The 121,896-nt window shown below is 40.6% G+C and overlaps 2 protein-coding genes across 4 annotated transcripts; one reads left to right on the forward strand and one right to left on the reverse strand.

The window, feature by feature from the left end:
* Positions 1–31,185: 31,185 nt before the first annotated feature.
* On the reverse strand, positions 31,186–35,410 carry LOC131194757 (uncharacterized). Its single transcript, XM_058176133.1, has 2 exons — positions 34,758–35,410; positions 31,186–31,857 (listed from the first exon to the last, which is right to left on the reverse strand). The coding sequence occupies exons 1-2, from the start codon at positions 35,099–35,101 to the stop codon at positions 31,569–31,571; spliced, it is 633 nt and encodes a 210-aa protein (XP_058032116.1). The 5' UTR covers positions 35,102–35,410; the 3' UTR covers positions 31,186–31,568.
* A 300-nt stretch (positions 35,411–35,710) lies between these two features.
* SOGA1 (suppressor of glucose, autophagy associated 1) lies at positions 35,711–118,263 on the forward strand. 3 transcript variants are annotated; one of them, XM_058176131.1, is made up of 15 exons: positions 35,711–36,749; positions 65,705–65,929; positions 74,460–74,618; positions 88,512–88,571; positions 93,607–94,836; positions 95,991–96,158; positions 96,939–97,064; positions 97,679–97,930; positions 99,108–99,215; positions 101,782–101,949; positions 106,628–106,879; positions 107,802–107,873; positions 109,159–109,229; positions 109,746–111,168; positions 112,633–118,263. In XM_058176131.1, the coding sequence occupies exons 1-15, from the start codon at positions 35,988–35,990 to the stop codon at positions 112,780–112,782; spliced, it is 5,226 nt and encodes a 1,741-aa protein (XP_058032114.1). In that variant the 5' UTR covers positions 35,711–35,987; the 3' UTR covers positions 112,783–118,263. The 3 variants fall into 3 exon arrangements, with proteins under 3 accessions (XP_058032114.1, XP_058032112.1, XP_058032115.1); XM_058176129.1 differs by having other exon boundaries at positions 35,712–36,749; positions 95,988–96,158; XM_058176132.1 differs by having other exon boundaries at positions 35,713–36,749; positions 95,988–96,158; positions 97,700–97,930.
* Positions 118,264–121,896: the final 3,633 nt, after the last annotated feature.

Here is a 121,896-nt window from a genome sequence, read left to right on the forward strand (position 1 = left end):
CTTTCTTAAAACAATTGTGGTCTTTGCCTTTCATGTCGCTCAACCTTTCACCTGCCAGGTTCCTAGCCCTTCACCCTTGACCCACTGCTGTGTTTGCTTAGCATTGTGCCAATCGACTTTAGAAGTCTGTGTGTGTGTGTGTGTGTGAGAGAGAGAGAGAGAGAGGGAGGGAGGGAGTGCAAAAGGGGGAAGGAGGATTCCCAGCTCTAAACAAAGGGAAATCCCGGAATGCCAGCGCGAAAGGCGGTGCTCGCGTTCCTCCTCCCTTGCTCAAAAGCCCCAATAACCTTCACCAGCAAGGCAGACCCCACGGGAAGGAAGGGGACGGCTGACTCACGAGCATCTGGCTGAAGAGCAGCTGCTCCAGGTCGCCCAGCACGGTGAAGCACGGAGGAGAAGAAAGAATGAAAGAAGGGAGGCGGCCCTCCTTTCTCTCTCTCTCTCTTCCAGCGCCACGGAACAGAAGGGGACTAGGCGCGCACACACGCCCAGCTTCTGAAGCACGGAGGGAGAAGAAAGAATGAAAGAAGGGGAGGAACGGCCCCTCCTTTCTCTCTCTCTCTCTTCCAACGGGAAAACGCTCTTTCACTTGCGGGGGAGAGGAGGGAGGGAGGGAGGGAGGTTGGCTTGCTTATTCAACCCTTCCCGGCTAGCCATCCAGCCCTTCCCAGGAGAAGGCGAGGAGTTTTGGGCGGCGACCTTTTTGCTAAGCGGCAGCTGCTGCCCCAACACCACCAGTTGGGGCGGGGCAGGTGAGCTGCAGTAACTCCCGCCAGGCTATGCATTGGCGCGGGGAAGCCCTGGCGGTGCAGTCCTTCTCGGCTGAGGGAGGGAGGGTTTTCCCCCCCTCTTCTCTCTCCCGTTGCGCCTGAACATCTGCCTAGCAACAATGACGACACGGGGAGAACCTTTTTTTCTACTGGTTGAGCCTTCGCTCCATTACTCCGATGGAATGACCTTTTCTTCTGGCCTTTGGGGTGGCTCTCGCGGCGGCGCAGAGCGCAGCGCCATCCCGCCCGCGACCCTCAAACTCGCGTTCCGCTTTCTGGTAAATTGGAGACGCCCCGGGTGAACAAACAATGCAGCAACTCAGAGCAAGCCGGCGATTGGCCAAGCTCAACCAGTAGAAAAAAAGGTTCTCCCCGTGTCGTCATTGTTGCTAGGCAGATGTTCAGGCGCAACGGGAGAGAGAAGAGGGGGGGAAAACCCTCCCTCCCTCAGCCGAGAAGGACTGCACCGCCAGGGCTTCCCCGCCACCGCCACAGAGCGAGCCCGACTCCTCCTGCCCGAATCGCGCCGTGCGAGTGCTGATGGGGAGCTGCCGAGTCCGGCCTGAGCTTGGCGGCTGCTAGAGCGCGAGCCCCGGGAGGCTGAGGAAGGAGCGGCGGCGGCGGGGTTGCAGCCCAGCCGGGCTCGCACAGCATGGGTAAGGCGGGAGAGGAAGGAGCCTTCGCTCCATTACTCCGATGGAATGACCTTTTCTTCTGGCCTTTGGGGTGGCTCTCGCGGCGGCGCAGAGCGCAGCGCCATCCCGCCCGCGACCCTCAAACTCGCGTTCCGCTTTCTGGTAAATTGGAGACGCCCCGGGTGAACAAACAATGCAGCAACTCAGAGCAAGCCGGCGATTGGCCAAGCTCAACCAGTAGAAAAAAAGGTTCTCCCCGTGTCGTCATTGTTGCTAGGCAGATGTTCAGGCGCAACGGGAGAGAGAAGAGGGGGGGAAAACCCTCCCTCCCTCAGCCGAGAAGGACTGCACCGCCAGGGCTTCCCCGCCACCGCCACAGAGCGAGCCCGACTCCTCCTGCCCGAATCGCGCCGTGCGAGTGCTGATGGGGAGCTGCTGAGTCCGGCCTGAGCTTGGCGGCTGCTAGAGCGCGAGCCCCGGGAGGCTGAGGAAGGAGCGGCGGCGGCGGGGTTGCAGCCCAGCCGGGCTCGCACAGCATGGGTAAGGCGGGAGAGGAAGGAGCCTTCGCTCCATTACTCCGATGGAATGACCTTTTCTTCTGGCCTTTGGGGTGGCTCTCGCGGCGGCTCGCGGTCGGGAAACCTCCTCCTCAGCCGAGAAGGACTGCACCGCCAGGGCTTCCCCGCCACCGCCACAGAGCGAGCCCGACTCCTCCTGCCCGAATCGCGCCGTGCGAGTGCTGATGGGGAGCTGCCGAGTCCGGCCTGAGCTTGGCGGCTGCTAGAGCGCGAGCCCCGGGAGGCTGAGGAAGGAGCGGCGGCGGCGGGGTTGCAGCCCAGCCGGGCTCGCACAGCATGGGTAAGGCGGGAGAGGAAGGAGCCTTCGCTCCATTACTCCGATGGAATGACCTTTTCTTCTGGCCTTTGGGGTGGCTCTCGCGGCGGCGAGCTCGCGCGGTCGGGGAAACCCTCCCTCAGCCGAGAAGGCTGGCGGCTCCCCTGCCCAGCCCTCTCACTGCACCACCAGGGCTTCCCCGCGCCAATGCACAGTCCGCCAAGTTTGCGCCGTCCGCCCACCAGACACGGGAATGGGGGCCGGCCTGGGGGCGACAAATCCCGCGAGACCTCGGCGGGCCCGCTCCCCGTCCCTCCCATGGGAGTCCGTTCGGTACCCCCTCCTGTGCGGGGTTCCCGAAGACGTAGACTCGAGTATAAGCCGAGGGGACGTTTTTCAGCACAAAAAACGTGCTGAAAAACTCGGCTTATACTCGAGTATATACGGTAGTTGTTCAAATCACAAGATACCATCTTGGAAACTAACCACACTCAGTACATTTATTTTTGTTGTGACATACTATAATAACAATTGGTAATAAAAGATGCCAAGTCCTAAAAATAAATTAAAGCTAATGTATAGTAATAAAAATACATATTTACTAAAAAGATGCCAGTCTTTTGTAAAGTTGCTGATAAATTATGCAAGGTACCATAGTACCAATAGGGATAAGTACATCAATCAAGAATAGATCAATAGATCAAGTGATGGACACGGAGTGGCAGATATTTAAGAAGCTATATCATTTTAGGCAGAATCATACCATGTTAAGCAACAATTTGATTAATCATGGCTTGCTTAAACCATAGATGGGTAAGTTCACACAACACAGGAAAAGCCATGTGGCAGAGTCCCCTTCTTAGCTGAGAAGCAGGAAGCAGTCAAGCAGGTTCAAGAGTTAAGCTCTGAGGGCTACAGCTTTTTAAAAAAATTGGCCTCCCTTTGAAGCTTCTGTCTGTCAAACTATAAATCAAATTATACCATCAAGAAAAAAGATAAGCCAGCTGTGGAGTCCAGGCCTTTTGGTCTTACCTCTTCAAAGAGGCAAGTCTCAAATGTCAACCTCAGCTGAGGAAGCCCCTGTAGATAGGTTTATTTGTTTGTTTTTAACTTTCCAGCTGGCATGCCTATGAGCCATGGTTGGCCCTTTTTAAAGGATGAGGAACTTTTGAGTGGAAATCTCCATGGCTGAATGACATTCTATGACCATAAGCTGCCTAGAGTCACTTTGGCAAGATGGGCATCATAGACAGTATGTAAGTATGTATGTAAGTAAGTAAGTAAGTAAGTGAGTAAGTAAGTAAGTAAAATCCCAATCCCCCAAAGAGTTCAAAGGCTGAAACAGATGCTGCAATAACTGACTCCACAACTGACTCTTCATTCCTGGTCTCTGATTTATGGAAGAATCTGGCTAGATGGGAAAAATTTGGTACAAAGGACAACCGCCCTATTCAGACAAAGCACTCCTTGGGGGGACATCTTGGTGCCTTGCAGTTGATTTCCTGATGGAACCAATTCCTTGCTATTACTGGACTTCAAGTGGGAAATCTAGTATATACTTCCCCTTCCTCCTGTGAGAAAAGCCAGGAAGTTTTTTATTCTTTCCATGAACTTCTTTGAAGACTCTTAAGCAGTAGATAATAGCCCTCTTTTTTTAGTACACTCTGCCCCCCCTCCTCTTACCAGTATTTCTCAGTGGAGCCTTTTCAGGTTGGATGATCCTCCTCAAGTCCCATGTCTTTTACATTCATCTAGAAACAACTGGCAAATGCAACAGGGTTGCAAGCAAACGTCAGTGACTACATACAGCCATGGATTCACAGTATGAAGAGCAATCTTCCTAGCCCATTCGAAATACCCTTTTGAGATTGTTATTGCCTTCATTGGATTGATTTCAAGGTTATAATTGGTTGGTTATTCATTGTTAGGCTTTGTTCTATATTTTGCTTTTTGATGTTCCTGTTCACTGCCTTGCTGAATCGTGGAAACAAATAAATAGAAAAGGTTCACGGTCTACTCTAGACTCTGTTATTTATTTATTTTCCACAGTGTATCAGTTGCTACAATTGAAACTAACCTTCAGCAGCATATAGGTCCCATCTGTCTAAACTTACATTGAAATGAAATAGTTAACAAAGGAAGAAAGTAATAATAATCCAAAAAATAATCAACAATCTGTAAAAACTAGAAATAAACAGCTTTTTCAAGGGGCAACTGGACTTTCTGATTTTTCTTTGAAGACGTTTCGCTTCTCATCCAAGAACTTCGATGTTCTTGGATGAGAAGCGAAACATCTTCAAAGAAAAAACAGAAAGTCCAGTTGCCCCTTGAAAAAGCACCTTTGGGACAACCATGATCTGGATGACTGAGAATCTCCATAGACATTTGTTTCATATTGTACTGGCCAATGAGTGAAATAAATACAAAAAAAAAAAGAGTTTGCTTTGTCCAGATATAAAATAATACTTTAGACATTTTATGGAAATACTCTATTTCTTTAGTGGGGGGAGGGCAAAAATGGAGGGTGAGTTGAGGATAAAGGGCTGAGATTAGCTATCTGTGAACAGAAAAATAAGGAAGTGGAATATATGGTGTATCAGCTTAATGTATTAATGGTCTCTCAGTCTAAACTCAATACATGAGGCCTTTCTTGAATGAGGATAATTAATTACTGTTGTCAAGAAAGAGGAATGGATCAAAGACCAATGAAAGAAACAAATGCAACGAGTGACTGCATTTGATGATTCTTCTAGAGAAAATAGTTCTTCAAAAGGCTCTTTAATCCCTCTGGGCTATTGAGCAAGACCTCTGCGATGTCTGGAATTCATTTAGCCCAATTTGAATTACATAGATTACTTGTTTATTTAGCAGTTTATGATTGGCTATATCACTATAAACTTTTTCAGTAAATCAGCTTTGTTGTTCAGATGAACAAACTGTGTCCACAGTTTATAATGATCCGTTTTCTTTATTCATTAGTGCTAATAAAAGCTTTCAATCTGATTTTTTCCCCCTAGCACTATTCCCTTGGTGTTCTAATTCCGCAATTGCAGACGTACTTTACCTCCTCACTGGAGCTTCAGTACAGCAAAAGTTTTGTCAGTTTGTAATTGTCACACAGTGAGTGACTCGCAAGTGATACCCCTTCCTGTTAAAGAGGTACAAATTGATTGTTAAACAAACTGCTTGTTTCCTGTTCTGGGAAGAAATACATAACCTCTGACAATTCCCATTTGGAGAAGGTGAATCCAAGAGACTCTGTTGATGGCTGGTAATAACATATACATTTGTAGAGAAAGGATAGACAGAACAAAAGCTTCTGTTGAATAAAAAGCTAATTTTCATTGCAGAATATATTAACTGCATGTTTCTGTGCACATCTGTTGTGTGACATATTTGTTAGGCAAATGGAAAAGCATTAGTAAGCACTGAACAATCCTCTACCAAATATGAAGTTTCATGCTGCTTCTAGCTTTAATAAATAAACTGCCTTATTTTGATTCTGTATTGTATTAAATCATGATTCCATACCCATAAAGCACAGACTCTTAGATTTTATTAGATTTATATATCTACATGGGTTATACAATATGGGAACTGACTATGGATATCCACCAGGTTTTCTGCCCATTCTTAATGTTTTTTAAAAAATCAATTGTTTTTAAATTAAAAGAAATAAGAAGGCAGCCATCTAAATCATCAGACTTTAGTGTCATTTCTATTCAGCTGGATGGAAAATGGACCATCAGACCTTAAAAATGGTGGATTGTTACTAATGATGCTTGTTTTAGGAGTGTGCCAATCTTCCCAGGAAAAAAAAAGAAAAGAAAACCGTGAATATAAAGTGGAAGAATAACAAGCATTCTATGGGAATATGTCAAGTTGAAGATAGGAAATTCTACAAGTTGGGGTTTTTTTTGTAAATTATTTGTGATGGGTCATATTCCCCCAAGACAAGCATTTTATAATAGGGCTTATTTATTTTTTATTTATTTTATTTGATTTTTATACCGCCCTTCTCCCGAAGGACTCAGGGCGGTGTACAGGCATAATAAAAAACCGACAATACAATATACAGATTTAAAATACGATTTAAAAAACTTATTTAAATTAGCCCAGTGATTAAAATTTACCATACTAAAACCCCGTTTAAAATTAATAAATTTAACATTAAAATCCCGATTTAAGCCAGCCCCGCGCGGATAAAAAGATGAGTCTTGAGTTCGCGACGAAATGTCCGAAGGTCAGGTATTTGGCGTAAACCCGGGGGAAGCTCGTTCCAGAGTGTGGAGCCCCACAGAAGGCCCTTCCTGGGGCCGCCAGCCGACATTGTTTGGCGGACGGCACCCTGAGAAGTCCCTCTCTGTGGGAGCGCACGGGTCGGTGGGAGGCGTGTGGTAACAGCAGGCGGTCCCGTAAGTACCCAGGTCCTAAGCCATGGGCGCTTTAAAGGTCATAACCAACACCTTAAAGTGCACCCGGAAGGCCACAGGCAGCCAGTGCAGTCTGCGCAGGAGCGGTGTTACATGGGAGCTACGTGTAGCTCCTCTATCACCAGCGCAGCTGCATTCTGGACTAACTGAAGCCTCGAGTGCACTTCAGGGGAGCCCCATGTAGAGAGCATTACAGTAATCCAAGCGAGAGGTAACGAGCGCATGAGTGACTGTGCATAAGGCATCCCGATCAAGGAAGGCGCAACTGCGAACCAGGCGAACCTGGTGGAAGGCCCTCCTGGAGACGGCCGTCAAATGGTCTTCAAGCGACAGCCGATCATCCAGAAGGACACCCAAGTTGCGCACCCTATCCTTTGGGGCCAGTAACTGCCTCCAACAGCCAGCGCGGCTGCAGCTGACTGAATCGGGTGCCGGCATCCACAGCCACTCCGTCTTGGAGGATTAAGCTTGAGCCTGTTTCTCCCCATCCAGACCCGTACAGCCTCCAAACACCGGGACAGCACTTCAACAACTTCATTGGGGTGGTCCGGGGTGGAAAAATACAGCTGGGTGTCGTCAGCGTACTGCTGGTATCTCACCCGAAACCACTGATGATCTCACCCAGCGGCTTCATGTAGATGTTGAACAGCAGGGCGAGAGAATCGACCCTGTGGGACCCCACAAGTGAGGCCCCTCGCGGTGACCTCTGCCCCCTGTCAACACCGTCTGCGACTGGTCGGAGAGATAGGAGGAGAACCACCGGTATACGGTGCCTCCCACTCCCAATCCCCCCAACCGGCGCAGCAGGATACCATGATCGATGGTATCGAACGCCGCTGAGAGGTCTAATAGGACCAGGGCAGAGGAATATCCCCTGTCCCTGGCCCTCCAGAGATCATCCACCAATGCGACCAAAGCTGTCTCCGTGCTGTATCCGGGTCGGAAGCCGGACTGGAACGGGTCTAGATAGACATCTTCATCCAGGTGTTGGGGCAGCTGTCGCGCCACGGCACTCTCTACAACCTTCGCAACAAAGCGAAGGTTGGAGACTGGACGGTAATTACCCAAAATAGCTGGGTCCAAAGAGGGCTTCTTAAGGAGGGGTCTCACCACCGCCTCTTTCAAGGCGGCAGGGAAAACCCCATCCAACAAAGAAGCGTTGATAATCCTCTGGAGCCAGCCTTGTGTCACCGCCTGAGTGGCCAGTACCAGCCAGGAAGGGCACGGGTCCAGTAAACATGTCTTGTAATGTGCTTCCATAATTCTTGTGCCTGTGTGTGTGCCTTCCAACACACACACACACACACACACACACACACACACACACACACACACACACACACACACACCACCACCACCCCGGTCTCAAATGACCAATTATATAATCCAGCAAATCTTCTTCACTTTAGCCTTGGGAGCTTATTGAGTGACTTTCAGCCAGTCATAATATTTCAGCCAAACTTCCTGCAGAGATGTGTTATGATGGAGAAAATTCCTGAAAAAAGAAATACGATATGAATCCAGCTCCAAATAATCCAGTCTTCAAGATGACATCAAATGAGTAGCTATCAGTGTACTCTCATTCTGTGCAGAATTGTGCAGTTCCACACAAGGACTTTGCATCAGTTTGAAAGTGGCTTTGGACCTCTATATTATCATGACAATAATAATGGAATTCAGCCAACATATTTCTGGTTCAACTGCAGTGTAGCTGAAACCACAAGAAAGCTGGGTTTGTGGGGAAGGGAAAGTTTGTTTTATTGAGTTTATTGTTTTGTCTTATCTTGAGCAACCATGGCTTCACTTCTGCATTGGAGGGAACTCTTGCCTTACCCTTTGTTAGATTAGGCTTTTGCAATTTAGGCAAAACAAGGATGGATGCAATTGATAATGCTTTGTCTTCTGTCTCCTTCTCTTGGATATGGGGGAGCCAGCAACCAAGCCACCAGGCTGCTATTTTTGAAAACTTCTTTTCCTTCATTCATTTTTCTGTAAGATAAGAATATTTGTGTTGTTGCAAAGGCTATTTGGGCTAGGGCAGTGCTTTTAGCTCTTTCTTCATGACCATTTCAGGCTGGCAAAAGTGCAGATAATCGTGGAGCATGCAGGGTACCTGCCTGGGAAGGAGGGATCCAAAAAGTCAAGATGGTGGCTGTGATTGCATCATTTGCAATCAAGAAGATGGCAATGCCATCCTGTGTTTCAATGATTTCTTGACACACATCCACATGGACTCCCCTATTTTGATGATTTAGGAAGTGGAAATGGTGGCAGCCTGGAAGTATTAGAAAAGATGGGTTTCTTTTGTGTTGGAAATAAGATGGAATTCTGGTCTGAAGAAGTTGAACATAATTGTTCTGCTACATTATATTCCAAGTTCTACACGTGGGAAAGAAGAATGTGCTTGGTATGCATAACTCTACTGAGAAATGAATTAAGTCTGCTAGGTAAAATGGGAACCTAGTAAAATGAGAATTTCCTCAGACACTTGTTAGAGTTAGAGTTGAGAGTTAGGGATGAGAGACCTGATGTTTTCATATGAAGTTGAGGATGGTGTCTTATCACTAGTAATGAAATAAGACTCAGCTGCCCATCCATTTTTTAAGTTATCCCTAGTTTACTTATCAACTGACAGACAAAGTTAACAGGAGTTGAAAATGGATTCTTCTCTACACCAAAGCTGCATTATTTGAGATTCAGTGGGTTCAAGTTGCAGTGAGGCATGGCCAACTCCCATCAGGATCATCATACTGAAGCATCTTAGAAAGGGGCTGTATGATGCCTAATCGCTGTACTAATGGCTATGATATGCAATGACCTTAATCATGGGTATCATAATCTCACTGCATGTTGTCTCCATGCAAACCATATTAGATTTTGCTCAATGATAACCAGGCCTGCTGATATGGGTAATCTGTGTATCTGAGATGAGATCCAAATGTTAATTCAAAATGGCAGCTAATCTCACATGTAGGTATTGCATATCATAATTAAGTCATATCAAACTCTGGATGAGCAGCCCAAAGTCACTTGGCTGAGTTGGGCAGCTATAGAAATTGAATAACCAACCAACCAACCAACCAACCAACCAAACAAACAAACAATATAAATATTTAAAGAAGAAACTGCTTCTTAGAAGAGACTGTATAAGGCAAGTCTTTCCAATAATTCTCCTACAAAGAATGAGACTTTCCTTACTATTGTCCCAGCATCATATACTGTAGTGAGATAGTTAAATTATGTATTGCCTGAATCAGTCAGCCCAGAGCCTCCAACAGTTTCCATGGCAATAGCTCTTACATGGAAAAGCAGGCTAGGCTGGTAATAAGCATTCTGATAGAAGGAAAGGAATTTAGTATACCCACGGTGGAGTCATTGTGTCACTATAGGGTAATAATAAGATTGGAAGATGGAAATATTCTGCCTTCGTAAGACAGACAACAACAATGGAACTTGGTAGGAAGAAACAAGAGAAAACAGATCTATATTTCTAGCACTTTAGACATTGCTAACTAACCCAGAAATTTTGTGCAATGGATTATAAATGCAATAAATAAGATTAGATGTATAAGGTAGACAGAACTAAAACTACACCACAGTAATAAGACAAAAGTTACTATCCTCAGCAGTAATAACAGGCTCAAATCAAGTAACCATGCTATCTTTATGAATAAGAAAAGCTTTTGCAGACCACTTTGTTAGAATAAAAAAGAAAATGGATAAGCTTTTCACCCCAAATGGGTGTTCCATTATAAAGGCAACATCACTAATTAGTCCCTTCTTGTTAGTGATAAAACTACTTGGATATTTTAGACAAAGGATCATAAGGAACATTCCCTCAATAATCTTAGCGGTTAAAGAGGAAAGGAAATAGAGTGAAGCACTTTTTAAGACTCACCAATGGTTTAGGTCAGGGTAGCTCATTATTCAATTTGGGGGCCTGAATTTCACTGTGCTATTGTTTCTAGATCTTCCATTATAGCTCAGAGAGAAATTTATCATTTATTGTGTCTACTGGATGAATGGTCAATGGATGGAGAGGGAAAGTAGTCCTTATTCTGTTCTTTTTCACATTGAAAATCTTCCAATACTTTACTCCCAGAGGTAGTAATGTTGCCTAATGTTGAAGATGCTCGCCTCCCACTCGGACGGTAGAGAGTTCAATCCTACATAGTGACAGAAGTTTCTTTCTCAAAGAGGGTACAAAGAGAAAATATTTTCTACAAACTCATGCAGGCATCAGGAAGGGCATAGAAAAAGATAAGAAAACTGAATAATAGGGTAGAATGTAGATGAAATAAAGGAAAATAGAACATAAAAGTAAAATAAGATAGGATTAAAATATTATATATTGTAAGAAAGGACCGTTCTGAATAGCTGATAAGAAATAGTGATAAATATATAAATGTTGTATGTTGTCTTATGTTTTAATGCGTTCAAATAAAAATTTTAAAAAAAAGGAAGGGCATCCGGCCAGTAAACGCTCAGCTCCTTTTAGTTGCCCTGACTCTACCCTGAATTAAGAGATTACAGGGTTATAAAAAGAAAAAAAAAACTTGTACTCACAGAGGTTGGAGGTTTTTAAAGAGATGCTGCTTCCTTCACAGCTTAAAATAAACTGCTATCTTGAAAATCTCTGTTAGGCCTGGAACATCTGTGTGCTCCAAGTTGCGAAGGGCTGTAATAAATCCCAATTCTTACTTTCCCTAATTACCCCAGTTATCTTTATTTATTAGGTTTATGCCCTGCCTTTTCTCCAGGAGCTCAATGCAGGTTACATAGATGTTTCCTTTCATTGCCTAACCCAAATATCCAATAAGGTAGATCATGCTGACACTGAATGGTCCCAAATGACCCATTACGTTTCTGTGGTTGAGGATGAGCTTGAACTTCAGTCTCTTGAGTGCTACCCCAACACATTACCAACACTGGCTTATTAAACTTTACCCTCTTCACTTCCTTCCCCCCCCCCGACAAAATATTTAAATTGCAAGCTGTTTTGGTCTAATAAGGATAATTGCTTTAATATAGATATGGAATTTATGGGGGGATGTGGTCAATACGATTCCATTGCTTTTTATCTGAGTCCTGATTATTGTTCAAAGAGTTTGGTGGTTTAGTAGGATTTGAAAAAGGTGATAAATAATTAAATAAAATCTGCACTTCCAGGCTTCATTGTCTTCTCTCCAAGTGATTTCATATAAATTGAATAGCATAGAAATCAAGGAGGAGTTTTATATTACATTAATAGATATCTTTTCCTAACAAAATGTTTAGACAAAAATGACAGACAAAAATACTCAAATTCTGGTTTTGAGACGGATGAGTTCAAACCAAACTGAACCAAACCCACAACAATAAAATCAGAGCTTCTTCATCTTAGTTCACTCTCTAAAAAGTTTTGATTTGATTCTGAAGGATCGTTCCAAGAAATGTAGGAGTAAGAAAAGACTTTTAAACACAGACAATGTTTACATACATGACCCTACTATCCCTGACAAATGTCAAATACAAATTATTTTTGTGGGAAAGAACCTGCTTATTCAGTTGGAATTTTTCTTAGGGAATGTGCACAGAGCTTCTGCCCAAAAAGAAACCCCACCCAATGAACAAAATTTCTTAATGATACTACATTTTATCTGACTGTATTGCACATATTTGCATAAGACAAAGAACAAGCAGTTTTGCAGGTGTTTATGAAAACTTGCCTATTTTCTGAGATTAAACCACATACCTGTAGTGGCTCCAACACACACAAATACATATAATAACTGGATGCATTTGTGCATATAGGCAACTGCACACAATTCCAGGACTTGTTTACTTGACCAAAGTTTAGAATCCTTTTTTGCCGCAAACATTTGCAAGGATGCTAATTCAGCCTCTTATAAATGCCAAGTGAGACCAGAGATGCATGATGGTTGCATAACACAACACTTGACCCTTAAGCAAAAGCTCTTCAAAGGCTGTGATGAGGGAATTTTAGAATCACATCACTTACTGTGTCTTCTGTTATGTTGTTTCCTGGCATATTGCCACCATTAATCATTTGACTTCTTTAATTGAGTTAGGAATCTAGGGAACTGAAGAATTCTATTCCACTTACATGGGACTAAACTATATTGAATTTAGTAGACCTTAGTTCTGAGCATATGCTGTATATATTAGACTGAATATTCTTAAAATTAGGTACAGTGTGAATACAAACTCTGTGCTGGCCAAAATATGACCTAATTTCCTATTTTTATCTTTTAATGATGGAAAGCATATAGAAGGCACCAAAAGCATGGAAAATTATTAAACCACTTATGTTTTTCATATAAACTAAAACGCAGCCTTTTAAAACTTAGCTTGTTAAAGATCTGAAAGATTTGGCAGATTCAGATTTGGTTAGTGTTTGGGTACAGTACATCCCAAGGCTGTGGTAGAGTTAAAAGATAGTAATGTTCAATCACTTCTGTTATTCTTGCCAAGAAAACATCATGGATCTCTCTAGGTAGTCACTAGGAGCCAATTTTGACTTGAGAGTGTTTTTATTTTAAGAAACATACCTGGGTGGTCAGCAGAGCTGCTTGAAGGCCTAAGGGAAAGGCGATATTCTTCCCTCCCACTGCATATACCACGAGGCACTTTGAATCTTTGTTACTGTCCAACTTCTGCTATCTGCCTACTGGTAGGAGAGACTGGGTAGATCAGGGGTCAGCAACTCACGGCTCTGGAGCCGCATGTGGCTCTTTCATCCCTCTGCTGTGGCTCCTTGTCACCGGTCGGCTCCCCAATTGATAGGGCTTTCGGCTGGAACAGGTAGACGAAAATGGACGCCATGCTAGGAGGATACTCTATGGTGGGGGAACTGGACTTCTGGTCGGCTCCAGAATTGAATGAGGGGCTTCCGGTTAGGACCTTTGCCGCTCTTTGAGTGTTTAAGGTTGCTGACCCCTGGGATAGATAGATAGATAGATAGATAGATAGATAGATAGATAGATAGATAGATAGATAGAGATAGAGATAGAGATAGAGATAGAGATAGAGATAGAGATAGAGATAGAGATAGAGATAGAGATAGAGATCATAGAAAATTAAATAATGAGTTGCATTCATAAAAGTTTGGCTGTTTCCATCTCAGTTCTAGACCCACCTTAGATTCTGCTTCTAGTCTGCCTGGTGTTTGCTAATACCCTGCATTTTCCCTTTGTTTCTGGAAAAGGCATTCTCATTCCTATTCCAGTGTATGTTTCATGCAGGACTGATTTCTAGTCAGTATCTGGTAAGGCTTTCTGAAATATATAGATGTTATATCTCTTAAAAATCAGTGCGGGACATTCTTCTCCCCACACCTTTTTCCCACCAAGATATGATTTTCTCTCCTAGTCTCTGAAGAATCTTGAAATCTTTCAATAAGCCCTGACTCATCATTGAGCTATCTTTAGATAGGTCCCAATCAGGGTTTAAATGAGATTCAAACAATTACTCCATGTTAGGAGAAGGTTAGGGGAGCATGGAAAATATATTAACAACATGGGATTTAAAATACATTTCTCTTTCATAGTGTTCTAGTTTACCTTCCCTTGCCAATGCTGTTTCATTTGGATGTTTAAGGAGAGAAGAATATAAATCTGTTTTCTTTCTCCTTGAATGAAAGCAGAAACATAAATTTTAGATCTGGAGTACAGATTGTCGAGCCACAATATTGTTACATTTTGCTTCAAATATATTTCAAATTTTTTTCAATGGATTCATCTGGTATTCAGAAAACAGTTTTTAATACCATGTGTATGTGTGTGTGTGTGTGTGTGTGTGTGTGTGTGTACGGTGTGTGTGTGTGTGTGTATCTATCTATCTATCTATCTATCTATCTATCTATCTATCTATCTATCTATCTATCTATCTATCTACACACACACACACACACACACACCTACGGTATATACACACACACGGTATGGAGAATCAATTATGAATGTATATATAGTGCAGGTAAACGTCATATTTTCCTTTCAAAATCATGCAGGAATGCATTCCACTCTTTTTTTCCTTGTAACTCATTATAGTAATGCATTTTGAAGAGGAAATTATAACAAATACGTTAGCATGCGTAAAAATGTGTGCATTTTACAGTCAATAAATAAATAAAAAGTCGTTAAATCTCTTTCCCCTTATTATTTTTCCATTTGGAAACATAAAAAACCCTGCAATATCTTCTAGATTTATCAACAGTTGCAGTGTATTAACTAAACTGAAAAGTTCCCTGATTTGGATACAACATTGTAGATTTATATTAACTGAGACGAAAACCTCCTACTAAAGTATCTAATGATAATCTGACACAAAGCTGAGAATAAGAGGACCAGAGGATTGTAAAAACAAGATTTTAGAAGCTATTGATGGGACCAAATAATTGCTTCTAATGCTTGGAGATTTATTGTGGATTGTAGTTCAGACAGACTGGAGTGCTTCTTTTTAAAAAGGGTGCTTTATATGAATCTTCTTTGTCTTTGACGGAGATGGTTCCCAGTTAGGTGGAAATAAATAAGACTGAAATACGAGTGTTCCGCCTTTGTGAAAACTATAGCAACCTTAATTAAATGCAGAATAAGTTATTTTTGGTTACTTTTTCCAATTATCCTGTTTGCATTCATTTTATTTTAGAATAAGTGGCATCTTGTTATGAGAATTTGGATTCTGACCTATGTTTATACACAGTGCTAAGACATCTGGTGTAATGCCTAAGTAGATGTTATTCTTAATTCTTTGCAGAATGCGAAACCAAAAATATTCCAATTTGCTTTCTAGCCTTCTCTGTTGGCTGCCTTGTTAAAGCTAAGGAGGAAACAAAAAGACAAGAACTTATTCTCCTCAGTAGCCAACACCCAAGTAAGCAGCAGTTACCACCAGACAAACAATCAAATAGAAAACAGTCCCCTAATCAAGAAAATACCAAGGAGACAAACAATCAAGCAGAAAACAATATCCCAATCAAGGAACAACTAAGGAGAAACCACATCCCCCCAACATTGGCAGGGTAAACTATAATATATAAACAATCTGGAATCTGTACTCACTAGTGCCAATGATGTTACCTACTGAGTAGATGAAACATTTGCAAGTAAACAGCCAAGCTTAGAAAGCACCAAGGACTTCATGGTTCAGCCCTGAGTTACATTTTATTTTTTATTTATTTTATTTTGTCACACAGTATATATAAGCATAAGCATGAAATAATTATACAGTATATAAGCATATATATAAGTATGAGTATGTAATAACTATATTAATTGGATATAACAAAAGGAAACAATAGGAGAGGAATGGTAGGCACACTTGTGCTCTTATGCATGCCCCTTACAGACCTCTTAGGAATGGGGTGAGGTCAATAGTAGTCAGTTTTTGGTTGAAGCTTTTGGGATTTTGGGAAGAGACCACAGAATCAGGTAGCTTATTCCAAGCATTAACAACTCTGTTACTGAAGTCATATTTTCTGCAATCAAGATTGGAGCAGTTAACATTAAGCTTAAATCTATTGTGTGCTCGTGTATTGTTGCAATTGAAGCTGAAATAGTCTTCGACAGGAAGGACATTGTAATAGATGATTCTATGAGTTAAACTCAGGTCATGTCGAAGGCGGTGTAGTTCTAAATTTTCTAAACCCAGGATTTCAAGTCTGGTGGCATAAGGTATTTTGTTGAATTCAGAGGAGTGGAGAACTCTTCTTGTAAAATATTTCTGGACACGTTCAATTGTATTGATGTCAGAAATGTGGTATGGGTTCCAGACAGTCGAGCTGTATTCAAGAATTGGTCTAGCAAATGTTTTATATGCTCTGGTTAGTAGTGTAGTGCTTTTGGAGAAGAAGCTGTTAGAGCCTTTTTTGCTATGTAGTTGCAGTGGGCTTTGCCACTTAGATCATTTGATATGAAAACTCCAAGGTCTTTAACAGGGTGGGGTCATCTGTAAGGTAGTGTCCATCAAGCTTGTACTTAGTGTTTAGGTTCTTTTTTCCAATATGTAAGACTGAGCATTTGCTGGTTGAGATTTGGAGTTGCCAAGTTTTAGACCATTCAGATACATATATATTCTATATGTATATATATATATATGTATCTGAATGGTCTAAAACTAAATGTATATATATGTATATATATATTCTATATGTATATATATTCTATAACATATAAGAGAATATATACATATATTCTCTTATGTGTTTCTGACACTATGCAGGCCTAGCTGAGAGGAAGCTCTGTCATTTAAGTCACGCTTTGAATGGGAGAGCTCTGAATGAGAGAAATGTGGTTAGTTAAAGAGGATGATTCCCTCTAAAAGAGCATGTCTGTAATGTATTGTTTTCTATAGCCAATGCCCCTAATTAATTGCTACAGATGTAAGGCTCTGTTGGCAAAGGTGCTTTCTTCAGAGAGTGCATGTCCATATACTTTGATCCCTGTTGTTCACATCTGCATGGCAGATGTAGGTAAATGGTAGTCAAATGACTTCACACATAACACATGTTCCATTTCTGATGACACGTTAAAACAACAATGAAAAGAGGCAGATCCCTCCGTGCAGTTAGGCCTGAAGAGAATTGCAAAAAAGAATTCTGAGCGGATTTGAAAATGACTTATTCCAGGTACCTCCTTTTGGTCTCCAAAGATTGGATATGACAGCATTTTGCTTAAACTCTCCCTGCCACACATTCCCAAACAAACACTGAAATGTCAGATAACTAATATTATTATGGAGAATAAGGAAGTCAAACATATGACGTTCTCCATTAATAGCAGTTTTAAATTGTTCCCTTTTTTACGCTCAACTCCAGAATGAAATCTTGGACTTCCTCCTCATTCCTTTTTGAGTGAACAGATGTATAGTTCAGACGTGGGTTTCAGCAGGTTCTGACCAGTTCTGGAGAACCGGTAGTGGAAATTTTGAGTAATTCCGAGAACCGGTAGTAAAAATTCTGACTGGCCCCACCCCCATCTAGTCTCTGTCTCCCGAGTCCCAGCTGATTGGGAGGAAATGGGGATTTTGTAATAACCTTCCCCTGCATTGGGGAGGAAATAGAGATTTTACAGTATCCTTCCCATGCCACGCCCACCAAACCAGTAGTAAAAAAATGTGAAACCCACCACTGGTGTAGTTGCTCCTTTACAGGCCTTGAAGGTTAATGCTAACTGCCCCTTATTTACAAAATGGTGTTCTCCATTATTAAAATTGATTATTCCAACTCTACTAGCTTCAACTTTTATAATGGTAGAATTCAATATCTAGCTAAATTCTGGATTTTCCTATTTCTCTGACCATCTTTTGTCTTTTAATTTATCAAGCCAAGATAGCAGTTTCAGGGCCTCATTTTAATATATGAATAGAAGGATAGTTGCTATTATTAGGAAAAGGGACATACTATGACTCCGAAAAGAGATAGGAGAAGTACTTAAGATGATATGGTAGAAGAGTTCATGGGTTAATAGTATTTGAGTGGCTGGTGAACTCTGCACAAATATGATTAGGTCAAAGATGATTAAGATACTATTCAGCAGGTTAGCTCTCAGCCATTCACATGGGGTGGTACTGTGTAGGCATAACATATCTAGTACTGAGAAGTACTTTGGAACACCTGCTAGTTTGTGAAATGCTGACTTGACATTTTATTGCAGCCTTTTTTACAGTACAAGGGTGCTTAAGAGTGGACACTCTCAGTTCTATAGCCTGATGTTGCAATTTAGTTTTTACAGATTGCCATTCCAGCAAATTGAATACTGGATCAGTTATCAGTCATACACATTGCACATAATTTTTAATAAAACTGGTATAAGCATTTGTTTAAGTATATACTGTACCTAGTCTTCATTTTGTCCACTTTCCTGAGCTAATCAAACAGGGATCATGATTTAATGACCTTACAGCTGTTAGCTACCACACCTCTACAAAAGTTGAACTTCACTCATTTGAACTTGAACATGTTTCTGTGTGGTAAAATTAATTTTTATGAATTTATTCTAGCAAATAAAATATATTTGTTTTACGTATGGCGAAGACTAGATGTTTACATGTGAGCCACATTACTGTTGCTCTAAAAATATGTTGCCTGCTTTTCCCACTGATGCACTCCTGTTCTGTGGCAAGAATAGTGATAATTGAGCAAGTATTCTGTGAAAGTGCATTTTGTCAGGGTGGTCCTAAAATAAAGAAAATCTTTCTTAGGATAAGCAGTTGGCTGATGTATAAGAAAATGAAAGTGTTTGATTGTACTTTCCTATTCTACCCCTCTATTCTATACATGTATAAAAACGGAATGACTGGAGAGTTGAGTATTATTTAAATAATAATCAGAATAATATTCTCCATATCTCTCACAGGCTATAGCAGAATATTAATTCCACAATCCTGTTACCTATCACCTTGTACTTTTCTTCATTTTCTCCATCTTCTATCTGAGGTAGTCATTTCAGTTTGTTCACAGGCAGCTGTAATTTTAGAGGCTGCCCAACATTTTCTGATCTCTTCAATTATTTTTGTATGGAGAAAGTAATTGGTTGCATAATTTATTGAAATAACCTACAGATGTAGTGTCTATGGAGATTCTTAGTCATCCAGGTCACGGTTGTCCCAAAGGTGCTTTTTCAAGAGGCAACTTTCTCATCCAAAAAAAGAAGTCCACATTTTGGACAGAGAGGACCGCTGGTATGAAAGAGGAGTCAAAGAGACCATCTATGTCAAAACTGAACATAGGGGGAGGGATATGACATCATCTCTCTCCAGAATACAACATAGTTCTTTCAACAGTTCCAAGAAGGCTGTAGATTCTAGACCCATTTGCACCAGTCAGGTGACCCTGATAACACAGATAAACTTTCAAATGGCCTTAAGGACTTGCTAAAAGAATGCAAATGACCACCATTCCCTACCACCCAGTCAGAGCTGAAGAACTTTCTTGGATGAGAAGCGAAATGTCTTCAAAGAAAAATGAGAAAGTCCAATTGCCACTTGAAAAAGCACCTTTGAGACTATAGATGTAGTGCTTGATATTACTCTTTTACTCATTTCTTTCCTAACAGCATTATTATCTGTCTGAGCAGTGTTTTGTTTAACCCTGGTGACTTTAGGATATGTAGACCTCAACTCCCAGAATTTCCCAGCCACCATACTCGATATCTGCAATATTCTTCATGCTGGCTGAGGAATTCTGGGAGTTGAAGTCCATATATGTTAAATTTGCTAAGGTGGAGAAACTGGGTTAGAGGGTCAAGCAGGTGAACATGCTTTCTTTCAATTGCAACTCCTCTCACTTTTAGATTCTTGTTTTTATTACTTGCTCTGGCCTGCCTATCAAGAATTTGAATCAGTTGATCCTGACTTTATTACAATTGCAGGATGAAAATTTGATTACAAAATAAACATCTCCACCCCAAAAATGAAAGGCTGAACTGACGTATCCTGAAGCAAAACCATATGTTATGTTTGCATTTTTGGGGGGAGGGTGCGAGAGATAAAATTATTGGAAATATTAATTGGTTGTTGAAATTCACTGAACAGACACTTGCTGAAGGACTGATACAAGTTGGGAGGCCACTGCTTTTTTTTTTTGTAATGCACACTTGGAATATTTTTAAAAAGTCACTGAAATTCTATACAGTAAAGTGCAGTGTTTTAAATCCACCTGGTGGCTCAAAGTCAGTGAAATATCTAGGAAGGTGTAGGTTGTACTTTCATAAAACAAGTAGCCATGTTAACTCAATTCTTTGAGCTTACCATCAACTAATCTACATAAGAAGGGTTTGTGCTACACATTAGACTAAAATAGAATAGAATAGAATTTTATTGGCCAAGTGTGATTGGACACACAAGGAATTTGTCTTGGTGCATATGCTCTCAGTGTACATAAAAGAAAAGATACGTTCATCAAGGTAAAACATTTACAACACAATTGATGATCAATATATCAATATAAATCATAAGGATTGCAATGTAGCAATGATTAATCTTTAGTTCAGTGTAACATACAAACATAGGTTTTCCTGAGATATATCCATCTCATTACCTTCAAAGTTAAACCTTGTCTGCTCTGCAATCATTATCTACCTTTGATGTGATTTTCATATGAAAATAGTAGATTCCCTAGGTTCATTTATTATTTTGAGGATAGGATTCACATTTTTTCACATAACATAAACCAATCAGAGCCAAGATATACACAAGATAACTTGTAGTTTTAAAAATTGGGATTTTGCGGGGGAGGCAGGGAAAGGAAAGAAAAAGATAATGGGAACTGATCCTGCATAGAAACGAATTTAACCATTTCGTCTTCAAATGTAATCCGGAAGAAAATCCTCTTTGTAACTTGGAACGTTATTTTTTTTTATTTATGGATGAGATAGTGGAAAATCCTTCACTGATGCCAAAAATTGCTTTTGGGAAAATTAAAATACATTCTTCTTCATGGTTGGGTTCACACAAAGCATTAGATTGGGAATGTTTGCTGGGCATAGCAAAATTGGTGAGCAGAGCAACTGTGGTTGTTAACTTGGGTTTATGAAGTATGAACACATCCCTGGTGTACTTTAACTGAACTTTGTTTTGTGATAATCCATGGTACTAGTGGAACTAATGGTTCTAGGGTCTCATCTTAGCTTTTATATTATCATGGATAATTCTGAACACAGGATAGGTAGAGACAACTTCAAGTCCCTGACTCCTGGTGGCTCAAAGCAGTAAAAACAAAAATACATACAGAACAAGAAATAAAATACACAGTAGCCAGAGAGTCATATGATGGCCTCAACATAGCCAAAAAATGCTCCTGTAATAGTCTGTGAGAATGTCCTTGAGAAGGCAGGAGTGAGGAGCTGCAGGCTAGGCAATGATCAGATAAGAGGCAACTTTGCCCACAGAAGGAATTCGGCCTGGCAAGCATGTTAGAAGGACTGATATAAGGCTTCCACAACATCATGCAGACAGTCTGAGGTGGGGATATAAAACTGGGTATCACCAACATATTAATGATATCTCATCCAATGGCTTCATGTACTGTAGATGTACATTGGGAAATTTGTTCTTTCAGACTTGCAAAACTGATATCAGCCCTCCCAAGTAAACCAGACAGGAAATATGACTAGAGAAACTAATTTTACTTTATTGTAAGGTTACATTCAGTGGTGGGATTCTACCAGTTTGGACTGGTTTGGCCAAACCGTTAGTTCCGACTTTCAGCCGTGAGCGAACCGGTTCTCTCTTTTTGTGAAGTGGGCCCCTGCGTTATACTCACCTATATTTCTGCTTCCAAAGCCCAGCTGATTTATTTATTTATTTTATTTTATTTATTCAAATTTGTATACCGCCCTATCTCCCGAAGGACTCAGGGCGGTTCACAGGCACATAAAACATTTATATACAATTAAAATAACTATTAAAAAACTTATTCTAATGCCAAATATTAAAAAATAGAAATATAAATCTTAAAACCAAATTTAAACCCTTGTAAATTTAAAAATCTATAAATTTAAAATCTAAATTTAAAATCTAAAATCTAAGCCAGTCCTGCACAGGTGAATAAATGCGTCTTAAGCTCGCGACGGAAGGTTCGGAGGTCCGGAAGTTGACGGAGTCCTGGGGGGAGTTCGTTCCAGAGGGTGGGAGCCCCCACAGAGAAGGCCCTTCCCCTGGGCGTCGCCAGACGACACTGTCTAGCTGACGGCACCCTGAGGAGTCCCTCTCTGTGAGAGCGCACAGGTCGGTGAGAGGTATTCGGTAGCAGTAGGCGGTCCCGTAGATAACCCGGCCCTATGCCATGGAGCGCTTTAAAGGTGGTTACCAACACCTTGAAGCGCACCCGGAAGGCCACAGGTAGCCAGTGCAGTCTGCGCAGGATAGGTGTCATACGGAGCCACGAGGGCTCCTCTATAACCCGCGCAGCCGCATTCTGAACTAACTGCAGCCTCCGGATGCCCTTCAAGGGAGCCCCATGTAGAGAGCATTGCAGTAATCCAGGCGAGACGTCACGAGGCGTGAGTGACCGTGCATAGGGCATCCCGGTTCAGAAAGGCGCAACTGGCGCACCAGGCGAACCTGGTAAAAGCTCTCCTGGAGACGGCCGTCAAATGATCTTCCAAAGACAGCCGCTCATCCAGGAGGACGCCCAAGTTGCGCACCCTCTCCATCGGGCCAATGACTCGCCCCAACAGTCAGCCGAGGACTCAGCTGACTGTACCGGGATGCCGCATCCACAGCCACTCTGTCTTGGAGGGATTGAGCTTGAGCCTGTTTCTCCCCATCCAGACCAGACGGCCTCCAAGCACCGGGACAACACTTGATAGCCGTTGGGGTGGCCCGGTGTGAAAAGTACAGCTGGGTGTCATCAGCGTACAGCTGGTACCTCACACGAAGCCACTGATGATCTCACCCAGCGGCTTCATATAGATGTTGAACAAAGGCGAGAGGATCGACCCCGCGGCACCCCACAAGTGAGGCGCCGCGAGCCGACCTCTGCCCCCGTCAACACCGTCTGCGACCGATCGGAGAGATAGGAGGAGAACCACCGATAAACGGTGCCTCCCACTCCCAATCCCCCCAATCGGCGCAGCAGGATACCATGGTCGATGGTATCAAAAGCCGCTGAGAGGTCTAACAGGACCAGGGCAGAGGAACATCCCCTATCCCTGGCCCTCCAGAGATCATCCACCAACGCGACCAAAGCCGTCTCAGTGCTGTAACCGGGCCGGAAGCCGGACTGGAACGGGTCTAGATAGACAGTTTCATCCAGGTGTAGGAGGAACTGATATGCCACCATATTTCTACAACCTTCGCCAAGCGAAGGTTGGAGACCGGACGATAATTACCTAAAACAGCCGGGTCCAGGGACGGCTTCTTGAGGAGGGGTCTCACCACCGCCTCTTTCAAGGCGGCCGGGAAGACTCCCTCCACCAAAGAAGCACTTGTAATTGCCTGGAGCCAGCCTCGTGTCACCTCCTGAGTGGCCAGCACCAACCAGGAGGGGCACGGGTCCAGTAAACACGTGGTGGCATTCAACCTACCCAACAACCTGTCCATGTCCTCGGGAGCCACAGGGTCAAACTCATCCCATAAAATGTCACCAAGACCGCCCTCAGCCGTCTCACCCGCGTCACTGCAATTCTGGTCCAGACCATCCCGGTTGAACGATTTTATCGTATAGATAACCGTTAAACTCCTCAGCACGTCCTGCAACGGGTCATCCCGCTCCCCTGATGTAAAGGGAGCGAGTCACCAAACAGGGCGGCTGGGCGGTTATCTGCCGATGCAATGAGGGAGGAGGCGAGCTACGCCTCGCTTCCTCAATGCCACTAGGTAAGTCCTAGTATAGGACTTCACTAGTGTCCGATCAGCCTCGAACGGCTAGACCTCCAGGAACTCTCTAGGCGCCTTCTCTGGCGCTCATCCTCGCAGCTCCTCGGAGAACCAAGGAGCCGGTTGGGACCTGCGCCGGGTCAGAGGCCGCAAAGGCACGACTCGGTCTAAGGCCCCCGCCGCGGCCTGTTCCCAGGCCGCAACAAGTTCCTCAGCCGAGCCGTGGGCCAGACCCTCAGGGAATGGCCCAAGCTCCGTCCGGGACCCCTCCGGGTCCATCAGGCGCCTGGGGCGGGACCCACGCATCGGCTCCGCCTCCCGCGGTGGGGAGTAGCGGTCAGAAAGTCCAGGCGAAGAAGAGAGTGATCTGACCATGACAAAGGTTCAATGACTATTTCCTTCAAGTCCAGATCTCTCAACCACTGACCAGAGACAAAAATCAAGTCCAGAGTGCCACCCCCAATGTGAGTAGGGCCATCAACTACTTGGGTCAGGTCCAAGGCCGTCATGGAAGCCATGAACTCCCGAGCTGCTGTCAATGACAAGCCGGAAGATGGCAGTTAAAGTCCCCCATGACTAAAAGTCTGGGGGTCTCAACTGCCACCCCGGCCAGCACCTCCAGGAGCTCGGGCAGGGCGACTGTCACGTAGCAAGGAGCCAGGTACGCGATCAGTAATCCCACCTGACACCTATGACCCCATCTCACAAAGAGGGATTCGCACCCAGCAATCTGAGGTACAGTGGTCTCCCTCGGCTCTAGGCTCTCTAATCACAACCGCCACCCTCCACCCCTGCCCTGGGCCTCGGCTGATGGAATGCACGGAAACCTGGCGGGCACATCTCAACAAGGGGACACCCCTTCCGTGCCCAGCCAGGTTTCCGTAACGCCTATAAGATCCGCAGCGCCCCTGAATAAGATCGTATTAGGGGGCCTTGTTGACTAGGGCCCGTGCGTTGCATAACAACAGCCGAAGGCCCAGGCTCTGAGGGTCTCGACCATCCGGGAAACGGGAAAAGGACGGGGGATCGGGGCGTGCGATCGCCTGCAAACATCGACCGCGCGACCCCCCAAAACGATATGGTCCCCCCCTTCCGCCATATCTGCCCCTCCCACTTACCGTGCTAATCAGACCACCCTCACCAGCAGGAACGCAATCTCCCCCCCTAACCTCCGAACCCATTAAAAAACCGTCGCGAGCACGCGCAAGGACTGGCTCCCCACCCGACGGGCTACCCCCAACACCCGCCCTGCCCCCCCCCCCCCTTAAAAAAGCCCTATCCTAAAACCCCCCAAGGCTCCCTTTTTCGATGCCACCTCTGTGGGTCCCAAGACCCGTCATTGAGGCCGCCCTTGATAATGCGGCGGGCCATTCCTGCAGGCGGGGCACTGCAGGCGCAAGAGTTCCAAAGCAGAATATCGCATAAATGTTCAAAAGCATAAGCAGGAGAAAGAAGACAGCGAGAGGTAGTAGTATAATGTCTGGGGTGGCAGGATGTAATGCCAAATCCTAATGGATACCCATCTGCCAGAATATCTTCGGATGGTGGCTGGCTTAACGCTGACACAAGATAGTACAATAAGCAGATGTAGTCTGATGGTAGAAAGTTATTACTACTCTGCACCAAGCTCAGTCCTAAAATCCATAATCTAATAGAGGTGGTATTCCTCTCTCCGACCATGGCGTCTCAGCTATTTCCGAGGTAGATGGTTCCACAATAGATGTTTCAAGATAAAGTCCCACTGCAACAGTCGGTCTCCACTCATCCCCCGGGAAGTTCCAAAGATGGCCGAACCCAGAAAACTCCGGCCGGCCATACAAAGTGCAAGATAACAAATGCGTGACAATGTCACAGATGGTAATGTAACTTCCTAATCCGGGAAGAAGCAGGCCTAGCTGGGCCCAACCAGGCCAAACTAGGCCGGGACACCTCCAGCAGGGTGACAGAATGGATTGCTGCTCCTGAGCTGTTTTCCTTGCTTTCAGCAATGTGGAAATTCAATTTTCTGCAAACTGTGCATGTGTGTGCAGTGTGTGTCTGGTGCTCGTGCACTCAGAGAACCGGTTGTTAACTCGGTAGGATCCCATCACTGGTTACATTAACAGAATCATGCAAGTCTGAAGCTACAAACTTCTCATCATCACATTTAACTGCTTGATCCATTAGAACTTCCTAAGTTTCTTTCTCTGTTAAGCCATTGAGGACTCCTGTCTCTCACATCTGATTGTTTCTTAGGCAGAATCTCTTCCCTTCATTGTCCAAGGTGACATTTCACTACAACATTAAACAGGAGGGGAGAAAGTCCGGAACTCTGCAGTTCCCTAAAAGTAGACACTACAACATTAAACAGGAGGGGAGAAAGTCCGGAACTCTGCAGCTCCCTAAAAGTAGAGCCTTGGTGCTGGGCCATTCTCCAGCATTGACAGGGATTTGAACTGACCCCGGACAAAAGAGAAGAACCAGAACAATAGAGGTAGTGCCTACCTCCAATTCCCAAAACCAACCCAGAAGGATCTCATGATCACTGATATCAAAGGCCACCAAGAGCTCAAGACGAGCAAGAAAAAGCATACCATTCCCATCCTGCTCTTGCCAGAGGTCGTCCAGGAATGTGATCAATGATCTCAGTCTCATACCCAGGCCTGAATCCTTACTGAAAGAAGTCTAGATAATTTCCCCAAAAAGAAATGGATGTAAATTGTCAAGAATGGTCAGATTCAGTGATGGCTTTGAAGAAGGGATGCATTACTACTGTTCCTTGCTTGTAGCCTTAACCAACTAGATGGATATAACTCTAATGCAGAGGTAATCAAGCTGATAGTTATAAGGATGTTGTTCACTTCCTCAGGCCCAACATAATCAAAGATAACCAAGCCAGCCCTACCAACTGTACCCTCCACAGGACCTGCTCCAAGGCCAGAGTTCAACTTATCTGGTCAGCTTTATTTTTCATATGCCTAATCTATTCCTCACCATGACTATCTTCACAATGAATCACAGAGTCAGGCCTTGCAGAAGGGCTCTGTTCACCTAAAGCAAGGCTGATGAAGGCTATTAGTAGATGTAATAAGAGTGGAGAAATACTGATGTTTTGTTGCTCTTACCATCACAGGCTCTAATAGTGGTTATAACCTGTATCAATTGCATTTTCTCCTTGTCATTTGCTAGCAGCACTCTAGGTTCTTCTCCTGTTACCTGTCCTTTACTTTGGGCGCAATTGTTAGAATGCAGTATTGCAGGCTGACTCTGCCCACTGTCAGGAATTTGATCTTGACTGGTTCAAGATTGACTCAACCTTCCATAGTTTCATTCTTCAGTAAAATGGGGAGCAAGGTTGTTGGAGGTAATATGCTGACTCTGTAAACTGCTTACAAAGTGCTGTAAAACACTATGAAGTGGTATATATCGTAAGTTTAAGTGCTATTTCTATTTTCCATAAACCAGAGGGATATTTAAATCCATTTGGGTCTATTAGTTGCCTAGGATGGACCAATCTAATAAATCTAACCTTTCCGTAATGAGAAGAGGGGTGATGCCAGAGAACTTAAGGGTTACTAGGAAGTGATCTGACCATGATAGGATAGAAACCACTAACTCCCCAAATTCAGGTTACCTTGCTATTTTCTCTGACAGAAAAAAACAGAGGTACTGAATGATCTTGAAGTTGAGGCTCTAGAATGAGTGCAGATAAGAGCAAAAAAGATGATTAGGGGACTGGAGATTAAAACATAAGAAGAACGGTTACAGGAACTGGGCATGGCTAGTCTAGCGAAGGGAAGGACCAAGAGACACATGATAGTAGTGTTCCAATATTTGAAGGGCTGTCACAGAGAGGAGGGGGCCAACCTATTTTCCAAAACACCTGAAGGCCAGACAAAGAATAATGGGTGGAAACTGATCAAGGAGAGATTAAACCTAGAAATAAGGAGAAATTTTCTGACAGTGAGAACAATTAACCAATGAAACAGCTTGCCTTCAGAAGTTGTGGGAGTTTCACCACTGGAAGCTTTCAAGAAGAGACTGGACTGCCATCTGTCAGAAATGGTATAGGGTCTCCTGCTTGGGTGGGGAGTTGAACTAGATGACCTACAAGGTCCCTTTCAACTCTGTTATTCTGTTAAAAATCTGAGATAGGCCCATGGCTATCATAGTGACCATAAACTTTCAAGCTACCTCTGACCCAAAGAAGGCATCTTAAGGCTTCCCAAGACTATAAACTTGGGAAACTCCACAGCCAGCCTGGCCACAGAATCAGGCAGAAGTTGCTATGCGATAGGGAGGCTGGTACAATAGCAACAATCCCAAAACATGATTAAAAAATCATCAGAACATGGTGTGCTTTTATAGAGCTGTAGACCATAAACACTATCAGGAGGGGTGTGGATGGGAAGCTATGTTACTAACTCCTGAAACAATATACTAAGAATTTACATAGGTTTTACACTATGGGGTGCATTGCTGTTTATTTCATCTCTCTTAACAAATCTTTTTTGTTAAGCCTTAACAAATCTTTTCCTATAGACTTTGATTTTTGTAGTTGACCCATTTTTGATTTACTTCCTTGATATATGATCTAGTGATCAGCGTGGACCTATTTCAGCTGGAGATGTATAACCAAAAGGAAAGGAGTAAACTTATCCTATGTTTCATAATGATCCTGTAAACATCTGGAGGGCAAATTTCTACTATTTATGGCAGTACTTTGCTGCTTCTATTAAATGCTTCTTGTTTAATTTCTAATTGTAATTTTGCTTAATTCAATTTCATGTATGACACTTCAAAGGGAACCAAGTTCTACTACTCAGTCTACAGTATCTGTTTTGCTCCTTTCTACAGAGAGTAAGCAGACAATGTTGTTGTCCAATCCTTCAGTTATCTCATCTCTGACTCTTTGTGACTGATGGGCATCATTTCATCAGGAGTATCTATCAGTAACTACTACTTTGAATTCTTTTAAGTTTATGTGTCATCATTCCTACCTGCCTTATTTTTGTCAGCTTTTTTCCCCAATCACCTTTCCAACCATCTCAGTTTTTTATTATGTATACAAAATATCTAACATTAGTCTTAATTATTAGTGCTTTCAATGAGTCATCAGGCTTTACTTCATCTAGTATTGAATGATTTGTTCTTCTTATGGTTTAAAATAGTCTCTCAAATTTTTCTCTAATGATACAATTCAAGACCATCATTTTTGTTGTTGTTGTTAATCGGGTGGCCTTTTTGATGGCCAAGTTTTCACACTCACGTTACAACTAAAAACTACCTTGAAAAAAAGTAACTTTGTTGTCATTGTGTTGTCTTTATGCTTTAATATTTGGTCTACATTTGTCTTAGTCTTTTTCCCAAAGACTATCTGCTGTTGACCTCACCCCATTCCTAAGAGGTCTGTAAGAGGCGTGCATAAGAGCACCAGCGTGCCTACCATTCCTGTCCTAATGTTCTCTTTGATTGTATCCAATTCGTATGGTTATTTCATGCTTATACTTGTATATACTGTTGTGTTTGACAAATAAATAATAAAAAAATAGCAGATATTTATTTCATGATTCCAAGCTCCATCCATGTGAATCTTTTTGAACCTTCACACAAGTTTCATTCCTTCTTTTAAGATCTTTCTGAAGACATGTTGTATAAATATTTGGGAATTGCTGCGGACCCAGATTTGACTTTCTCTCTCTCTTGGATGTGTACTTCTTGCTGTTACGAGTAAACACAAGAATGTGCCCATATAAAAATTATGAATACTTAGTGGTGATATCTATCATCAGGAGAAAAGGCAGGTTCCAACATTCTATGTAATCCCACCATTTTTAGAGTAAGAAACAGAAGCTAGATTATAAGAATAGAGACAGAGGCTGATATACTTCTGTGTGATTGGGGCAAGTATAAACTTGCTGGCTGTGAGAATCAAATAGTTCCTATCTTACATTTGCCCATATGAGACAAAGGAGCATTATCAGACATCCTGGGACTAGTAGTTTGGGTACAATCCTGAAGTCCCTTTTAAATAGTAATATTTAAAGTCATAGCAGGGGAAACTTATTAGCAACATATCTGGAAAGTTAACATATTGAGTGTAATTAAATTACAAGGAAATTACTTTCAAATTTAGTTTTGCTGGTATATATAGTTCTTCCCCATAAAAATATGTTAGCTATTACAATGGTTCAACATTAAGTGGGAGTAAAAGTAGTGGTGGGTTGCTACCGGGTCACCCAGGATTGGGTGAACTGGTAGCCGCGGTGGCAGCAGCAGGCTCCGCCCGTCCACCTGGCTGCTTCTGTGCATGTGTGCGCGCCCACAAGCAAACTGGTAGCGGTGGGTTTTGAAACCCACCCCTGAGTAAAAGGAATGAATTTCATATTTGCATGAAATGGAACAGAAGAGAACAGAATAAGAACTGGAAGGGACCTTGGGGGCCTTCTAGTCCAGCCCTCTGCTCAAGCAGGAGAACCTATTGTCAGTTTTGGAAGGCCTATACCACCTCAGACAAGTAACAGTCCAATTTCTTCTTATTTTTTCTGCTTTTCTCATGCAAATATGTATTTTTGTATGATGATGGAAGCTTCTCCCTCATAACTTACAGATATTCCTATACAGACCAGCCCATTGGGGGTATAAGTTTTCTTTTTAAAGCTCCACTGATGTAATGAAGTTGAATTAAATATTTTTAAATTTTAATCTGTGTCTGAGCATAGTTAGATCTCACTGATATGTAATCTGTGCAATGACATTTTAGGTGTGTGTGTGTGTGTGTGTGTGTGTGTGTGTGTGTGTGTGTGTACAGCATCAGGATCCCTTTTGTAAAGAAGCTACTGCATGCACACATTCAGGGGTGGGGCTTGGAGTGTGGCATTAGGAGTACTATTTTGCCTGTTTAATCCCTCCTGCAAATGCCACTGAACCTGTAGTAGGCAAAAACATTTTCTAGAATGTGCTGTTTTATGAATAGTTAAAACCATAACAAATAAATGTTTACAGATTGCTTCAGCAGAGCATGCTTCATTCGTATAAAAAGCCAGCACTGCTGTTTTTTTTCCAGCATTAAATTAAAAAACAAAAAAAAACCACTCAAGAAAAGATTGGTATGTTCACTATTTTGCTGGAAGCTCATCTCCCTCTGGTGCTGAAGTTAACGTGCCCTCCTTGTATTTTAAGGCAGCTATCTCTCTACATCAAAATAGAATAGAATAGAATAGAATTTTTTTATTGGCCAAGTGTGATTGGACACACAAGGAATTTGTCTTGGTGCATATGCTCTCAGCGCACATAAAAGAAAAGATACATTCATCAAGAATCATAAGGTACAACACTTAATGATAGTCATAGGGTACAAATAAGCAATCAGGAAACAATATCAATATAAATCATAAGAATACAAGCAACAAAGTTATGTTCATACAGTCATAAGTGAAAGGAAATGGGTAATGGGAACGATGAGAAGATTAATTGTAGTACAGACTTAGTAAATAGTTTGACAGTGTTGAGTGACTTATTTGTTTAGCAGAGTTATGGCATTCGGGGAAAAAACTGTTCTTGTGTCTAGTTGTTCTGTTGTGCAGTGCTCTATAGTGTCATTTTGAGGGTAGGAGCTGAAACAGTTTATGTCCAGGATGTGAGGGATCTGTAAATATTTTCACAGCTGTCTTTTTGACTCGTGCAGTATACAGGTCCTCAATGGAAAGCAGGTTGGTAGAAATTGTTTTTTCTGCAGTTCTAATTATCCTCTGAAGTCTGTGTTTGTCTTGTTGGGTTGCAGAACCAAACCAGACAGTTATAGAGGTGCAGATGACAGACTCAATAATTCCTCTGTAGAACTGGATCAGCAGCTCCTTGGGCAGTTTGAGTTTTCTGAGTTGGCTCCTGTATTGATTATGCAAAAAAGGGTATCATGTTATCGGGACTGGAGAAAAGATGAGAAATGGTACCAAAGATAAAATCGACCGGAACATACTTTATTTCAGATTATTACTACTTTCATAATCATTAATAAGTAACTGTTAATAAAAATATCAACTCCAGATTCATGAGATGGTCTTTCTGTATTTTTATAGTCTTAATTTGTTAATTTATAAGACAATGTGGAAAATATGTGTCCCTAAATGTTTTGCTGTATGAACAACATGGAGAAATGAAGTCTATAGCTATAAAATACTTAAAAAAGACAAGAATGGTACCTAAGCAACATCTGGAGGATTATACCATCAATAGCTATACTATAGCTATTGATGGTATATATTGATATATAGCTATTGAGCTATACAATAGCTATACTATACAATCAATAAACTATACAATCAATCAAGAGCAAACAATAGATTTAAACTTAATGTTAACCGCTTCAATCTTGATTGCAGAAAATATGACTTCTGTAACAGAGTTATTAACGCTTGGAACACACTATCTGACTCTGTGGTCTTTTCTCAAAATCCCAAAAGCTTTAACCAAAAACTGTCTACTATTGACCTCACCCCATTCCTAAGAGGACTAATAAGGGGTGTGCATAAGAGCACAAAAGTGCCTACCATTCCTTTCATTATATCAAATTAATATAGTTATTGCATACTTTTGCTCATATATATGCTTATAGGATATGTAGTTATTTTATGTTGATGCTTTTGTATAGTTGTGACAAAATAAAAAAAAATAAAAAAAATAAATCCAGATATAAAATTTTGTGTGATGCTCTCCCTATAAGCATTTATTTATTCTGTTAACCCATGGTTGTCCCCCACTGTGTAGCTCAGGGTTGTTATACAAACAAACAAACAGAAAATAATAAAAAAACATTAGAACATGCCACATCTAACTGAATTCATATATTCAATCAATTAAGAACAGAGTCATATAATCTTCTGACCCAGCGCTTGTTAGTTTATGACTTCAATTTTCTCCACAAAACTTTGTTAATAAACACATACATGGAAATGATGAAAGCACAGTTAACATATAAGGATCATCACATTAAGAAAGCTTGGCTTATAGCAATAACTTTTGGCAATGTTCCAATTATGCATTAGATTCACTCAAGTAGAATAAAAATTGAGATAGAGAAAGTAGTTTTTCCTTTTCTTTAAATTTGATTCTTGCTGTGGGAGGTCGCCCATGCTAGTCATTCTGTTCTTTTCTTATCTTCATGAATCAGTGATGCATCCAAATGGTCTCATCTCAACAGTTCATGTTTTATCAGAGAGGGGACAGGTACTAAGGAAGTAGCTATTGATCAGCATTAGAAATCAAGATGTGTCGATTTCCAGCTGTAAATGCAGGTAGTCCTCGACTTATGGAATTGAGCTGCAGCATCCTTGCAATTGATCGTAAGGGTGGGCAGATTACCAAGTACCCAAATTTTGTGCATGTGACCACAGGATGCTGCAATGACTGTAACTTTGGGAAGAGATCATAATTTCAAAAAGTCATTGATCATATGGTCATAAGTCAAGGAGTACCTGTAGTGGCAAAATGATAGCACCTAGTTTCAAAGCCAACATTAGCTAATAATGCTTAGTGGACCAATATTTAAGTCTGAGGCAATACGGCAGATGAAAAGTGTGATTTTAAAACTAATTTGCAGCTGTATTCCAAGACAACTATGTTACTGCCAGGTCTTCTGACGCAATGCAATGATACAGTAGACAGATCCATTGATTGCTTTAGTGTGCTTTGCCAACAGCTGCTGTGTATAAATCATATGACTTCCTGAGAAACACTGAATGCCAGCTTTGATTTACACTTTGAGAATATAACATTTTTGAGATACCCAGCTACAAATGTTAGATAGCAGAAGAGAGCCAGAGAACACATACAAGCAACTATTTCTTTCTAAGATAATTATTTCCAATAGAAAAATGGGCTTCATATTACCAGTATATAGATAGTGGTATATAGATTATTACCGGTATACTGGTATATTACCAGTATATAGATATAAACAATTTTGCTCATCCAGAAGTTGCATCTTATATATGTTGATATGTTATTCCAGTTTTGTTCTATTGACCCTTGTCTATCTTGGTCTTCTGAACGTTCAATGTAATCATGTATTGCAATTTTAACTGAACTCTTGGATAACATTCTACTTAGAACCGAAAGTGGACAGAAAAATGTATGGCAAAGCAACTGTGAAACTACACTGTGATTTCTTCATGCACCAATGTTTTTGTTTTGTACCACTAGTGGGGAACACAAAGAGTAACTGCCTTACTAAGTGCACAATAAATCATCCAGGACTCAAGTCTATTCAAGAGACCATGAATATTGGCTTTCTCACGTTTTCTTTGGGAATTATTCATATAGTACATGGAGGACATTAGTTCCCTCACATTAGTTCCACCACAACATTATGGGTGTTGAAGAAGAATATATCTAAAGCATTGGGGAACTGTTTTAGCGTATCTCTTTGCAAAACGGTCTGTTGTGAGGCAAAAAAGATGTAGGAGCTCATCTGAAAGCATTTTGTTGCTACATTTTGGGTCTTTGAACTAATTATTTGTATAATCATTTCTGCAGTCAATATCATGCCTTCCCTCATCTCCACTTCCCACTGATGCTCACTTTGAGGCATTTGGTTTGGGGAAGGTTTGAAGGAGATTTTGCATAATAGAAATAGCATGAATCCTTAGAACAAAATAGGGAACATATATGGAAGGCATATGTTTTTCTGCTGAGCAAACTTTCAGGAGAAACAGGGGAAAACAACCATCTAGACCCTCCTTTTTCCCTGCAGAAATAGTTGAACATTATTGCAGCCTACATGCACTAACCCCGTGATGGCGAACCTATGGCACGTATGCCAGAGGTGGCATGCAGCACCGTCTCTGGAGGCACGTGAGCCATTGCCCCAGTTCAGCTCTGCCGTGGATGCGCACGTGTCTCCTGGCGGCCAGCTGATCTTTGGGTCTCTACAGTGCATGTGCGGGGGCCAGGGCATGGGCGGGGAGCCACATTTGCATGCAGGGTGGCGAGGTGTGTGCGAGGGGGGCCGCATGCGTGGGGCACGGGGAGCATGCAGGAGCATGCATGTGACATGCGCAAGGGCTGCACACACATTGCGTTTTGGGTGTTCAGTCACACACTTTGGCCACTTGGTCCAGAAAAGGCTGGCCATCACTGCACTAGCCCTTCCCTCCCTGGTCTTCTGTGCTACACTGCTCACAAGTAAGGCACTGTCTTGCCTCGGTTTCCAGCTGCTGCATGTTTTGATTTCTGTGGGGAAAATGCAATCCTTGTCTTCTTTCAAAGACAGGGAACAGCATTCTTTCCTCCTGGGATTAAAAAAAAAAAGAGAATATCGTGGCTTTGGGGTTTGCTTGAGCTACATTTCTTATAATACCGATGTGCCTGACCACAACCATGCTCAAAAGCCACGATCTTTTTCTTTTTCTTTTTTTAAATCCCAGAGGTAAAGTGGTTCCGACCTCCGCCCGACAGAAGCTCCTCATTAAGGAGACTTTTCGGGCTTTCACGGGGCTACGTGGTGGTGGGTCCAGTCTTTGCTTCCAGGAAAAAAACGGAGCCGGGGCGCCGCGTCCTTTACAGCATCTCTATTATATCCATCTCGACCCAAGAGCGAGATCTGCCCCCTCGGCCGTCCGGAGAAGGAGGTCGCTGTTGCCTCGAGGATCCGAGCGCCCCCTCGGGCGCCTCACTCCGCCTTTTGTTCCCAGACCATGCGCGTCACCGTCTTCGCAGCTGGGCGGGGATACCGAGGACGACGACGACGACGAGGAGGAGGAGGAGGAGGGAGCCAACCGTGGAACTGTTGCTGCTTGTGGGGCGGCGGAGACGAGCATCATCGCGGCGTGGCGGCGGATTAACGGCCAGACCAACCTGTTTTCGTCCCCCGAGCCGAGCGAATCTCTCTTGTCGGCGAGCCCGCTCGGAAGAGCTTGAGCCATCAGGGGACCCAGCGCGGAAACGAGGCTTTCCGGCCGGATCATGAGCGATCTCAGCCCCAGTAGGCTCCGGAGGGGCCAGTGAGGAGCCGTCCGGGGATGGCAGCAGCGCCGTGCGAGGCGGAACCCAGCCAGCGTCTCGCCTCGGCCCCAGCGCCGCTGCCTCCCGCGCAGCCTGAGAGGAAGAAGCTGCATCGGGCGCCGTCCCCGGCCAGACCCAGGGATGTGCCCGGGTGGTCGCTGGCCAAGAGCCGGCGCGGCAGCCACCCCGGCTCGCCTGTTTTCTTCCCCGGCAAATCGGGAGCGGGCGGGGGACACTCGCGCCGGGCTGGGAGCGCCAAGGATGGCCGCGGCGAGAAGAAGGGCAAGGCCACGCCGCCGATGGGGTCGCGGGGCTCCGGGAAGGGCTCGGGAGGCCGACCCGGGGCCAGAGTAAAGGGGCGGAGCCGTCTCTCCGGGGCTGGCGAGGGGGCAGCTGCCTCCGGCGGGGCCGGAAAGGTGCCGTCGGCGCGCTCCCAGCCGCCGCTCGCCTCCAGCCTGACAGACAGCAGCTCGGAGGTGTCGGACTGCAGCGCCTCGGAGGAAGCGAAGGTCCTGTCGCTGCTGGAGTTGGGCGGGTTGAGCGGCGGCGGCAGCGACACCGAGTCCCCACCCAGCAGCAGCGCCCCTGCCCAGCCGGCCAGTGCCTCCGCCGATGGCGTCTCCCCGCTGCCCGAGGACCTGTCGACGGGCGCCTCGCTGGCCAGTAGCCGCCTCCCTCTCAGCACCTCGCTGGCTTTCTCCGACCTCACCGAGGAGCTGCTGGACGCGGGAGTCGCCCGGGAGCTGGAGGAGCTGCGCTCCGAGAACGACTATCTCAAGGTGAGCGGGGTCCGCTTTGAGGGCAGGCTGGGCGGAGGAAAGAGTAGGCGCGAGGCTGTTTTTTCTCAGGGGAAAAGCAAAACCTTCGCTTTTGCACAGAGCAGATTCTGCAGCGAAGTGTCTCTCCGCCCCCCCCCTCCCCGCCCAAGGCCTCTTCATCGCCCAGGCCTTCTACAGCCACCCAGCAACAGCAGCAGCCGCTCGGACCTAGGAAGTCTTTGTAAAAGAGGCACGCCCCTTCCCTCATAAGATGCCCCGTGGGTCGAATCTAATATCTGGCCTCCCTTAATACATACCGTTACGTGGAACAACAACTTGTACAATGACTTCCCCACGATGTAGTGCTCTCAGGAGGTGCTGGTGCTGATGCCTTGGAAAAAGCACCACTGTCATCTGGCCCCAGCCAAGTCACCTTGGCTAACTTACCCTGGCCATCTGGCCACTGGACAAATTCCACATGGGATAACTGGAACTAAGTGAATCTAGAAATGCAAGCCTTGCATTAAGAAATGGTGGAATAGAATCATTAAGGAAAGGATGCTGAAGGTGGGACAAAATGAAATGTGAATGGAAAAAAAATGAAAATAGTCAAAGAAACAGTGGCGGATAATTGTGTAGTTATCTCATGTTCGGTTATCCTGTGTTGAATTGAATTGTCTTGTGGTGAGTTGACTGCTTTGAGTTACCCCATGGGCAAGATGTCCCAGGTGAGTCAGCTGTGGCGAATTGTCCCAATCTGAGACAATGTGGTGCATTCTGGAGAGCACCACATTGCAGAAAGCTGGTCTAGAAGGAAAACCTAGAATGTCTACCTGTGGTGAGGCTACTCAGAGATAATGGCCCCTTAGGGTTATTTAAGATATTTACTGCTAAATGTAAATATCTTAAATAACACTTATTACCAACATAGTTTGCATAGAGATAATGCCCCCATAGTATTATTTAATATATTTACTGATAAATGTGTGCAAGCCTCCTGGAGCAAAAATTTATTTATTTTATTTATCTTTATTTTTATTTTATTTGCATTTATATCCCGCCCTTCTCCAAAGACTCAGGGCGGCTTACACTATGTCAGGCAATAGTCTTCATCCATTTTGTGTGCTATATACAAAGTCAACTTATTGCCCCCCAACAATCTGGGTCCTCATTTTACCTACCTTATAAAGGATGGAAGGCTGAGTCAACCTTGGGCCTGGTGGGGCTTGAACCTGCAATATTGCAAGCAGTTGCTGTTAATAACAGGCTGCATTAGCCTGTTGAGCCACCAGAGGCCCATGTGTCATTGTTGGAATGGTCCTCTTTGTTTTGAAGCAGGTATTCATCAAAACCTGTGGACCAGGAATGTCATGTCCTTTAGCAAGGTCTGTTGCCATGTTGGATTCTGTAGTCCTTTTCATTGATGTGGAGTCTAGCTTTACTGGAACAGATACTCATAATAAAACAAATGCTCACCTTTGTAGAATGTTGATTATGCGCAGGACATATATCTTACAATCCTAAAGACACCCACCAGCATCCTAAAGCTCCTAATTTACATTCTTTTGCCTCAGGAGAATTCAGACTCCATGTTTAAAAGATATGCATGGTTTCAACATATTTTTTTCTCCTAATTCTCCTTTGGCTTACTCAAACAGACGTTCTGCAATACAGTTTCTATCAGTCTTTGGATGTGTCAAAAGCTACAATGTCTGGAATTTGAATCTTTTTTGCAACTTATTTCCAAAAAACATCCAGAAGACATTGAGTTTGTTATATTACTTATTAGAAATAAATTATTATATTGATAAATTGCCTTGTAACCATAGTACTCTGGGTAATATGTAGATTTATTCTGATACAGATGTCTACTCTTTCTTAGAAACAAAAAGCAAAATGTCCCTAGTCATATTTAATGGAAGGAATCATATCTCTAACGTTGCAGACACTTTATGCAATGAACAGCTGCCTCTTACTGACACAAGAGTTTCCCCTATGTGGCATCTTAGAGTTACATTACATATTCCTTATCCCATCAGTTGGACACACCACATCCTTAAGGAAGGTATCCTTTCTCATGGAACTGGAATTACCCTCTCACATTTCATTTCAGTGTTTCAAGAATAGGAGACTGTTCATGTCTATTAAGCAAAAATCTCTTGGGATTTATTAGAGCTTGTTAAAGGTTATTTTATCTCCATGGGAAGCTGCTTCCCTATGGCAATCCAGTATTAAAATTCTAACATCATGTCATCAGGTTCTGATTGGGCAGAGATTTTCTACAGGACGATTAGGTGCTCTCAGAGTAGTATGGCATTAATGTAGAGCAGAAGGGTAATTTATATAAAAATCAGCTCTAGCTGTACTGAAGGGCAAGAAGTTGTATAGAATTATAGTTCAGTATGTGTGTATCTTAATGCAAATTGGAGTCCAATTTGAATTCCAGTAACTATGTATGTATGTATGTATGTATGTATGTATGTATGTATGTATGTATGTGTATATGTGTGTATGTCCTGCCTTTATTAATTTTTATAAGTAACTCAAAGCAGCAAATATATTTAATACTTCTCCTATTTTCTCTGCAACAAAAACAAGCCTGCAAGGTGGGTTGGGCTGAGAGAAACCGACTGCATCGCAGTCACCCAAATGGCTTTCATGCCTAAGCCAAGACTAGAACTCACAGTCTCATGTTTTCTAGCCTGACTAGACCAAAGTAGTCCATCCAGTTTTCTAAGCAACATCTTCAGAAGTTGTTTGCCCTTGCCTTATTGCTAAGGCTGATAGAAAGTGACTGGCCAAGGTTACCCAGTTTGTTTCTGTCCTTAAGTTACAACTAAAACTCAGGTTCTCCAATCCATTGGGCCAGACTGGCTTCCTGATACATAAGCTAAGATACTTTAGATGGAAATATATCTATACCTATATATCTATGTCTGTCTGTCTGTCTGTCTGTCTATCATCTATCTATCTATCATCTATCTATCTATTATCTCTATTGATTCTCTCTCCCTCCCATTGAGAAAATTTTTGCTATCTCTAAAATATGTTTCCTTCATTTAATGGGGGAAAATAGTGCTCTTGCCTGGGTACTCTCATAGAGTATATGAGTAATAAGTAATTGTGTCCAAGATTTCAGAACTGATTTCCAAAGGCTGTTTGGAGTGGACAGGAACCTGATTGTAGGACCTCTTGGCAGCTTTTTAAAGCAGCTGCATCTTTTCCTGGGATTTCATAGCTGCAATTTCTATACTATTTCTGGAGGCAACACAGGATGGTGCATTGTCTTACCTTACATTGCACACAACAAGTTGTGTGTTCATATTCACAGTAGAGAAAGACACCTACGTTCCTGCAAAGGTTGTTCACTGTGTGTTCCATTCTAGTGACTGAGTTAAATTAATTATATGGAAAGCTACTTTGCTGATGTGCCCCTAGAGTGATTTACAGACATTGCTGGAGTACTATTTGAATAATGTAAGAATATTGCTTGTTAGGAAACCCGGCAGTTTGTGGGAAAGGGGGAGTAATTGGGTTGTTGCCAAATTCAGTTGCTTCTCTGAGCTATTACTACTGAGCAGTGATGATTTTATTTTTCAGGATAGGGTTGGCATGGTAACAGTAGTATATATTTCCTGAATGGCTGCATGCAACTCTCAGCTTAGAGCGTCTATTAAATCCCTAGAAAAGGCAGAGATTCTTACTGCCTCTGACAGATTTCTGATAAAAAGAAAGAATTATATAAGTGTAGAATAATATAATGAAAATAATTACATGTGTATATACATGTAGCAGTTTTTTTTGCTTTTTTGCACTATGCACTCAATGCATTTTTGTGTGAAAAAATGTAAACACTTCTTGGATGCTGAATAAAATTCTTTCTCAAAGATACCTTATCCATTTTAAGGGGGGATATCCTTGCCACTGTTCACTGCCCTCTTCTCTGAAACAGTGTTCCCCTAATATCACACAGTTTCTGACCTTGTTAGCTTTTTGTGAGGCAATTAAATCATTTTAGTCTCTCCTGATAAGAAAGGTGTCATGAATGTTCCTTAGTGTCAGACTTCTTTTTATTCCAAAGTTATTTTATTACATTGTTATATCATGTTATTGATTTTTAGTCCTATTGCTATTTTTAGTCCTATTGCTATTCTGTAAGATTTTCAGAAGTAGATACGATCAGAATGTGATATAAGATTAGTACAATAAAAATAAATAAAATATTTTGATCTCACTTACTGTAGTAGTTCGTAGAATTCTAAAATTAAAATATAAATTAATTGGTGGATACCTGAAGTCTCCTATCCATGCTCCACATTAATGTTGTACTTAAGTCAAACATACAAGCTGGAGAAGACAGCAAAACTCAGTTTCCAACGTCGTTTAATACAGGTGCTCCTCCAGGTATCCGTGAATATCATTTCTGCAGGGAAGATGAGGTTTTTGTCAGATGCAGCCTTCAGCAAGCAAGGTTGTGATGCCAGATGTCCTGGAGGCCTTCATGGCTGCGCACACAAAGACCCCATTCTGCTAATGCCAAGATGTGCCCATCTGTGTCAGATGAATGATGTCATGGATGCTCTCAGTTTGTCTCTCCACTGTCTCTCACTTCCTCCAAATGCCCCTTGTAATAATCTTGTGGATACCTAAACAGAGTTTTGTTTTTATCAAAGAAGCTGCAGACAATTTTCCTTAGTTCTAGGTTGCTTGTCCCCTTGTCTAGTTTCCATCCATTGCTTCTTGTCCTGCTTTCAGGAAGCAGTGGATGGAAACTAATCAAGGAGAGAAGCCTATTGGTATATTTACCTATTGGTATTTCTCGTCTGAGGCATCCCCATATTGAAGCTTTGCTGTATCCTTGGGTGTTCCTTTTCTATGTTCCTGCATATCCACATCTGTACTAGTTTTGCATTGTACAGCATTTCCAGATATTATGTTCAGATAAATGTTGGTTCCTGCTTTGCCTGCAGGTAATTGGTACTGTGAGACAAAGATTGACTGTGTTAAAATCCAAGTTAGCTGCTCTGTAGAAAATACTGTTGGACAGTCTAAATATTATACAACTGGTTTAGCATCTAACACCATTTAATATCTGCTTTGTTTTCCTGCAAGCATCTCTGTGGCAAGGAAAAAATAGGGATATCTTAACCAGAGAACTACAATGCTACAGGAAACGATTGTGATGGGTATCAAGAAGCACTAGACCAGTGATGGCTAATCTTTTTGCCGCCATGTGCCAAAAGTGGGGGGAATGCAGGGGGGTCGCATGTGTGTGCTCACATCCGCAATTCAATGCACCCCACCCCCCTTGCATGCATGTGGGACCTCTCTTGCATGCATATGGGACCCCGCTGCAGTCTTCCAGCTTTTGGCATGCGATGGCCCAGTGGGCCTTGTAGGCCTGTTTTTCGCTGTCCCCAGGCTCCAGAGGCCTTCCCCCCCACGGAGGCCCTCTGGAGGCCGGAAATGTCCTATTTCCTGACTTCCAGTGGGCTTGGAAGGCCCAAAAATCAGCTGGCCAGTGCATACATGTGCGCTGTAGCTAAGCTAGGGCAATGCTCGCGTGCTCACAGATATGGCTCCATGTGTCACCTGTGGCACATGTGCCATAGGTTCGCTATCACAGCACTAAACTATAGCACAAATCTCTTTTTACGTACCCCTCATAGGCATAGTTTTTCTATCATGGATGCCCGCCATTTATTTTGAAACCTGAAGTTTAGGATTTTGAATGCTCAGTATTCAGGATGAGATTGCAAAGATGTGGTACAAAACCCATTGCATATATTGGATCAGCACAGTTTGTCCTGGTTTTGCAGGATGGTGCAGTTTTTAGCTCAAGGCTGAAGACCAAGGCTGGTTATGGGAATCCAAATAAGGCCAAATAAAGTAGTGAATTATACCTCCCCTTCCCTTCTAACTAAAGGAAAATTGGCAGGAAGTCAAGATTTCATTTAGGCTGGCCTTTCTCAATATTCTGATAGAAAACGGCTGCAGAGATTCAAAGTTGTCATGGCAGTGTAACAACATTTCATACTAATTAGAAATATACAAGGGCACTTATGTTACATTTTTTTGGTCATGATCCAGCCAGTGTTAAGAGCAATTAAAAAGTAAAACTGTTTAACAGCATAGTCATTTGCAGGTTTATGTAGAAGTAAATTGCAAGAGCTATTTCCAGTGGTTATGTTTGTTGTTTATATATGTATGCATATATGAGTTTATATTGTACACATCACTTCACATATAAGTAAAAGTAAATCCTGGTGAGTTCAAGGTAATTTATTCCTGTGTAAGTAGTAACAGTTTGCATGGATTTGAGAAAGATTAAAATGCAAACCTTGATTAATTCCATATTAAGCATTTTGAATTCTCTTGCTATTCCTTAGTGATTCACCTTTGAATGAGAATTGCTTTTCTGAGATTTGCCAATTCTGCATTTGTACTATTTGTTTATTATAGTAGAAGCTGATTTATCCTCGTACTGATCGAATCCTCCTGTTTATCATCTTGCTTTTAATAATTTTTTGCTCCATAGAGATTTTTTGGTGCTGTCATTAACAAACCGAAAATGACACAAAAGCTGTGCAAGAGGTGCTTTACTACCTCAGAACAGCATTTATTTGTCACAGCTCAGTATTAAAAAATGTTATTAAAATAAACTGTGCAAATGTACTAGAATATAAAAATGAAGAAAGAAAAATCACTTCAGTTACTTTCACAATATAGTTTACATGAAACATTAGAATGTTATTGCTTTCTGTAGTAGTGTATTCAAGAAATCAGAATGGAGACTATTCAGGTTACTTCCGGCAAAAAGCAGGAAAGGAAGGACTTTTAAGTATACTTGAGCTACCAATGTTGGTACTGAAAGCTGATTCCATTGTGGATTCTGTTTTGAATTCTGTCAAAATAGAATTGACTTATCTATCCAGCATATTATACTCATCAGATTATAGATGTTGCATTGGGATGCAGTATAGGAAGCGTATTCCTTCTCCAGCTTTGAGAACTTTTTTCCACTGATATTGCTGTTGATGTTGTGATTACAAAACGTCATCTCTTTGCCTTTTCTGAGGTTAGAATATCAATCTAGTGGCTCCAATGACAATCATTTTTCCTGGGCTAATGGATGGAAATAGAAAGTTTTTAATTGGGACTGCAATAAGGAGAAAACAGTTAAAAATAAATGTTTTCTTTCTGTTTTTCCCCCCTCCCCAGTTTGCAGAATATGGACAAAGAGGTATAAGCTGTTGCATTAGGCTTAATTTGCAGCTTTTATGTATCTTGAGGTTGCTGTGGGTTAAATAATTACCATATATTTCCTCTGGAAAAATGCACCAATGTCAAGATGCCTCTGTGGATTTGTTTCGTTCTATATTATTGATCCGAGGAGCACCACATGCTTTGTGGATGTTATGATTGGCCTTTGTGTTTGAAATTCCTTTCCTCATCTTACTTTACCAGTGGGAAGGGGGGGGCAGGAGGGAGCAAGTACGCATACTGTGCTTTGCTTTCCCTTTTTGGCCTCTCTTCAGAGACTTACTAGACAAAGCTGACAGGAGAATAGTAGTATTGGGGAGCTGTTATACCTTTAAGGGAATAGCAGCCGATGGCTGCCTTGTCATCACAGGGTGTGGGGAACTCGAGGCCCTGCTCAGCAGAATGGAAAATGTGAGATGTGATACGGCAACAGCTGCAGAGGGATGGGAAGACAAAGAATGGGCACTCAAATTCTATTTGAAAATAGGGGCGGAGATAGCTGTAAGCCAATCATTTTTCAGAATGGCAGATATATGCATAGATGGGATTCAGTCTGGCAGTAGCCCAAGGGTAGCCTGCTCATCTTTAGTTAGGCTGTTCCTTCTTACTGTGATCCACCCGCCCGCCCCTTCCACATGAACAATGACTACAGTGGGCCTTTTACCTAGTCCTCCCCTTCCTAGAAAAACAAAACTAGAGCTTGGGTAAAAGTCTGCTTTGTTTTTCTCTTTTCCACAAGTGTGAAACAGATAATACAGCAAAATAAATCTGCATATGTAAATTGTTTTCTACACATAGGTACATAAAATCTATGACACTGAATATATATCATGAATTGTATCCTGAGTTTTAAACTTTCATTTGTTGCTTTCTCTCCCATTTTATTTAACAATATCATAATGGCAATTGAACATAGCCTTTACAGAAATTGTTTCTGTAACTAGTTTAGTCTGGAAAGCTGGGCATAAAAGCTTGCATTATGTATAAACTAAGAGTTGTATGTTAAGATGTAACAGTGCATCTCACTCATTGATACAGCATAATTGTAAATAATGTATCGTTTGATTTATGCAGAAAATAATATGTGATTTGTATATTATCTTGTATTGTGCAATACACAAGGATAATATAGCTGGTAATATCTTTCCATTTTGAATCAATATATTTGCTTTTGTATGGCTTCAAAACTCCTCAGTGTTTGACTGTTAATTAATTGAGGAAGTTGTAAATTGCTGGATGCTATTTCTCCTCTCCTGTTCATCATTATTTATGAGATGTTGGTGGGTGAGTGTGCAAAAGGAACATCAAAGAAAAGTGTTGTGCACTAAAGTATTTAGTTTTTATGTTGCACTGCATTTTAGAAAATTGGTAACAGATTTCTTGAATTGTATTGTTAAACACAGATGATGCACCAGTGGTGTGCATTAATTATAGTTGATATCAAACAATAATGTAATGGAAGCTTCTTCAAGTCTGATTGGATGGAGGGGAATGGAAGGATTTATATTCCTTGCAGACATGTCCCCCCCCAAGCCATGCCCACAAAACCCAGTAGGGAAAATTTTTGAATTTCTATTCTACTTATTTTCTGCCCAGTCCTGGCCTAATCTGTCAAAGGCCTCCTGCTCTCCCTTCGCCACACGACACATCCTTACCTTCCTCCCACTGCTGACTGCCAGGGAAGGCAAGCCAGGGCTGAGCCATCACCCCAGATGGTAGCAGGCAACGGTGTACGTGTGTGCAGCTGGTGCATGGAACAGGGTGGCAGTGGCGCGTGTTCAAGAAGTGGAGCGGCTCCGGTAATTTTTGCTTCAAGAAGCCTGCAGCCGCCATCTCTTTCGGTGCAAGAAGCATCCAGCTGCACCAAGGCAGCAGCAGCAGGCATCTTGTGACAAGGGGCAAGATGTGGGCTGATGTGGTGGGGAGCCCAACAGTGACGGCTCAGCCCTGGCTTGCCTTCCCTGGCAGCCAGCAATGGGAAGAAGGTAAGGATGCATCACATGGCAAAAGGAGAGCGGGCAACAGTCAGCGAGCGGGCGGAGGCTCCGGGGCAAGGTTGGAGCCAGGGAATGGTGCATTCCCTGACCTAGTTGAGGTGGGCAGCAGCTCTGGGGCCTTGGGGAATGGTGTGTTCCTGGGCCCTGGGCCTGGCCCCGACCCAAGGGGAAGGGCGAGCGGGCAGCATGCATTGCTTACCTTTGGTGAGCTGAGTGGGTGAGGCGACTGGTGAGGTGATTATCTGGGCCACGTGGCGAAGGCAACGTATATAGGGCAGGTGTGGGTGGGCGGGTCAAGTGGCTGGAAGGGGCAAGTGAGCAGCCGGAAGGGGTAAGCAGCAACCAGGTGAGCAGGCAGGCATGGCCGGGGCCAAGTAGGGGTGGTTTTTGCTGGTTCGGCAAACCGATTCAAATCATCCCTACCGGTTCGCCTGGACTGGTCAGAACCGGTCGAATTTCACTCCTGCCCTGCGGGCTGAATCTGGTCCGTGGGCCTTGAGTTTGACTTACATGAACTTTAGTCTCATAATTAGCTGATCTTAAAAGCCTAAGCATGGTCTACAGATGATTTCCTAAATCTGATGTTTTACTAATATATACTATATCATTTTTTCCTGGAGAGCAATTTTACCGAAGCAGTCACACTGCCTTTGAGTGGCTGTGGTTTATCCCATGGTTGGTTCAGGCTGGTTGAAAAGCTTTTTGGTTCTTTACTTACCTTACCTATTTTTATATTGGATATTATGTTTTCTCAAACTATCTCAATATTTATCTGAACATATTATATAAACCTCTTCCTTTTTCTGGACAGTCAAGACAAGCTGCATTCTAGAGAATTCACGTTGGCCTATCTTTTAACACTTAAAATAGTTATAGGAAAAAATGCTAATATGTCATCCTATTGTACCCACATTATTGGGATTGAGATACATTATTAAGAGAATAAAATCTGTGCACAGTTCAAAAACAGTAAAGAAAGTAAAGTAATAAGTGAAAAAAGGGGAAAAGAAACAAAAGAAAGTTATCAAGAAATGGCTTCCAATTGAACAGCATTTACAAGTACATTTATATTTTACCCTCTTTCCCAAAGGTTACAACATAATTTCCTTCTTTTCATAATCTACTCTTTCTAGTCATCAAACCTCAAGTTCATTTTTTAAACAAAAACATTATAAGAGGATTTAAGTCACCAATAAATATAGTTACTTACTTATTGTTACTTATTATTATTGTCTTTTCCCTCATCAGACAAATCAATTGTCGTTTATTATAAACCACCCAGAAACTTTGGCTCTTGGATTATTTAAAAAAATGAATAAATAAAGTGGTCTGTTTGGGGAGTAGTAATAATCTACTTGACCTAGACTTTCTAGAGCTCTGCACTTATCAAGCTATCTCTGCTGTAGTTTCTTTATAAATCTTTTCTTATTTTATCCTGGTAAATTATAGCAATGTTCCTTCTGCTAGCCTGTGGTTTGGAGTTAATTGAAAGCTGCTGCTTATGTTCTCTTTAATCTCTAAGGAAATGTTCCCTTGTCATTTCTTGAAGTCATTTTTCTTTTTACAGTGAGAGATCATAAATATACAAGTTGAGCTATTGCTGATAAGGTCAGATTCATTTAATATTATATTTTACCTTTTTTTCAGTTTGAAGCCTCATAATACAGCATTTTTCTCCTTTTCTCTAGTTTTGTTGGAGTATATTTCCAGTGACAGAAATGTAACATAGGCAATTTGGTATCAGGAAAGTATTTTTAGATTGAAGAGAACAGTATCTATCATCCATCCATCCATCCATCCATCCATCCATCCATCCATCCATCCATCCATCCATCCATCCATCCATCTATCTATCCATCTATCTATCTATCTATCTATCTATCTATCTATCTATCTATCTATCTATCTATCTATCTATCTATCTATCTATCTATCTATCTATCTATCTATCTATCTATCTATCTATCATCCAGAGATGGTATTCAGCAGGTTCTGACCAGTTCTGGAGAACCAGTAGCAGAATTTTTGAGTAGTTTGGAAAACTGTTAAATATCACCTCTGAATGCCCCCGCCCTCCATCTATTCTCTGCCTCCCAAGTCCCAGCTGATTGGGAGGAAATGGGGATTTTGCAGTAATCTTCCCCTGGATTGGGGAGGGAATGGAGATTTTATTTTTCTTCCAGATTTATTTCATTTTATACCACTTTTTGTCCGTATTCATTTTCTATCCAATGATAAAATTTCCCCCATATGTTATAATACTCCGATTCTTCCTTCCCTTTAATTGCCGATGTTAATCTATTCATTTCTGCACAGTCTAATATTTTCTTAATTACCTCTCCCTCTGTAGGGATTTTTTCCGCTTTCCAATTTTGTGCAAGTACAATTCTCGCTGCAGTTATTACATGGATATACATTTTCTTTACTAAATTTCTCAGATAAAATACCCAACAAAAACAGCTCCAGTTTTAAATCAATACATTGCTGGGTCATTTTTCTCTAACCATATCCAAATTCTTGCCCAATAGTTTCTCGCTTCTGCACATGTCCACCACATATGATAACATGATACCGGTGTCTTGTGACATTTTCAACTTTTAGTTGATTTGACTTTGAACATTTTTGCCAATCTTTCCGGTGACATATGCCATCTATAAACCATTTTATATAAATTCTCTTAATATGCTGTTGCCATTGTTAATTTAATTCCCACAGTTATTGACATTTATCTAACTCTATTGTATATCCAAAAAATTTTTTGTCCATGCTGTCATTGTTTCTTTTACTTGTTCTTCTTCTAATTTAATAGAAAGTAACTATACAATTTTTTCATTGTTCTCTCATCTGTTCCTGTATCTCATCCAATTCTTTTTTTTGAATGGATATTGAAAGTTGCCAATTTGGCTGAGATGGCGAAAATATCAGCCTTTTTGAAAGACAATATGCAAGAAAGATACTTAAAGGAATGGAAAAAATGGATTGACTATATTCAAAGTAGATATCAGACTTAAGACTTATCAGACTGCCTTTGAATGATTATGATGTATTATTTTTGATTGTTTTCGGGGGAAGTTAGGAATTGATGAGAATTGTAGGGGTATAATTAAGTTGGGACGAAATTTTTTTAGCATATGTTTGTTTTATTTTTAACTATACCTTGTGCTCGTTCCGGGAAGTTGGGGGGGGAGGGGGGTTGTGAAGGGAGGGGGGAGGAGAGGTGGGGGGAAAGGGGAAAAATTTTCTGTAAAACTTTTTGAATAAAAAAAAAAAGGAATGGAGATTTTACAGTATCCTTCCCCTGCCATGTCCATCAAGCCACGCCCACAGAACCGATAGTAAAAGATTTTGAATCTCATCACTGCTATCATCTATCTTATCTGCTGCAGTGGTACAGTGATTAGAGTGCAGTACTGCAGGCTATTTCTGCTGACTGCCGGCTGCCTGCAATTTTGGCAGTTCAAATCTCACCAGGCTCAAGGCTGACTCAGCTTTCCATCCTTCTGAAATGGGTAAAATGAGGACCCAGATGGTTGGGGGCAATATGCTGACTCTGTAAAACCATTTAGAGAGGGCTGTAAAAGCACTGTGAAACAGTATATAAGTTTAAGTGCTATATCTATCTATCTATCTATCTATCTATCTATCTATCTATCTATCTATCTATCTATCTATCTATCTATCTATCTATCTATCTATCTATCTATCTATCTATCTATCTATCTTCTCCTTACTAGAGAAAGGATAGTTCCCGCCCCCGCCCGCATTAGTACTGTACCTTGTGAAGACTGTGACATGAAATCCATGTAGCATGTACAAATATCTATGGGGGACACATTTATTTGATGATAAAGTTGGCTCAAGTGGCTGTGAAGTATCAATTTTTTTGGATATTATTTGGAGTTCATTGAATCCCTGCATTTGGGATTAGCTACACAATGCCTAAGGAAGCCATTGTGAATGCCATATTATACTTAGATACCTGTGATCAAGTCCTACCTATGGAAGTGATTGACTTTATGCATTTCAAGTTTTAAATAAAATGGGAGGATAGATATGAGAGAGGAATCAGTTTTAGATGTATTTTAAAGATAAATGGATAACCAGTGACAGTAGTCATTTGTTGATAGTGCTATATTTATGGAGAGCCCATTTGGGATAGTGGTTAAAGCATCAAAGTGGAAACCAATAGATCATGAGTTCTAGCCCCACCTTAGGCACAAAGCCAGTTGGGTGATCTTGGGTCAATCACTTTCTCTCAGTCCTAGGAAGGAGGTAACAGCAAATTACTTCTGAAACACTTTGCCAAGAAAACTACGTAAGAATTGGACACAATTGAATGGAAAAAATAATCCCATGTTAAAATGCTTTGCTTCATTCTATATGAATAAATCAAATGTAAGTGGTGTTCTTTAATTGTGACCTTTAGTTCCTTCTGGTTCCTTTAGTGTCTAACCTTCAAAGTTTCATTTTATCATGTTATATTTTTTGAAGAGAATTAAAAACAAAAACATTTTCCCATGAGAAGGGTTCTTAAGATTAAGTCCAAAATCTTATTTTGAATCAAATGGGTTGCTTAGTCCATTTGTAAGTTTCCAAAATTAAAATTCTATTCACCCTTTTGCTGCTGAATCAAAAATGTTTTTTTAAAGTTCTTAAAGCTATTTAAAATTTCTTATCCGTTGCTTAAAATTGCCCATCCAAAGCTTCCTAAAAGCTAAAGAGCAGTTAATAAGCAATATCACAAAATGATTAGAAAAAGAAGTATGGAGACCAGTGGTGGATCTCTACCGGTTCGCCCTGGTTTGGGCGAACTGGTAGTGGCGGTGGCAGGCTCATCCCAGCCACCTGGACATCATCACAGATGCTCTGCGCATGCTCAGAAGGGCTGTGCAGGAGCGAAATAAGCACGCATGTGCGCTACTCCCGGTTCTGAACCGGTAGCGAAGGTAAGAGGAACCCACTACTGATGGGGACCCAATGTTCTTATTGAAAGTGCCAACCGCAGTTGCAGCATGTTGGTTATTCCCTCATGTCCCCAGAGCTCTGTAAACGTGCCAGAGACTGCTACATTGCAGTCTCCTTGCAAGGAACAACTACCGTATATACTCGAGTATAAGCCGATCCGAATATAAGCCGAGGCACCTAATTTTACCACAAAAACTGGGAAAAACTATTGACTCGAGTATAAGCCGAGGGTGGGAAATGAGGCAGCTACTGGTCAATGTAAAAAATAAAGATAGAGCCAAGTAAAATAACATGAATATTTATTTGAACGAAAAACAATAAAAGTGCAAAAGGGGGAAGGAGGATTCCCAGCTTTAGAAAATTTAGAACTACGCCGCCTTTGGTATGACCTGAGCATAGCTCATAAAATTATCTGCTACAATGTACTTCCTATCAATGACTACTTCAGCTTCAACCACAACAATACACGAGAACACAATAGATTCAAACTTAAAAGTGAACCTCTCCAATCTAGATTGCAGAAAATGTGACTTCAGTAACAGAGTTGTTAATGCCTGAATGTGCTACCTGACTCTGTGGTCTCTTCCCAAAATCCCCAAAGCCTTAACCAAAGACTATCTAGTATTGACCTCACCCCATTCCTAAGAGGTCTGTAAGGCGTGCATAAGAGCACCAGCGTGCCTACCGTCCCTGTCCTAATGTTCCCTTTAGTTGTATTCCTTTTATGTATTCAATTCATGCTTATATTTATATAATTATTTAATATGTATTTGACAAAATAAATGAATGAATGAATGAATGAATAGAATAGAATAGAATAGAATTTTTATTGGCTAAGTGTGATTGGACACACAAGGAATGAATGAATGAATGAATGAGTGAGTGAGTTACTTCAACAACATTGTCTCACAGAAATTGACAATACAACTGCAAGCATGAAAATGAGTCCTCCTTTAGCTTCCAAGGGACCAGGGTGCCTCTGAAGGTCAGTGCTCTAAGCACTAAGAACCCAGCACAAATCTAAGCCTGTATGCACACCAATAGTGAAAATACCCTGCACAGTGTCTCTTGGCAGAGAAGGTTAATTTTCATAGACGTTGGGGTGGCTTTTTTTTTTTTGGCAGGGCAATAAGGGTCTCTAATATCATTAAACCCAAGTGTGAGGAAAAAGACAGCAGCTAAAATGTTAAGGCCAGTTGTGTGACCTTCTCCAATACAGTTGGCCTGGCTGTTTGCCAAAACTTAAAACACCCTCCCATCCCCCCTCCCTGCTAAAGCTTCTTTCTTAAAACAATTGTGGTCTTTGCCTTTCATTGTGCCAATCGACTTTAGAAGTCTGTGTGTGTGTGTGTGTGTGTGTGAGAGAGAGAGAGAGAGAGAGAGAGGGAGGGAGGGAGGGAGTGCAAAAGGGGGAAGGAGGATTCCCAGCTCTAAACAAAGGGAAATCCCGGAATGCCAGCGCGAAAGGCGGTGCTCACGTTCCTCCTCCCTTGCTCAAAAGCCCCAACATGATATTGGAATTGGATGCCATTATATACCTGCTGAGGGGATAATTTGAATAACTTGAAAGATATAAAAGCTCTAAACATATTTGTTTAAAAATCTAAAATCTATACTTAAAATAAATGAATATAAAGTAATAAAGTTCTTTAAAGTTGTAATTCACTTTGCTGCTGAAAAAGAAAAGAAGCTTAACACCTTAAATGGTATTTATTAACTGAAATATCATCAAATCAAATATATAATGAGGTATATTATAATGACCTTTGTTTTCAGAAAGAAGCATGATGGAAGTTTTTCAATAAAGGGGGAAATATAGAAAAAACTTAGTGTCATGCTCATATATCATCTTTACAGATGTTGTTAACACTATACTATGGCAGCATATGATGGTACAATGTTTCAATCAATTTCAGGATGAAAACTCATCAATGAGGAGGAGGTATAATTTATTAACCTTGTATGATATCAGTTTCTCAAGGACTCTAGAAGGACCCGAGGAAGAAATCTCTGCCCCTCCCACTTTCCCTTTCCAACCCAGCCTTCCAAGGGACCTTTGAGGAGAAATCTCTGCCCCTCCCACTTTCCCTTTCCAAGGCAGCCTTCCAAGAGGACCTCTCGAAAAGAGCGAAAGCTTTCTCCTGGCCGTTTACCACCACCACACCCTCCACGCCGGCCATGGCACGAGCTCAGATTGCCGGCTGGGGATGATGGGCGCTGCAGTGCGATCTCGGAGAGACTAGGGGAAGAAAGAATGACTGTTTCCCACACCCTAGGATTGGGGAAAACATTGACCCCCTTAGTTGCGGAGAAGGGTTGCGCTTCAAAGCGGTCGCCTCCATCCATCAATCCATCCTTCCTTCCTTACTTCCATCCATCCATCCATCCTTTTTTTCCCAGCGAGTGCGTGTGTGTGACATGCAAGCAAGGCGTCTCACAGGCGTGTGTGTGTGTGTTTGTGGTGGGCGTCTCGTCCCAGCCACCCACCCACTCGCTCCCTTTCCCTCTTCGGAGCGTGGGCTGTTCCCGTTCGCCCTGGCCTCCGTCCTCCGATCTCCTGCGCTGGGAGCGAGCCAGCGAACGGCTTCGGGCACCGCGGACTTTGGCAAGGAGGAAGGTGGGAGGGAAGCGGAGCTGCCGGCTGTGGGGGGGTTGAGGCGTGCAAGAGGTGGCGTGGAAAGGCCTTTTGTGTGTGTGTGCGTGTGTGCGCCTGTGTGCCTAGGGAGGAAGCGGAGCTGCCGGCTGTGTGGGGGTTGAGGCGTGCAAGAGGCGCGCCTCCTCCTCTTCCTCCACGCTCGCTCCTCTTGCCGCCCCTCAACCCCACCATCCCCACCCTCTCCAGCGTGAAGGTCACCTCCTCCCTCTTCCAGGCGGCGGCGGCGGCTCGGCGGCTCAGCGGAGCGCCACAGCGGCAGCTCCGCTTCCTCCCACTGGTCCCAGTCAGCGAGCGGTGGCGACATGCGGCGCGCTCCGCTTTCACCGTTCGGCTGGATTGGGACCGCTTAACAGGTCGCGGCGGGCGGGGAGCCGCCAGCCTTCTCGGCTGAGGAGGAGGTTTCCCGAGCGGTGGCGTCGGCCGAGAAGGCTGGCGGCTCCCCGCCCGCGCGGACCCATGCCAAGCGGTCCCAATCAGCGAGCGGTGGCGGGCGGCGCTCGGCATGTCGCTTTCACCGTTCGGCTGGACTGGGACCAGTGGGAGGAAGCGGAGCTGCGGCTGTGGCGCCCGCCGAGCCGCCGCCGCCGCCGCCTGGAAGAGGAGGAGGTGACCTTCACGCGGAGAGGGTGGGGATGGTGGGGTTGAGGCGTGCAAGAGGAGCGGCGTGGAGGAAGAGGAGGAGGCGCGCTCCTCTTGCACGCCCCTCAACCCCCCCACACAGCCGGCAGCTCCGCTTCCCTCCCTAGGGCACACAGGCGCGCACACACACGCACACACACACAAAAAGGCCTTTCCACGCTCACTCCTCTTGCACGCCCCTCAACCCCCCCACAGCCGGCAGCTCCGCTTCCCTCCCTAGGGCACACAGGCGCGCACACACACGCACACACACACACACAAAAAGGCCTTTCCACGCTCGCTCCTCTTGCACGCCCCTCAACCCCCCCACACAGCCGGCAGCTCCGCTTCCCTCCCTAGGGCACACAGGCGCGCACACACACGCACACACACACAAAAAGGCCTTTCCACGCTCACTCCTTTTGCACGCCCCCCACAGCCGGCAGCTCCGCTTCCCTCCCACCTTCCTCCTTGCCAAAGTCCGCGGTGCCCGAAGCCGTTCGCTGGCTCGCTCGCTCGCTCCCAGCGCAGGAGATCGGAGGACGGAGGCCAGGGCGAACGGGAACACTGCACCACCAGGGCTTCCCCGCGCCAATGCACAGCCCGCCAAGTTTGCGCCGTCCGCCCACCAGACACGGGAATGGGGGCCGGCCTGGGGGCGACAAATCCCGCGAGACCTCGGCGGGCCCGCTCCCCGTCCCTCCCATGGGAGTCCGTTCGGTACCCCCTCCTGTGCGGGGTTCCCGAAGACGTAGACTCGAGTATAAGCCGAGGGGACGTTTTTCAGCACAAAAAACGTGCTGAAAAACTCGGCTTATACTCGAGTATATACGGTATATGGAGCACTTGTTAGTGATCTCAAGGCTGTTCTTTGTCTAGAGAGGAATTTCAAAGAAATGGTCTACTCTCTGGCCCTTTGTTCCACCACAGTCGTCATCTCTGCTTTAACAAAGCTGTCTTCAGGTTGCCATTTCTTCCTCTGAAGTCCACTTTGAAATGATTTTATGTTCTGTCTGTTTCTTGAATCTGTCCTTTCTCCATTCTTTCAATAGTTTGAAGAGATTCAATTCTCTACTGTGATGAAGTCGTTGGACTGGGAAGTCAGGTTGAAATTCACGTCTCAGTGAGGTGCTCAGTGGATGACTTGAGCCAAGCACATTTGCAGCCCAATTTATGTCACTTAAATATAAGAATTTAATGAGAAATGTGGGAGATATGAATACGGTAAATAAGTGCTATTAGTGTTGATTTATTAGTATATTGAATGTTGGGAAGCTAATGATTAGCCATTGATAGGTTCCTCTTTTGGAAACAGGTAGATTCCTGAATGATTATACTGTTATTTGCTTTTAACTGCTCAACTGAGGTTTGGGTAGATGTGCTTATTCTAATCTTGTACAATTTGTCCTGATCATATCACCCTTTTGTTTCCCCTAAGATATCTAAATGCAAATGCCATTTTATTTATCAAAAAAATCGAACCATTCATGTATAATACAGAAAGCCATGGATTGGACTTATAGGTGTATGAACATGTGGTAGACAGGCTGATGGATTTATTGCTAACATTTACAATTCAAGCTGATCCCATAGTCAATTTTGAATTTGGCCTCCTATTGACCTCTTAGCAACAGGCCAGCACAAAGCAGCTTTGCATAGAAAGGAGCACAGAGATTTCTGGGTGGGTCTGTTATAAACAGCTGTTTGGAATTACAGGAACCAAATGGATACTGCCTTGTTAGTTGCAGAATGCATTACATAACTTATAAGTATGCACTCATAAATGAGTTTTGGCAAAGCCAATCTATATATTTATTAAAGAAAAATGGCTAACTAGAAGCTGCTAGTAACTACTCAGCAATAGTTGGACTACAGCTATTTTTTTTTACCTTAAAAAGGTAAAGGTTCCCTCGCACATACATGCTAGTCGTTGCCGACTCTAGGGGGCTGTGCTCATCTCTGTTTCAAAGCCGAAGAGCCAGTGCTGTCCGAATACATGAATAAAAAATATTGTATGTTAAACGTTAGATAAATTGAATTAATCTGACAGAGGATAAAAATGTGATGTTGATATAACTTAACACAAACTTTGAATCTGTTTAAGTACTAATAGAGCAGAATATTTGCCGTTTAAATCTTTTATTAGTTTATAAAAATATAAAATACAAAAATACAAAGAAAAATGAAGATAACGGGAAAATAGAGGAGGAAAAGAGGAAGAGCAAGAAGTGTAGGATAAAGCTGAAAAAAATAATGTAAATTTTAAACCTTTCATCCACATATTTTCCCATTGTTCAAACATTATATTACATCTAAAGTTCTTTGCCCACTGAATCATACAATGTTTTGCAGACTCATTCTCCAAATTCAATTTTAATAGCAATTTATAAACCTTAGCAATAACATGTTCACCACTACCGTATATAGGATTTCCTATTCATTTTTTACAAAATTAAATCCATAGCTTTTTAAATCTAATTTACCAGTAAATCTTTTTCTCAATTGTAAATATGCAAACCAATGGCTAACACGTCCTTCTGATTCCAACTCCTCTTTAGATAGAGTCACCAAAATTGAAAGATATTATTTGACCATAAGTCCACCAGTCTGGCTTTGCTGCCATTTCTTTTTTTAAAAAAAGCTTCCTGGGGCGACACCCAAAGGGGCATCTTCTAATAGAAGAGAATGTCGATAGCTCAAGGTTAACTCTGAGGTCCTTGGTGCTTCCTGAGCTTGGTTGTTTTCTTGCAGATGTTTCATTACTAAACTAGGAAACATCATCAGTGCTAGAAGGGAGTGAGGTTTGCTGTCATTTTATATACAGACCAACAATCAAGAATAAACAATATCCCAGTCAAGGAACTACAACTCAAACAAAGAAGGTAGCAGTAAACAACAGCCAAATCAAGGAACCACCAAGACCACTCCCACCAACACAGAGCAAGCAACTAGTATATAAAATGAGAGCAAACCCCACTTTGCTCTCATTTTAACTCAGTCTTCTAGCACTGATTATGTTACCTAGTTTGGTAATGAAATGTCTGCAAGAAAACTATCAAGCTCAGAAAGCATCAAGGACCTCCCAATCTACTAATGCCCTACTCCCAATTATGGCATCTTCAACTAAAAGAATCTGAAGGGATTTGAAATATTTCAGATAATCACAGGATAATATCAGGCTAGTCAGATGTTTTCATGGTTTATCCCTACCTCTGTTTTTCCAATATTTGATTTTGCATGGGTAGGCTTGGAACCTACACGTGTAGGTTGTTCTCTACACATGTATTGATTCCCTCATCAGGCAGAGAAGCAGTCAGTTTCTTCGGAATCTTATTCATAGTGAGCGGTTGGGAAAGAAAGTACCACCATCTGTCACCTTTTCTGAAATAGAACAACAGAACGATCCTGTATCCAACTTTAAAAATAAAGCATCATATGAGTTGTTACCCCCAGTGTGTTTTGAGAAGAAGCAAAACAGAGTTGAAATTTTTTTAATGCTAGGTGACTAGGCATAAGGAGGTAGCTTTGAAGAGTAAGCTCAGTTTCCCAGTAGCTGGTTGACTTAAAAATGAGGATTACATTTTTAAAAGCAATTACATCTCTGATAGTTTATTTATATGCCGGTAGTTGTCTATCTATCCAAGGAACCCTGAGTCATAAACAAATGTAAAAACAAAAGCAATTCACAAACAGTTAACATCCTGGTCCCAGTGTTTGTGGAATTAGCCAAATACTGACACCTGTTTGGAAGGCCAACAGAGTAGGGAATGTCTGTACAGCATCTCAGGGGGAGATTATATTCCATAAGACAAATGCCATGACAGAGAGGGCATGTTTCCCAGGACTCACCAAATGACATTGTTTCATTGATGGAGTTGTAGTATGCCTACTCTGCCTGATCTGGTGAGACTAGCAGAGACCATTGGAGAAAGACACTTCTGCAAGTAGCCTGGCCCCATGTCATGTGAGGATTTAAAGGTGACAATTACCTCTTGAATCGTACCTGGATACCTACCAGGGGATAATATAATCCATGAAGCAGTGGTATTATATCTACCATTGCATTCTAGATCAATTGAAACTTCCAAATGCTCTTCAAAGGCAATTGATGTAAAGGAATAAGCCTTACTGCAGTTTTACTTAGCTTCTAGCCATGAACTGGGACCATTTTAAAGCCTTCGTCTAGAAATATCCGTAAGAGCTATTGGAATGTTTTGGACGTTTTGATTTACATCATATTTTGTCCATTTTCAAGTGATGAAGAGGGATCAAGTAGTCAGGCAAACATAATGATGATGGCTGCTGCACGCTTTAATGTGTTAAGTGTTAGATCCACACAGGTACCACAAAGATTCCAAAAAGGTGATGCTAAGATAAACAGGTATTGGACAGAAATTTGGGCATTTTCTGGTAGTAAGGTCTTTATTTAATTACATACTTTATACGCTTAGGTACATTTTGTGGTTACAACATTGATTTCTACTTAAATTATTTAGTGCTTAACAAAGACTCATCCTTTTAGCCCCGTTGCTCTGGTTCTGAGGGACTGTTTGCCAGTCATTAGTAGCGCCTCCATTTTAGGGCCAACTTGTTTCTGAGGCAGGCTGAAGTCAGATCAAGATGATCCAACAGGAAACTAATGTTTTCCAGTATAAAATGATACAAGTGGAGAGAACTGGGCTTCTGCCTCTTAATTTCCTGAAAGCAGCAGCAGCAGAAACTGCTGTTCTTGCCCTGATAAGAGAGCAGCAACTTGCCAGTCTCATTTTTGAATTATGGCACAGGACTACTGCAGGAAGGAAAATAAGAGGAAAACACATGATTGGGGATGGGAGGAAAAGAATTCTGTAGTGCTGACAGATTGCTGCCACTTCATGCAATAAAGCTACAGACCATTAGAAACAAATTATTTTTCTCACTCTTACATTGGAATAGCTCCCAAGTTATTGCTGCCTTTATAAGTGAGTGTGCAAAACCCAGCTTTGCTCCATTCTTAGACACTGATTACTTTTTCATATAACTTAAACCCAGATTTTAAATTTTAGATTGTTGAACAAACCAATACAGCTTGGTTTCCACATAATACTACAGAATATTAGAATATCCAGATTCACTCATCACATCAAACCAAAAACCAACTACATTATGACTGAATGCATGAACATTGAGAATTTTTTTTCTTGAATTGCACAGGGAATATTTCTGAAAGAGAAATCAGAGCTGTGCCTTTAAGAGATAATGATCTCAGATTTTATCATTTGAAGGCACACCTAAAAACCAATGTCTTTTTTTAATGTCAATCTTAATAGGAAGGAACTAAAACAATGCTTTCCCATTTTGAAGCACTTTAGTGATGCACAATATTAATATGTGTAATGCATATTTTGTTTTCGATTAAGAAGTGAGATTGTTTAAAGAAAAAGCCTATCATATGAAAGACCACAGTGTACATTACATGAACAGTTGGAGTTGCTACAAAATCATAACAGCTGTTTAAAAAGAAGAATCTGACATTTGCTCACTGTCATAGATGTTTGTTCCTAACCGTAATGATGAATGATAGGCAATGCCAAAATATCACAATGTTTAAGTTTTGCCCTTTCTGTTTTTGCATTCCCACATCATATGTAAGAATATGAGGAGCAGTGTTTATCTTGTGGTGTTGTAACACATGTTTAACTTCAACAGACCTCCATATCAAATCTTATCAAACCAACATTTCTGGCCATATCTCTGATTAGCCTAAATGCCCTAGTATTATCTAATAAGTTGTACATACTGTATATATTTCCTAACTAATTCAAAAAATATTTAAAATTAGGCATTTTTCATGCTGTATTGGTGTTTCCACATGCATTAAACCTTGGAAATCTGAACATTTAGTGCCACAGAGTTACAATTGTTTCAAAAATTGTGTTAATGACTCATAAAGAAACTGAACAATTGTTCCCATGTCATTTTTTTAAAAGCCAGAAATAAGTGTTGTTCATGCATTTGCATGAATTTATCCCATAAATTGTGTACACTCCTTCTGTTTGAGAAACATTTAAGATCTTATGTTGTTTACATAAGTTTGCAAGTTAGTACGAAATGATATTAAACAAGCAATTCTTTCTGAGACTTCCGTTGGCCCCATTGGCGTTGAAGACAATCCTTCAGATCGCCAGCCCCGCAATCACGTTAAAAACTGCTTGGACAGTGCAAATCAGCTGTCTGACGGTTTGGAAACCTTTCCCTCAGGAGAAGAGGGAAAGGAGAGCAGTCGGGCGAGGGTAGAGCTCCCCGAAAGCCCCTGGAATAAAGCCAGGGACTTGGAGGGTGTAAGCTCCCTAGAAGCCTGATGGAGCTCCGGATCCAGGGCGCTTCTGCTTAAGCAGAACAAGATGCCGTGACCACTTCTGTGTTTAATATTAGTTTTAACCTGATCCCAATGCAGACGGAGCAAAAACAGGAGCGCTGGCAATTGTAACTGCAAGTACCAAGCCTTAACTTTGTTTCTACATTGTTTCCTTCTGAATCAACTTAAGAAGAACAAAGGAAATGGCGCCTGTAATGTAATAGGGCGTGAAAGTGAAAGTTAAGGAACTGCTTGTTAATGCTGTTAGCGCTCTCAGAGCTGTTTAAGGCTGCTGGATTTTACATTGAATTGGAGAAGCTTAAAAGTGGAAACTGAAAGACTTATAAGAGACAATAAACATATTACGAGGGCAGTTTAATATGTTGATAGCAGATCAGGTAGCAATTAATTTACAATATGTTAAGCATAATACATTTTGTAATGCCAAAAACCAGGTAGGTGGCTAGCATATGCAATAAGGAAAAAACAGAAATCACGTATTATTGGAAAGATAGAATATAAAGGTAAAGAAGTATTTTTTTTAATTTGCATTTATATCCCGCCCTTCTCCGAAGACTCAGGGCGGCTTACACTATATCAACAGAATATGATTAAAAAGCTTTTTTAGAATTTTATACAAAATTATATGCTAGCGACCCAATTCAAGATATAGATATAGATAAATATTTACAGGAAGAGAATATCTCTGAACTTACGCCAGAACGAAGGGAAGGATTGAATCAATCTATAACCTCTGAAGAAATTATTTTAGCTATTAAGCAGTTAACAACAGGTAAAGCTCCAGGAACAGATGGACTAACTGCTGTTTATTATAAAAATCTACAGCTTGAAATGGTGGATCCGCTTAAGGTGTTATTTAATAAAATTCAACTTGGAGGAGATGTACCTCCATCCTGGAGATCTGCTTTCATTTCACTGATACCAAAGGAAGATCAAGATTGCACTAAACCAGAAAATTATAGGCCAATATTACTTTTGAATACTGATTACAAGATTTTTGCTAAAATACTAGCAAATAGATTAATGTTAATTATACAACAAAAGATTCACAATGATCAATCAGGTTTTATAAAAGGGAGACAAATGAGAAATAATGTTAGACAAATTGTGAATTTATTGGAATATCTGGAGAGAAACAACCAGGTCCCTGCAGTGCTCTTCTTCTTGGATGCAGAGAAGGCATTTGATAGATTGAATTGGAAATTTTTATTTAAATTAATAGAAAAGATGAAGTTTGGGGAATGTTTTGCGCAAACAATTAGGGCAATATATCAGGGACAAACAGCACAATTAATAGTTAATGGTAGTTTTTAGAATTGAAAAAGGGACAAGGCACGGATGCCCTTTGTCGCCACTATTGTTTATTCTAACGTTAGAACCTTTACTGAATAAAATACGTGGATCAAATAAAACAAAGGGAATTAAAATTAGACATCAAGATTATAGATTAAGGGCATTTGCAGATGACCTGGTTATTACTTTATCCCAACCAATACAATTGGTTGTGTACTTGATGGATATAATTAGTCAATACGGAAAGGTATTTGGATTTAAAGTAAATCAACAAAAGACAAAAATAATAACTAAAAATATGACTATAGAGCAAAAAATAGAATGAGAGAGAATAACGGGATTTGAAGTAGTAAAAAAGGTTAAATATTTAGGAGTGTATATTGCAGCTTCAAATGTGAAATTATATAAAAATAATTATGAAGTTTTATGGCAAAAAGTGCAGAAGGAAATGGAGAATTGGAAGAAGTTGCAGTTACCTTTATTGGGAAGAATAGCAGTAATTAAAATGAATGTTTTGCCCAGGTTTTTATTTTTATTTCAAATGATACCAATACTCAAAAAAGATGCAAACCTAAAGTTTACTCCACAATTGTTTTTATTGGATATAATCTCGGATTGTACAATAATAGAGAGTAAATTGATTTTAAATTTAATATCAGCAGCCAGACTATTGGTAGTGCAATATTGGAAGAAGGAACATTTGCCTACAATCGAAGAATGGATATTAAAAGTTGCAAACTTAGCAGAGATGGCAAAAATTTCAGCATATTTGAAAGACTGTTCACAAGAAAGGTACATAGTGGAATGGAGAAGATGGATTGACTACATTCAAAATAAATACCAGACCAAGAAATATCAAATAGCTTTTGAATGAACAGACTGCAAGAATTATATTTATATTTCTCTGTATGTAAAAGGAGAGTTAAGGTCCTAGGGGAGGATGAAAGTTTATGGATAGTTAGCATATGTTTAGCTTATGATTGTTAGACGTTTTTTATACCCTATATTTTGCTCTGGGAAGTCGGGGGGGGTGTTGGGGAAAGGGAGGAGGGGGAGGGGGGAGGGAGAGGGGGAAGGAAGGGAGATATTTGTTAAAATTATGTAAAACTTTTTCAATAAGAAACAAGCAATTCTTTTCTGTGATTGCATTTTGATGGGATCTCCCAGAGAACTCATCTTATTCTTTGAGATGATGCCTCGTGTCATGATTGAATGTGATGGGCTTACTTGAAGACTGGTTTGGAAAGCCCTTGATCCTTTGTTCACTTGCTCAATACACCGGCTATCTAATGGATATTGCTCTGATTGGCTTCCTTCTGCAGATCATAAGCAGATAAACCATTAATCCAAAGAAATGAGGTGGGGAGGGTAATTTAACTGCTCCCATCTTCCAAGGGCAAATGTACACAAAAATTTGCACATTTCTCAGAAGGAACAAGGCGTGTAGCCAATCAATAGAGGAAATAGCTAGAAAAATGTTGTCTTCTAGTATGAGAACTGCTGCCAAGAATAATAGACATTGAGATGCTAGCAATAATGCTTGTAGTACTAGCAACAGGCACCTGGACTAGAGAGAGCACAAACAAAGAAGACTTTCATATTCTCCTGTGGATTGTGGAATCACCTGTCTTGTGAATGCATGGTTTTCTGACACCAGTACATGGAAGACATTTTGGAGTCTAATTTCAGTTTACAGTAATAAGAGTGGTATGTCCCTTGTTAGGCGGCAGCATCTGTCTGATCTTAGTGATCCCAAAAGCTAAGCAGAGCTCTTGAGCCCTCCGATTGGTGGTGTCATTTTTTTCCTTGGTGTGCCATCTGCCTAACCCTTTGCAAGTTTTACATACCATAGTTTTATTTCCTTCTAATCTCCTAAGACTAATTAGTTCGATGGGCATAGGTAGGATGTTCTCTTCTGCATGCTAGCATCAGAGGCTTCCATTTGGGATTTTTCCTCTCCCGTCCTGTCTTTTTTCTTTGATTAATTTTGCCTTTTGCCCAAATGTTACAGTTGGAGATCTGGAGTGTGAGCAGTTTTTCTTAGTGCTTGTTTATCTACACTTTGCCTTTCTACAAGTGACTGATGTTATATTGTTGGAGTTGTGGCACTCCATGCCAGAATTACATCAATAATAACACTGTGTGCATGTGGCCATTCCCTTCCAGAGAAGAGGAACAGTTCTCTGAATTTCCTCATCTTTGACATAATTATTCACAGGCAGAAACATATCAGATGGAGGTGACAAAACCTGTTTTGATTTGATCTTTGCAAACTTCATTACAAAGGACTCACATGAGCAAAAAATAGTACAAACTAGAATAGAATAGAATAGAATAGAATTTTTATTGGCCAAGTGTGATTGGACACACAAGGAATTTGTCTTGGTGCATATGCTCTCAGTGTACATAAAAGAAAAGATACGTTCATCAAGGTACAACATTTACAACACAATTGATGGTCAATATATCAATATAAATCATAAGGATTGCCAGCAACAAGTTATAGTCATACAGTCATAAATGGAAAGAGATTGGTGATGGGAACTATGAGACGATTAATAATAGTGCAGATTCAGTAAATAGTTTGACAGTGTTGATGGAATTATTTGTTTAGCAGAATGATGGCCTTCGGGAAAAAACTGTTCTTGTGTCTAGTTGTTCTAGTGTGCAGTGCTCTATAGCGTCGTTTTGAGGGTAGGAGTTGAAACAGTTTATGTCCAGGATGTGAGGGATCTGTAAATATTTTCACGGCCCTCTTCTTGATTCATGCACTATACAGGTCCTCAATGGAAGGCAGGTTGGTAGCAATTATGGTAGCAAACTACTAATAAAGGATAAATATTACTATTTATTTTTTTAAAATAAATGCAACATAAGATTTTATTTTGGCATTTGGAATATAATGGCATTTATATTCTTAACTCTATGTGTATGTAGACTTACATTTTATCTGCAACTCTGGAATATTTGAGAGGAAAAGGCTGTACAGTTAATTTACAGTAAATAGAAGGATTGTGCAGTGCTTAAGAGTTCATTTCCAGTGGTGTTTAGTAGTATGCAGGAGTGCAAATTTAACACCTTAAGTTGTGTCTTTCCTTGTTACAAAAGACCGAAATGCTACATTCCCTGTTAATATTTCATGTATTATCTCAGAATAGATTTGTGGAGGTTGTTCTATGAATTCCTCTTCCATCAAAACAGAGATTGTTTCTACTCAACTGAAAAAGATGTTTAAAGCAGAACATCATTATATTTGTTAATGCACCAACCTAAACTTGTTCTAGTCCCCTAATCCATTTCAACATACAAAAATCTGTATCAATAAATAATCAACAAATACAGGTAATCCTCCGCATATGAGCACAATTGAGTCCAAAATTTATGTTGCTAAGGAAGAAATTTGTTAAGTGAGCTTTGCCCCATTTTACGATTTTTTTCACCACATTTGTTAAGTGAATCACTGCAGTAGTTAAATTAGTAACATGGTTATTAAGCGAATCTGGTTTCCCCCTTGACTTTGGTTGTCAGAAGGTCACAAAAGGGGATCACATGACCCTGGGACACTGCAACTGTCATAAATGTGAATTCAGTTGTGGGGATGCTGCAATGGTCATAAGTGTGAAAAATGGTCATAAGTCATTTTTTCAGTGCCGTTGCAACTTTGAACAGTCACTAAATGAACTATTGTAAGTCAAGGACTATCTGTAAATATAAATGCACTGTAGCTGTTTCATGCGGAGGTCCCTCCCACTCCCCAATATTCCCAGGATGCAGCTCTGGTTACTTGTCTTGCCCTTCCTTTTATCACGGTGTTTGTCTTTCCCAGGATGAGATTGAGGAACTACGTGCAGAGATGCTGGAGATGAGAGATGTCTACATGGAAGAAGATGTCTATCAGCTACAGGAGCTAAGGCAACAATTGGATCAAGCCAGTAAGACTTGTCGTATCTTACAGTATCGTTTGCGAAAAGCAGAGCGACGCAGCCTTCGTGTTGCGCAGACTGGCCAGGTAGATGGGGAATTCATCCATAGCCTTGAACAAGATGTCAAGGTAAGCCTGCAATTTGCAATTTTTTTCTTCATTAGAATGGAGAAGTCAGTTGAATGAACCTGGGATATGAGAAGTTACTTTCTCTTGTGTTAAAACTATTGGTTTTGCAATTTAAGGAATGGATTTGTACTATTTAGACCACTGCTGTCTAGTCTAGGTTTTTTGGTTGGCATTTATCCAAGATCTTAGACCAAAGGCTTTCTCCCTTCAAATGCCTGAAATCCTTTGGTCTGATATAAGAGGAATTGTTTCTGAGCTATAATAACTTCAATAAGTGCTTATAGTAGATTTAATTTCACATTTTACAAAAAAGAGCTTCATGTGGAAATCCTGTTGCAAAATTAATCTGATGGTATATTGTCCTTCAAACCCATTGGAGATGATTACTTGGAAAAATTGTTGTACTGCTGTAGTATTTAAGTCATTTCTCACAATAAACCATGGGATTGGCTTCCTTTGAATAAACATAGTTCACCTCATTTTCATAGAGGAAAGATAAGAGCATGTATAGATATACAGAGTGAGACTGGAATCATAGTAAAATAAAACCAAGTTATTGGAAATTTGAAATGCATTTGTGGAGTGGAATACTTTAACTTTTAGCTTTTTTGTTTTGTGATATTCAATTGGACAATCCATGAATTATGATGATGCTAATTTTGCATTGCACATGTTGCTGTTTGATACTGAAGGCAATGACTGTTTTTCTTTTTGGAAAACAAATCCGTAATAGTTTTCATACAGTCCTGAATGGGCTATTCTGAATATGGTTTGCAAGCGATTAAATTACATAGCTGTCCATTATTTTGATAGTAGGTTTCCCCCGCCCAAATGTATCAATTGTAACTGGACTGCTTCTTGTCTCTCTGAATTCCTTTCCTTTTGCTTATAATCTCTTCATTGCAGTTTCTGTAGTCCTGGAGATAGATACACTAGGACAGTGATGGCTAACCTTTTCCAGACCGAGTGCCCAAAGAGCACCCGAACCCTCAAAATGCAATGCGCATGCAGCCCCACTCATGCGTGCATGCCCCCGCACATGCGTGCATGCCCCCCACACGTGCCCCATCCACCAGCACACATGCGGCAGAGACCTGAAGACCAGCTGGCTGGCAGGAGGCACATGCATGTGCGGCAGAGCTGAACTGGGGCGACGGCTCATGTGCCCACAGAGAGGGCGCTGCGTGCCATCTCTGGCACACATGCCATAGGTTCGCCATCACGTTACTAGGGGAAAGGTTATTAAACATGATTCCTTGTCAACTTCAATTAGAATCATGAAAACTAAGCAGCTGACCAAAGAGACTGAGTCCCTCCTTTGAGCTGCTGGAAGATCTTCATTCAGGATGATCATGCAAGCCAGCTGGGTGGAACATATGTTGTTTGGCGTGGCACTTTTTGTTGAAGGACATGGGAAGGCAACATATTTCAATGGAAGAATGCTTTCTCTGTATTTGGTTAGTAGTCCTCTTTTTCTGGCATCCTGGCTACAACTAATTTAACCCAATGATATAGATATTCAACTGGTGATGGGAATATGAACTGCTGTGGTAGAAGAAATTAGTTTAGCATTCCCATGGTGGGTGGCATGACAAAGCTTGCATCTTTGGAAGCTCCTTGTTCAAGGATTATGAACACAAGAGTGTTGAGCTTCAGTCCTTTACAGGGTGAAATCTCTAAGTCATACATTCTTCCCAAACAACACATTTCCTTTTGCACAAAAGAGTAAGTCTGCTGCCAAGTACTCCAGGCACCAAAAATGAGTGATCCTAGAAATGAAACTTGCATCAGTTTGTGCTGGTTTGTATGGTGTATGGAAGCCTAGATTGAATGTGCAAACCAGTAATCAGACTATTGCTTCTCAAACCTTGAATAATCTGGAACATAAACTAAGTCTCTGAAGAGAGAAAAATATTACAGGTGTTCAAATGTTTGTGTTGCCATGAATTTACATATGAATACTAGTCATGTTTAAGATCTAGGAATCAGAATAACAGAGTTGTAAGGCACTTTGGATGTCTTCTACTCCAACCCCCAAGCAAGAAACCCTGTACCATTTCAGACAAACAGTTATCCAATCTGTTCTTAAAAGCCTCCTGTGATGGAGCACTCACGACTTCGGTAGGCAAGCCATTTCACTGGTTAAATGTTCTCACCATTAGGAAATTTCTCATTTTTTCTACGATGCTTCTCTCTTTTCATTAGTTTCCATCCATTGTTTCTTGTTTTGATTTCTGGTGCTTTGGCAGCCCTTCAAATATTGCAAAACACTGCTATATGTCACCCCTAGTCCTTCTTTTCACTATACTAGGCAGTCCCAATTACTGTAACCATTCTTCATATGTTTTAGACTCCAGCCTCCTAATCTTGCTTGTTGATATCTTGGCAGATAGTTTTAGACAAGTCATCATCTCCCAACTTTACTTCCTATTTATAATGTAAGATGATATTTCTGACTTACAGTGTCTTGTACTGGAAGGATATTTGTGAAAGTCTCTCCAAAATTTGTCATTTCTGTCATAAAGTAGTTTACTTGCTTCTGGCTTAATGTGTTGGGTCAATTCAGACACTTTGTTTGTAAACTGTAGTTTACGTTCTAGCAGCATTGTTCTTTATTCATTCATAGACCAGTGCAGTGTGCTATTTCATCCTGTGTGTATGTGCTTTTCTGCAGTTCTAGTTCTTTGTAAACCGTGTGTGTATGTTCATTGGATCACCACATCAGAATTAAAGTTTAATGTAGTTGAGAATTTAGTTGTATATTTGCTATATCCAGATAGCCTGCCGTACATTTTAAACTACTAGATTTGATGTGATTTTTAAATGCCTAGTAGTAATATTTTAAAAACTGGCATTTAATTTATAATAACTTTAAATAATGCATTATTTTAATGTGTTTGCATATTTAATGCTATTTAATGGATATTAATAGATATTTAATGTTTAATGTAATTTTAATGTGAGAGATTTAGGGGTGTCAGAGTTAAAAGGTAGAAACGTTAGAAAAATCTAGTTGATGTTTGAAATATGAATGTGTTAGTTTATTCTTTGCCTATTAAAAGTGATGTAAAAGCAAATTATAATCTCGTTCGAATTATATCTAATTGAATTTTTTTTTGGAAAATGCTAGAAAACTTTAGGTGTCAAATTTTATATTGGCCACAACTAGTGATTACAGGTTTTAGTATTTATATAAGACAGTCGGAATATCTTCCATTTGGAAACAACATCTGGAATTTAAAACATGCTGTTTTCTCCATGAAACCTTTTGTTTTGCCGATGTTGGCCAATCCATGGAATGGTAGGACATGGGTGGATACTGTCCTATGTTTGTCAGGCTGCATTTCCCCCCACTTCTCTTTCCCTACAGCTTGTAGCAGCTGCCTTCTGGTTGTCTCAGCTTTCACAGTGATCAAATGTTCTGCTTGAAGAAACAGGAAATAAGTAGAACAACCCCCGTCCTTTTGGTATTGCTAGAGTTTCATACAAAGCTGATTCTATGGAAATAGTTATGGTTTGATTTACCCCTCTACGAGCTCAATTTTCGGTTCTCATGGTCAGGATGTGACTATGGAATTTGTAAAATAACTGCAAAGGGTAAAGTACAGGCCAACCTCTTCCCCATCAGCTGCAGAGCCATGGTGGGCTCTTTTTTTTCATGGTAGGATCCTTTCTTCTTCCCACCTGTTATGGTGCAATAATCCTTCTCTAATGTCTTTACTGGAAGATATTTGCTTTTAATCTGTGGGCTTTATTCAAGACATTGCACTTTAATTACAGGGGCCTTCTCCAACCTCTGTGCTTATCCTATATGCATATTCCAAATACCATACTATTTTCCTATTCTTGGAAAGGTTATACAGAAAATAATAGCCCAACAACCGTACAGGGCTCTACAAGGAAGCAGATCATTTGGAGTACTGCAAATCAGGGTACTGCAAATCAGGGATTAGGCTAGGATACAGCGTAGAAACTGCATTATGGCATTTGTGGATGATTTTTGGAGAGACTGAGATTGGGAAATGCAATCCTCTTGCTCCTGGCTTTCTAGATTAGTGATCCGCAACCTTTGTGCCTTGGCAGCCTGACTGCGGTGGGGGAGATGGAACCAATCTGTGTGAGCAACAATCTGGGGCACTTGGACACACAGCTAGATTGCAAATTAACCTGCGCATGTCTGTGTGCGCCGGCCCACCACTTGCGTGAATTGAGCTGCGTGCACATGTGTCTCCACTGCCTGTGTGAGTCGAGCTGTGTGGGTGCCTGCCTGCCTGCTGCTTGCACAGCCCAATTGAGAATAGGCCATGGGCCGGTAGTGGGCCGTGGCCTGCGTGTAGGGAACCTCTGGATTAGATAGACCTCCACTACATACAGTTCATATAATTCTGCTGTTTTGCTAGCTTCATTAGTGAATAGTAGGCTTCTGGTTGCAGTTCAGGGTGCTGGTTATCATGTTTAAAGACCTTCATGGTAAATTACCCGGCTAACTGAGGAATTCTTATCTCTGCTTTGTCTGGTGTAGGGTTTCCTGCTTAAGCAGGAGGTTGGATTAGAAGACCTCCAAGGTCCCTTCCAACTCTGTTATTCTATTCTATTCTATTCTATTCTATTCTATTCTATTCTATTCTATTCTATTCTATTCTATTCTATTCTATTCTATTCATCTAGTTTCTAGTTTGGTCCAGCAAAGTGGATGTATCCTGGATCCCACCAATTAAAGAATGCCATCTTATGGGACCAATTAATTATCTCTAAAGGTAAAGGTTCCCCTCGCACATATGTGCTAGTCATTCCTGACTGTAGGGGGAGGTGCTCATCTCCATTTCAAAGCGGAAGAGCCAGTTGTGTTCAAAGACATCTCTGTGGTCATGTGGCCAGCATGACTAAATGCCAAAGGTGCACGGAACACTGTTACCTTCCCACCAAAGGTGGTCCCTATTTTTCTACCTGCACTTTTTACGTGCTTTCGAACTGCTAGGTTGGCAGAAGCTGGGACAAGTAACGGGAGCTCACACCATTACGTGGCACTAGGGATTCGAATTGCTGAACTGCCGACCATTCAATCAATAAGCTCAGCATCTTAGTCACTTATCTCTACAGTATTGCAATTCTTTTCCTCTGCAATGCCCAACCCCCAAGTTTCATATAGCGTCCATCTGTATATTGTTCAAGATACACAGTGAAGGCTTGGTGAAGGCTTAACTTGTTCTTCCAGGCCAGGTTGATCATGGAACCCTCCCCTTTTTTTGTTTTGAGTTTTGTACTTTGCTCTTTGATTTGTTGCATTTTTCCCTTTTAATAAGCTAGTTATAAGCTGCCCAGAATTGGGAATCCCATAAATAAAATAACAATAAAATCTACAACTAATTATGGAATAAAACTGACAGTCAATATACATTATCCATGCAGTGGATGCAATATCCCTCATTAGTGTTAATCAGGTAAATTGGCAAGATTGCTATATTTGTCAGTTGTAATCCTAGCAGTAAGAATGTATTACTGTCACTCTTAACAAAAAGTGTTATTGAACCTTATTATTCCAATATTGAAGAAAACTACTCAAAATTTCTGTAAATTAGCATTAAAATGAAGTAAATGCTTAATCTGATACAATCTGGTACTCGAAAAAGAAGAAAAATATGGACACTCCACATAAAGGATGCATAGAAAGGGATAAAAATAAAGCAGAGACAATCCAAACTCAGAAATAATTTTGGAAGTTGTACAGATAGATGGAGTGGGAACCAAGAGGAGAAGAAGGCAGCAGTCATTGCTATAGGGAGAAAAAAACCATCCTAGCTTCGTTTGGCACCTTGGCTGATGAACCAATGTGACTTATAGTATAGAATAGAATTCTTTATTGGCTAAGTGTGATTTGGACACACAAGAAATTCGTCTTAGTGCATATGCTCTCAGAGTATATAAAAGAAAAGATACATTCGTCAAAAATCATAAGGTAGAACACTTAAAGATAGTCATAGGAAAACAGTCAATATAAATCTCAAGGATACCAGCAACAAGGTTACAGTCATAAAGTCATAAGTGGGAGGAGATGGGTGACTTATGGGCTCAGTGGTGTTTCCTAGGCTCCCTGTAATGGTTTCCTGATTTATTGGCAGTGTTCTTCATTGAGACCAGGATCTAAGGACCTTCAGAGTAAACTCTGAAATTTTACTATCTGTTCCTTCTACCTCTTGCTTTCAGTAGAGGATAAAGTTAATTTCTTCTTTCTCAGTGAGGAGTGTCTTTTCTTTCCCTGCGAAGTGAAAAAAATAACATCTATGCCCTTAATTATCAGAGAGTCTGCATTGTGATTATGTTATCGCTGAAGAATTCAAACACCAGCTATCCGCAGTGGCCAAAACATAATATGTGAGATGTGCCAAAAATCTTTGTGAACGTATGACACACTCTGTGCTGCTTCTTGGTGGATGTAGGAATCTATTATTTACCTTTATTTATTATATTTATATCCCACCTTTTCTCCAAGAGCTCAGGACAGGAGAATATCCTTTCATTTCACTCCTACAATGAGAGAAACTTAAGCTGCGTTGAAAATAAGAGACTGGCTTAAAGTTATCCAGTGAATTTGGCTAAGGGTGGATTTCACCTAGGAGCTCTCCAGTTCTAATTCAGTTTCTTGACTACAACAGATATATCTAGAGCAGGGGTGTCAAACTCGCAATGACACATTGTCGTCATGTGACATATCACAACTCCCCCACTTTCACTAAACCAGGAGTGGGCATGGCCAGTGTGTGATGGCCAGTGTGAGCCGTGAGTTGACACCCCTGATATAGAGAATTAAGGGAATGACCTCTACTGAGGCAACCTATAATTCCTTAGATCAAGGAATTAACTCTACCATACCATGTTTCTAACATTTTAGGGTCCAGAAGGTTGGATAGTAAGAGATTCTATTCAGGTTGATCAGCAGATTAAAATTAATGTATTTCCCCCCTTTTAGGATTATTAGCATTAGGGTAACTTTTTCCACTTAATGTAATGTAACAAAAGAGGAAAGAGGTAGATGTGGGGAAGCTATCATTAACATACACATTAGCCTTCGTCCAGTTCCCTTGGTTCCTCAATCTACCCTTGGTCAGATCCCTCTTCCTTACTCCTAGGGCATTTAAGTAGCTGTTTTTGCAGGCAAGTAGTTAGAGTGCCCCAGCATGATAGAGATTTGAGAGAATAGTTTAGCTGCCACAAATTATAGAAAGCTGAAATCTGCATTCTAAAGCAGGTACTTAGTCACCAGTAAGTGGTCTAAGTAAATACACATATAGAGGACAGGTACAGACACAAAGGTCCACAATTCAAGATCCAGCATGCAGCACTGCACAGAAATACAAATTCATACTTGACTAAATGTTTCTTGCCAGATTTCCCTTATTGGTTTCTTTCTTATAGGGCTTTCTAAATTTTAGGTCCAACCCTAACATGAAATCTCTTCTTAAATTCTCTGCTTCCTTGTATGGGCCCCTAGTCAGAACATGCAAGAACAAAGAAAGTCCTAACTTTCTTTTCTCCTGAATCTCGGTCTCTCATTAGAGAAGACAGTGACTGAGTTGAGAAAAATTCCCCCAACCGGCCAATAAGCCAACAGGCCATTCACAATTAAGACTCTAGTTATTCTACTACATGTGATCATTGGATTCTATGTTCATAATAAAACTGTACTTGTACTTGTAGTTGGACTATTCAAAACTGCTAAAATCTGTATCCTAGCCATCTGTTCACATCAACAATTGTGAATCAATCAGTAGCTTCTCTATGACATATGAACCTTTAATTCATGTTTTTCATGCCTTATTCTTTTTTTTAAAAAAAAAGACTTCTGATGTATGAGTCAATCAGCACTATCAATTTGATTCCCATTCTATCTGTGGACTGTAAGACATAGGAAGAGATAAACTTGGGAAAGCCTAAATGTACTGGCAATAGGGATTTACGGCTAGATTCCCTATCATTCATATTCAGAGCTGCTCATAAAACCTGCTGACATGTGTATCTGAAACTTTCTGATGCAGCTTATAAAGATGTATTAAATATGATAGTTATTCCCTTTCCTGCAACGAGAAGAGGCACTGTTTATGCACCACTGTGGGTGCAGGTTTATCTACAAAAGCTGTACTTTTCTTGAGCAGTGCAGTGCAGAAGGGCATAACAATTGTCATGCATTGAATATAAAGGCACATTGCTTATTGCGAAGAAGGAGGCACCAAGAGGATGTGGAAAGAACTCCATTTCCCCCTCCATATTTCTTCTAATTGCAGACATGATTTGTAAAATTAGTGTAAGCTCATATATTCCTCCTGGTAAGACACACAAAGCATTGGCACATTATTCACAGACATGACTCACTTGTGTGCTTCCTGTTTTAGTGCTTGCTTTTTGTTAATATATGTAAAATATCTAAAACTTCCAAGTTTGTATTGGTACATACATTATTGATTAACTTGTGCTTGCATGTTGTGTATCAGAATCAAGGACTGAGGTTTGCACTGTTCTTGACTGTTGTCTGTAGGTAGCCAAAGATGTCTCTGCACGTCTCCATAATGAACTTGAAGCAGTGGAGAAAAAACGGATTAAACTGGAGGAGGAAAATGAAGACTTGCGCCAACGGCTCATTGAAAGTGATTTGGCTAAGCAAGTGTTACAGAATGAGATGGACAAGCTTAGAGAGGTAAGTTCATTCTTTGGGGGACCATTACTTAAGCATTTTTATTTACAATTTTTCACCCAAGGACTTAAAATCCAGCATCATAGAAAAGACCATGCAGTGGTTAGGCTGAGAAGGAGCGAGTTGTTCAAGGCTGTCCAGTGAGTTTGACGTTTGAAAGATAATGCCAGCCTGGACTTTGTATTTTCAAGCCCAACATGAAGATGTCATATAGATGTCATTAACTTGGGTAAGGTTTGACTAGATACAGGAGCACCAAATATCCAACTGCTGTTTATTCTGACAAAACTTCAGTGTTGTGATGTCCTTCAGATTCAAGCCGCAATCCATGCAGGAAATAACTGCAGACAGGAATAAATTGGGAAACCTCAAAGGATTTCTAAATGGCTCCCTATATGAGTAAAAATATCAGATCATTGTTTTCATAGATGACAGTTTAGTAGACCCCTCTCGCAAAATATGTATGCACTTAACTACGTTTCTAGGAGAGGAATCACCTATTTCTGCAAATTTCTTTGGTACTATGGCTTCTTTTTAACTTTTCCCTTAATGTGTATTTCAAGAAAGCAACTGGGAAACATAATGCAGGATAATCTCTTTGGTCAGGATGTCAATTCTCCCAGACTCTATTTCCAGAGCTATACATGGCTTTAGCCTAAATCTGTTTCTCTCTAGAGCATGGGTGTCAAACTCAAGCATGTCACATGACATATCGTGATGTATCATGAAGTTTTTTGTCTTTGTGAAACGGGGCTGGGCGTGGCCTGCGTGTGATGCATCCAGCCCACGGGCCACCATTTTGACATCCTTGCCTAGAGAGAATTACTGTGATAAATGGGTGCTCCATGGGCTTTAATATTCTCTCTTTGATTAGTCTTGTGCTCTGCCTTCTTTTCCCCCCTTTTTTAAAGTTTCTGCAGATGGCAAGTGACATTTTGGACTCGTTTTAGGATTAACCAGTTGAAACATTAACTGGGAAGATGAAAGGATGCAAACAGAGAGTCATTGTCAGAGACTGGCATCGTTTTGGGAAATTCCCTTCATTCTAATTAACAGAGGGAGCAACCCTTTCTCCCAGTTTAATCAGAACAGAAGCACATATACAAAAATAATTATAATGTGCTAGCATTGCCTTTCTAGGACGAAATGGAAACTTTGAGCCAAGGGTTTGGTTAAGGTCTAAGTAAAATATTAATATTAAAAATATAAAATATGCTAAAATAAAACAGTACAGCTTGCTAGGACATCTGAATCCGTGTATAAGGGGGGAAGAGAGCAGATGGATGTCAAACTAATAATAACCTAGCACCATGCTGTGTTTCTGAGCTGTCAGCGAAACATTCTTCTGTTATCATGATGCTATCCAGATCTATTGACACTGTAGTTAGACACTAGAAAGTCCCAAAGCAACAGAAAAATCAGAATTAATTTAGGCTTGCTGAAGTAATGACGACAAGAGTTCTTAAACTGGTATATTTAGTGAATCCCTAGGCTTGGAATACTATTTTAAGGAAGAAAAATGCCTCTGAGCATGCAAGCATTGCCAGAAAATGAAGTTGTAGAATGGAACTATGTGTAAGATTGAGACAGAAAGCAAAAGGTTTGTATAGCTGCAGTCACAGCAGACATTTAGTATCTGCAACATGGGATTACTATCCTAGTTGGGCCAGGTTTGGTTTGATTTGAGGTATGTGTGAGTGTGTTTGTGTGTGTTAAGAATTTTTTACCAGGTACCTTAGTGAGAACCCCTCCTCCTTCCTCCAAATCTACAATCATTTTCTCCTTTGCCAACTATTACTGTTTTTATTTTTAATTCTTTGAGCAAATAAATATCCTGCAAATGTTGCACGCTTTTCTGGAGATACTACACTGGTCCTTACTATGATGAGGATTATCAGTTTATTTAATATTAACAATGCTGGACGATATCATTTGCCAAAAAGGGGTAATTGAGAACAACACTTAAAGGTTTTCTCAGGAAAAAACATCAAGAGGAGGAGGTGATGGAGAAGGCCAACAATTAGATGTAGAAATCAGTAGGTGTTTCCTTGGCTCTGACTGATACTGTAATGGCTCTAATTCCAGTCTTCTGGATGGGCTTTCTAGAAAGATAGGTGGATGTATTTGCTGAGTTACAACAATTATATTTCAATGTCATCCATTCTCTATTTCTGAGCAATTCTGAGCATGTTAGTATTGTATCTTGCAAATGAATAATTTATTTATTTTTCAATTCATCCTCATTTCCATTATTCCTTAACTAATTCTTGCTTATGTTTTCTGCAGTTAGTTTGGTTAGCCATCCTTCCATTCTTCTCTTCTGTCATTCTCCCCTTTTCCCTTTTCTTTATAAAATACAGTATACCAATGTTATATAATTTTACTAATTTTTACTTTATCTTCCTCCTTAATTTATGTATTCTTCCTACAAATAATATTTACCGTATATACTCGAATATAAGCCGATCCGAGTATAAGCCGAGGTCCCCAATTTTACCCCAAAAACTGGGGTAAACTGGGGACTCGAGTATAAGCCGAGGGTGGGAAATGAGGCACCTACCGGTTGGGGAAACCCTCCCTCCCTCAGCTGAGAAGGCTGGCGGCCCCCCCGCCCCGCCCTCCCACTGCACCGGCAGGGCTTCCGTCCGGTAAAATGTGAAAAAAAGAAAGAAAAAAAACTCGAGTATAAGCCGTATATACTCGAGTATAAGCCGAGGGGCTTTAAAAAAAAAAAAAACTCGAGTATAAGCCGTATAGACCCGAGTATAAGCCGAGGGGAAGTTTTTCAGCACAAAAAACGTGCTGAAAAACTCGGCTTATACTCGAGTATATACGGTAATTGTTTACTGCAGAAAATAATAAAAATGTAGCTGAATGTCAATCTAAATTATATTCCTCCATGTCATTTTGACCATATTTACAGATAGTACATAGCACAGCTGGACTTCAGCAAAGTCTAGATGGTTGCTACCATTAGAGGGGTTCACAGTGGTCTGAATCTCTGCAGCCAAAAAGGACTTGTTAATGGCTTCCCTTCAGCCTTGGAAGGAAGTCTTGTGATCACGTGACCATGAAGTGGTATAATGCTGGTAACTCTGAGGACCATTTGTAAATTATATTTATGAGGCCATCATAACTTTGAACTTTCATTAAACAAATGGTTGTAACTAGAGGACTACCTTATTTTGTCCTGTTGGGCACCACAGTTCAAAAAGGGCATAACAGATTAAGGAAGTTCAGAACAGGGCTTCCCAGATGGTAAAGAGTCTAGAAACCAAGCCTTATTTGGAACAAATAATGGATTTCAATATGATTAGCCTACAGAAAAAAACTACTGGGAGGAGATATGATAACAGTCTCTAATATCTGAAGAATTGTCACACAGAAGAGAGAGTGGACTTACTCTCTGCTGCTCCAAAGGACACAACCAGAACCAATAGGTTAAAACTACAAGAAAGAAGTTTCAGGCTAGACATCACAGAGGATTTCGTGAGTGTATGAGCTGTCAGCCAGGGGAACATGTTGTCACATGAAAGAGTAAATTCTTTGTTGCTGAGATCTTCAAAGTGAGGCTTAACAGTTATCTCTCTGAGATACTCTGTTGGATCCAGTACCAAGCAGTACCAAGCAGGGGGTAGACTTGATGATCTTTAGTATAAATGTCTACTCTATTATTCATTGTGTTAATATTATAGTATCACCATGTGAAGAGTAATAGCAAAGCTCAATTATGCAATTAGTGGCAGAAGTACAGTGGTTACTATGGTCAGAAGACTGTGTAGCCTGAAATCTGGTGCACTAATTTCAGCAAAATTTTGTATTATACATCTATGGATTAATTTTCCTGTTGGAATAAAAACAATTGTAGGCTCTTAATGTACTTATATATTTTTTTAGTACTAAATAATGGGGTTGGAACTGGAGATCCATTTTTACCTGATTGCTGCTCCAGATTCAGAATTGGGAATGAGACCAGAATAGTCTATGGAGATTCTCAGTCATCCGGGTCATGACAAGCATGACCTGGATGACTGACAATCCCCATAGATTTTTAGCTATGCACTTTGGGATGAACACCCTTTGAATGGCGTGAGAATTTGAACAGATTTCCAGGGGAAGAAAAATCCAGACTACAGGAACCATTTGTACTACTCAGGTGACCCTGAAAACACAGATAAACCTCCAAATGCCTCAATGACTCTCTAAAAGGATGCAAATGACCAGCTGTCTGCAAGGAGTATAAATCCTTCCAGTCAGAGCTGAAGAAGCTTCTTAGATGAGAAGCAAAATGTCTTCAAAGAAAAAACAAGAAAGTCTAGTTGCCTCCTGAAAAAGCAACTTTGGGAGACCAGAATAGGCTGCACTCTCAACCTACACAAAGTGGATTGTCCTCTTTCTGGAGCCAAGAACTTGACCATGTAATTAGATGGTGATCTTTTGGCAGCTGCAGTAAAAATCCATTCTTCTCTCTTGTTCAGCTACATCAGTTTTTCTCTCTATAGTTGCATATCTCCTTGCACGGTTGTATTAGGAGAATGTTAGTAGTGTTATAGAAAGCAGAGCAAATGACTGTGGCCAGCTCTCTTCATCCATGTTGGATAGGACTGGCAATGTTTCTTTTTGCTTCTCTTTCTAGGCAGCCTGTCCATACAACAAGCAATATGAGTGGACATATGATTGGCTTCTGCACAGCCTGAGGGCATGAGCTGAATAGTAAATGGAAAGAGGAGCAGAGACGGCCAGTGAGAGATAGGGATCATAGGAAGGGGTTGGCTGCTTGCTGTATGACCAGACTGGAGTCACATGGTGTGTGCTTTCATAATGTGGGCTTCAATGTAGCATACAGTTATGTATTTAGGCTTTTAAAATATTACTATATTTCTTTCCCTCTCTTCCACCTATCCTACCTGTAGAATGCATTTTTTAAAAGTTAGATTAGTATTCTTTTTGAAGAAAAACAGACGATGCACTTAAAGCTGTACTGTATATGTTTTTGCACATGAAACCCTATTTATTTCTTGATGGGTTGTGATGCTGTTAGCATGGTGGTAGGGAAGAAAATACTTGAAATTATTCTTCCACACGATTGATGCTACCTTAGAATTAGTGAAGTTTGCTGGACTTAAATCGTAATGTTGTATTCAGGTTCAACACTTTTTAGCCAAGTTTATTAAGCCTAATAAAGACGACTTTAATAACAGGCTTTTCTAGAACACAAGCAGATGCTTTGTAACATTTGAAACAGAGACCAGAATGTCATCCTTCCCCCCATATTTATTTTTACCAGTTAGATGTTTTAAGCTTGCAGATACAATGCCTTTCTATTTTATTACTTTCTTCCAGATTTCAGAGCTTGTCAAAGTCCCAATTCAAATGTTACCATGTTCCCCTTATTATTACAAAAACCAATGACATCCATTGCTTCTACCTGGACCTTTCCTCTTAAAATTATTTTGAATTTTGATTGATTTGGATTTCACAGTATCATTTATCTCTTCCCATAGCCCATTGATTTTCTTTTCAACATTGGATTCAGTGTTGGTTATGCTGGTCATACATTCTGACTGTCTTCAGTTCAAATCTTACTGGTAGACCTCATCTTTTTAATTGTATAAATTTAGATCTTAAATTTGATCCCAATAATTCAGCATTGTCTGGTCCATACTTTGCCTCTGGAAATTTAAAATCTTCTGTCTAAATTTCAAGCTTTATTATGTAGTTAATTTAATTTCAGTGTTTATCTGGTGATGTCCAGGTATAGTACATGTATTTATTGTTTAAAGCAGGTTCAGCAATGGTTTTTTGTGATTTATGAGTCTTATACTATCCTAAATGTATATATTTTTATAAAGTGAGGAGCTGCATTTTTGGTGTTGGCTCCACCAGTTACCAGACTTAGTGTATCTTTGAGCTGACCATGTCATTACCACTAGACCTACTCAAAGCTTTATACTCTTTCCATAATTAGAATAGTACTTTCCAATCTAGTGGGGGAGGGTCTTATCACCTAGCACACAGACTTGTCTACTCATTACAATTGTGTCCAGGCAATTTTCTGGACAACGAGAGGTTGCCTAGATAGGTTGGTTCCTGCATAATTTGCAGAGCTTCACCTGCCCACATCCCCCATTATTCTTAGCTTTAGCCCTTCGATTTTGACCTAACCATACAATACAGAAGCTCCTACTAGGTTGGTTGCCAAATCTTATGAGTTTTCCGCTATGTCAAGGAAATAATCCCTCAGGAGAGTACCTACATACTGTACAAAATACACACACTCACACAGATGCTATTTGATGATTGTGAGGGAAGCAGTTGGGGAAGGGCTAAGGGATTATGTGTTGATTATTCTCCAGGTGGAGTAAGCATCTCTTATAATTGGTCAAATGGTAAAAAGGCCAATTAATTTTCACACCATGGCCTTATGCACCTGTGGCTTCATTTGTTTTGCAGCAAAATAATCAGAAGGACTTGTCTAGGCTTAATGCAGAAGAGATCTTGTATGAATGTCTGATAGTAACAATATGACAGCAGCCAAAATCACATTTGTTAGCTTTTCCTATCAGATAAGAATAAATTGCAGCATAAATATTTTGAAAAGATCTAGATAGACAAAGCAATGCAGATAGTTCTCAACTTACAATCATTCCCTTAGTAACTGTTCAAAGTTACAATAGCGCTGAAAAAAGTGACTTACAACAAACCATTCCTCGCACTTACAACTGTCACAGCATTCCCACAATCATGTGATCAAAATTTGGGTGCTTGGTAACTGGCACATCGTTAATGATGGTTGCATGGTCATATGATTGCCATTTGAGACATTCCCACTGCAAGCAGAGACAATGGGGGAAGCCATATTTGCTTAACAACTGCATCGTTCACTCTAACAACTACAGTGATTTGTTTAATAACCATGGCAAGGAGGTTATAAAATGAAGCATGACTCATTTAACAACTGCCTTGTTTAGGAGTGGAAAGTTTGGTTCACCGTTGCAGTTGTAAATTGAGGACTACCTATACAATAAAAAATCCAACCAAATCTGTGGGAACGGGATGGATTTTGACCATGCAGTGTAATCCTGGACACGTAAGTGGACATGTCCCTTTTGTCAGCCTGTAAACATGAGGAAGATCCAATTTTTGTTTTGCACAGCCTTAACTTGCTCTTATCAAATTACAGATGTTATAATTTCTTGAATTACTGCCTCCGGTATTTATAAAATTCTGGGATGAAAATTAATGGGGGATCTATGTAGCTCTGATCGTGTATCGCGCTAAGACAAAGTTTATTTTGCAGTGTATTTTGCATTCAGCAGATTAATTTTAATTTGCATAATTTTCTACATTAAATAAATAAAGCTTCTGGCAGCCCCAGAGAGAAACAAATATGAACTTTCAAGGGCATAAACAACAACTGCTCCGGAAATAGTTTTTTTTCTTCCCTTTTTAATCTTTCACTTTCTAATCGTCACCATACACACCATAAACCGCAAGCACAGGAAAACTGGAATTGTGTTGGAAACTTTGTCCAACAATCATGATGACATCAAGATTGTGGTAAGTGCTAGTATGAACTAAATTATTGTGAAGGCTAGAAATGCTAAACTACCCAAAGGATGTCTTCACTATGTCAGAAAGTGGGCAGCATCCTCCGGCTGCTAGCTTGGGTGTTCTAAGCCATTCTTAAGAATGTGCGGACTTTTGAACAACAGGTCTGTCCTTAATAGGAGTGGCTTGGATCTCTATGCCTTGGCACAGGCATCAGCTCGCATTTCACAGCTGCATTCTTGGCTGCGAAGCTTTAACTTCAGTTTGTGAATATCTTTGGCACAGTACATATAGGCAGAACAAGTCCAAGGGACATCATTCTGACTTGTGCTAAGAGTTATTGATATATAGAGTATATATCTATATCTATATCTACTCAGTTTACTAAACTTTTTCTGGATGTGTTGGAGCGTGGAAGAGGCAAACCAGCTTTCCCTCTGTTTCCTTATAGAGGCTCTTTGATAATATTGGCTATATTTCAAATCACAGGGGGCAGAGCATAGGAAGAATATAAACAGGTACATTAGAAAAGAAGAAATTACTAGTCAACATTCACAAGCTTTTGAACTCCAAAAGATGCCTCAATAATAATCTTCTTACATAGTGACTGAATAAATAGAGAGTACAGGTAAACCTCAACCATTTGTTCAGTGACTATTCAAAGTTATAATGGCACTGCAAAAAGTAACTTATGACCATTTTTCAAACTTACAGCCCCTGCAGCATCCCCATAGTTACATGATCAAAATTCAGACGCTTGACGACTGGCTCATATTTATGACAGTTGCGGTGTCCCAGGGTCTTGTGATCACTTTTTGTGATCTTCTGACAAAGTCAACGATGAAGCCAGATTCACTTAACAACAATCTTACTGACTTAACAACTGCAGTGATTCACTTAACAAATGGCAAGATAGGTTGCAAAACAGAGCAAAATTACTCAACAACTGTCTTACTTAGCAAAGGAAATTTGGGGTTCAATTATAGTCATAAATTGAGGCCTACATGTACCAGCTGCATTGTAGCATCTGGTGTGAATTTCTTATTTTAGGAGGAATGAAGAAATGTGGTATATTTATTTCAGTCTACTTAATCCAGGGGTGTCAAACCTGATCGTATCGCAGGCTGTATCGTGGCATATCGAGATGTTTCTTGCCTTTGTGGAGCTGGGTTGGGCGTGGCTTGTGTGGGCCAGATCCGACCTGCAGGTCGCCAGTTTGACAGGCCAGTTTGATTAATCCCTGATTGAGTTGGGATTTAAACCTGGTCTATATATGCCAAGACAAATGTAATCTCCCCTGGACTGAATTGTTCATCAGTTTAGTGGGGCATTTGTTGGCAGCAAGATAATGCATGAAGCTGTTGAGAAGAAAGTTGTGTACCAAGAAAAGGAGATTTGTAAATTAATTTTAAATTATGGTATGTATTCTAATTGACTTGTTGAAATCTTGGTGATGAATAGGTATAAATTCAACAGGATTATATATTTACTTGGTTATCATTTTGCTCTGGAGGTGACATTCTTAACTGTCATGGATTAAAGTCATTAATATACCCCCTTAGCTATCGTTTATCTTGTTAGTAGCCATTATATGAACATATGATCATACTGCATATCGATCTCATTAGATGAAAACCACTATATTAAACATCACATTCACCACTGGAAGTTAGTGGTAATTGGCAATTATAGCTGTATGTGTTGGCAATTTATTTTTTAAAAGGAAGTTTATATTGGTTTTTTAGTTAGTATTACTTATAAATTAATGAACTATATCTGGATATTGGATTTGGGGAGACTCGTATTCAAGAGCCATTTGACCATGGAGTTCATTGATGATTTTGGGCTAGTGACTGTGTATGTCTGTGTATGTGTCTGTTTGCAAAGAGTCCTTTGTTACATAGTTGGTTTTGGATAATACTAGTTTTCATGACTGTGTATTATTATATAAATGTAACTGTTTTAATCTGATGGCTTCAATGCTTAATTCTTCTAGGATTAGTTTTACACTCTGCTGGAATTTTTAGAGGTACTTTGCAACTATATCTGGCAGAAGCGGAATGGCAATAATTACTCCTATTTATTCATAATTAACTAGTTAATCATAGTTAACTATTATGGATGTTGTGAACTAGACTGAATTATCTTGACAACCACTCCTATACCTTAAGCATTATTTTACTTTAGAAGTCTTAACTTTTTTGCATATATGAAAAGAGAAAAAATAGAAGCTGTCTTATCCAATTGTCAGTCAGCCATTCTGAGGCTGACCGGACACTAGTTAGGTCCTATAGTAGGACCTACCTAGTGGCACTGAGGGAAGCGAAGCGTTCTTAGGTTTCCTCCCTCATTGTGTCGGCAGATAACCGCCCGGCCGCCCTGTTTCGGGTTACCCGCTCTCTCCTTCAACAGGAGGGGTGGGAGGACCCACTTCAAGGGCGTGCCGAGGAGTTTAACGGTTATCTATACGATAAAATTGTTCAGCTTCGGGATGGATTGGATCAAAATTGGGTAGATCCAGGCGAGAGTTTCGAGACTCGTCTTGTTGAGACCGTTTGGGATAGTTTTGATCCTGTGACTCCCGAGGACATGGACAGGTTGCTGGGAAGGTTGAATGCCACCACATGTACTGGACCCGTGCCCCTCCTGGTTGGTGCTGGCCACGCAGGAGGTGACACGAGGCTGGCTCCGGGGGATTACAAACGCTTTTTTGCGGGAGGGGGTCTTTCCCACTGCCTTGAAAGAGGCGGTGGTGAGACCTCTCCTCAAGAAGCCTTCCCTGGACCCAGCTGTTTTAGGAAATTACCGTCCAGTCTCCAACCTTCGTTTTACGGCGAAGGTTGTAGAGAGTGCGGTGGCACGTCAATTACCCCAGTACCTGGATGAAACCGTCTATCTAGACCCGTTCCAGTCCGGCTTCCGGCCCAGATACAGTACGGAGACAGCTTTGGTCGCGTTGGTGGATGATCTCTGGAGGGCCAGGGATAAGGGTTACTCCTCTCCCCTGGTCCTATTAGATCTCTCAGCAGCTTTCGATACCATTGACCATGGTATCCTGCTGCGCCAGTTGGAGGGTTTGGGAGTGGGAGGCACCGTTTATCGGTGGTTCTCCTCCTACCTCTCTGACCGGACGCAGACGGTGTTGACAGGGGGGCAGAGATCGACCCCGAGGCGCCTCATGTGTGGGGTGCCGCAGGGATCGATTCTCTCGCCTCTCCTGTTCAACATCTATATGAAGCCGCTGGGCGAGATCATCAGTGGTTTTGGAAAGGGTGCGCAATTTGGGCGTTCTCCTGGATGGACGGTTGTCTTTCGAAGATCATTTGACGACTGTCTCCAGGAGAGCTTTTTATCAGGTTCACCTGATTCGCCAGTTGCGCCCCTTCCTGGACCGGGATGCCCTATGCACGGTCACTCATGCTCTCGTGACCTCTCGCCTGGACTATTGCAATGCTCTCTACATGGTGCTCCCCTTGAAGAGCACCCGGAGACTCCAGTTAGTCCAGAATGCAGCTGCGCCGGTAATAGAGGGAGCGATCCGGAACTCCCATGTAATACCCATCCTGCGCAGACTGCACTGGCTGCCTGTTGTCTTCCAGGTGCGCTTCAAGGTATTGGTGACTACCTTCAAAGCGCTCCATGGCTTAGGACCAAGATATTTACAGGTCCGTCTACTGCCATTTTCTATCTCCCTGCGATCGGTGCGTTCTCACAGAGAGGGACTCCTTAGAGTGCCGTCAGCCAAACAATGTCGACTGGCGGCCCCCAGGGGGAGGGCCTTCTCTGTGGGGGCTCCTACCCTGTGGAACGAACTTCCCCCTGGACTTCGTCAACTATCCGACCTTCGGACCTTTCGCCGCGAACTTAAAACCTATTTATTCCATTTAGCTGGACTGGCTTGATTTTAAAATTTTTAATTTGCTTTTATGGGTTTTAAACTTTTGTAAATTTTTATAGGGTGTTACTGTATTTTAAATTTTTGGCCAATTGAATAAGTTTTTTAAGGGGTGTTCTTAATATTATATGTACTGTTCTTTTTGTATTTTATTTTGGCTGTGCACCACCCTGAGTCCTTCGGGAGAAGGGCGGTATACAAATTAAAATATTATTATTATTAGGACAAGTTCTTTTTAAATGTATTTCTATGTGAAAGAAAAGTTTTTAATAAGGAGCTGAAAGAGAAAGGGCCCTCTTAGGTTGATGTAACATTAAGAAGCTTGTTTCCCTTTAACTTCTTGAATTAAAACTGAAAATGTCACTTCAATGCACAAGTGAAAAATAGAAATGTGACAATTTGCTTGTATGAAATCTCTGTATTAAGCTTAGCAGAAATATGTCTTCAGTAAGTTTGCAGCCAAAACTATTAAAATAATAGTATATTTTAGATATTGTTCAGGGTTTTGTTTTGTTTTTTGCTTATAATCTGAATGCACATCCCTCAATGAAGAAACTACAAAGAATTCCAATTGCCTATTACAAAATGCTAATATAAGTGATTTCATACTATTCCCACAAAGCTTATGTTTACTATTAATATAAATGTAGGTTGCATTTCCGTTACTTCCATTAAGTGTCAGTTATGCTCCTTAACTATAAAGGTTTGTAAATTCTTATAGTAGGTGGTTGCTATTTTTCTCCTTTGTTAAGGAAGTGAAAAACATTGCTATGTTTTGCTACTTTGCAGGAACTGAGCCAATTTAGAACAGAGAGATTTCCTTGAGAATTTTAATTACTATTGGTGAATTTCTTCTCCCTGCATTAACATGCAGTGCTTGTGTCCATAATTTTATCTTTCCTGCATTACGTCACTCGCACAAAGCTTTTTTCCTACTTCGTATTCTGAACTACATTTCCTGTATTAAATCCTATCTGATATCACTGATAATAGTGAGAGGTATAGAACCAGTATGACTTAAAGGGTTGGAGAGACAGTAAGGAGATTCAGGTTCTAGTCCAGTATCGGCAAACCTTTGGTGTTCCTGCGTGCCGGCACGCATGCCAGAAGCGGCACATAAAACCATCCCGTGACGAATGCACCACCTCACCGGCTCCTCTTCTGCATTCCTGTGCTCAAACGCGCACCGGTCAGCTGGCCTTCACACGTGCGGGAGCGGCGATGCCCGGAAGAGCAGCTGTCCATTGCGCATGTGCAAACCGGCACCCAAACAGCCGACGAACAGCTGACCATTGCGCATGCGCGCGATGTCAGCCCGGAAGGTCGGGTGCTAGCCTGCGCATGTGTGCCAGAATGCTGCTCTTCCAGGGTCCGCTGCCCCCGCGCACACGATAGCCAACTGACCGGTGCGCATTTGAGCACAGGAATGTGGAAGAGGAGCTGTTGAGGCTGCGCATTCGTTGCAGGATGGTGCTGGAAGCGGCACACGTGCCATAGGTTCGCTAACACTGTTCTAGTCCATCTCAACTGTATAAATTCCCTGGATAGATTTGGGCCAGTTATTTTGTCTCAGCCACAACTCAACTACTTATGAAGTTGTAGTTGTGGGGATAATATGTAGGGATAATTAGGAGCCCTGGTGGCGCAATGGTTAAATCCAATATTGCAGACAAGCTCTGCCCCCGGCCAGGAGTTTGATCCTGATCGGGCTCAAGGTTGACTTAGCCTTCCATTCTTCCAAGATCAGTAAAATCAGGGCCCAGTAAAATGGGGGCAATATGCAAATAATGCTGACATTGTAAACTGCCCAGAGAATGCTATAAAGCACAATGGGGCAGTATATAAGTCTAAATGCTATTGCTGTGATCTTGATATAAGCTGCCTTGTGCTCTTGAGGAAGGGTGAGATACAAGCCTGGCTGATAAACAGGCAAATCAGTGTTTCTCTACCTTGGCAACTTTAAGATATGTGAACTTCAACTCCCAGAATTCCCCAACCAGCAAGCTACAAAGAAAAACTTCAGTTTCACCTCTGCCTTTTTTACTTAGGTTCCTTCCAAATCTGAGAAATTTAGTCAGTCTCACTGATATGTATTGTTAATGCATTGATTCTCGTGGGAAAATATATTTTTTGAAAACTTGGAGGAAATTAAACAACTCTGTCAAGCTCACTAGAAGTGTGGACTTTAGTGATCAGAGCTAATATACATTGTCACAGGAAAAAACTGGTTAGGACAGGGGTCTCCAACCTTGGCAACTTTAAGACTTTAAGACTTGTGGACTTCAACTCCCAGAAGTCCTCAGCCTGCAAAGCCGGCTGAGGAACTCTGGGAGTTGAAGTCCACAAGTCTTAAAGTTGCCAAGGTTGGAGACCCCTGGGTTAGATGATTGGTGGGTGTTAGCAGTATACAGCTGCCATTTTTATAAAAACAATTCTCTCTTCTATTTCAGAATTCTTTAAAGAAAAGGGGACGTTCTCTAGGGAAGACAGACAAGAAATCATCTGTCCAGGTACAATAATTTCAATAACTGATATGCTACTGCAATAGAATATCCAATGAATACCTAACTTCAAAGCTGTATTCTTTATCTTTGCAAAAACAAAAACAAAATGGCTTTTTGTTTTGTTTATATTTTAGGATGGCGTCCTGATATACTTTTTTTTCATCTTCATCTTGCATTTCAATGACAGAGTAATGTATTTTGTATGCTGAAAGGTCCCATTTTTAATCACTGGTATTTCAAGTAAATCTGGCCTCTGATAATTTGTATATTGATGTTTTTACATGCCTGTAAACCGCCCTGAGTCCTTTGGGAGATAGGGCGGTATATAAGTTTGAATAATAAATAAATAAATAAATAAATAAATAAATAAGCAGAGTCAAGGAATTTTGTTGACTTACTGCAACAGATATTTGGAATGGAAATTCATTAAATGCCAACTTAGCTGTTGTTGCCAAACCAATAAGTGTATGCTGTAGAGCCCTTGTTTAATATAGGCACAGATGTATACTTACTAATGCTCTAACATGATCATCTGCTTCAACATGCACTATTTATCAACTGCAGCATGTACTGTAAATAATTTTCACTTGCTAACAAATGAAAAGACTATTACCTATATCTGTGATGGCAAACCTATGGCACGCGAGCCATATCTGTGGTACGCGAGCGTTGCCCTAGTTTAGCTCCATTGCACATGGGCATGCTGCCCAGCTGATTTTCAGGCCTTCTAGGCCCACCGGAAGTCAGGAAACAGGCCATTTCGGACCTCTGGAGAGCCTCAGGGGAGTGGGGGAAGCTGTTTCCACGCTCCTCAGGCTCCAAGAAAGCCTGTGGAACTTGGGGAGGGCGAAAAACGAGCCTACCAAGCCCACCGATAACCTTTTTGCCATTGTGTGCCAAAAGTGGAGAGAGCGCAGGAGGGTCACACGGGGGAGAGGTGGTGTGGCGGGGCATTGAATTATGGGTGTGGGCACACGCGTGGGTGACCCCTCCCGCACTCTCCCCGCTTTTGGCACGCGACAGCAAAATTGTTAGCTATCACTGACCTATATGTTGATATAGCTGATACTAGATTGCAAAGGAACAAAGCTTATGTTGAAATTATGGGGCAATAATACTTTTTGATTTTGTTTCATTGCTATTTAAAAGCAGCCCAACCACATCTTTTAATAGAATGTAGGTTTGATGGTCTTAGTGTTAATGTTTACATGCTCTGCATGGCATTGACTGACCATGAATAGCTCTGTAATATCAGGAATCTATTGTTCAAATCCTCCGTGAACAATTGCATCACCAGAAAGATGCAGTGATACAAAGGAAGTAGGATTCCAGTTCATTGCATTGAGCTGGACTAATTTTTAAATTGAGTTTATACTCTCTCCCTAAGGCCAAAATTGATGTCCTATTCTGGTTGCAATCCTTTGTTTGATCAATAGCTGGAAAAACATAGATGCTTCTGTTGAAACTGAGATATTTTCATGATTTAGGGCAGTTATGTAATTTTGCATTATACCCATGTGTTGATCAGAGAACCAGAAAAAACAGATGTGTCCTTTGCAGGCTAGAATAACCTATATTGCACTTCAGTTACCAGGATTATATTAACGAGACTGGAATCATTCTGTTTTGCATTCCCAGTGTTCTCGTTCTGTCAGTTTACATTGTTGGTCTCTTGAATGTTAAATGAAATTAAAATGACCCTTTTAGGAAAATACAAGAATCTTTGATGAGAGAGTCCTTTATTCTCATCTGCATGATGGTTTAGAACAGGGGTGTCCAAACTTGGCAACTTTAAGACTTGTGGACTTCAATTCTCAGAATTCCTCAGCCAGCTTTGCTTGTGGACAATTCTGGGAGTTGTCCACAAGTCTTAAAGTTGCTAAGTTTGGACACCCCTGGTTTAGAAGGTAAATTTGAACAGTCCTCTCTTATAGCCAGAAGGATAGATTCTGATCTTTGAATATAGAATGGAAATTTGGATAACCTGTAGAACTGAACTGAACTCAGTTAAAATGCTCTGTAATTTTCTTAATTTCTAAAATGATGTTTACTCTATTTTTAAAGTCATAATCAGGGCTCAAGTGGTTGAACATTTGAATATATATTGAATGGTTAAGTAGATATATGAATATAAGAAAAGGGAGATTAGGACCTATTGAAATAAATGTAAAGTTATGCTTATAGAAGTATTGTCCTTAACTGATTTATTATACTCTTTTTTTTCCTATGGTATAGTTTTACTATTGTTTGGGATTTTTTAAAATGTAAGTTTCCATGGGTTGTATGCTTATCTAGAATAATATAAGCTTTGAATAAACAATGCTGTCAAAAGAAAAAAAAGTAATATATTCCCCAAACACATTTTACTTCAAGCTTAAATAAGGTTGAAACCTGATTCTGCATACTGCTGGGTCTTTGATTTTTAATAACCTTGGTAAGAGTTTCCAAATGTCCTATTACAGCATATTTCAAATTGAGATCCATATTCAGAAGAATATGTGTTACTTTTATAGAGGAACTGAGTCTTCTGATTGAGCACAGTTGATGTCAGCTAGTGATTTATTCCCCAAGCTAAATCCGTTATCATCTAAATTTGTTGTACGTAGATTGAAGTGCTGGTTGCATGATTTTCAGCATGATTTGGTGCACACAGCCATCCTTGGCTGATCTATAAAGTCAAATAGGGTAGCTCTGAGATCGTGCAAAGTTATGGTGTGGCAGTAGGAAAAAATGTCCTAGAAGAAGGAAGTATTCAACCATTTCCATATTGCTATCAAACAAACTACATGAATGTGGCCACAAATTATCATGACAGATTATCTGGACTCTTCAGTTAGAATTCAGACTGGGATATCGGACAGAAATAGCATTGATTGTTCCTTTAGATCGGGGTAGGCAACCTTAAATACTCAAAGAGCCACAACGGTCCTAACAAGGAGCCCCCTGTTCAGTTCTGGAGCCAACCATATTCCCCCACCATAGAGTCTCCTCCTAGCCCAATGTCTCTTTTTTCTCTACCTGTCCTAACTGAAAGCCCTATCAATTGTGGAGCTGACTGGCGACAGGGAGCTGCAGCAGAGGGATGAAACAGCCGTATGCAGCTCCAGAGCCACAGATTGCTGACCCCTGCTTTAGATGAATTCTGCATGGGTGCGATGGGGTAGTGCATCCAACCTTGCCCTACTTGACCCCTCAGTGGTTTTTGATGCCATTGACCATGGTACCTTTCTGGATTGGCTCAGAGAGGGTTGGGGGTAGGTGGCATAGTATTGTATTGGTTTATTTCTTTCCTTTAGGCTCAATTCTAGTCAGTAATAATTGGGAAGGAGAGCAGAAGTCTTACCTGTAGCTGATATGTGCCGCCACAGTGATCAGTGCTTTCTCTTCTCCTTTTCAACATCTGCATGAGGTCACCACATGGGACAAAGGTATCATCAGTATGCTGATGATGCCCAATTATATATTTCTAACCCTGGTGAATTAAACAATGCCATGAATATCTTATCTTAATGCCTGGAGGCTGTAAATGTCTGGATGGGAGAGGAAAAAAAGCTTCAGCTGAACTCTGGCAAGATTGACTAGCTTTGTGTTTGGGGACTTCCAGGAATATAGTCTTTGGTGCTGGGTGGAATTGCATGACCCCAGGCAGACACAGTACACAATCTTGGGGTCCTCCTAGGCTTATGACTCTTGTCCCATGAGCAGAGGGGGCAGCTGTGGCTAGGAAGGCCTTTGCATAGCTTTGTCTTGTGTGCCAGTTATGCCTGTTCCTGGATTAATAGGCCCTGCTTATAGTCACCCATGTTCTAATCACCTCACGGGGCTTCCCTTGAACAGTATTTGGAAGTTTTATATGATGCAGCCCCCAAAGATTGCACCATTTAAATTTGACACATTCATGTAGTTTTCTTAGCAAGGAGTGTTATCATCTATTTTATTTTTTAACAATCCCAAACTCCAACAATGATGTGATGGAGTGAAAAACCTTCAGACCCCTTCCCAGTTGATGTTATGTCATCACAGTATCAACTATGTTCCCCAGAGGTCAAACATTAAGCATCTCAGAATCTATTTCCCTAGTGAAGAAAAAAAGCTAATTCCCCTGATTAACTCCATTACTTTAGCCTGATTCCTAAAGGTAGCTCAGTGTTTCATTTCAGTATTAAAAAGACTCCATTGGAATTGGGAACTAATAAATTCAAATAAATAAAGGAAGAACAAAAAAACTGAGGAGAGTAGCTTTGTGTCTTTTTGCTGAAATCTCTTGATATTTGAACTCTTTAAAGAGATATCCAGCATTTGAACAATCAGATCCAGAAGCAAAGATCTGCTCTGACATGGAGGCATTTATTGAACACAGTTTGTAGAATATGCTCATAATTCCAAGGAAACATAACTACTGGCTTGCCTCAAAGGATAAAAGGAAGAGTTTTTTGATCTTTAGTGAATTTCTATTCCTCCTTCCTCCAATTTATGCTATGTTTGAATCTGGTGCATAGAATTTTTGTAAGGATAATGCAACAATGCAGTACATGTTAAGAATTGAAGAATAGTTGCCTTTTTCCAATTCTGGCTGATGCAACATTAAGCCGTCAGTTGTAACTGAATGCTCATAGTGTATTGGACATCTGGAAAGAAGGTTTCAATGCTTACTGGAGACATTCTTTTCTTCTGAGGGTTTTCTTAGAGCTTTCATTCCATGAGTTATGTAGGCAGGAAATGAACTAATTTTATAACGGTCTAACGGTCACTTTTAATGAGATAATGTTCCTCGAGGGAAAATAAAAATGTTATTCAAGAGGAACTGATTTGTTTAGGTTTCATGAAAACTTCCAGTTCTCAAACAGCAACCCCAACTTTGGCTTTTCAGTATCAATATAATTTATAATATTGATAATTTATCAATATAATAAATTATTGAAGTATGTCCGTGTTAATCATACTGCCACGAAAGAGCAATAGTCTTTCTAATATACAGTGATTTGTTAAAAGTATCATTTTCTTTTGGTAATGCTTGCACCATTTCTTTTTTTGATCCTAGGAAGACAATGCAGATCTCAAATGTCAGTTGCATTTTGCTAAGGAGGAATCTGCTCTAATGTGTAAAAAGCTATCCAAGTTAGCCAAAGAGAATGACAGTATGAAGGATGAGCTGACAAAATACCAGTCCTTGTATGGGGACCTGGAAAGCTCTCTCTCCATAGAAGAGTTGGCTGATTCACCTCACTCCAGAGAAGCCGAATTAAAGGTCCACTTGAGACTTGTTGAAGAAGAAGCCAATATTCTGAGCCGTAGAATAGTGGAGCTTGAGGTTGAAAATCGAGGACTGAGGGCAGAGATGGATGACATGAAGGGGCAGGGAGATAAAGACCTTTTGGGACAAGATATCCAGTTGGCTTTCTCCATGACAAACAATGGAGACTCTGGGGAGAGTGTGGCAGAACTCAGGCGGCACTTGCAGTTTGTGGAAGAAGAGGCAGACCTGTTGAGACGTTCATTGATGGAGCTGGAAGAACAGAATAAGCTCCTCATGAATGAGCTCAATAAGTACAAGTCAGATCATGATCTGGATATCACTTTATCTGAGGACAGCTGTTCAGTGATCAGCGAGACTTCTCAAGAAGAACTGGCCACTGCCAAGGTCCAAATCAGTGAGCTTAGTGGCAAAGTTAAGAAGCTACAGTATGAGAACCGTGTGCTACTCTCCAACTTGCAACGTTGTGACCTTGCCTCTTGCCATACCACCCGGCCCATGCTGGAGACAGATGCTGAAGCTGGTGATTCTGCCTTGTGCATCCCAACCTCGCTTTGGAAAGAAATTCCTAATGGGGGAGAAAATGATGCAAAGGAGAAAATACCTAGCAATGGCTTCAGCAAAACTCACGAAAGCAGCCCCAACCAGCTTTTCAAATATAAAGACTTTGAGTCCCTCCTTGACATCCGAGATCAGGCTGCTCTTGTCAGCAAAGCTATCGATGTCCTGATTTCTGATGCCAATGGCTTTACCTCTAACCTCAAACTTTGCATGGACAATGACTGTCCACAGTTAGTTCTGAGTGAGGCAATGGACAATGAGAATACTACAGACTCTAAGCTGATCAATGCTATTTTGATGCGGCTTGGAGTCCTGCAACAGGAGCTAAACACCTTTATGAAAAAAGTGGACCATATTGGTGGCTACTTGAAAGATCAGCAGGATTCCCTACCGGGTTCCAGCTCCCAGGACTCCACCAAAGAAGCTCTTCGAAAAAGTCACGGTGCTGAATTCCAGGTGAGGGTTTCTCTGAGTTGTTGACAGTGACTCCCTTGCAGTTATGATTGCTTTATTTGCTGTACAGTACTGTTTTTTCTTGCCTTAACCAACCAGAACCTGACCCTGTTAATGTAACTTCCTTTTTCTACTTTCTCAGAGTGAAATGACAAACTAACAACTAGTTCACTGCATGGAACTGAGGCCACTAACAAGATAGGACTCTGGTTTAGCAGAGTGTGCATGGGACAGGAGACTGCCTAGACAAATCCATAATATATTGTAACCCCAACCCAAATCTAGTCCATATGTAGGGCAGAAAAAATGAAATCATAACCCTGCCAGAAGAGGATTACATTACAAGATAATCAAGATCATGTGCCATGACCTTTCCAAATCATTTCCGCATATTGATAGATTTGCCATGGAATGGAATGTACCCATTTAAAGTAATTCTCCAAAGTCAATGCAATAAGAGAAAACATCAGCTTCCAAGGATTTTGTCTGACACAGTAATTTTGCAGAGGTTTACTGAGATACCTTTGCCATATAGTGAATATAATTTGAGTATTTGTCAGATGCATGCATTTTCCCCATTTAAAATGGAGGGATGGAAGTATGCTTGAAACTTCACCTCTGCAGACAAACTCTGTGTTTGTCTGGACTAAGATAATTACCTACTTAGGACTATTCAGACTTGTAGATTGGACCCTGTTGTATCAAGAGAAAATGTAGTGACCCAAGCTGGATATGAAATGCCTTGGCTCTTGTGGGAAATGGTTTGGGAGAATGGCTGGATTGCAACCTCCTGAAGCACACTCCAAATTTTCAGAGTTCTATTTTTGTGCATGCACTGGCCCCCTCCGTTATTCCAGCTAGCCGCACCCTCACCCCTAGCACTGCATGGCACCATAACTGGTGTTTGCACATTTTTTCCCTCTCTCTCTTTTTCCCCTCCCCAAACAATCCAGCCCACGTGTCTGCTCATTTTGTGTCTCCTTTTATTTTCCACTTTATCTTCTGCCACAGTAGTGAAGCTCCTTTTCCTCTTCATCCTTTTTGTTGTCTTGTAGCTCTCTTTATTGTTCCTGAGACCCATTTGTTTTGTTTTTGTTCTTTCTTTTCTTTTCTATTCTTTTGGTTTGTTCTCATTAACTTGCCCATGCATGCAGCAGTCTGACTTTAGGGAGGCCCCAGACTGGGATGTCGGGGAGAGCAGGCCCTCTGATCTGTATCGCAGTAGCAGCAGCAACACTGCCACCATCAATTCAGAAGCCAACATGGGACTTGACCGGAGCTACAAGACATACCAACGAGAAGAGAAGGATTCTTACGTGTCTGAGGTACGTGGCGATGTTCCTAAAGGAAGAGAGGATGGTTGGCTGGGGACTCTGGAAAGAGTTACTTAGCTGGGAAAACATCAGTTAATTATATAAAAGAGGGAAAAAAATAAAAGTAATGTTCTCATTCATCCACCTTTGCATTTTCATTTCTGCTAAACCTTTGGGAAAAGCCAAATTGGAATATGTAGATACTAACCTTCCAGAGATCTCAGTAATCAGCGGTACATTAAGTTTGCTAATAGCAAAATAATTCAGTCTGATGTCCATTCTATTTGATGGGTTGCGTCACTTTGTTGGCTTCAGATCATGGTGTTCGAGCCAGCATAACTACATTGGGAGAACACCATATTGAGGAAAAATGAAGTATAAAATAGAAAGGATTTGAAGGAAGATATGCTGGTTTCTTGTGCAAAATTGCAATTTGGAAGGTTTCAGTTGCAGGATTACAATATGCAATAAATTGAGCCCATGAGGCCATTGCTGACAGTTTTTCCAGGGTTCTTCCTTTTATGTTACTTTCTGGAGTTCTCATGTGTAGCAATTATTACATTAATGCATGGGCACAGACACCTCATTGCAAAGATTTGTCACAAAGATACAAAAAATGCAAATGTTGTTTCTACTATATCATATACAGAGTTGTTTTTTTTTTGTATCTTCTCCCAAGTAGCATAGAGTTATTGGGGTTAAGTTGAATACAAAGATAATAACAAAATGGTTCGATTTTGGGGTTTGTCATGATACCTCCTCTGACTATTGGCTGTTATACCCTTCTTGCAGATCAAGGAACTGCAGCTTGTTCTTTCTGAAGCTAATGAGAGTTTGAGGGGCCTACAGGAACAACTTTGCCAAGAAAGGCAGCTGAGGAAAGAGGAAGCAGAGAACTTCACACAGAAAGTCTGCCAGGTTAGTGGGATTTGTTTGGAGTCATCTTCTGGGATGCAAGAAGAGCTTGCAGCAAACATAGAAGAGAGCACTGGTGCAAACTTATCCCTTGTGCTGCTTCAACCATTTTGCAGTTGGATGCAAGCACAGAATAATTCTGTTCTGCCCCCTCCGGTTGCCAACGAATAAGCAAATGCTTTTAGTTGGTGTCTCTGGATGTTGGAAATGAATCAGTATATAGCAAACGTACAGTAATACTTACCTATTGTCAGGGGTAACCAGAATTTGTGGAATGACACTCTGGATGCTTCCAAACAGGTGGACTGATGTCTGAAACCTTTGGTTATTTCTTTCTCCCAAACCAGCATTATTCTGAACAACACTACCCAGAATATTTTTCATAGTTGAAATTCCTCTCACTATATTTTGTTCCCATATGCTTTTATCATTTTTTTTTTCTGTACCAAACAGTTCAAATATTTTAAAAAAGAAAACATTAGTGAAAGAGAAGAAAATATTCATGCCTCCCATACATTAGATTTTTCTTGTCCGCACTCTTGCTTCCTTTGATTAAATGTGAACTGGTTTTGTTGGTACCCCCCACCCCACCTCACCCTGTTGTATAATGTTCTCAGTTTCTTCCCGTGTTTCATCAGCTAAAGGATGATCACCAGAAGGCCCTCCTGAGGAGAGAATTTGAGCTGCAGAGCCTGAACCTTCAGAGGAGGTTGGAGCAGAAGTTTTGGAGCCAGGAGAAGAACCTTCTGGTACAAGAATCCCAACAGTTCAAGCAGAATTTCCTGCTTCTTTTTATGAAGCTCAAGTGGTTTCTGAAGCATTGGAGGCAAGGGAAATCCTTGCAAAATCAATGCAGTGATTTCTTGGAGGTATAGTAATGTTTGACCATGAACTTCCACATCTATGTAATTAAAATCTTCAATTGACGTTAACAAAGATAACTGGGACATTTGCCTTCAGTGTACTTTTTGTTAGTATCTTCTATCTTTTTAAGACAAGGTTGGCTGCTATCATAATTTAGGCTCTGTCAAACATGCAAGAAATGGCCTTATATCCATTCCTTTTTATCTTTTTTCAAGTCCTTCACTCTTTGAAGGCAAGAGTTATTATCTAGCTTTTGGCATTAGATAATTTTCTCAATACCATATCTTGGTGAAGGTCGGCAATTGAGATGCAAGGCTTAAATCAGCATTGTTTAAATTCTTCATGTATATGTCAAGTCAACTTTGGCTAGAACATACATTCTATTTATCCTCCTCTAAAAATGGGGCATTTATGGTCTTTGATACACTGTAAAACTACAGCTCATCAACAAAGCCAGTAGTACTGACATAAAAAGCATGTGGAGACTTAAGTATGCATTTTTAGTTTATTAAATTATGGTATGGGAATTAATCTGCAACGAGGCTTTTTCATGAATGGAGAAAGCATGCTGCTGTAAAAATAACTCTGTAGTAGCATCTCTAACCTTCTTTACATCCTGTTAGCCTCATTTTTGCCCACCTCCATCTTATCTTCAACACTGGATGGAGAAGGAATTATTTTACCTGACTGATAAGGTTTTATTGAGGAGTCTTGGCTCTGGATGTAAGGAGAAGCAAGGCCACATTAGATGAACAAAACATTCTCTCATCATTATCAAAGCAACATATTCATGTTAATTGAAATAGAATGCATAGTTTGTGAGCAGCTGAAAAATTTCAGGCTTGACAACAACAGTTTCTTTATATGCCAGTTTACTGTGAAGTCCCAAAGGATGATTCTTTCCAGGCACAAAGGTCTAGAAAGGTGCCTGGTACAGAAACATGAGTGAAAGAGCGATACCGAACATAGTTGTTATGACATGGCATGGAAACATCTCTGTGTGGCTGCTGCTTATTGTAGCATCCCACTTTGAGTGATTGGTTTGGCCTGTTGACAGTTCTCAACCTGTCACCTCTGCTTGAAGGGCCCAGTAGGCGCTGTACTAGCAGGTTGTTTTCAGACAACAAAGCTGGCAATTTAGTTTCGATAGGCTCACTGTTTGCTTTTTTTTTTTTTTTTTAGGTGAATAGCATGAAAGAACTATATTTGCTGATTGAAGAAGAAGAATTAAGCCCACAGCAGCAAGCAGATAATAAGACATACACTGGAGATCTTTGGTCTCAGAACATGGTAAGATGGAATAGGAGTCCAATGGAATAAGGAATCCATTCTGTATAGAACTTGTGTCCCTCTTAAATACTAATTGTTTGGTACTTCTCTGAATTTGAATGCATGAGCTGAGCTGACTGAAAAATATGCTGTCTGAAGTGATGTAATAGTTTTGTTCCTGGCACCCACACAAAACTTTCATATCATCACAAACTCTATGCTTTTGCTGAGGGGTTGACCCATTCAGATGTAAACTATGTTCAAAGCAGCCTAGCCCATAATAATGTTCTCTTCCCATCTGGGATATGATGAAAAAATCTGCAGAAGCATTTGTGGAAAGAAAAGTTGCAGCTGAGGAGTGACACAGTGAAGGTGTAGAGGGCTTGCCTCACCCCTCTGCTGCTACTTGTTCTTTTTTGTCTAGAGATTCAGGAATATATAAATCTGCCTTGTTTTCATCTTTCATTGTTTTCTTTCTGAACCAACAGCTTCATTCACATATGCATTCAGTACCCATGTATATCTACAAACTCAAAGTTTAGCTTGGCAGCTTAGTTTTGAATTGTTCTCAGATCTCAGAAACAGTGAAATACAGTGTCTTCTGTGCATATTACCGTATGTAATGTGCCATTCCCATTTATCTCTATAAGTCACAGCAAGGCTTGGCAAGTTCCCGATAATTAGCTTCTCATACCTTTTTTGCACTTTGTAGTTGAGTGCCATCATTTGATCCAGTTCAAATGTTTTTGGAACCCCTCTGTGTTTTGAAAAAATATCTCTTGTGTTGCCTTAGAAGTCTTCATTCCATAAATTGCAAATTATCAAAATAAACATCTGTTTCTATGGAATGCTTTGAGTGGGTCTTATGTATTTCATCCTTCCTATATCTCCATTCATACCCAAATGCATAGGAGGCAGTGCGCATTCTGCATATGATTCAGACAACTGAAAATTGTATAATAATTACATGGGATGTTGGTAACAATGTGATGGTAGAGATAGAGTACATTTGTGACATTCTGATGGTCCAATTTTCAGTCTTGACATCTCCAGTCAAAAAGATAGACAGCCCATATAAAGTTGCATTCAAACGTTTAGGCACTTTTGGTTACATTGGATATTTTAGTGAACCTCTAAATGAATATAAGCTGGCTCAGCCTCTACATAGTACAAACACAACATCTTTTTTGCAAATTTGAATGTATATTATTTAAGCATGAGTGTTCAGATTTATAAGAAAACAACAGTTTGATGGTGGGTGTTGAAATTTTTATGGCAAGGGGGGAAAAACCATGAGTTAAATGTAAGCTGCTACAAGATGCAAAGGAAAGAGGAGGATTGGATCTACCTGATTTTAAATTATATTTTGTATCTTGTTGTTTAGTTTGGATGAAAGAGAGGGCATTGCTGAGAAATAGAAGGCCTTTGGAATTAGAAAGGCATGATCTCAGATTTGAGTGACAGGGATATTTGTAGCATAACAAAGCTAAGGTTAATGTAGATATTAAAAATCATTTTTTCAGACATGCCATATTGATATAAATACAAATCTAAGTGCTGCCTAAAACTCCTTTATGGCTTTCTGTACAAGAAGCATTTTATAGAGGAGAAATGATAAGTAAACACAAACAGTTAACATTATGAGATATTAGAATTCTTTAAGGAGGCTGTAAAAAAATTAAGGGGAGATTTGGTAGCAGATGGATATACTAGTCAATGGATTTCTTGCATACAATTATTATAAATATTTAAAGTAGACAAAATAATGTATGATTTTGAACACTTTGAGTCTGATACAAATACATGCACTAATTTAGAGGAACTGAAAAATTAATATACAATTGAAATCAGAGGCTTTTCTTTTGGGATTGATGAACAAATAGCTGGAACAAAACCATGGAACTTTGTTTTTATATGGCTGCATCAATATTATTATATGTAAAAAAGTGGAAAAATTCAACACTAGCCACAATGAAGGAATGGTTGGTAAAGATGATGAAACATGCAGAGATGGCTAAATCGATGTCCTTAATTAAAGAGAAGGAACATTTTTGTTTATTAATGATGGGAAAACCCTTATAGATTTTTTTTTGCGCAAAACAGAAGAAAATGAACTTAAAATTATGGTTTTGATGATTGGAAAAACTAGATAATAGGAAAAAAAATTCTTATAGAGTAAGAGGTAATTTTTATTGGTACTTATAATTGCTGTAAAGAAAATCAGAATCAAAAAAATGAATAAATTGCATAAAATATGCCATGCAGGTTTTCCCTACTATGTTTAAAAACTGGTTTTATATTTATAGCCCACTCTGTCTTTAAAGAATTTATAATGGTAAAGAGTGTCTCTTTCCTTGAATAGTTAAATAGGTTAGTTGAGAGAGAATGATTTAGTCAAAGCAAATTTGAATTTGGGGCACTTTGGTCTTAGTCCAACATCATACCTCACTGCACTTCAACATTTCTTTTGGCATGCTGTGCCTTCAGAATCCTTTCTGAAACTGATATAGTTTGGTAACTCGTTCTTTATATTGCACAATATAACATGAACATCGTATTTTTTTCCTTTTTGTATTTTTTTTTTTAGCCTCATGAATATACCAAGACCTTGTCAGATATGAAGGTGATCTTGAAGGAGCTATGCACAGAACTACGGGAAGAGAGGAGAGGCATGAATGAACTGCAGCAACAGTTTGCCAAAGCCAAAGCTACCTGGGAAATGGAGAGAACTGAACTCAAGAGTCTTATCACTCAGGTTAGAACCCATGAAACACATTTAGAGCCGGATGCCAAGTTGATCAAATAAAAAAAAAACTATGTCCATTGTAATGTAACAACAGATAGATGGTGATTGCTACGTTTGTAATAGCTGCAAAGAAGATTGAAAGACGCTGCTTTAGATATTTTTCTTTTCTTTCTTCGTTCATTTTTTATTTGTTCTTTTATAATCTTTTCCTATTCTTCTATGTTTCTGTAGTTTTTTAAATCTTTATAAAATCTTCTTTTAATAAAAGTTTAAAAAAATGGAACATTTGAATTGAGTCTTAAAGACAGCATGAATAATTTTGAGCAGCCGGGATGTAAGAGTTCTAGTAAGCCATGGTTCTCTGCTGTCAAATCCCTGCCTTACTGTGTTGTTCTTATTCAGGAGGAACAAATCTGCTATAAAAAGGAATGCAACCAGGATTCTTTGGTGGCCACAGAAGAGGCTTAAATGCTCCTTGTTTTAAAATAATCTTTTCTGTTGAGAAAACTGGTGAGCAAAGTTTTGGGCAAATTAAGCAAGTAAAGCCAGAGACTGAAAAGAGTAACTTGAAGAGAAAGCATTTAGTATATTTACACAGGGGGGGCTGTTTAGATTAACGTAATAGGAGATGGAAGAGAAATCCTCTTTTCCACAGTAGTCTTGAATAGTGGATGCGACATTAACTGTTTTCCCCAGCCAAGCCTACTGCCTTGAGGTATACTGTCAAGCCAGGAGTTGTAATCTATTGGACAGGAAGCACAGCAAACTGAGAAAGGCTGTTATATGGTTATCTCAGCATGTGGCTTACTTTTCTAGGCATTGGGACAAGAAACTGCATGTCATCGTTGCCAATGTACATCTTGTATATTGAAATATATGCTACATATGAATTATACAATATATTTCAAGGCCTGCAAATATATAAAGCTGTGTAGTTTGGTTATTTTGAAGATATTTTTTAAAAAAAATGTTGGTTGCTACTAGAAAAACAGTCATCATGTACAAAACCTCTGTAAACGCTTAGCATAGTCAAGTGTTTTAGCCATTGAATCTAGAAGCCTTGATAATTACTTGAGAGGTAGCTAACCAACCTGCCTGCCTGTCTGTTTGCCTGATTTGTGAACTTTAAAAAGCTATTCCATTGCAGGAACTGGAATATTTTCAAAAATTAAAAATATACCATCAGAGATAAAACAAACAGCATAATTGCATAAGAAAATTGTAAGGAACCATATAAATACTATAACACATGGTTCAAAGTATCAATAAAGCAGCAGATAAAATTTAGAAGAAGAATTGTTTATGTGATAACAAAAGCAGACATCTCTTGTCTATTTCCTTCCATTCTTCCACTCCAGCATGAGGTTTCCCTGATGGATGAAATTGCTTTGTAGTTCATAGAGGAGTTGATCAAAGTTGCTAATGGGCTGTAACAAAGTAGAGGCAGATTGAAAGAGTGGATTTTTTCTCATATGTTTTAAGCACAAAACCAGAGAAGAAACAACTTCCATAAGCAGAGATTTCCTCAAAATTCAGTTAAGACGAGTAAATACATTTTTCACTAATGAACTTTAGGTTAGGTTACTCACCTCAGTTGAGAAATTACCTATAGGGTGTCTCTGCAGTGGGTAGACTAAAAGAATGAATATCAGCCTGCTGTTACAGAAGACAGATGCAAGAATATAAGAAGAGCCTGAGAAAAACTGTTAGGAAACTTCACCTTGAGTTTTGGGAAGGTTCCTCCTTTTCAGTGATGGCATGCATGGGCCATACTGTATATTGCATAGTGTAGGGGGAGGTTTTGGAGGTTGCAAAGTCAGGTGAGGACCTTTTTTCTAAACCAAAACTATTTCACTTGTGCTACCCAACCTGTATTACAATTCAGACGGGAGTTGAATAAGGTTACTAATGGGTTATACTGTAAAATTGTAGACAAAGCTGCAAAAGAAACAAGTAATTTCTACATGTAGTGAGACAATAGTGAGAGCAGTCAAGACCAGGGGTCTCCAACCTTGGCAACTTTAAGACTTGTGGACTTAAACTCCCAGAATTCTGGGAGTTGAAGTCCACAAGTCCACAAGTCTTAAAGTTGCCAAGGTTGGAGACCCCTGGTCTAGAACACACTAAAATGGCAGTAGGTATTTCAAAATGTTATGGTCGCTTGTAGAGTATTTGTAATTCTTCTGAAGGTTAGCTCTTATTTATTTGTCCAATTTTGTATAGCCTTTTCCTCTATGCTGGTATTTGATAAGTGTAGGCACTGTTGCAGACTTAGTAACTGCTTGCAACGTATTGTATTTCTGATTACATACAAAGAAAAAGGTGATAGCGAGACTCTTGTAAACTGGTATTTCTGTCCCTTTCAACGGCTGCCTGAAGGTTATAATGATGAAGCCCCAAGAAATGACCCACTTGTTAGTAATTTACTCTGGAGATGCCTTTATTATATTTTTCATGGATTCCCCCAGATGCCTGCTACCAGTTACTTACCCAGAATGGCATCTGCATTAAACTGCTATTATTCATAAATGTAACTATCTTGTCCAATTATTATCTGAGTAGAATAATAATTTCCTCTTCAGCTGTCTGAGCTGTCAGTTTGCAAGAGAGCCTCGGGAAAAGTCTTTTAGAATTAATTCACTCTTCTATGGAGCTGCCGCAGAAGTTCAGAGCTGTGGCTTTTGCAGCTAGTGTTTCAACCTTTGTGTCCTTAAGATCTTAGTCTCTGGTTGCACAACTGTACTATGGAAAAGAATCTTTGGATTATTCGTGATTTGGAAATTCCTTATTACTACTTCGCTTAGCTTGATTAATCTCTCACAATGAGAACAGCGGTCACTGTTAACTTCCCCTCCCCCCCAAGAATTCTCCCTATGCTAATCTTCCTAAGCAACAATTTATTGTGCTTTTTTTGAGAATTAATTAGCTTCACTTCTATCCATTTCATTAAAGGGTGCAATCTCATTTTCATCAATGGATTTCTCTTGACTTCTGGGTGACCATATCTCCATTCCATTAGGCGTACGGTTTGCAGTGAATATCATGAGTTTGGGGATTTGCCTGCACCAAGTGAACTGATTGCTTTAATGAGCTCATCATTCCCAAGACTTTATCACATGCTCTGTTTAGGATTAGTATTTGTCTTCCTTTTTAATACCCTTTCTTAATAGCTGCAGAGATCTACAGCTTGATAGAAATATGGATTTAGGACTTGAATGGATCTATTCTAATTCTTTGTTAATCATCACTTTTCTCCCAATTAGGCAGTGGTCCTGTGATTTGTGGATTTTGCTCACAGTTTATTAAGTTTATAAAAGTTTTATTTCCATCTGTTATAGGAATAATGTTTTTGTGTGATATCAGAATCTTGTCTGTTATCTGACTATTCTGAGATAAAAGCATGTATTTTTTTCTCCTTACTTTCCAAGATAATCAAGCTTTTCACATGATTCCTATCAGAGCAGGGCAAGGAAGGAATTTCTGGTGTGTGTGTGTGTGTACCATTCACTTTAAAACATAAGAAATTTTTTTTGCAGTCCAGTGGATTATGGGACCTCTGAAAGGCTTGAGTCTTACCTCATTTTGACTCACTAATATACCTTTCTTTTCTGCTTTGGAGGAAGAACATGAAATGCTCTAACTCCCTAGTTCCTAATCAGTCACTTTTGCCATGAAATCATGGAATCAATCTGTTTTTCTTCCTGTCTGACTTTACGACTTCATGAAGGACAGCACCAGCTTAGTCTTCCTTCGAAATCTACAGAAAATATATGAACTTAAAAATGTGTTATTGCTGTTGAAGATTGAGGCTACAGACAGATTTTTTATTTCATTCATAAATTCCCAGGAGCTCAGAAAATTTAGAAATGATATGAAATCATATTGGCAAGAGTGGAAAGGTGGTAGAGCAAATTAGCAGCATAAACTTGAATTTGGAAGGAAGAAACTCAAGAGAACCAGATGGATATTTCTTCCAACAGCAATCCTAATCATGGTGCTAAAAAAATGAATTACTCTAGGAAGTGAATTTGGCAGTTTTAGTGCCACCCAGCCACCCAAACTATTCTCTGTACTGTAGGTAGTTAATGCTATCCCAGTATGGTGGGATTGCAATGCTCAGAATTCACAACTTGCATAAATTTAATAATTTACTAATATCATTGGGGAATAGTGGTTCTACTTCTTGATTGCTGCTTAGTTTTGCTCTTCCCATTCTAATCCCAGGATTTCATAGGCCTTCCCCAGCCTGCTGCCACATCACATATGTCAGACCATATCACTGCAATCTAGAATGACTGCTTGAATGGGACTAGGTCAATAATGAATGCTTTAAAGAGGGAAATAAGTGAGAAGACTGAAATGGTCTTGCTCTTCCAAAACTTATTTATTTATTTTATTTTATTTTAGGAAATTTATATCGCTTTCTATTCGCACATGGCGACTCAAGGTGGCTTACAAGAATATAAAAATCTCATATAAAAAACAATAAAACTAATAAAAGAGAGAATCATATAATAAATTAATAATATGGTATAATAAAACAACTGCCTGCCCCAGCAATAACACATCACATGAGCCATTTAATGGGCTCCATCCTACTCTGTGTTCCCCAGGCCCGCTGACAACCAGGTTTTCAGCGCTTTCTGGATGCCTTCATTTTAATTCGTTTTATTTTTTGTCCTTGCAGTTAGAAACTAAGACTGGAAAAGGTCCAGCAGAACGTGCTCTTTCTGAGTGGAAAACTGCTCTGAAGAGAGAACGGGAAGAGCATCAGCATCTCCTAGCTGAATCATATAGTGCTGTTATGGACCTGACCAAGCAACTTCAAATCAGTGAGAAGAACTGGGACCAGGAAAAGCTGGAACTCTTGGATCGTTTTAAGGATGAACAGCAGCAGGCAGAGCAACAGGTGAAAGAACTGCAGAATAAAATTAACCAGGTAGGAACCAAGAATGTGTGCAAAATCTATCTTGTCTTCCTAGCTCACATTCTTTTTACAAGTGTAATTTTAGTACTGCATATTGGATGAGAGTCATGTGCCTTTAAGAATATGCATAGCACAAAGTGACTTCTTGAATTCAAACAACTGTTTAGCATTGGAGTAGTAATTCATAATTTTTGGATTCCCATTTTTTTTCCTTCCTCCTATCCAGCTTCTTAGGATTGTTGTGAGGAGACAAACCACACAATCCCTATTAGAAAAAAGGCAGGATGAAAATACTGAATAAATAATCATAAACAATGACTAGGAGCTGGAGCAGGCATCTCTGTGGTAAAAATAAAGTGAATCACATTGCCCAATTCCTGTGAGATCACACAAAAGAATGCCAAAATAGTGCATACCTTGGCTATATAGATTGCCAGGTGCACTTTCAGTGATTATGACCGTTTTTTCACTAAATGGTTAACCTAGTTCATCAATCCCCTTTTTACAGCAGATGCCAGTAGTATATACGATAGAAACACAGTGAAACCAGAGGTGGTTTTCCATCTACCTCAAAAATAGATGAGTGAATGTTACTTCCTAAAGATTTTTTTTAACATTACCAAATGACTAAAGTAAAAACCCTATAGTTGACTTGATTGGAGTTGGCAGCTCCACGGGCAAAGTTGGGAGAGGCTTACTTCTTTTTTCTGAATCTTTTTGATATGCCATGACATCCTTCTGCTTGTGAGCTGAGAGAGAGAGACACACAGAGAGAGGCAGAGAGAGAAAGAGAAAGTGATCCTAAAGCAGTCGTGATTTTGCCAAGTCAGGAGGTCTCCACAGATACTGTTGAAGCAGATAAGAATATAAACGGCAAAATAAGTGCTTATGAACTGGCTGAGCATTTGATAACTTTGTTTTGTAAACTATTCAGCTTCAGAAAGGTGCCAACCGATGGGCCTTAAAAGCCACTGAAATGGAGAAGCATGGTGGTAGCTGGAAAGAGGTAAGCCGAATAAACATATTTTATTCCAATTACGAGATTAATAAGGGCCAATATTGGGCTATTTGTGATTTAGTGGCTGCCCAATTCTGTATAGTGTACCCTTTAAAAGCAGGAAAGATTAAAATAGGAGTACAGATCATAGGCATCCAGAAGAAAAGAGCATACATGACTAATAAACAGAAGTCATATAGGGACTCGATAACCAATCTCAATACCTGGGAGAACAACCAGTTTTCAATCACTTTCTGAACCTTTTAAGTGGCAGCCTTATAGTGTTGTTCTAGAGAGAGAGAGAATTGGATATAAGCTGTAATCATAGGCTGGAAATAAAGGGTAGGTAATGATCACATCCAGAGATATGAACTTTCTAATGTCTTTTGACTAGATTTCCAGCATTAGATAGATCTTAGTGTGATCCAACAAGCATGCAAAGTTTAAGATTCTTTCTAAGAAACAGATAACATTTTGACAATTCTGGATTTCTGGTTTATACTTCCATTACTCATATAAGCATCCTGTGTCTTAGAACCAGTGGTGAAGTGCTCCCAGTTCGGACTGGATTGCCCGATCCAGTAGTGATGGCGGCTGGTGGTTCGGAGAACCGGTAGCTAAAATCCCTCCCACCACCACCATGCCCAGTTGAGCCGCACGATCATCAGAAGTGTTTTTTTTTTTAACTTTTAAAAGCATTTTTTCTTCGGCCGAAAAAAATGCTTTTAAAAGTTAAAAAAAAAAGCCTCTGATGATTGCGTGGCTCAGCTGGGATCATCAGAGCCTTTTAAAAGTATTTTTTCTACAACCTCTTCGGCTGAAGAGGTTGTAAAAAATGCTTTTAAAAGGCTCCTCTTACAATCCTAGATAAGTTGCCTGGTCATCAGAGGCTTTTCTTTACTTTTAAAGGCAAAAAAAATGCTTTTAAAAGAAAAGAAAAACCTCTGACAATCAGGCAACTCAGTTGGGATCGTCAGAACCCTTTAAAAGCATTTTTTCTACAACCTCTTTGGCTGAAGAGGTTGTAGAAAAAATGCTTTTAAAAGTTAAAAAAAAAAGTTGGCCACGCCCACTCAGTCACATTACCCTCCCCACCAAGCCACGCCCACGGAACCAGTAGCAAATTTTACATTTCACCACTGCTTAGAACTCTTTCTTGACTATTTAAAGGCAAACAAGTAAATTTTAAGTTGACATAGAGAACTGATAAGACTCTTACTTTATCTGAGCTTCTCTATATCTGACACAAGATCATAAAAGCACAGTTGATAAAAGCTTCTTTATGTTTTTTCAGACCCTCAATGAGAAAATCACTGACAAAGAGACAGCTTCTGAAATTGATATCAAAGGAAGTAATTTAAAAAGGTAGGATAACTGTTGACAGATGACCAGTCTATTTTCAGTGGACATTTACATTTCATATTCAAAAGCATATTTTAGACAGAAGATGTAGCATTTTTGTTATTTTCTGTGCACATGTTTCTCTGTCTTACTATGACACCATCAATGATTTGTATATTAGCATAAAATTGAGAATATCATTTTTGTGATAAAAAGAAAGTGCATGTTACCAGTTTTTTTTTTTTTGCACCAATAACCCAGAGCATACTACTGCTTTTATTCTACTCCCATGCTGAAAATGTCATTTTGATGATGGCACTATTTTTAAATACAGAATTATTTCACCTCCTTTCTATCCATTCTCACAATAACACTTGTTTTCGCTGCATCCTTAGACATGTTAAAAGATTAATTGGAAAATGACAGGGAAACTGACAGAATTGACAGAGGGGGAAAAAGTAGATATCTCTTAGGTAGGACTCATAAAACTTTCAGTCCAAAAGTTAGATTGTTACTCATTGCTTTCTCTTGTTTATTTAGGACAAAGTCAGTTTCCTCCATGTCTGAATTTGAAAGTTTGCTTGACTGCTCTCCTTATCTTCCTGGCAAAAGCAGCACTGTGAACATAGACAATACCCATAACAGAAAAGGATCTCCAACTACACAGAAGTTGCCAGACCCTGCTGGGATCACTCCTGAGAATTTTGCTTGTATGAACAGTAAGCAGCCTACACCCGAGAGCCTGGCTGCAGAGAAGCTGGATGCTTCCCCTTGTGAATGCATTCAGACAAATGACTTACCTACATTGGAACAGACCCAGAAACAAATGCAGAGGAGCTATACGGCTCCAGACAAGACTGGGATCCGCATATACTATAGCCCACCTGTTGTTCGCAGGTTGGAAGCTCCTCTAGTGCACAACAGAGAGGAGAAGATCATGGTTGAGCCTGGCTTCCTATTCACAATGGCTAAGCCCAAGGAGGAGTCAGACAGCTCAGAAAACATGTATAGTCGGTGGTTGTGTAACTTCTCCAAGCAGCATCGGGAATTACTTGACGGTAGTCCTGTTAGTGAGAAAGCTGTAACTCCAGTGTCCAAATTTCCACCATCTCTGCATGGGCTTGAAATTTCAGGCAACATGAGTGATGACATGAAGGAAATCACCAATTGTGTTCGTCAGGCTATTCGTTCCAGTTCCCTAGAAAGAAAAGTAAAGAGCACCTCTAGCCAGACAGTGGGATTGGCCAATGTTGGTACCCAGACTATACAGACAGTCAGTATTGGTTTGCAGACAGACATACCCAGAGGAAGCATCCACAGTAGTAAGAGCTGGTCTCCACGAAGCTCCTCCCTTGTGTCAGTGCGCAGCAAGCAGATTTCAACTTCTCTGGACAAAGTCCATTCCAGGATTGAACGGCCCTGTTGCTCTCCCAAATACGGTTCTCCCAAACTCCAAAGAAGATCATCATCTAAGCTGGATAATTCCAAGGATCGAAGCTTGTGGAACCTCCATCAGAGTAAGCAAAATGGCTCAGCCTGGGCTCGGTCCACCACTACTAGAGACAGTCCAGTTCTAAGCAACATTAATGATGGCTTGTCTAGCTTATTCAATGTTGTGGAACATTCTGGGAGCACAGAGTCAATATGGAAACCAGGATGCCAGGAAAGTAAACCCAAGCCAGAAGCACCTAAATATGGTATAGTGCAAGAGTTTTTCCGGAATGTGTGCGGTAGAACTCAAAGTCCCACTTTGGTTCCTGACAAGAAAGACCCAGTTGGAGGGGACAACAGTAACAAGAAGCCAGAACCTTCCTCAGCAATGCTGCAGCTTTTGGAAAACACCTCCAAAAAAGCTACAAAGCAGAGCTGTAATGAGGAACCAAAGCTGTCCAGTCTAAGCCAAGGTGGCAAAGACAGAACCTTAAAGGAGACTGATGCTGTTTCTGCTACTATTGCCAATGAGGTAATATTTATTATAAGATATGAGATATATCCCTTAGTAGCAGAGGCAAATAAGTTTCTAGCCCCCCTCACCAATGAATTAAAGTATAGCATAGGATATTTTCCATCTACTAAAAGTGTGAAGGCCAAAACACAAAACTGTAAATGACTTTCATAATAGTTTAGTATGGACTGCACAGTAGTTTTAAAAATTCAGATGAATCTAGTAATCATATTTGCCTAGAAGGCTCATGGAAGATACTTATTCTAACTGCATGAAACTAAGGAATGTATTAATATGTGCCTTTGACACTTCACTTTTTTCCAGATCAGGATTCATTTATAGTCAAGACCAGGAGTCTCCAACCTTGGCAACTTTAAGACTTGCAGACTTCATTTCCCAGAATTCTGGGAGTTGAAGTCCACAAGTCTTAAAGATGCCAAGGTTGGAGACCCCTGGTCTAGACATTGATTTCAATAGCTATTCTTCTTTCATACAATGTCTGTTTTAGGAATGAAGTTACAGGCAAGTGGTTTTTAATAACCTGAAATAAAGGTAATTAGATATCAGGACATATATAAAATAGAAGTTGGGCATACATTGCACGCTTAATTATCTTTCATATATTTGATTTTATTTTTTCAGAATAATTGAAGTATACAAATCTTTGACAAATAGATCTAATTTCATAGTGATATATGTGATGAGATAAGAATATTGTAGTAAGCCTTACTCTTTCCAGTTTTTTCCTCTGGGCTTCCTTGTTATATCTTATCAATTTTTCTAGATGGGCAGCCCCACAGAATGTCTTGGTAGTGCATTAATTTCTCTCTCTTGGGACACTGCTACCCCCTGTTTTGTTCTGGGATTGCCTTTATTTCTGCCCAGCCTCTCCTGGACTATCTCTTAGATTAGATACCAATTAATATCTAATTGGTACTAGATTAGATACTGTCTACTATCAGTTGGCTTACATGTATATCCCCAGCAACTCAACAGTAAGAAGAAGGTGGTTTCTAAAGAGCAAGGCTGGAAATTAGCCAACAATAAAATTTAACATGAAACAAGCAAATATGTAGCCTATAGTAAAGATTATACAGAATAGAATGAAAATAGGAAAAGTATCTGGTGCTATAAACATCAACTTCAGCACAAACTATATATATATATATACACACACACATATATATATTCTTGTCACTCTTTGAGTTAATATCTTCCTTCATAAATTATTTTAATGAAAAATGAATACTTCGTTATAGCTGACAACTTTTTTCACTGGACAGTTCTGTCTTTTTCTTTTGTCAAGAAAAGGGGAACTAATAGCTATAATAGTTGAGTACAACAGGCCTTTATGCACAGACACCTGCATAAAGGAATTTACTGCTACGGGTAACATGAAGATTCCTGCTCTTAACCGCCATATCAAGTCTTCATTTGAACCTGTTCTTTTTCACTCATTGTTTTCCTCCTCCCTCTTTATAGGATATTGCTTGTGATTGCAGCTCTCAGTCGTTGACTTCCTGTTTTTCTCGGTCTTCGCGTTCAACTGTCCGACATTCCCCTTCTAAGTGCAAATTGCATCCCTCTGATGGCAGCCGGGTGGAAGAGAAAATAGGGCCCTCAAGTGAGTGAAAGAACTACAACTGATGATGGAAGAACAACTCTGCCATGAAGCTACCAATCTCTTCGGCAGTTCTAAGATTGGCTGTTCCTGAGCCAGCCACAGCTAAGGAATAACACTCTTTCATGGTTGGAGCAATATCTTCTACTTTCTTGTAGCTCATTGAGGAGATCTGCAGTACAGAACCTACAACTGGCATAGCCAGGGACAGAATGAAAGCGTCTCTGGGTTATGGGCTCTTGTCCCTGGAAACCTTTTTATTCCTACCTGCCCACTCACGATAAGAATTTGAGCAATGAGAGATGAATGCTGTGCTGTGGTTCATGACGTTGGATGTTTGCGTGCCTGCGAGTGAGTGAGTTCTATTTCCCAATTCAAGGAGAGGCCTTTTTTCATTTGGGAACAGCATTATGGGAAAAGGCATCGGGGAATATTGTGAGCTGGTGTATTGTGCTGACTGGCTTGCCTGCTTAGTCTGTAAGAAAGAAGGCACCACAGATTAAGAGTTGCTGCTTTTAAGAATCAGATGTTTATACAGAGAGAGAGAGAGAAAGAGAGCAGACTGAGGAGAGGCTGTGCTTAGGAATTCTGCTACAATACCAGGTTGAATAAGCAAGCTGAACACAGATCAATTCTGTTTTGTCATTATATCAGGATGGATAGCTTTCCTCAGGCATGATCAGCCTACAACGCTATTAAGCCTCATATCCAGCCTGCTAGATACTGGTCAATTTTAATCTATTGTAGTGGCACCAGCAATTACATCAGGTCTTAGTAAAAAAAAAAAAGTGGGGGGAGTTTGTGTGTGTGTGGGGGGGAAGAGGGTCGGTACATTTTATTGTCCACTTTTAGCAATCTGCAGTAAGCACCAGGGAAAAATGGCACACCTTACTTTCCTGGCCCTATGCATCAGACTTCCTGTGACAACTGAAAGCGGAGCTGGATTTTCATCTTTAGGTAGTAGGTATCTTCTTTCTAGTTTAGAACAAGTATTGGCCACCGTTTCTTTGCTTGAATAGCCAGAGTGTGGGTAAATCTAGGAAATTTAAAACCATGAAATGCTGAAACCTTCGTGTCTCCACACTGCCTTATTTCCCTAATGCAGATGATGGTGCTATAGATCTTAAAAGAAATTATTTCGATCTTTTTCTTATAAAAATGCCAGTATCTTTGTGATCCACAGACTTCTTTGTTTTAAGGTGTGGGTATGAAATAACAAAATGCAAAGCTGAGTAAGCACAGGCCTGATAAAACATTCCAGATTCTTGGGAAGGTTGTGTGCAGATGTTCACCTTAGGACATCTCACAGTCGTTCCCACCTGACACTCCATTCACTAAACAACCTACTGCCTAGCAGATCCTTACATTCATTTTCTGCAGAGGATTAAGACAGAAGGGGAAATAGTACTCCAGCTGAATTTTTAGCACAGTCCTGTTAATGCAGGCTCTTGTAAGTCTTTAGGGTCCCTAAAACAAAAGGAAATCACTTGGTGACCTCAGTACAGGTAGTTCTTGGTTAACAACTGTAATTGGGATTGGAATCTCTATTGCTAATCAGTGTGTGCTGTAAAGTGCAACATCACATGACAGTGCTACTTAGCAACAGCAGTTCTGGCAGTCCCTAGTTACCATTGTTAAGCAAGGATCTCATGTGATCACAGCTTCCAACTTCCCACCAGCTTCCCCATTGACTTTGCTTGTGGGAAGCAGGAAAGGAAGGCTGCAAATCATTAACGTGTGAATGGATGACACTTGCAATGTTAGAAATCTGGGCAGGATAAAGGCTGCACAGCATACCTTATAGATTCTCTCTAGCCCCTTTATTAATAGTTGTGCTCCAAATAGTTTGACTGGAGAAAATCAGGGCATTTGGCAACATGAGCTGTTGTGGCTGAAGGGTAGGAAGCCACACAATACTTTTAAATAAATACATTTTAAATAAGTAAGCAACTTAAGCTGCTCCCTAAGTGCCCCTCCCATCAGGACACATTGGGAGAATGTCATCAACCAATGCAACCAGCTCATTTTCAAACCCTTCTGCTGGCTCCCCACCCACTCAGAATTGGTCTTGAGAGTTAGCCTAAAGTAGGGTAGACAGAATCCTGATTCCTTTTGTGTAATTTCTCTCTAATATTCCAAATATCCTGCATATAGAAAGGTGTAGGTCAATGGCAAATTTAGAATAAAACTCTTTCTTGACTTGACAGCTGTTGCAAATAATAGAACTTTGATTTGAAACAGTTTTCTAAACGTGCTATAATCCCCAATTGCTTTCACATGTAAAAGGACACATTTGCTCATTTCTTATAAGACTGCTCTTGAATAGAGATGTAGTCAAACCATGATTGGTTAGCCTACAGAGAAGGGGGGGATGACACATTTTTTTCTGGCTTTTCACATTACTAATTGAGATACAGCTTTGGGAAATCTAAAACTAAGTTGCCTTTCAAAATCCTTGCAAATACTTTCTAATGCTCTTCTTCTAGAAGTTGTACAAATTTTGAATGATTTTCAATACATTGCTTCATTTATATCTTGCACTTCATGTTTTTAATTTTTATTTCTCACTACTGTGAACAAATACTTTTGTCATTTGCATGACAAAATTCAGGAGTTTTTAGTCCAGTTCACTGTCAAAATAATTAGAACTGTAGGAATTAAATGCCTCTATCATCTTGTTATTAATGGGTTGCTTTGAGTGGGGGAATGTCTGGTGAATGTTTGCAGTCATAAAAACCCACTCTAAATTCTTTTGCAATTTAACCTGGATTTTGCAAGGTATAAATGATGCTGAACCTATTTATTTATTTTACTTAATTTATTCTCAAGTAGAACCCCAAGTATTGGAAAGTAGGGCCTTTTTTTAGTCCTTGGAGAACTCTGCCAAGCCAATCTTCTGTCACCTCAGAGTTTCCAGGATCACCCATTCCATTATCCACATCTTTCAAGCATGTCTTCACTTCCCCAAAGGCTAGTCTATTGCACTGAACATCCATTTCAGCTGTAACCTTAATAGGAATACCAGACCACAGTCCAAATACAGAGAATGATGAAGATTGTTTCATCAACTGTTTGCCCCCTTTTGCATTTCTCTCTGAGAAGCAGTCCCCTAATAGCTAAAGTGGAATGGTTGTGTATTTTTCTACTACGAAGTCATTTTTGAGGCTTGGAATAACATCAGTTGATTTGGTTCTCCTGAATGTTCTACTGTAATCCGTTCTGTAATTCTTTGCCTCCATCAAATATTAACTGAAAGAGAGGAAGACTCAATTCACAAAGTAATTAAGGAAGGGATTGTTCTCCTGGGACTCCATATAAGCAAGAGTTTCCTTGCTTAGCTTTTGCCCACTAAATGATGGCTACCTAATCTTTCTGCCGTTACCTTCCTATTTGGACTCAAAGGTCCAGGCTGCTGTTCCTAATTAGGAAAGTGCTTTAGAAAGCGTAACCTGCAGCTTCAGCTGTTGTATATTTTCTCAGAAACAAGTGGATGTCATAGAATTTACTTATGAGCAAATTTACTATCTTATAGCTGAAGATGAAAGATGAAAACAAAGTTAGTTAGGGAATTTGACAAATTTACACCAGGTAGCATGAATCTTGAATTCAAGCAGAAAAGTGAAATTAATTTGGTTAATCTGTTTCTAACTGATACAGTTATTCTTCCAGGAGTCTGTGTATAGCTTGGTCAGACTCTTTGAAAAGAAGTAGAAGGAAAAAAAAGAAGCTTTAACCAATCAAATTTGTTTAATCCCCCCCCCCCACATCCCCCCCCCAGCCATTATCTGTCTTTAAACAGATATTAATCCTGACATTTATTTGGTATTTAAAAGTAACTCTATAATCATGCTTTCTAATTGAACAGATCATGTTCTGGACAGTTCTACAGCCGAGGAATCCTTTATAATGCTGAAAGGGTTTCTTTAAATAATGGCATACTCTAAATTTATATTAGGGTTGATGAACCAGGTAGAAGATAACTAAAACAAATATACCATTTAATTATGGATTTTCAGGTTTAGAACAGGTAGCCGCAATCTTGCACATCAGTGCATAAACTCACATTTTTCTCAGGGAAGGCAACCAACTCCTAATATCAAAGTGGGAGATTCTTTCAAAATATTAGAAAGGGTATTGAGGGGAATCCAAATAAAAGTAACACTGCCAAACGCTTTTAGGTATCTCCGGATAAAAGTCAGTGTTATTTGCAAAGGATGCGGCAAGTCATTGCCAGTTAAACAGTAGTGAGGCTCATGGGCATCATTTGGGGGAGGGGGGGTCAAAGAAGGGGCAAGGGATTAAACTGCAAACATTGCAAGCTAACATATTTTCATCAGACGTTGGGCTGCAAGCATCATCCCAGTGGAATTATTTGCATCAATTGTGGCTTGCTAAAACTGTTGCTAGTAAGCATGTAACACTCCCTAGGGAAAGGGAAACCACCAGCATTATGTTGCTTACACTCTTATAGAGTCAGTTCCTGTTTTACCTTAATTGTATCCAAGTGCAAAATAAAGTGATGTTTTCTATATTTAACTTAAAACATTAATAGCTTGGGATATTCTTGGATGAATTTTTATTGAGTACTAGTCAGCAAAACCGGAATAATGGGCAGCTAATGAAGGATAGTGGGCCAAAACTGAGGGAACTGCATCAGAGAAGAACTTCAAGTACATGATCCTATATTCTCTGATCACATGAGACTCCGTATATTGGTATTAAAGTCTTGAGGGCTACAGGCTCACAGCTCAGCCTCATTAGCTTTAATACCAGTGAACAGTGATCTCCTGTACCCAGGTGGCTGAGAAAAATTCTTTGGCAGGTCAGCAAGTTCCATGCAAATCTCACAACTATGGCCTTGTTCTTTATCTACGCCCAGTTGAGGGTGTATTCCAATTGCTACTAGGAATCTAGTGGCTTTTGACACCCTAGGCTGCGCCATCTTCACCAAGCGCCTACTGTTCCAGGAAAACAAAGATACTGTCCACCTAGCTCTTAATGTTGTTATCTACATACAGTATTGGATAGAGGCTGGGCCTGTTTTCACATGAAGTACAGCACACAAAGCAGACACTAGCAACTAACCAATAACAACCCAGCCTGGATAGGTTTTCTAGAGCAGCCTCTTTCTCTTTGCTGCATGAGTTTGTAAATCAGGGTGGGCAAGGGATGGAATTTACAATGATTGCTAACTTGTGGTGTAAATACTTCCTTTCGGGGGGTGGTTTTTAGTATTTTCATTGGGAACCCCTTCCTTTTTTACTTCTACTTTAAGGGTTGTTTTCTCTGTTTTTGTTTTCATTTTTTATCAATGCCTTTTAATTATTTGTAAATTTTAAAAGTTTGTCTTGTTTTGTAAATAATTGTTCTGAATATTTCTGAGTATGGAATTAATGGAAACTGGGACATTTTTGTCATTTACAAGTAACAACCCTGTGCCTCAGACAAGATTTGTTTAACATCCCTTTTGCCAATAAAGTCTGAATCACCAAGACGTCTTGATGCTTATTCCAGTTGCACATTGCCTTAGCCGAGTTGATGGAAACCTGGTGACCAAAGGCACCCAAAGATATGGACGGTGTGCCACCCAAATGTTTTCATGCAATGCCCTTGTCATTCCCTGATTTGGAAAAAAAAATCTCAGCAAAATCTGCACCGCATCTGCACATGATGGCCGTTCTATCCCATTGTCCTATCAAAATTGCTTGGAGGTAATTCAGGAACTAGATTTCTTCCCTATCTGGCAGATTACGTCAATCATGTCCTATTTTTCTGCACCCCACTCTCCAAGGAAGGATATCTGTACCTGAAGGTGTTGAAATTTCTCTATTTCACATCTGCCTTAGATCTCAGTTCACAGCTTCCTTTTCTGTACCTGAATGTGCAAAAGAATCCTTGCTAAACTCCACCTGTATATACTGTTGAAAGGTGAATTTGATTCATTGAAATGTATTTGTCCATTGTCCTCTTTTCATCTTCATACCTCTAAGTATGAATACCTTTCATTTGTGCCTGGGTGAGTATGAAGAGACCATACAGTAAGTGCATGTATGAAGACAAACTAATTTCAACTGAGTTTTGTGTTGCCAAATGTTTAAATCTTAAATCAGGCACTTTTAAAAGGCAACCCAAGAGCTGAAAAAGTACAAACGGTTCTCTTTTAAGCTATTTTCCTCATTGTTACCTCCCTGTTTTTCTTCCTGCACAGTACCACGTGCATATGGAAACCCCTAGCATAAAAACAATGTGGGGAATGCATTATTTAGTGGACTGAGTCAAATTACAGACTTCCGAGGTGGCTTTTAATTAATGAGAGTGAAAATAGTGCAATCAGGGCTTTGTGTTTGTTCTCGAAAGCAAGAGAATAGATCAGGGGATTGTCTGACAAATAATATGGAAGAGTAAACCTCATTTTCCTTTCAAGCTAATGAGAATTGTCCCAGACATTGTCTGGCCGGTCACCAGAGGTCTGGATAATAGGAACACCTCCCGGGTGGGGGATTGAACATGGAAAATGTAGTAGTGGGAAATACTTCACTGGATTCTCCCAAACAGACCCCTGAAAGCAGCATTTATTAGTTGCTTTTAATAGCTACTCAAAATGATATGAGAAATATTTTAATGTTTGTAGTAAATAAGTTTTCAAAATCAGGTAATGCTCTCTATTTTCCATATAGGTTGGTTGTAAACGAAGAACAAATTTTGATTACATATTTTATTTTTACTTTCCAGGTTCTCATTTTAAATACATAAAGACACTACACTAGTATAATTTTAAAAACATGTTGTCTCCTGAGCTTGTCTAACTAAAGAAAGCATCTGGCTATCCAATTTGTCCCATGAGAGTTCTGCCATACTTCAAAATGTCTAGCATGAATTATGTTGCCAAGAACGTATCCTATTTCATACACACATATGTGAAAAAAAATCATAAAGAATGTATGGTAAAAATGTGCTTTGGAACAGGAAGGGCACAAACCTATACTTGTCTGCAACATTTTTAACCAAACTGGCTTTTCCCAGAATCATATGGCAGTGTAGATAAAATTCACAATTGCAGGAAAAAGCATGCCCTTTGTGCTTTTGAATCCAAAATTTTGGACAGTCATAGTAAGTTAACATAGGCTCATTCATTTGGCAGCTTAAACATTCATATTTTCCCTGCACACAGAAAAAAAATGCTTACACTCAGCCTGTTGACATTGGGTAGCTTTTCTTCTGGATTTTTATTTTGGCATTGAATGTTGGCATAAATCTATGCCATAGCACGCAGAACACTGGCTTTCTGATTTAACTTTCCTCATCTGATCAAAAGCAATCCTGATCAAAATAAACATTGCTCTTCCTTGGATTCAAGTTGATTATTTAACCATTACCTATATCTGACTGGCACCCTTTGTGTATGTGTGTAGAAAGCATTTATTATGCATGTGTCACTTACACAAAGAGTTGAGTTATGTTTTGCCTCACTCTGTAAATTATTCGTTGTTCATATTATCATGTAGGAGGCAGCCAGGAATTTGTTTCTCTATAGAAAGCCAGTCTTAAACTAGTGTCACTAGTGCTAGCAGTTGGGAGGAGATGCCTTACAAGGGAGTGGACTTTGAGTACAAAGTACGTGCCCCATCAAGTGTGAATGGTATGTACATATACAATTTGGTATGCACTCTGTAAAAACTTGCATGTTACAGCTCCATTTTTGGAGATTAATTACAGAGTAAGAAGAGGCACTGGATGACTTTTGTGGTTTCCTTCTGATTAACAGTAGGATAAAGGAGGAGCATCTCTGCTCCTCCTGGTAGAAAATTCCATGTAAAGGCAAATATACGTGTCCCAGTATAATGTTGCAGGATCTAATTTGAGTCAGTTCACCAGGACTAAACATTTAATCTTCTGAGCTTTCGGATTAGTGGTGGGCTGCTACTGGTTCACCCTGGATCAGGTGAACTGGTAGCGGCGGTGGTGTGAGGCTCCGCCCACCTGCCCAGATGTCTCTGTGTACACACGCAAACTGGTAGCGACTGAAATTGAAACCCACTACTCTTTCAGATCCATGCTGGAACCCCCACTTAGGAAATTTCTCTTTCTCCAGAATGTTCTGGTTCAGCCTTGAGCTATTCTATGCATAGAATTTATGGGCTGTAATTGGAGTGTTGATGGCTGACTATTAAGTCATTGGTTGTTGCTTCCTTGTGCTACAGCAAACACCCCAATTAACAACTAAAAGATTCACGCCAGGCACCATATAAATACTACACCTAGAACAGCCCAGTGACACATTCTGGTGTGAGATAAGTTCTCTGAGGATGGGTTCCAGCACGAGTCTGAAAGCTCGGAAGACTAAACCTCTAGTCCCAGTGATCAACCCAGATTGAATCCTACAGAGTTCCATTTCTTATGTCTTGTTAGCTTACTTCAGCGGTTCTCAACCTGTGGGTCGGGACCCCGTTGGGGGTCGAATGACGATTTGCCAGGGGTCGCCTAAGACCATCGGAAATATGGGAAGTATACTTGCAAGTTGAAGAATCGCGCTCCAATGGTTGACTTCACAAGCCAGCTGCAGGCTCTTCAAATCGCTAGCCGAATTCGGCTTCAGGTGTGATCAATTAAAAAAGAGAAATCTTTGCTCTGATGTCTCCCTCTCAAGCCAGCTGCAACCACTCCCAATCGCTAGCCTAATCTGGCTTCAGGCATGATAAACTTAATAGGGGAGGAGTCTCCGCTTTAATGCCTCCGTCCTCAAGGCAATCGCAAGCAGTTCAGATCGCTAGCCAATAGGGCTTCAGGTGCGATAAATTCAAAACGAAAATAATTTTACGGTTGGGGGTCACCACATCGTGGGGAATTGTATTAAAGGGGTCGCCACATCATGGGGAATTGTATTAAAGGGGTTGCAGCACTATAAAGGTTTCGAACCACTGGCTTACTTCTACAAAGAAAGCCCCTCCCCTCATTTAAAGACACATGATCTGGATGCTACTGTACTTCTAGTACTCCAACAGTACTGTCAAAAAAAGTTTCTTAGGTTTTGAGATCTCCCATTCCAGATATTTATACTATTCCCTCTGGTTTAGTTCTCTGAAACCAGTCATGTGCCCTGTCACTGCTTTTCTCGGCCAAGAGGA

Source organism: Ahaetulla prasina, chromosome 3, assembly GCF_028640845.1.
Source record: "Ahaetulla prasina isolate Xishuangbanna chromosome 3, ASM2864084v1, whole genome shotgun sequence".
Classification (NCBI taxonomy): domain Eukaryota; kingdom Metazoa; phylum Chordata; class Lepidosauria; order Squamata; family Colubridae; genus Ahaetulla; species Ahaetulla prasina.

Excerpts from the sequence above, each read along its gene's own strand:
- LOC131194757 (XM_058176133.1), bottom strand. The coding sequence starts at position 35,101 with ATGGCCAGCCTTTTCTGGACCAAGTGGCCAAAGTGTGTGACTGAACAC. Across the intron at positions 31,858-34,757 it reads CATAGGTTCGCCATCACGGG|GAGCCAACTCAGAAAACTCA; the intron begins GTTAGTGCATGT and ends TAATCAATACAG.
- SOGA1 (XM_058176129.1), top strand. The coding sequence starts at position 35,988 with ATGGCAGCAGCGCCGTGCGAGGCGGAACCCAGCCAGCGTCTCGCCTCG. Across the intron at positions 88,572-93,606 it reads ACAAGAAATCATCTGTCCAG|GAAGACAATGCAGATCTCAA; the intron begins GTACAATAATTT and ends TTTTGATCCTAG. Across the intron at positions 99,216-101,781 it reads ATCTTTGGTCTCAGAACATG|CCTCATGAATATACCAAGAC; the intron begins GTAAGATGGAAT and ends TTTTTTTTTTAG.